Consider the following 144,179-nt stretch of genomic DNA (forward strand, 5'->3'; position numbering starts at 1 on the left):
CATTAACAACTTGGGTCCTTAAAATCAGTCATATCTAAATAAAATAAATGCTAAGAACAGTTACCACCTGAACCCTCAGACTCAACTTCTTTTTCTTATCCCCACCAAATTATATTTTTATATTTTGAAAACTGTGAACTACTGTGCAAACAGTAAGACAAGTGGAACTGATTGCATAATTATTACATAATAATAATAATAATGTGTTTGTGTGTTTAACAGGTGTTTGTTTGAGTTTGGGAAATAAAACTAGTTGGGACCCGGAAACGGCTAATGATATCAGACTTAAGAGGCGGATCCTGGTAATCTATGGCAAATAATGACCCAGTCTCTTTATTTTATGAATCATCTGGGTAACTAGTGGATGTTTTGTTTTTTGTTTGGAGTTTTTTGTTTTTTTTAGCATAACACCAGACCAACAGTGCAGGTGTACATAAGTTGTAATTGCAACTTCAGCATCTAGCTAGCGCGACAAAGGATAAAGAGAGAACATAAAGAGAGTGACTTTTTAAGTGGCAGGTAATTTTAAATGCAGCGTTTCTATGAGCTCAACAAACATCAGCAAATACACAAACTGTGTGCAGTTTGTCTCACAGTGTGTTGCTAGCTAAAGGTCCAGCTAACTTCACTCAGAGATGGAAAAAGATAAGAAAGAGGGCAGGAGAGGAAGAAAAGAGGTTAGATGTAACGGTAATGACTGCTCAGTGGGATTTAAGAAATGGGAATGTAAAGCTTACATCTAAGTCTTTATGTTTTTAAAGCAGATATTGGGTCTGTACATTTAACATTATGGTTTTTTTTTATATTGTGAAACATGCTGTAGACTAACTGAGGTAGACTAACTGTGTTATTTAAAGACTGCATGAAAATCCTCTGCAGGATAAACAGTTCAGTTTGCTGTACTGTGATGGATTTAAAGTAAAGAACAGTGTGTGACTGGTGCACAGCAGCTGTGGTGCTCATGGTCAAGAGTTAGGTTACATCAAGTGTCGCAGAGATTAATCTGAATTTAAGCTGATGCTGAGTTTATTCACTGACTTCCACCTTTATACCAGCTGTACAGTGTCTAATATAAAGACAGAATAAACTGTGTACTGTCAGTGTAGAGGATGGAAATCAGCCAGGACAACTCATTAAACATCTGCTGACATCTGGTTAAATTCAGGTGTGTAAATCCACAAAAAACAGTGAACCTCAGAGCAGCTAAACTATTTCCTCACTTGTGACTTCACCGTATCCTACACCTAATTTGCTTGAGATACACCCATGAGTTAGGGCAACATCCAAAATTGAAAGCTTAAAAGTTTAAGCTTCCCGTAGAGAGCAGTGCTGTTGATTTGCTTGAGGCGTGTGAGTGTTTCCTGCCTCAGCTGCTCGTGTGTGTCTGACTTTTTACCTTTTTTATGGGGGTTCAAGGACAGCTGGTATCAGAACATAATCTTGCAGTACTTTTTGTCACTGAGCCGGATGTCTTTCGGTTTTTGCTGGGTTTTCCTCTCCATTCATGCCCATTTGATGTATCCCAGGAGTTTATCCATGAGATGTCTAATGTTTTCTTGTTGTCTTATAAAGTGGAAGGATGATAGATCCAGTGGAAGGATGGATCTATCAAAAATGCACGTGACTAAGGTCTGAGCTCTCATTACTTAGACTAATTTATAAAACAGGCCACAAGGCTTTAAAAATCCAGCAAATTCATCTACAGCGCATCAGAGGTTCAGAATAAAAGCCTCAGCATGAAACAAACTTTGATGCTCTTCACCAGTGGGTTTTCCACAGTCACCAGAGAGGAAGAAACAAATGGAAAACTCTATGAATGAGTGGGAGGTTAAGAGAAAGGACCCAGAAAAGAACACAATCGTGACACAGATGCAGGAAAATGGGTGATGATGATTGATCTGTGTTCATGTGATGACCTGCGTGCATGTATGCATGTGTGCTGACTTTTTCACACCGGCTACATGGAGTTTAGTTTTTAAGAGTAGTTCATTCAGTCTTCAGGCTGTTGACAGACTAGCAGGAAACAAGAACAAGAAAGATGAAGAGACATGCTGAATGAATAAATAAAAGTATTATATTGACAGCAGCACTTGTTTATGCATGGCTGACTTCAAGGGGGTTGATTTAACAAACAAGAGGAGTGGTGGGGAAATCACAAATTGGCTGGGTGAATTATTAAAAAACAGACAAATTGTTAAATTAAGCCAGTCTCTGGAGAGACTGAGCTTATCTGGAAGCAAGACATAGACCAAAAAACAAGTGAATAGATGAATATTTATACTGAAAATGTAAAGATGTTTTATGTTTTAGCAGGAAGCCTGTGTCTTTTCCTTTGCGTCCTGCTGTGAGTTCAAATGTGGGGACCTCAAAACTGCAGCTGCTTGGAAAAACTTTCTGTATTACTGTCCACAAGCCAGTGCATGAAATGTAATTGGGCAGTTTCACTCATTGTGGCCAACTTGTACATGAAAGGAGTGGAAAAGAGGGCTCTGTTATCCTACCCTGGAACACCAAGTCATCAGTTCAGGTATGTGGATGACACTTGGGTGAAAATCAAATCTCAGGGTGTACCACAGTTCACTGATCACAGTAACTCGGTGGACCAACACATTCACCACGGATGACATAAAAAAGGACAGGTTAGACTTCTTAGACTGTGAGATTTCTATCAGTAATGGGGGACATCTAAAAGCTGATGTGTACCGTAAACCACGCATATGGATCAGTATTTAAGGTTTGACTCTTATCGTCTCAGCATAAACTGGGTGTCATGTCGAAGACCATCCACACAGAAACAGCAGGCAGGGAAGCAGAAGAACATCACATCAAGAAGGCCCTGAGTAAATGTGGTTATCCCAGCTGGACATTTTTCAAAGCTGAGAAGGCACCTAAAGAAAACTCCAGGTGATCCAGGAGAGAAGAAGGACAGCTCCTTCCTAAGCGAAAATCCTTAGTGATCCTTTATGTGTCAGGAGTGTCAGAACAGCTGAGACAAAATTTCTCCAAACGTGGCATTTTAAAACAAGAAATGCCGAAAATTGGTCCACCCTAAGGATCGGATCCCCGGCACAAACAGAGTATTATAGTGTACGCTGTTAAGTGCCAGGAGGATTGCCATGATTTATACATCGGGAAACCAAACAACTGTTGGGGAGGCGGATGGCACAACACAACGGGTGGCTGTAGCTCAGGTGGTAGAGCAGGTCATCTACTGATCGGAAGGTTGGTGGTTCGATTCCCGGCTTCCCCCTAGTCTGCATGCCAAATATCCTTGGGCAAGATACTAACCCGAAATTGCTCTCCGATGCATTCATCGGAGTATGAATGTGTGTGAATGTCAGTTGTGCTTGTGCAAATGGGTGAATGGGTGAATGCACAAGTTGTGTAACGCGCTTTGAGTGCTCAGAAGAGTGGAAAAGCGCTATATAAGAACTAGTCCATTTACCAAAAGAGCTAACTCGTCAGGCCAGGGCTCCGCAGTCTTTTTACACCTACAGGCCAGTGGACACTCTTTGAGGCATGAGGATGTACTTATCCTGGACAGGGAGGAACGCTGGTTTGAGCGCGGAGTCAAGGAGGCCATTTACGTGAAAAGGGAAAGACCATCGAGGAGGGAGCTGGTGTTTACCTTCAGGGGACCGTCATATGAATTTTTCGGTCACTTGGATTCTGACACCACATGAACAAACTTTTAAACACTTCAGTTTTGAGATTCTCATATGACATCATGCACACATTAGAGTTGTCCGCCATATTGAATGTGATGCAACCACCAGTTGCTAGGGAAACATTTGCTTTTGGAGGCGGTTCCTGGAGGCTGGTGGTGGACCAAAAAACCTTGTGGTCATTGCTTTGGTCGCTAGCAGAACAATCGCCTGTAATTTTTCCTTTCAGGGCAAGCAGGGCTTACCTAGTCATATCTAAAAACAGTCACCAATTATCAATTAAAAAGTGAAAGTGATATTTCCCATCCTCTTATAAAGCTTCTTGCCTATTTGCTTCCATTCTTTGCATCGCTGCCATCTTGTGACCGCAGTTCGCTTGTGTCTCTGAAAGTTGTTCTCGCCTTGGATCCTGCTGAAAACTGTAGCATGTCTCCATTTCACAGGTGCGGTAACAATGCCTGGTGCTCTCCGAGCTAACAGTTTAGCAGCTTTTCTGTTTGTTTGCACATGCACATTATGGATAAGCCTGTGGTGTTTGACACAAACTAATGGGAGGCGCGCAATGAAAGCTGCCTCTGGCTCTACTTTTACTGCTCTGAGATCAGTTACAAGTTGCACTTTGGAAACAGAAAGCATTTCCTGGTAAACAACCTTCTATGATTTGTCATCATGACATGGGTTTCTTCTCGCCAACCACCTTGGCAAACATCTTTGATGTAGAAAAGATGGAGTGTGAAAAGGTTATTAGTAACTACTTTAGCATTTTAGCAAGGAAACTTCGACGATCAAGAGGAGACATCAAATTTGAAAAAAACAAAAACAAAACAGGCGTGCTGAATAGGTCAAACCTCAGCTAGCACTTTCAGCATCTCTGCGTAATCACTCAAGTTAAAACAACTGTTTTGCCAACACAGAGATATAGATTTAGAGATATGTGGTCCTCACAGGAGAGTCACACAAACATTATTTTATAGAATATGATGTACTATAGTAGATTATACAGTTTAGTTTGTGTGTTTCAGTAGTAGTATTAATCCATATAACACTGATTTGGAACATATTCCTGCAGAATCATGTTTTTATTCTTACATTTATGTACAACACAGATCTGTGTGTGGTGAGGTTTAACAGGATTTAGATATATTTTCATTCCTATGCTTCCTCTGTGACTTTACTGCTCATAAACACAAATGAAAGAAGCCTAATCTCTGGAAAGGAGGGGGTTACATCTGTGAAGGAAAGTCAGTCATCCAAAGTCAGTCTCCTTGTGCTAAGAGGGTACGTGGGATGGATGGACAGGTAATTTGCACCGAAGAATAACTGTGCCCAGAACAGCAGGGGTCAGTGGGCTCCAACATGACTCTATGTTGCACCGGTCACTTCATGTGGTTGTCAGTGCACTGCTTTCTATGAAGGCTTGCTCAAATGTGTGTGTGTGTGTGTGTGTGTGTGTGTGTGTGTGTGTGTCTGTCTGTCTGTCTGTCTTATAAACAGCTGTGATGCACGATGACCACGTAGAGAAGTGGTCAGCCTAGGCAAACTTTGAGGTTACAAGGCTGCTGTGAGTCTGTATTGATTTATGTCCCGCCTCACATTACTCACATTGTGTCTGACAATGGTGCAATTGTGGAGTTGCCATGACTCCCTGACAGGATGGGAGAAAGATGAAGATGTCATGATGAAATCAACATGGGAAGAAATAAAGTTCATTGTATACGTCTATAACTTACCCTATGGCTCCAGCTGCTACAGCAGCACAGTGTCTTCCACACGGCTCTATCCCATCTTCTGAAAAGAGGGGTTACCAAAAAAAACCCCAAACTACCAGGAAGGAAAATGAGCGAAAGCATGACTCAACATGTCACTTCAATCTTCCTCACTAGAAAAGGGGGCATGAACTTCTTAGGTTAGCATTCATTGAGTATTGTTGTCATCTGTGTAGAAGAGTTGGGTGAGTAAGTGTGCTCAGGATGTATGAGAGTGGGTTTGTGTGTGAGAGTGAAACTCGTGGACTGTCCTGAAAATGGGTCTTTGCTTCCGTTAAGAAGGTTAGCTTGTATACATGAAATATTTCAGAGGTGGTCCAGTGCCAGTGAGTACTGACACTGTATTTAAAAGATATGAAGTCTCAAGTTTGGCATTATGGCCATCTTTGTTTTTTGGAGGGGGGAGTGAGTACATTTGGAAGAAAAGATGTCAGTTATGAACTAAGGCATTCAAGAAAGTTTTGCTACAGACTCCCAATCGAGCTTGCTAGTCTGTAGCAAAACTTTCTTGAATGCCTTGTGGCAATATTAACCACACAGCGAGCCCTGTTATCACATATTTGAATTAAAAACACAAATAGTCTTGAGAGATCTTAAGAGTCTTAAGTGTGGGTGACAGCAGACTGTAAGCACTTTCCTCGTAATCCAGGCAGCTAGCAGCCTCTAACAATGCAATAATGCTAAGCCACAATACTAATAAGAGCTAGCTCAAGCAGGCTTGGAGACCAGTTGCAGACCTGCTGGCAATCTGATTGCAAAGGAAAAATGTATGTTCCCCAACTGTTTGGCAAGTAGTTACTGGGGGTCGTTGGGTGAAATTAGTTAGAATAAGGGCCAAAAACCTCCTTGGGATTGCTATGGTTGCTAGCTATTTGCCAGTGTCACCTTTACTTTGTATGGAAATTGCAGATTTGTTCGCAAACAATCATAAACTAACCACTGAATTGTAAATGGACTGGTTCTTATGTAGTGCTTTTCTACTCTACCCGAGCACTCAAAGCACTTCATACAGCATGCCTCATTTACCAATTCATACAAGCTATTTTATCTGTGCTTGCTTTCTAACATTCACACAGATGGACAAGGATATTTAGCATGCAGACTGGAGCAGGTAGGGATCAAACCGTCAATTTTCTGTAGTAGATGATCTGCTCTACCTCCTGACTTGCAGGCACCCCACTGGGATTGAAACTCTGTTTCCAAAACTGGAAAAGGTGAACATTCAGCATTGTGTAACTGAGGACTGGCAATCAACTTTAATGTCAGCAACCAATCACAAAGGGCTTAAAACTTTTTGGGTATTTCAAAAATTGAGTCTTTGGGGGACTTACTCACTTTTGGAGCCAGACTCAAGTGGTTACTCAGTGAATGACAGTTTTTGATGTTTTAGCTTCCTTTTTTAAACTGCTTGTTCCTTATAGATGAGGTGGATGAGGTAAAGTCTTGGCCTGACACAAACGGTCCCAGAAGCAACCACAGAGAACTAACAGTTGCTGCATCTGGACATAAGGATGACTTTAACACCTTATTTTTAGCTCCCTGCTGAGCAAAATCTGTCTGTGCATTTCTGTCCACAGCTCTGTTCAGCAGGCATGAAAAGAGCCAACAGAGAAAAATCCAACTGCACACATTACATGACACCGCGCACAGTAAAAGATGGAGCAGACATTAGCAACTTAAGACAACGCATGAGAGCTAAATGAAAAATAAAATGGGGGGAAATGCATAAAATGTTTTTATGTCAGTCCGGTCAGGAGAAGTTTTTTGATTTTTTTTGTTTTTCCCTGCCTTCACTGTGTGTGTCTTGTTATCTGTCTGAGTGGAAAGCCTCATTATCTCATGGGCAGGCTTGTTTTCTGGTTGTCTCTGTGATGAGGCGGAGCGTAAACATTTCTTGGCTGTGAGTTGGGGTCAATGTGCTTGAAAAGTCTTTGAAGACTGTGAAATACAAGACAAAATCGATGTGCATCTCTCTCTCTCTGTGGTTTCCTCTCCCTGCCACTCGTGCCACACATCTGCCCCCTCTTTACCGCCTTCCTGACACCACCTCAACTCAGAGGCTTCAATTGGATGTGAAGGCACATAAAGGGTGGGGGGGGAGGGTGGAAGGGATGGTCACATTCCTCTGGAGCCTCGAGGACGTCACGCCCGTCATCGCCTCAACGTCAAGACTGCGTCAGCTGCCAGCTCCGCTCCGTACGAATGGGGTCGGCCAAATCCGCCCACGCCTCGGAGTATCAGGTGAAAAATCAGGTCCCTCCAAGAAGAAAGAAAGAAACTTCTTAACTCATTCACAGCAAACGTAGCAGCGCATAGATGACTCAAAATGACTTTTTACCCAGTAAAGTGTATTGGAGTTATGATGCACTTTCTTCCCTTCTCCTTCCCTTTTGCCCCCACTTGAGATCATCATGACTGAGATTTGATCTGATTTGACACCGCAATATACATGCAATGTGTCTCTGAGGGTAGCCCTATGAAGCTATATAAACTTGCAGTATTGCACAGCACTACTGTGTAGTGCTGTAATGCTCACCCTCGCCCAGCCATGTGACAGAAACTGCTCATTTCAGAAAACAGAAACCAGGGTTTCCTAAAGTAGGTGTCAGAGGGGGAAAGGGTTAAAAAGAATCATTTTTAATGGGACCGTAATGGGAATGTGCTGTTGAACCTCACGTTAAACCTCCATTTTTAACTTGTTAGTGGTTTTAATGGAGCTAGCTAGCTATCTGAAAGGTCCTCATGCATTTTAATCATTACTTCAATTTCTTCATGATTTCTTGATTCGGTTATTTTTCATTTTTTCCCTCTTATTAACTACTATAAACTGTGAAACTATCTTTCAGCTCTTTGGTGGCTAAAGGTGACTGAAGCTTTCGGCGGATTCTGGCAGAACAGTCGAGTTTGTGCCGCCACCAAGGCGAAGCAGTCTGGATCTCGGTGCTCTGCGGGGCCTTCTCAGTCTGCTGCAGCTAATTGGCTCCTCTGAGAGCCGTGTACAGTCACTCATAAACACAGTGGATGCAGAAATCCACACGAAAAACACTGACACACCAACTCAGGACCTCCCAGCCATCTGCTGGGGGCTCGCACATACAGGTGCTCCTGTTTTCCCAACTCTGAGCTCAGGAGACGCTCGGGGTCCCAGCAGCCTGCTGTTGTGTTTGATCAGTGACGCCGCGCCGCTCCTTGTCATTGTGATTCTGCAAACCTGCGGTTCACAACTCATGTCTGTCCAAACAGCTGTTTCTTTTGTAAGAATCCCCCTCTCTCTGCTCGAGGACCAGAAGAGCACTTTACACAACAAGAGAGCTCATCATCATCATCATCACTTTTATGGCCCACAGAAGACCTGCATTTCACACAGCTTGCAAACCTCATCTTGATCAGAGCGCAGTCACTGCATCAACACGGTATCATACCACAAATCCACTGTGTCATAATTAACCCACAGTGGAGCACTTAGGAAGTGAGGTGTAGCACTGCTGACATCAAGTTGTAGAGAAAGGGAACTGCATTCGACTGCATTGGATGCACTTTTTTCCATCCTCGAGGGCGAGAGAGTGGCAGTCAGAAAAACACTCCAGCTCACGGGAACTGTAGAAGAAAAGAGCCGCTCAATACAGATGTCAAAACACAATCAGATTTAGAAATGGAAAAACTTGAGAGGATTAAAATACCCTCCATTATACAGCTCACATTTAAAACAGCTGCCTTCAGGTTCAGTGGTTCCACCCTCCCAGTGCTGCACAGTGGACCTCCATGTCTATTTTTGATTGATCTGCACCATCGTTGATCAATTTTGCTTTCAGAGAAACGGCCAAAAAAGTTTAATGCTATTGTCAGACGAAGATTTTAGGCAGTTTTGTACTTAATTATACTAATAGGTTTGCTTTCCTTGCTTTTATCAGTAGTCGGGAAATTTTATCAGGTATAGTAATGTTAGGGTTTTGTTTTTTAAGGCCACAGAATAGGATCCCAGATCCAAGAAATGAAAACGAGCCTTGTCCAAAGGATGGCTGGGCTACTCTTAGTGATAAGAGGCAGGGGTGCCACCAGGGATCAGAAATATAACACTGTGCAGACATGGATCAATATTCTGCTTAGATAAATAATTTTTTTGATTAGATTGACGAGAGATGTGAAGCCATTTTTCTTCATTTTAATCAACATTATCAGGGTTTGTTTGTTTTGTTTTTAACATTGATTGGTTCCTTACACCAAAATAAACATTAACTTTTTGGAATGAAGTAAATAAAATAATAATTATAATAATAATTCAATAAAATTGTGTAAAATTGTTTAAAGATTTTAATTTATAATATTTAGTATTGGTAAATATAACCTAAATAATCTTGGAGAGAAAGGTGTCTGGACCCTTTTAGGTTTCTTGAAGACGTTTCACCTTTCATCCGAGAAGCTTTTTCAGTTTTAAGAGCAACTGGTGGAGAGTCCCAGATTTTGACTTTGGTGACCCACACCCGTTTTTACACCTTGGCTCATGTCGTGTGATTAGGTAGACTCACTAGAGGATCAATAGGGATTCGAAGGCCCTTCAGATATCAGTGGGCCTGGTTAAGGGTCAGGAGTGTGGGGAGATGGGAGTGGGACTGAGCCTGAGCCAGAGGGTTGATCGGTTTAGCCGGGCAGCAGGTCGGCAGATTAGTTATTTAACACTCAAATGTCCAAAGTGTCTGCGTGCTGGCTAAAATAACACAAACGTTATCTTCTGTTAGGAATGAAGCTAACTAATAAGCAGTTTCTTTCATGTGGACTTCTCTAGGAGTTTATTTTCCACCTGTCTCTCTTTTCTTTTTTGAAACCCAACGAGCCGTCTAGGGTTTAGTGCTCGTCATCAGCTAGGAGTGCGTGCACCTGGACCAAACCAAATCATGAAATAAGGAGGGGGTGTTAGCAGCTAACTGAATTTTATTATTTGTTGCCAAAAAAGAAAATAAAGCTAATGATAGCAAAAAAAAAAAACCAACACCTTTATAAGTTGAGACAGTTTTTAACGCCGTCAATTTAATGGTTCTCAAATGTAACTTGATATCTGAGTCTTCCTTGTCTAATGTCCGCCCTCCCCCTGTTTACTCAACTAAGAAATGAGTCACCAGCAACATACCTAGATAAACAAGCTTGCTAGCCGTTTGCTGTCAGCGCTCCACTGTCACCCAAATATGCTTTCCATTTCTTTCTAATGAAAAAACAAACAACAAACAACAACAAACAAAAATAGCGGCTGCCAAATTGGGCTATGTATGGGCAGTCTATGCATGCATCACCCAACCCTGGATTACCTTAGTACCTAAAGGTTTTCTTAATGACTCCTTTTCTCTAAAACAGTGATTGTTTTTTGTGTACAGTCCTTTCAAAGCCTTTTCATATATTTTACTTAAATTCACGAAACCCCATCTGCTGTTTTTGGAGATAGGAGTCCAGCAGAGAGGATGTGAAGGTGTGGACTATTACATTAAAGACTAATCTAAATCTGCTTTAAGGTCTTTAATTCAAATAGACTCTAAAATGTAGTCATCTTTAGGTTTCCCCTGAGAGCCCTTAAACACAAATATAGACCATCAGCACCCTGGAGAATATGCTTAACCAGCTTATACCAGCTTTCTAAATTATTAATTTCATTTTTCTTGCTATGTGATAAAGAAAACTAAATGAGACACCCACTTGATGCACATAGGAGCTCTGTAAGAAGTAATGATGTAGCGAGACATTTCACTGAAAAGCAACATTAGAGAGAAGCTTTTTGCATTACTGATGTTTAATGTAAACTTCCAGTGGGGTGAATGAGGTTTTCGCTCTACATTATGCAATTTTGCATTAGTTTAAATGATGTATCTCAAGGAGATGGTGATTTTAGTACCATATCTTGTTGCTATTCTGACACTTCAGCTGTGAGGTCTTTTACAAAATAAAAATAATCATTGTGTGTAGATGGGGCTGCGGTCTCACTAGATGCAGTTTTCAAAATTCCACACAACACCTTAAAAAGTTCATTATGAGTTTTCCCTAGACTCTTCTTCTTTTAGCCTATTGCACATGTTTTGTAGCTATAGCTGACTGATTTAAAAGTCAGAGGCGAGTGCTTTTTGCTGTATAAAATCCAGAAACATGTTGGGAGTGTTGGTCTGTGCACGACAAAATTACTAAGATGTGGTTACTAAGAAGGTTTAAATGTTTACAACCTACCCCAGCAGTAGGCCAGGTTGTAACAAAGGATATAGTCGAACAGGTTAAAAACTTTGCAGTGCACAAATAGTCTGTGAAGTGCTGACACGATCATCGCCGGTCTGGAGTTCAGTCCTGCATGTGAGCTTGTCTCGTGATCTTGTAACTTTGAACAAAGATTTTTACCCATCGTGTCCACTAGATGGCGATGACAGCCCAGAATGCGCTAATCAAGGACCATCAACATGAGTTCCATGAGACTTTTATAACTTAATGCACAATTTTAATCAAACAATACTGCTCCATTTCTTCACATATTTTTAAACTTCTCATTGTTTCCTTACAGTGGGGACTGTAAAGCTGTTAGCAAAGAAAGGATGATTGCCTAATAGGATGAAGTGCTTGCTTCCCTCCCCCAGTGAAACCAGTGTCTGTCCAATCCAGTTAAATAGTAAGCTTGGGTGGGGCCGGGGGGGGGGGGGGGGGGGGGGGGGAATCCAGCCTAGGGCAGGTTTACCCGTTTACTCAGTTATTCCTGGAATCTTTAACTGAAACTTAAGAAACTTAACACAGACCCTTACATTCAGTTATTTAGGCTCTAAATGTCTGCTTTAATACACAGTATTATGTTGTTTACCAGCTAAAGATTTTCCAGTTTCATGACCCAGCTCGGGACAGCGACCCCAAACAAATCAAGGTGCAACAGTGGTTCAAAGTCCAGACCTCAATCTGACTGATAAACCACAAATATCAACACTGTAAAGAAGAGAGGGCCAAAACTCATCCACAACAATGTGATGGACAGATAAAGTCATGCAGAAGATTAGTTGATGTTATTGCTGATAAAGTGGTGCTACAAGCTACTGAATTGTTGGGTGTGCTTAGTTTTTCCACTGGACTGCATACACTGTAAATACCAATATACTGTCTGGGGAAGTAAGCCAGGATTGGTCGACAAAAGGCTCAGTGGACGTCTGAGCCACACCGTTTGAGAACTGCACAGAACTGGGCATGAATATTGTGTTTTTTCATTAGGAAGCAGTTGTTAGCTGTAGTGTTATCAGAGTGAGGTCTCGGTTGCAGTACTAACAGTGGTTGTGTGAAGGTTTCACTGATTATTGAATGTGTAGTGTCAAGCTTTGAAAATGGGTGGCTCACTAAACAAAAACCAAAAATCTCAAAAGGAAAAAAAATTATTTTAAAAGAATTTCACTGGGCCGGCCCACATGTGATGAAACAGGGCTGTGTGAAGCAATCCTCAAGTGTTTTAGCGTGGCCTAAGAGCAAAAGAACAAAACAAAAAACCACTCACAGGAGATTTAAGTCAAAGAAACACAACTTTATTTAAGTGTAATCAAAGAAAACCCCCCAAAAAAAACTGCATAGGAAATGTTTAAAGTCCACAGAGTGCAGAGAGAGCAGCACGTGGCCGTTATCTTATAGTCTCCGATGCCTTATTTAGACTGAAGACCTGACATTTGCACTTCCATCCATTACAACGTGCATGTGTGTGCACACATGTGTAAAAACACACACACTGAGATTGAACTGATAACAACACACACTGCAGCGTGGATGAGAAAGCACCAGCAGCACCCATCTAAACTCAGCTGGCCACGCTGGCTCACCCCAGCTCTTGGACTGCGAGGAGGATACATTCAGTGGATTTCTGCACAGACGACACAGATGCAGCGCAAACACGCAGACACACGCACATGGCGCCCACTTGACACGCAACAACCAGCTGCTGGAAGAACAGGATACAGCTGACAGGACGAGACTGCTCCCACCTCGGCCGGTGGTAACACAGATTTTCTGTGGTCTCTGCCGTGTCGTGTATCTGCCACCAGCAGATGGCGCCGGCGAGTGAGCAGCAAGATGCCATTTAAGCCTTTTCTTCACAAAATACATTCTAAAAGGGCCAATGAGCATCAAGTGGTGTGAATAGTTGTACTTTTTGTTAAAGATAAAAATAAACAAACCAAAACTTGAACCAGAGGGGAAAGAAAAATAAAATCAGGGTACAAATTGAAAGCATTATTTTCAAATTGAGAAATTATTTGTTTTATATATGCAAGTGGACACACAAAAAGAATCAGACTAGTACAGAGATCATAACAGTGGGGGGTGGGGAGAAAAAAGTCACTACATTATCACTACACGATTCAATGAGACACCTGCAGCACAGCGCTGCTGAGAACTACCTGAGTTTTGTCTTTTTCCTTTCTAAACACATCCCAACCCCTTTTTTTCCCCCTCGTTCTTTTCTTAAGCGTATACAATCATTTAAAAGCAGGTCTATGACCTCGCACACCTGGCTTTGCTTTGTTCTCTCCTGTTAAATTGTGGGAGGCCAGAAATAAAATGGTAGCACAAAGAAACAAAAAAACAAAACAAAAAGCAACGCAGAGCAGGGCCACAGTCGACTGATCATGTGCTCAGCGGCCATCCCTGCACGCTGTCGGGTTCGAATTCAAGAAGGGGAGGCGATTTTTTTAGTTTGTGCTGTTCCTCACACCTACTAAAAGGATTTCTCATCTTAAATTTGAGCAGGGAAGGTTTTTACATCACTTCAGCATGAAAGGACAGCATTCCTATATGCCCGCTCATATAAAGCATTTTAGAGGGAGTTGAGGAAAATTCATTACTAACGGTCGAGGGTCACGCTAGTCAAAACTCTGCCGGTTGTTTCTGTGGATTCAAAGTATGGCTACCCAAACAGTGGGTGCTTTGCAGAGCCTCTAGAGAACAGGAAATACAATCACAAAAGTCAACGGTTAATTCCATCCAACGCAATCCTAACACACACTCGCGCGCTCAAACACACACGCATTTTTGGGTATCCATTTTGGAAACACCACCCCAATAATCAGCTACCCACTCCATCTCAGTTTATCATCTATCTAAAGAGACATCAGTATAATACATAGACTTTTTAAAGCATGCAACAAAATTAAAAAAAAAAAAAAAGGTTTAAAATACATTTTTTTCCTCTTTAAGAGTGAAGACCTAAGGATCTTAAAGATAGAATTCTGTAATCTTAATTAAAAAATAAAACCCGATGCAACATGAACAAACATGTCAAAGAGTAATACTGAGAAGAAGAGGAAAAAAAATGTTCTACTTTACTGGTTGAAACTGGGTGTTGTAGTCAAAGCAGCAGTGGTTAAATGTGCTAATAGCTACATCCACAATCCTGTCATGCATTTGTTTAAACCAGTGATTCCAACCTATTTCACGATGTTCCCGCCATTCATTCGCTACCTGTAGCTATTACTACTACTATTACTACTACTACATTTTAATTTTTTTGACATTCCATCTGGCTATTTTAACTATTCAATCCAAGCTATTAGCTAACAATTTATCTGCTACCTGTACTTTTAGTCAAATAACAGATGTTTTATAAAAATTGGAAAAATAATTTTAGCTAGCAGTTTAAGGTGTCCTTTACATCCTTTGTTTACCCATTCAGTTTTATTTGTTTATCCATACTGCCATTCAACTGTTTGGCTATGGTTTTGGCAAACAATTTAACAGTTCATCCATCATGTACTACAGCCTGGTCTCGCACCAAACCAGAAACTGTCAAAGAAAAATCCCAAAAAACATAGCGGCTAATTTTTGTCTTCTTGATCGATTGTGTTTTTTACATTTTTATTCATAGACATGAATTGTGACCGAGCGCAAATTTGTGAGTCATTTGTCAGAAGCAGAATTTTCACCACAGAGTATAATGAAACATGGACGTAGCTTTTGAATGGAAAAACGAAGCAGATACGTCAGTGCCTTAAACCTGCATTCTATCCAAAGGCCACTAGATGGCGATAGCTATAGTTCTAAAAAAGGCTTCTGGTCCTTCAGAAATATGTGAGGAAATGGCTGTCTTGTCTTTCCTCCTAAGTTTGTGCTCAGCCACCTGTCTCAAGTCATACTAAAGTCCATTTTATAAATCTTGTACATACCATGTTTTTAAATGGAGGCCTATCCGTGGTACGCTCATTGGCTAATGATTTATGATTAACTACTCGTTAGCCAAATAGTAAGATTCACAATCTGACCTGCCCCTCATCAAAAATGTGGTTTTTGCGAGATTCACATAACAGTGGATGCCATCATGTTAGCCAAGTCTATCTTTTGTATACAGTCTACGATTTTATCCAGAGAAAGTGGGTACGTGTCACCATGGAAACCAAGAAAACAAAGATTTAAAAAGGAGGTGACAACTGTGATATTCTAACCCAAATTAAATGAAATCCCATCTTGAAATGATACAAATGATGTTGAAAATCTGAAATGCAAGACTGTCTCTGGTGACTCCACCATTGATTCCTCAGAATATCCTCAGATATTTTACCCCCCCCCCATCACCACCACCACCACCACCACCTTTTAAAAAGTGGGGGAAAAAAAAAAAAATCTATTTCATACAAAAATTAGTACAAGGGTAGTGAACAGTTTAAATGTGATTTTCAGGGACATCATATAACATTTAAATTATAAGTATTCATTTAAATTTGTGTAGAAACAACAGATTAAAGTTGTAACTACATTGCATGCCATTGGCCTACCATCAAGCTTTCCAACCATTTTCTCACTTTGATACTAGTTAATCATTTTGCAGCTTTTTCCGGATTTATTTTTTGTTAACTTTACACCTCACATTTCTTCATCTTCACTCGATCTTTATTGGGGAACAGGTTTTGCTCAGTTGGGAATCACTGCTTTAAACCACCAGTCTGAAAGGATACTCCCAGAGGCTACTCCTCTGGAAGAGCCAACACCAAGCATCCTGAAAATCCACGCGGCAATATTGTGCTGAAATAAGAGGTAATTCATGTGCAGTCAAAAAAGGCGGACATGTGATGGTAACGCTTTAAAAGAGGACATTTCCTCTTGCCCTCACCCCCGGCTCACTAGAACAACTTACAAGTGGAATGGACATGTCCATTATCATCATGAGGTAAAGGTAAACGGGGCCCAGCCCTCTTAAGTGCATCCAGTCAGAGGAAGAGGATTTATCCTCAGGTGCTCTGATTTAACATTTGTATCTTTGATAATAGTCCAGTGACATTAGTCGCCTACAAAGGCATGGTCCAAAAAATTTTAACTCTGCTTGGCACAGAACTATCACAAATCATTTTGGCACAATGCTTTCGTCTGAATCATTTGGTTTCTTGGTGAGAAAAAGCATAAACATACCCCGACATTTACAGTAGATGCAACAAACCAAGGGCTGTTCAGGTTTACGAGCATGGAGCGATGACCATAAAGCGCATTTCATTCAAACTTTGAACAGTACCGTGGATCTTTGGTCCTAGAACTATGGGGCATGTACTGTATTGTGCGGTATGTGAATGAGGTATAAATATCCTAGGAGGTATGCATAAATAAAAGAGTAAACATGATCTATTCAGAATGAATAACAAAAGTAGAGGTATTTGAAGGTTTACATGCACAGTAGCAACGAGTGACAAACTTGAGGTATTTTTTAAGAGTTGAGGTATATGAAACAGTTCTGAGGTAAAGGAAATGTGAGATGAGAGGATGGAAATCCTGATCACGTGCAGACAGACCTCACCTCAGAGGTGAGAGCCAGTCAGCCAATATTTAATAGTTCAAGAACTTTGCAAGGCTAAGGAAGTGGTTAACAAAACTGCAATAGTCTGGTGTTTGTGGTGAGAGGTAGATTGAAGGACAGGGGGATTCCCATAGTGCTTTCACCACAAATGAGTCTCCATCACTTTATGGGAATCTGGATATGTGCGAGGATGACCAAAGACGCTACTTTGAGCCTATGGTAAAACTGTGGCACTGCTCGATGAGCTGGGGGTGATAAATGTGAGGGGGGAGGGAGAATTTCTCTTTGGTGCAAGTATCTCCTGTACTCTATGACAAGGATCTAATTTAAAAATGCACTCACACAGGCAGTGCCTGTGTCTTAGTGGGAAGTGGAAGTACTTGTGCACCCAAGCACGTGTTCTTCTTCAAAACCCACAACTCATTTCAATGAGTGTTATCAACTTTTAGACTTCTCAACAACAATGATTATTTGAGAAATGTTTTACAATTGAGATTCTGATTTGCTTTAAAATCGCCAAATCTTCCGTTGGCCATTGTGCAGGATTTCTAACTTTGGTTGACTCTAGTAGTTATTCTGTAGACCTCCATCTTTAGAGGAATTGATCTACTAGCGTTCAGTCTGGAGGCGTCTCAACTCCAAGCATCAATAAGTAGGGCCGGGCTTTGGAGGTCGTCCTCTCTCATTGGACAGGACTGAATACTTGGCCCCTGGAGCCAAAGAAAGTGGCTTTGAACCACAATGTGAATGCAGAGGATTGTAATGTTAGGCCTTTAATCTGATGTCATTAATGTCATCTGAATGGCCAAATGAGGTGTCCATTTCCGAGGCTTTCGTCACACAGCACGCCTCATCATAAGGGTGTCATTCGATTACTTAAATAACCATTTTAATTTATTTTCTTAATTAAACGTTCAGACAAATCTATTAGGTACAGATCTTGGAAGATTCAATTCTAAAATCCTTTATCTAGTCCTCCTATTGGGAGACCACACAAAGGATGCTGCTTTCCTTGCATATTACTCTCTCTTTAACTGACTGGGTAGTAATTACTAATCCAGTCAGTGGGTTAGAGGTGAGGCCGGGGTTTATGGGGTATTATTCAAAGAATTCATATCATTAGAGGGGCTATGTAAAATCTGACCTCCTGAACTTTATATTTCTACACATCAGTAAATTCATCATAAAAGCCTTAGCCAGTAAAGCTAGAGGGAGAGCCTGAGGTTACAGTTAATTAATGACCTGAGCTCATTTTAAGTCTATCAAGTTTGGCATTGCTTCACACAGACTTCTTAGGCTATCATGACACTAACACCACCACAGAGCCACACAAAGACAACGTTAAATGCGAGAGCAAAAAAAAAAAAAAAAGAAACAAAAACAAAAACAAAACAAAAAAAAAAAAGCAAAACTACAAACATCAAAAGACGCTATTCTACGAGTTTCCTCTCAGCCAAGCCTTCTAATTAGGGCGAATCATGCAACCTCTACAGCGGTCTGAGTATTGTCTCAGCAACAACATTCAGGAGGTTTACTCAAATTTCCAAATGCACAGAAAGAATTCTATTAATCCTGTGCAAATATTAAATGTAGAGTCTATTGTTTTTTTGTCTCTCTTAAATAACAAAGTATAGAGGTAGACTTTTCTTCTTTGTAAAACTTCACGGACAAAAACCTCTGCTTGGAGACTGTGTACATTCATAAGGTAAATGAGGTAGGTACGGAGCAGAGAGTACAAGATTTGAACAAGTGAGAAATTCCCTGAGATGTTTCCTTAAGGAGAGCCGACAGAGAATTCGGAACAGCTGAGGCAGAGGAAGGGAAATATGGCTCTTTTTCTATTGATTATCAATTTTTAGAGGTCCCCCTTTGATGTATATATCACAGGTATCAGATTTTTTTTAAAGAATAGAAATGAAAATGACAAAAATAATCTATAGTTTCAATTTCCCTTCTATTCAGCATGCTCCCAATCATCTTTGAGCTCTCCTCCTTTCTGCCGATCCATTCTCTCTCCACCGTTTCCTTCATCGGAAAAACTGCAAAAAAAAAAGAAGAAAAAAAAAAAGGCAAAGGTAGGGAGAGAATACAAAAAAAGGTCGTTTTTTTCCTTTTAGAACTTGAGGATGCGATTATTTCCAAAGTCAACGACCACAATGGCTCCATCGGGCGACACGGCCACACCGGAGGGGCGATCCATCTGTCCGAAGCTGCTCCCCTGCGATCCGAATTTGCATAAGAAGTTTCCGTTGGGCTCGAATATTTGGATTCGGTGGTTGCGGGAGTCGGCCACGATGATGCGGTTCTCTTGGTCCACGGCGACGCCCTGGGGACGCAGAAACTGTCCGTTCCCGGTGCCCTCGGAGCCCAGGAAGCGAGCAGACTGGCAATCTGGTCGAATAACCAAGAGGCGGTGGTTGTTGAAGTCGGTCACCACCAGGTGGTCTTCGTGGTTAAAGGCTACACCTCTGGGAGAGTCGAAGTGTTTCCACAGGGCCCCTTCAAACCCGTACTTGTTGAGGAAAGAACCGTCAGGGGCAAAGAGCTGCACACGATGGTTTCGGGTGTCTGAGACCAGGATCTTACCCTCAGAGTTGACAGCCACATCCCAGGGATAATTAAACTGCCCATTCTTGGTACCCTTTTCCCCAAACTTCAGCAGGAACTGGCCTTCGAAAGTAAACACCTGTCAGAGAGAGCAAACATTTTAGAGCCTCTTATGTTTACATGAGGAGTAGACAGAAAGTAAGCGTGAGGAGCTATGTTTTATCAAAAGCTGACTTTTTAAAGGGCTTTATCCTCCCACCTAATTTTTCTGTGAATAATGGAAAGTCAAAGGCAATTCCAGCTGTGTTGATCATCTCTAACGGGGCTTTCATACCTGCACACGGTGATTGTCCTTATCAGCCACAACAATTCGCCTCTGAGAGTCACATGCAACCCCAGCCGGACGATCAAACTGACCAGGTCGAGAACCCAGAGAGCCAAACTTATGGTGGAAGGCACCGCAAGGCTTGAATATCTGGAGAGAAAACACCGCTTTATTACTCTTTAAAAGTTTCACAGCGCTCCATACTGCAAGACTCATTCATGCACTCACGCTAATGTAAACACAGCTAATGCTTTCATGCTAAGCATCACTCAAACACCTCAAACCAAGCTGTTCCTTGTATTTTATATCTAAAATTCATGCTCACTCTTTAATTCAATAAAGTGCTATTTCTAAGTCTTTCCGTTAGTGATGACATCACAATAACAAACCTACCTGTATACGGTTGTTGCTGCGATCAGCCACCACCACGTATCCCTCCTTGTCCACACAGATGCCCCAGGGTCGACAAAGTTGACCGTCTCCCTCGCCCTCACAGCCAAAGGATGACACTTGGGTGCCGAGTGACCCATAGCTCCGCCCAGACTTCACAATCACCTTGAAGGGGCTGCCCTGGATGTGCTGGTTGCACACCAGCACGGACAGGAGATGCTCCCCCTCACATTTTGGCAGGTAGCCGACGGTGTACGAGCCGTTCTGGTGATCCGTTACATCAGCTGTGGACACGTTACCATCTGTAACCGACATGACTATTGCAGACAGCGCGTCCCCACCTGAAAGACGTGGCTCGCCATCGTGATCGTATCCAACCACAGTGAAGGAGGTAGGCTTACTGCGAAGGGCACTTTTCAGACCCTCACCGTGGGCTTTGGTCACGGGGGCAAAAGCCCCACTGCTAATCAGGCCCATGGACTGGATGGCAATGTAGAGAGCCTGCAGGGACCATTGATGCAGTTAATTGAGCTTCTGTGTTATAACATTTATTTGTAAATGTGAAAATACTGAACAGTGAAATGAGGTAAGCTAAGACTGGCTTGCGATCGTTCTAATGCTGACCTGGTCTGGAGGAGTGAACATGAAGCGGTCGTCCTCTTGTGGCTGCAGCAAGCCTCTGAGGGCCTTGAGTTCATGGATCTGAGTGAGCATTCGCTCCCTCGCCAGCAACACATCCAGGTGGTGGCCCTCATCCAACACCTGGCTTACAGCAGCAATGGTGCTGTCCAGCTTGGTGAGACTCTGGTGGAGTTTCTCCACCTGCAGGTACAGAGACTTGGCCTTCACCTGGCGGATCTTCTCCACCTGCAAGGAGTTGGTATGGGTGATTAGGAAGACAGCTACAGCGAATGTTTACCCACATTCAAGAGCATCCTGTTCGACAAGATTCAACTCATTAGAAATGCACTTTGACTCACAATAGCAAAGTAGAGTCTTGCAAAAATAAATGCACCCATCAACACACACAGTTAGCAGACTTATTTTGTTTCATGGTGTCACCCCCTCTTGTTCAAAAGAACTTAAAGGCTGAAAATGAAAAAGATCATTAAGAGAAATTTTCATTTTCACCCAAAGTCCTGCCGCTCACTCGATATTTTCCCCTTTTTCAGACCGTTCCCTGTGAACTCCAGAGATGTTTCCGTGGGAAATTCCCAGAACATCAGCAGCTTCTGAAATACTCCAAAGACCATCAACCATGCCACGTTAAGTCACTTAAATCACCTTCCTTCCCCATTCCTATGCCATTTGATCTGCAGCAGATCATCCTGACCATGTCTACTAAATAGCACTGCATAACTGCCATGTGATTGATTGATTAGATGTGTGTTTTAACAAGCAGTTAGCGAGCCTAATGATGTGCCTAATGAAGTGGCCGGTGAATAGTTTCTGCCATGTGGATCAGGTCACACACCAATAATGTCTATAAATACTAAACCACTAAGTTTAATGAAGGCTAGTAATGTTACTGTTATAAGTTACTTTCAATAATTTTATCAAACTTCTAAAACTACGACTAGAAGGAAACAGATTACGCACCTTCTTATTTTCTATCATATACATACGCAGTGAAAATATCAGGTCAGTGTACGTTTTACCCTGAACCAAAAAGCTCAGTCATCAAATGCTCTAAATGTGCCGTTTCAGACAGTTTTTTCTACTGTTAGCCCTGTATGTCAGATAGGATATATAACCGTCTCAGGTACGCATCATCAGCTGTGACCAAAGAACAGTCATCTGCCTTTTAAATTTTCCATTTGTGAAGGCCAGTCAATCCAAAGAAAGTTGGCCTTAAGTCAGAGCAGCTAAACAGCTCGTTTCAAGAGCATGAACTGAGCCCCAGCATAACATACAAGATGATTATTCTGAACTGTCAAGCAAAGAGAAAACAGTCTCCTCTTTTATGAACTGAAAAACATTTTCTTTATCCAAGTAATAAAATCATGATGTAGCACATATTCTTAATACCTTTTTAGAAGACCTTTGCAAGTGAAAAACACTGATAACGATTTGTTTAAATGTTCTAAATAGTTGCTTATATATTTCTGTTATATTTTAAATACAACATTCACAAAACATCATCATCTATGCAAAAAGACGACTCTAGTCAAGATTTCCTAACCAATGTCCAGAGACCTTTTTCCTTTGTTGAACAACAGAACACAATAAAGTGCGTAACACTGTATCAAAGACACCAGGACTGGAGATGAAAAGCTGAGAGGGGAAGAACCAAAATGATTTATTAGTTTAAAAAAAAATGGTGTGGTTTTTTCCACCTCTTTTTAAGTACTTTGACTCTCGTTTAACTGTAACACTGCTCCTGTTAGAAGTCATATTAGGTTCCATTAGAGTCAGAGAATATAAAGCATTAAAGAGGGTGGTATAACCTGAGAAGCACCGACTGGGCTCTTACTTACTGCAACCCAACAAAAAAGAAAAAGAAGTAAAACACAATAGCCCGACTGCCTCTGTGGTTAGAAGGACTTCTGATAGCGGGGAGGGACCCAAAAGAAACAAAGACTCCAGAAGAGAGGGATTCTTTGTTAACCCGTGGCATAGGTGAAACTGTAATTTGCATCTGTGAGACTAGAGTTACACTTAAGAGTCGCCGAGGACAAAGACTCAAGTTGGGCTTTCTGATGAACAGACAACTAGTTTTAGTCCCTCGGCTGAATGTGGTAAAGAGAGGAATGGCTGAGGTGGTGTGCATTTCAACGAGACAGAGCAAAGCAGGACCAGCTCCTGTCCTAGTTATTCAAGCGCACACCGACTCAGTCACGTATGCAGCATGTTTACCCTCAACTCAGAATCATGAAACTGTCCACTTTCAGATATACAGTGCTGGGTGACTGAAGAGCACCTGACTGGAGACTGTTTCCTTTATTCTAGCACCACTGGGCCGGGCCCACCAGTAACCCTCACAGTGGCCAGCAGAAGACAGCATCCCTGTCCTGTTTTACGTGTGGTACGACCGGTCTGTTGGCGAATCATCCTTATGCTCAAGTTGGTTGTCGGAGCATTTGGAGAGATGTGCAACTGGTATATTGGAAGACAGCACAGGAGCCCGTTTGCATTGGTTTAAAATGCAGTAAGTCAAACATGAGGAGCTGCTCAGTGCACCCAGCAAGTTCCCCATAGTATGAGAGCAAAGTCCGGAAACAGTCCTCATAGATAACACTGGTTACATTGTTACACTGCATTTAGGTTGATGCTCATCGTGTTTTACTCCAATTAGCCATTATAAAAACCTCTTTAAATTGTGTTTTTACTGAAAAATAGTTACAAATAACCCAAATACCATTTTGTTTAAATTAACAGACACATAATGGAACAAAACTAGCTTGCAAAACTCATAGCACATCAATATTATGCTAAGGACTTCCAAAGTGTTGTGAGGATGAAAGGCTGCTATTACTGTGGTGAGGATTCAAAAAGAGAAAAATGAAAAACCACAAGAATGACTAAAACAATAGAAGAGTTTGGAGGAGCACTGTGTCACGCTCCATCAGGTCAAAATATCAGACTTAGTCATATTTCCTAAACTCGCGACATACGGACTATTTTCATGTGATTCAAATAATGATACGCATGTTGGAGAATTGGAAGCAGAGTTATCCCAGGGTGATGGATCTTCCTGTAAACCTGGGTGGCCCTGCGTCTTCTGTAGGCTTTAGGCCAAACTGTCAGCGTAACAGCTGATTTTGTTTAATTAACCAATCTCGACATGTATGCTTTCAAGCACTGCGTATTCCCCTTAACTATGATTTACAGCCCCGTGTTTAATCCCCACGGAGACTCCGCCCCAATGGGTGCTATCATTTGCATTTTCACTCCTGCACTGGTGTGCGTGAACGCTAAAGCTGAGATGATTACATTGGATATGAACCACTTAAATAACAGTTATTTTACTGAAAGGTAAAAGGAAAGGAGAAAGAAAATGGATGGAGCAAACCAGATTTAAAAAAAAAAAAAAAACCTCCATCCTGAAGTCCTTTAAAGACTGGATGTCTAAAGTGATTGTGAATATGTCCTGCGTTAAAATATTTCTGGACTATTTTTGAACCAAGCTCCATTTTTCACATGCAAATAAACAGGTCCAGCCAATCACATTACTGCATTTCCCAACAAATGCACTCACAGCTCAAGACATGCACAGATGCTGGATATATAATGATATAGAAATGGTAACAACCTGAAATATGTAAGCGGTCATGATACAGCTTCAACTTGAAAATGGATTAATCCAGAATCTCTGTTTCTGTTTAGAAACGTCAGGACCAGCTCATCGTCACTTGATGCTGACTTCAGTGCATTTTTGAGGAAATTTTTTTATACGTTTTGTTTATACGTTACAACAAGTTTGAATCCAAAAAAATCCTGAAGTGTGGGGTGTTTTTCTTCTGTGTGTAATGTCCTTTATCCTTGTTGCTGTGGTGTTGTTGCTACAACATGACCTGTAGTTGCTTTTCCTATAGGAAGGTGTAACTCTGCGACACTGGAGGCAACATCTGAGTCTAGTTTGCTTTGTTTAAGTCCCACTTTCACAGGAAAAAAAAACAAAAAAAAACAAAAAAAAAACAAAAAAAAAAAAAACATACACTCCACACAGAAAGACCCAAGCCGGTCAGTAGATTAAAACCCAGGATGTTCTTAATGTGAGGACAGTGCTAACTAGTGGTGCAACAGATCAAAAATCTCACGGTTCGGATCGGATCACGGTTTTAAGTCACGGATGGGATCAATTTTCGGATCAGCAAAAAAAGACAAAAATTTAACATTTACTTCTTGAGGTATTTTTTGCCTGTTAAAAACATTTAACTCTAGACTCATTCCACGCAATTAAAAAAAACCCCAATATGGTACAATATAGTTCAGTACAGTCTTTGTATCTACCACTCAATTCAATTTTATTTATAAAGTGCCAAATCACAACAACAGTCGCCTCAAGGCGCTTTATATTGTAAGGTAGACCCTAGAATAATACATATCGCTCATTATATCGCACTCTGCTGTGATATAATGAGCTGTCACGGTCACGTAGCTTTTCGTTGCCCTGGAGGTCCACCCATTTGTAGTAGTTAGGGCAACAGAAGATGCCTGGGACAGTTCAGCCACAACTTAAATCTTTTCCTGCTCATACATGCTTGGAACAATCTTGCCACTAAAGTGGACGCGAACGGGATATCATAGCGTGGCTCAAGCACGTTCATCATAGTTTAAACCCCTTGTTTTGCACAACAGAATACGGCCTCCCGTCTGCAGCTAAACACCCTAGCAGCTTTTGTAATAGCTTTAGTCTGGTCGGACTGGGCAGCAAAGGGCTGCTTAAATACTGTAAACTCCTCTGCTCCTCCACTTGGACCGCTAGCGCTGGCCATAACTAGCGCTGGCCATAACTATCGCTTGACAGACCCACCACACGCACCATACACACACTTTTTTTTTCTCCCCTCGTTTTTAAATCTTCGGATCACGTGCCAACCGTGGAGTGGGATCGGTTTGGATTACGGATCAACCGTGATCCGTTGCCCCACTAGTGCTAACCCACCACACCACCATGCTGACCATGAACAGTGACCAGTAGTATACCTTTTAGACATCCAATATTTAGTAAAGAAGTGTTATCAGTCAAACATAGTGACATTTGGACTAATATTTCAGCTATAATAAGACAATGCACTACCGCCAATCCATTTAAAACTCAATGGCTAAAGAGGAATCAGATCCGTGAGCATTCATTTTGGACTGATTTGTTATCTTTGATGGTGTGTGTTTTTAAAGGACTTTAAAGGACTACAGATAAAAAGGTAGCCGTTTGGCTAACTCTGGCACATTGACACTAATATGTCCCTTTTGAATAAAATGAGTTCAAAGTCAGGTGTAAAAATGTTTCACTAAAGGCTGATAAATACACAAAGTAGCAGCTCACCTTCCATAGAAGCTCACACTCCCTCTCCTCCAGCGCTTTCTTGTGTCTCAGGACAAGAGCCTTCACTTCTGTTTGCACCACTTTAGCCTTGATCTCCACCTGCTCGGACATGGCCTGGACCTTGTCCATGCTTAGCTAGAGACACACAACACAAAATTGTAAGATGTGACATAGAAATGCTGTCAACTTTGGAGACAATCAGAACAGAAAAGAAAACCCAGGCTGCTATTTAAAAATTAAAAATTAAAAAATAAAATAAAAAAAATAAAAAAATACCACTAGCAATGGAAAGGCACAAAGAGAGGACTATAATGTGCAAATGTAGCTGTCACTCTGTAGTGTGACAAAGGGCGGGAACGTATAAAGACTGGCCTGTTTTATTAGCCATATGGGACCCAGAAACAGGACGCAGAGGATCAGGAAACATAAAAGGACACTGTATGTGACATCCAAATCAGTGCACGAGCACCTGCAGAGATTTTGTGATCTATTCTTTTGTCACATTTGGTGGTACTTTTAGAAGGGAAGAGGAAACATGAGCCAGGAATAGGAAGTCACTTCACACTGCCCAAAAATGATGCAACTTCCTACTAGAAGGGACAGACTTTGGGGAAGAAAAAAAAAAAAAAAAAAATCACATGAAGATCATGTTTGACGTGGATTTCTCCATTTGTTGAGACACTGAGGATTTAAAGTCCACAGAATGGATACTGAAAAGTATTGGAAGATGCCATTGCATGGTTAGACTGGTTAGATTAGACTAAAGTATTTACAATGTGAATCTCTGTGAACTTAAAAGCAGTCTCATTTTACAGTCGGGCTCAACAGAAAGAGCACGTTTATAACCTGGATCAATACAGGCACTGAAAAGCAATAGCACCAAACAAAAGGTCTTAGCTTTTACAACACTGAGTTTCCCTTTGCCTCCCCCCGCCTCTCAGTTTTATCTGGCCTTTCCTCTGGCAGTTTCTGGGGGGTCAGAGGGTGATCAGGACCTCACAGGGACGAAGGGGAGGAGGGTTTAAGTCTTCCTTTGTGATATCGGCCGCAAGGATCAAAGGTCAGCTAAACCACCGCTCGCGCTCTGCAGCCCCGGTCTTAAGACACATAACACCCCCAATGCATCCCTGCAGCAATAAAGCCTGGCAGCAGGGCTCTTTTCTCTTTGGCCTGGCTATTTGAAACAGCCAGCTAAAGGGACAACTAAATCAGGCCCCCAGAGAAGAAACAGCAGGACGGGAATTCTGAAGGAATCAGAGGGGCCGACTGTTGTCAAAGTTAATAAGGAGCCACGTTGAAATTAAAATGCTACCACCTTTTTCTCACCATCTGTACATTTCTACAAGATTGATTTTTTGATACTGATAGGAAATCTATTTAACGATTTCTTTCACCCTCTCCTCTCTTAACCATCTCCGTTTCCCTCCCTGTGATTTTTTTTTTGCATCTCCTGCTTCCACCCCTCCATCTCTCTCTCTCTCCCTCGCAGTCTCTGTGTCGCCATCATCTTCCGCATTTCTCTTCACATTCCCAGAGGAGCACAGCTTGCAGCACAAAGAGAGTCAAACTAACCAATCAAACCTTCTGAGGCATAGAGCTCCGGCCAACCAGGAGGTCACAAGTCCAGGGTTAGGGGTCAACGAAGATAATGGGTATAGAGTGGGCGGAAATTTCCTACCTCAGGGGACAGCAGAGTGTGTGCGTGTGTGTTGCCTATGCCTACGTTTGTGTTTGCACATTATCTGGCGTCAGTATTTACTCCCGCGGTGACCTGGACAAAAGTGGACAGACACACAAACACACACACAAAGCCCAAGGTGCTGCCAGACGACAGGTGGTGTATCTTATGACTCAGCTACTCGTACCCCAGTGCTTCTCATGAAACCAAGTGTGTGGTGTTTGTTGTTGTTGATGATAATGATGATCCCAGTGTGTGCTGTGGGACATGACTTTTATTTCTGGCCAGGAGTTTGGCAATCTATGTGGTGACATTTCTGAATTTGTTGACATAAGCGCTGCTCACGCACCAATAAATCAGCCAAGCAGCACAAAGATACAGAGAGTGTGACAAAGGCCAAGGGTTAAAACAAACAACAAAACGAACACACGAAAAAGCCACATTTGTTAACTTGCTATTTTAAACACTGGTATCGGCTGAGAATTTCACAATCAGTGCATCCCTACAACTACCCATCCATTAAGGTACAAAGCAAGGCGCGGTCACACAGAGGTTAAGCTGGGAAATGGATAGGCGAGGCACATGCTCTACTGAATAGATAGTACGTGCCAGCAAGTCGTGTGACCTCAGCGCAATGAGCTAGTGTTTCATGTTTTGGGTGAGTGTTTGCCAAAGTCACAACCACCACCCCGCCTTTGAGGCAACTTAGATAACACTCGTGTGTCTGACGTATCCCTGTGAGCCAGTTACCATTTCAAACTAACAACTAATCCATTACCCGACTTTACGATTGGCTGAGTGTTTGACCACAAGGCATTCAAAAAGGAATTTATAAACTTTCTTTTTTTTTCTTTTTTTTTTTTTTAAACTGCTCATTGCAATTTATCCATTCTTCCCCCTACCTTAATCAAAATTTAGACTGACATGTGAATAACTGAAGATTCCACTATTACTCACAGAAAATCCTTCTGCTCATTGTTTGGAATTTTTAATGTGACAAAAAAACAAAACAAAACAAAAAAAACAAAAAACACAAAAACCCAAAACATGACCAGGCAGACTAAAGTGTTAATAAAACTCACATTTTTTCCTCCAACTTATTCATGTGTCACTGTATAAGCAGGAATTTCGGTTGGGGGTGGGGGGGCTTAGGAAGCTGCCACCCAATCTATAATTATGTAAATGAAGAGAGGTGTTGTGTGTTTGTGTGGGAGTGGGAGAAAGAGGTGGAGGGGGAGCGAGTGAATACAGGGGGGCAAAGTGCTGCACTTCTGTGAAAGAAGAGGGGAGTTTTCCTTTCTCTGAAATCCTTTAAATACCTCATCTACCCTCCCCCATACTCCTTTCCACTCCTCCTCCCCTTTGACCTTCAGCCTTATCCCCCCCACCCTCACCCCCACTCAAAGGAACTCATTCCATACAGCCCCACCCCCCCCCCTTCTTTTAGGGCCAGCTGGAGACCTCTAACCCCTAAGGCTTCCCAGCACCAGGGACTGGTCACTCTCAAACATATTGAAGCTGATTGTCTCCCATAGGTGGTCACTCTGTCCTGAAGGGGGGGGGGGGGGGGGCACGCACAGCTGCTCTCTAGTTTCCACTCAGCCTCATTAGGCAGTGATAAAGGTTCATTTGGATATTTTAATCTTGGCAAGAACCTTGTTTTTGTCAGAAGTAGGACAACCTTACCTGTAAGTCCTTGAATTGTTTGGGTTTGTTGAGTTAGCACTCAAATCACGTTCTTCTGATTCTTCTCCAACACAGTGTGTTGAGTCACCTACCTGCACCGCCTGTCGTCCCTGCTGTGCATCTGCCAGCAGCTGGATGGTGATGGCCCGGCAGTCCTGAACGGCGTCTTGCAGGTAAACGAAAGTGTGGCCCATGTGACGGCCCATGCTGCACTCTCTGCAGATAGGCACCGTGCAGGTTTCACAGAAGAACAGAAACACCTGAGAAAACAGGTAGCACACGCATCGTTTCAGCTGTGCGTTCAGACATCAACATCAAGCTCAAAGGGGCCAAAGTCTGGGTGCTGACCACAGCAACTCCAGTCTCAGAGGCATGCATCAGAGTTTGAATGTGTGTGAATGTTAGATAGCTATATAGCACTTACATAAAAAAGGAAAAAAAAAAAAAGTGCTTATATGAATGGGTGAGTGAGGCATATTGTACAAAGCGCTTTGAGTACTTGGGTAGAGTAGAAAAGTGCTATATAAGAACAGTTTAACATAGGGCTTAATGCTACACACATGCTGACACATGAACCTCATCTCCAAATAATAAAATCAAGTCTTCTCTTTCGGATACTGCTAATATGGTTGTGTCTGGCAAAGAAAGCCCCACCCATCTGCTTCTCGAACCGTCGGTTTATGTGGAGCAACCAAACAGAAGAAAGCTGGCTTAAAGGGAGGGCGGGACCTAAAGCAGCTCGTTTTAGAGAGTGGATACAATGAGGGCGATGCACTGAGGTCCAGCGTAAGATAAACGAGTCTGGTTTGACTGGATGACTTCCATCTATGCTGTATTTTGTTTTTTTGCATTTTAAATCGCTACTAGCACGAGCAGCAAATGTTCAGGTGATATGCGTTTTCACGCCTGTTACTGATGGATGTTATTTCTGAAACGGTGCCCGACTCCTCATCTCAACTATAATCTGGATGCAGCGTCGGCGTTGTGTTTTGCTGCTGTGAGTCAACAAAAGGTCGACGGTAAAATGAGACAAGCAGCATGAATAAATTAAGCACCACAATAAGAGTTAGTCACACACACACACACACACACACACACACACACACACACCTAATTTAAGAGAAAAGGCTTTGAATGATAAAGAAGTTATCCATATGCATGTCCTAGCAGGGAGGCTCAAACAGAGCTCAAAACCCCTGAGCGCACTTCTCTTCTTAAACATGGCGGCCAAGAGGCCACCAAAACTCAATCAATACTCAATCTGGAAAGAAGTCTTGGGCTTGTTGAGATTTTAACACAAATATTGCTAATATGCTCCCATGTTTATCAGGATGCACCACATACAGGAGATGAGGTAAAAGCTGCACTGATCATCGTGGACAAAAATGTCCCTCAGGACAGAAATGGAAGACGTCATTTAACCTTTGCTGCTAAACGCTGAGCTTTGCTTTAAACCCTCCTGCTTGAATACCGATCGCTTGTAATGGAGGGCTAATTAAATATGCACAGGGCGTCATATCCCAAAGAGACACCAGATCAGTGGCACCCAATAGCAGGAGACCTGAGTGGATGGGGAGGGGCCTGCAATCAATTCATCAATATTGGCTGTTCCCCTGGGGAGCAGGATAATCTAATAGGACGCACACCTCCCCCTTTATCAGACTTCCTCCTCTTTCTGCCTCTGGCTGTTGGATCCTTTTCTTCTTGTGCTTTTCTTACAATCTCTCCTTCTGTTAACGTCAGTGCTTCACTTCGATCTCGGCACCACTTTGTCACTCAGTGCCTTCCTCTTCCCGGCTTTCCTGTCCCATCCCTCCCCCGATGACTTCTCACAAATTCCAGGAGCACAGGACACACAACAGCGAGGAATGCAGCTGGTTTGGAGAGGAGGGGGTGAGGAGGATGAGGAAGGTGATGTGGGGTGGGGTTGAGCGACTGACGAATAGCTGCAAATCAGCAGTACAGGGATCAAACGCAACTCCTCCAAGTGACTACTGCATGACCAGTTATTTAATGAAATCCATGTTTAAGGCGGGTGGGAAAATAATTTTAGATGAAGACTCTTCTTATAATCATTTAGGGTGACAAATAGAGGGAATCAATTCCACTGAACACCTCTATCATCACTAAAGTTTAATATGGGTCATTCAGAAACCAATACCTCAAAGCTGTGTTATTTCAGGCTGCCATTTGTGCATGCTGTAACATGGCCAAGAGAAAAACAACAGGAGTCTTCTTTCACGGTAGCAGATCTTCGCTGCAAGGCCCTTCACACATTTTTAATCCTATCTGCTCCACACATGTCATCAACGGTCCTTGAGGTGAATCATACTCTCTCATACACACAGTGTTGGAGATTACATAACAACACCAGGCCTCTAGGAGCAAGGATCGATATTATTGACTTGCACAGAATACAGTCTCTTTAAGGCAGTGCTCTCTCTCAGCCTGCCTCTGTCTTCAGTACCTCTTTCAGTCTGAGGCAGGTTCTTTCTAGGAGATCGGTTGAAGTGGATTTGCAAGTTTTAAACTGTATAAGGACTGTGTTTTTATTAGAAATAGGAGAATCATGCCTGAGAGTTGTGGCTTTAAGTTAGGACCACAGATTGTACATGAAAGAGAGACACTGCCATCCTGTCGTTGCCCAGAGGTTAAATGCTAACATTTAATGAAACAGTGATGTGTCAAGTTATTTGCAAAGGACGGGGGTATTACACAGTCACTGATTTTAAAATTTAAAGGGGGAAAAAAAAAAAAAGTCAAAAATTGAATCTGCCCGAGTCCTTTTACTGCTTGTCTTCCCCCTGCTGTCTCACATTTTTCATGTCTTCTCTCTAATACCCTATATTAATAAAGGTTCAAAATTCTTCCCCTGGAGCTGTTATGGAGGAAACCAGTTTTTGTAAAAGACTATTTACTTTCTTTTTAAAAAGGAGTTTAGTTAAAAAAATAAAAATATTTACAGATGCAGCCCACAGGCTTTTGGACAGTGAGACACTCTGTAATTGTGTTTATGTACCACCACAACTTTGCATTACCTGTTTAGGACTTATGGTCATTTTTAAGTAAACAGTGCCCCAATTTCAGAGGCTCAAAAGTAACTGGCCAATTTATTGATGAGCAGTGTCATGGTCAGGTGAAGCCTGTTCCCTGGTCACCCCATTACAAATTACATAAATATTCTGAGATGACTACAGGTGTTGGACTTGTATTTGAAAGCGTCTGACTAGAACTTCAATTGCCAAATCAAAATAACATTTGCCTCGAGGCGCTTTATAACTGTAAGATAAAGGTTCTACAATAATACAGCAACCTCCAAATAGCAGACACCCCCCTATCAGCAAACACTTGGCAACAGTGGGAAGGAAAAAACATGCTTTTAACGGGAAGAAACCTCTGGTAGAGCCAGGCTAAGAGAGAGGCCATCACTAGGATGGAAAACAAAAAACAAAGCTATCAAAGAGATAGCAAAGCTTTAACAGTCTGCAGACTTTGAAAGACCCAACTGTAACATTCACTTTTCAAACTTAACATGTGCACTGGTGTTGAAAATTGTTAATAGTTGACGCGTCGTTTGAAGCTTTGTAAGATCCCAAAACATGCAGGAATAAGTAGTAGGAATTAAGCGTGTAATAACGGACTGAAACAGAAGATGGCAGCACTGCATGTACAAGGATGCCAGCTGCCGTTAAACCCCGAAAAAGAAGAAGCAGTGTCCGGTATCGTAGCTGTGTCCAAATTCAGGAACCGCATCCTCCTGTGCCCACTTTTGTAGACCGATTACGTTACAGCGACACGACGAAGACTGTCCAAATTTGAAGACTCCGACAAATGCGCCCTTCATTTTCCCAGATTTGAAGGATAGGTCGGGTGTATACTTCGTGGCCCAACCTATCCCAGAATTCATAGCGCGGCCCTGCTCAGTTTCCAACAATGGCGGCGGCTAGTTAGTTTTAATATTACTCCTATTTTTCTTTCTGGGTCACAAAATAAATGTTTAACATATTTTCAGGCGAGAATGTAGCTGTGTAAACTTCAAATATCTGCTCAGTTTATCAAGACACCAGATATTTTCAAAAGCGCTCAAACGTTTTCGGAGACGTCTGTTACCCACCAGCTCGATAGCTAGCTGGGGTTCAAGGCTCACTAGAGCCGGTGAGAACACCGGACTCCCGGCAAATAATTTTCAAACCCACCTCCGTCTTTCGCTACTCAGGTTAAACATGATAAAAGTTACTTAGATAACTTAAAAATGTTATTGTTTGGCTTTTTTCAGTATTTTATTTGTTCCTGAGTAAAGCGGTTTGTCTGAGATTAAAGTTATAGTTTTTACACAGCTGAATAAACGTCAAGCAGGCAACTGATTATCAGAAGTGTGAGATGCTCGAGAATATACTCCGGTGTCCTGTTATATTTTAGATAGCAAGGAGCACACGGCTGAGTTTATTAAATTCCACCGAAACAATCTGCAAATGTCATTAAAATTTAATAAACTACCATCTTGTCTTTATTTTTAGTTAGCACATACCTTAAACACTTAAAGCTGTAAGCTAATGATAGTTATATAAGAGCAGATGCTGCTGGCGCAATAAGCTGTACGTTTTACGTCCAATGGATGCATGATCTGATTAGTCGACTAATCGCAAAAATAATCAATGACTAGTCGACTATCAAAATAATCGTTTGTGGCAGCCCTAGAGACAATTCTGACATGTCCAAAATATTGTAGATGTCACATCAGGCAGCACCATGTGCTTGCCATGAAGAAATGAGAACAACATGAAAAGATGTGAAATGTGGGTAATGCCATCAAAGTTGTAAATTCCACAGAGAACAGCCTGGAGGGGAGGCCTCGAGGCAGAGCAGACTCACCAACATTATTTATTACACACTAATGCGTGGCACGAGCAAAGGCTTCAGGCAGAGGGACATTCTGCTCGTCTACATCCAAAAGGCATGGTGACACAGAGGGTCAAGTACCAATCACGTCCAGACTGCTGGATCTTTGCACACTTTTATTGCTTGAATGTTATTTTGCTCCTATACCTTCTTGGTTCTTCTGCATTCGGCTCCACAGTTCACAAAAGCCTTGTGCTGTAATGAGAATGTTAAATGAAATGATGATTTCATGAAAATGGTAAACACCTTAGCTAACACATCATAAATACTATTATTGGGTAATTCATAATAGCAAAAGGACTAACATCAATACGCGTTAATATTAGCCATTTAATCATTAAACAACTTTAACTTTTTAACATTTATGATAACCTATGTTTACCACTTTAATGTTGTTCAAACAGGAGGTCTGACCCCTGAAATTTGCCCCAAAATCATTGTTCAGTGTTGTGAACTTCAATTTTAGCTGTTAGTATTGCTAACAGCAACAGAGGCAATCGTGGCTCAAAGAGTTGGCAGTTCGTCTTGTAACCGGAAGGTTGCCGGTTCGAGCTCGGACAGTCTCGGTCGTTGTGTCCTTGGGCAAGACACTTCACCTGCCGCCTACTGGTGAAGGCCAGAGGGGCCGATGGCGCAATATGGCAGCCTCGCCTCTGTCAGTCTGCCCCAGGGCAGCTGTGGCTACACCTGTAGCTTGCCTCCACCAGTGTGTGAATGTGAGAGTGAATGAATAGTGGAATTGTAAAGCGCTTTTCGAGACCCTCAAAGCGCTATATAAATGCAATCCATTATTATTATTATTATTATTATTATCACTGTATGAAATGTAGGCATCCTAAATCTTAAAATTATAAAACTAAAAACAAAGAGGAGAAGCTGGAGAGGAAGAGGAGTAAACAGAAACTGATTCAATGACAAAAATAAATACATAAAAAAAATTTAGTGTTGATCTTTGTAACCTCAAAATCATGAATTGATTAATACACTGATGAGTTAGGGTGTGCATTTTCACCCGAATCTGACGTTGTGTTGCATTTTTGTCTTTTTAAATAAATGCCAATAGTTTCACGCCGCAGCACCGTCACAAAGCAAAAAGGTTAACTCCTGAGGGAAATAACAGCGATGCACAATGGCTGCAAGTTCCCCGTATTTGTATTCACACAGCAGCAGGATCAATCCTGTTTCCCCTTTCCCACCATGCAATGCACTGGGAATGGGGGGGGCCACAAACTTCAATAGCCAATTTTAAAAAAAAAAAAAAAAAAAAAAAAAAAAAAAAAAAAAAATCACTGCATGCAGCATGCATGCGCTCCCTGCGTGCACAGCCGAGTGGGGGGAAGGGACGAGGGCCATGTAATGTCACACAGTGGTGCCACAGAAACAGGGCTGCTTGGGAAACTGAAAACAAGTTTGCTCAAAAAACAAAACAAAAAACTAATCGCGCACGCATTGCAGCAGTGAATTTCTACAGCTGCCCACTGGTACCAGACAATGAATAGACGTTAACCTGCTGGATTACTTTTACAAAGCATAGTAGTGTCAATAAAGCAGTTTACCATCACATCATTTGACCAGCCCGCAACACGCTTTATCCACAAACAAACACAAGAAAAAAAAAAAACCTGAGTTTTTCCTGCTGCCAAGATTGCCGGGCAGAGACACTTGGATATCTGTAAACTTACGGCTTAATTCAGCTTGTTACCAGTTAAGAGACTCTTGTTAACACGACCTTTAAACTAGATTGAGATTTGAAAAGGAAAAAATTGTAAGAATTTATTAAATTGCACAAAAAACCAAGCAATTTTCAGACCTGGCAACCATATTTCTGTCAGCCCCTACAAAGCACTTATGTTTGACAGCTGAAATTTGTAGGTATTTGTCTACAAAGGGTGACTGTCTATGTAGACACTTTGTATATCAGAACCTCGTCTCCTCCAAAGCCGACTCAATGATCAACAGCAGCACAAGCAGAAGATTGTTGTCTCCAGTGTTGTTGACAGTAAGCAGCTCCAGCATCTAGAAGGCCGACTCACAGCCCTGCTAGCAACTGCATGTCCGCATGTGCAGCCTCCTCTAATTTGTACAAATACTATCATTTTAAACTCAACTGAAGTAAATTGAAGTAAGCTGAAGCCAGCAAGATTTAGCAAGTTTACACTTTAATTTCATAATTTTAAAAAACAGCTGTGATCCAAACGCGTTTCCTCCTGTATTTTATTTTTCCACCAACAGTGTGTAAGAGCTCTGTGAGAAAACTCATGAACATTTTAACCCAGAATGAATCTGTTTAAAGTTGAATTCATTTAAAACATCTTTTAAATGGAAATGGTTTCCAAAGTTCAAAAAGTGACGCATGAGTACAACAGGACTTGCTTGAATCATTTAAATAGAGACCTTCTGTTAATCTGTGTCATCGCCTCAGGTCTCTGTGCTCTTTTCTTTAACTGCCTGTCAACACAACGACAGAAAAGGTCAGAGCGAAAAGGAAAATTCCTAGAAGCTGATGTCACATGTCAGTGTGAATTTGTGAAAGGCAGTTTTATTCACCAGTGGAAAAAATAAAGCTTCAAGTAACCAAGTGATTAAGTAACTCACTTTATGTAATTACTATACTCAGACTGCTCATCTCTTTTTTGAAGACAACAACAAAACTTCAAACACTGCTTTTAAAGATAGTTATACTGGACTTCACTTGAAAGATGTTTTTATGTAAAACAAAGTTCAGCAATAAATATATTTCACACAATCACAAAGAGGCAAAAAAAGCTAAATAAATACTGTTGTTATCATTTTTAGAAAGTGTGTCGGTTTTAAACTTCCAAACACTTGATTACCAGTCCAGAATTGCAGCACACCCCATTGCAACACTTCAGGCAGGAGCAGACGTCAGGACATAAGGTTAAGCATGTGCACGTACACACACGAAACCTTCCTTTACTAAGACATGACTTAGAGGCCACAATGTGAAGTGCAAAAAAAAAAAAGCTGTCTCAGCTACAGCAGAGGTCCTTTTTCTTCAAACAGGCTGTTACACCAGGCAGATTTTATGCATCAGTCATCCTTCAGTGAGCAAACTAACTTCAGCATGTGCTGGAGTTAAATTAGAAAACTAGAGGAAGATCAGCAGAGTTACTCCACTTATGAAAGCCTAACCAGCCAGCATCAGCACTAAGCCACTTTGGTATGTTCGGGCTGGATAATCTGAGGAATAACTGATCCTAACATTCCCAGCAATCCTTGGAAAGCCATCTGGCAGACAAAGGTCCTTCGATGCAAATCACAGACACCTACTCTTATCTTTTGAGAAAACGCTCTGCATATCTTGTTCACAAAGTTTCTCCCTCCCCTCTTTGTTCCCACCATTGCTCTCTCTCTCTCTCTCTCCTCTCCTCATTCTCAACACCTCGCCCCCACCCCCACCGGCCGCTGCTCCGCCCTCTTGTGGCAACCCCCGTTGGCTCGCTGCCACGAACACAACATGCACACGGACACTCCTGCCGATGTTTTGAAACTTAGCCAGCTACAACACGCGGAGGGCGGTGGCTGTAATACAACGATCTGATTGGACAGCCCTGCTGAAGGAAAAACCCACAGTCAGCTGGCCTCCTTTGCATGGACAGCATGTGAGTGATTGTGATGCGCTCACTGGAGCAGTGAAGTTTAAAAATAAATAAATAAATAAACTGAAGTAATGACACAGAGACGGGGCAGATAAAAGGAATAATCGCAACAATACAATTATGAAACGCAAGCCGGCAGAAAAGAGGAATTAAATGAATAGGATGTAATGTGCAGCAGCGTTCTGCCTAATAAACAACCCACATGCTCTATGAGCCTCAGCTCGTCACAGCCACCTCTTCCCCTCTTTTTCTTAACATAAGGCTTCAACTGTTATCTTGAAAGCTCATTTGCTGGAAAATATTCACAACGTATTTAATAAACTCTGACACTGGTTACAAAAACACAATGTTCACAGTCAGCCCGCCATCCTAGCTGTTATTCAGCATTTACTTTCTGTACTTTTGTAGCCAGTTCTCTGCACATTACTTATGCTCTGATGTTGCCACCTTTCTTTGCAGTCACCCTTCTTTGGTCTCACGTCCATCATCTGATTTGTCACACACCACAACATCAGCCCTGAAAGCTGAGAGATTCATTGTGAGTGAGGCTGCAAATAATGTCACAAAGTGAAGTGGCAGTAAGACCTGAAGTGTGAGTTGCATCAAAAACTGGTGCACGTGTTCCTCAAGCACAGAGCCATCACTCAAAAACTGAAGAAGCCCTAGCAATCACCACAAATCAGGCAATTAGCTACTCTTACGTATGAAAGGCTAAGATACTAATACAGACTAGCCCAAAACTAATATTATGAAGGAAGGATTAAGACTTATTTTTCTATTTTCTTTTAAAGCTACAGCTTCCCTGCTACACATATTCTTAATATAAAACATTCAAATGACTGAAAGAAAGTCTTGGGTTATTCTGAATGTTTGTGGGTTTTTTTTTCTTAAGTTCTCTTAATTTTTACAACTAATGTGTATATCAGCTTTTTTCTAACTTATTGGAAAAAGAAAGCACGTTAGTCACTGGTCAAATCCAGTTGGTACAGTACAAAGATTACTTCTTCATGTTAGCGTTGCTTCTGTTTTGGAGGCATGGAGGAGGAGGACACTTAACATCTTAATGATTAATAAACGTTCTCTTTTGTTGGAAGAGGAAACCTTTAATGTTGGAATGTGAGCCAGAGTAAGTAGCAAATGTGATTGGTTTGCCTTTTGTGTTGAACAACTCAGCGTTATCACACAGTGTTTCACTTGCACAAATGTGCAATCTTTCAGAAAAAGCAGGTCATGGAAAACACATCCAAAAGTAACAACAAAGCATGCAAACTACCGCAACTGCATCAAACACCTGCTTAAAGCCTAAAGACTAAATAAAGTGAGGTGGACAAATTATGACTGGAAGCTGTGCAGTGTTACCCAAATAAAGTCAAATGTGTTAACAACACAATCCCACCGAGTGAGGTCAAATAATGGCCAATTAAAACCCCATTTGGACACAGCCACGGAGGAGGAAGTGGCAGGCTCCAGGTTTTGAATGGGTTTTAAATCCAGTTGTCAGAGAGAATGTGATAAATGCCTTCCTTTCTATCCATTAAATTTATATGGCCCAAAGTCCTCGAATGGACTTCAAAGTCAACACACACACACACACTTCCCTTTAGCCTACATGAAACACAGTCACAACACACAGGAAACAAGGAATGCTTTCTAATTACTAGGCACATGTTGCACATTAAAACTCTGGAAGTCCAACTTCATATAATCCAACTCTGGTGGCTGTGTGGAAACACACACAGAAACACTAAAATCCTCTTCAGAGGATAACTACCTACAGATGGGAGATGCTCTTGGATGAAAATGCTGCTGCCACACTCGTACAGATACTTTGAGTGATGAAAAGAAATCACTCGCTCCTCAACAGCAACAGCTGCTACATCACGCCGAGGAGACTTTCTGCATCTATAATGGTCATCGTCTCTGACACAGAACAGAGTGCTGATGAGAAAGACAGGAGTCGACAGAGGAAATACCCGGTGTGTGTGTGAGTGAGAGAGAGGGGGGAGAAAGAGAACCCAGGAGGTATAAACTCAAGTTACAGGAATTCCTCTGGCCTTGTATCAGCGTCAGTGTTGGGTTAGGTTTCCTTACAAACATTCTGTGTTAGCGAGCTCTGGGAGAGGGGGGAGTAGCGCTCAGGATCACAGAGCCGAGCATGCATGTGTTTTAAGTGACCACATTCCTTGGCAGAACATGACAATGGTTCAGTAAAGTTTAACAAATAACAAGATGAACTGTGGAAAAGCCTGACAAACGCTCCTCACCAGTACTGACTTTAAATCCTGACCCAACTGGTCCCTGAGCAGATACGAGAGCACCGTCAAAGTAATTAGTTCAACTTCACCTCATCCTCATACCGCTGCACAATTTAGGTACTCACTGCCCAGCATCCACTTTGTGCCTGCTCTCAGGCTGCTCCACCAACCCCCGAGACTATTTGGGCGTGTGCTGCTGAAAAACCACGCACGTGCACAACCACCCACGTAGCTATGGCGACAACAATTTAATTTGAAGCACAGGGTGACATTCTGTGGGATTATCATACCATTATCCCTCTCTCAGACCAGGATCCATATGTATTTGGGTATTGGAGGGTGACACCACAGCAAGCAGAGGGCACTCCTTCGATGTAATCCAATTTTCCATTGCTGCTTCACACTAACACACAGACGCAGCGTGGGACACTCTCTGCACAGTCCAGATTAGGAGCAGGGGCATTTATGCTGCTAAAGTAGACCAACATATTCACTTGGCCGTCGTCTATAGTGCAGCAATACCAGCTCTCCAGCCAGAAGCATTAAGAGCAATTTAAAACTCAAGTTTTAAAGTTAGATTTCTTTTAGAGGAAGAGAATAAAGTCATAGAAAGCTTCAGCCATAAAAAAAGAACTCTGGATGACCACAGTTCATTAACCCAAGTTTCTCCACCATCTTCTTGACAAGAGGATAGCATACACAAAGTCACAAATTTAAATCTTTACATCCTCATTTCGCTTTTTTTTTTTTTTCCTCATAAATCAATCAATATCAGCATGCTGCAGCATTTGCGAGCAAAAAGTTGATGGACATTACTGATGCAGTAACAGTGAAAGAACAGAGCTGGTTAAAAAGCTTCACCCAAGATATGACCTCCCAGGCAGAAAATATTCATATATCAGTGCATTCCTGACTGGTAACAAGATTGTGTTCTTTTAGCTGTGGAACAGCCATGTTGTACTTTTATTTGAGGTTTTCAGCCAGAACACTACAACTACAGGCGTAGTTGACAGTGCTGTGTCACTGGATATAATGCTGAGTCACTACTATTGCAATGTGATACTGCTGTTGGCACTGTTTGAGAAGATTCACACCTCAAATTAGACGGTGTGTCATCAGCACCTGAAGCTACCTGGAAAAGGAGGATGGAAAGTGCTCTTGATTTGCTCACACTCACAAGTGCTGCTGCCTGCAAACATGAATAAAATGATATTCCCTTTTTTTTTTTTTACATTTTAAATGATAACTAAATTTAAATAAAATGTTAATATTACCACATGTTTTCTTGAAATGTGGAATATCTGCAGTGCAAACCAGTTAACATTAGCCATTTGACGATTGATCAGTATCGTCATTTATAACAGCCGGTAGAAGTCAAGAAGAGTCGAGAGAAACACCCTTCAGCAATGTTGTGACAGTTGACGTTGTACAGAAGGTGCTCTTCAACTTCCTTATTGGACACATGCTTTTGGAACGCCACAAAGCGCCTTTTAAATTACAACCTACTCAGATCGACTCTTTTTCCATAACAATCGAGTACCACATGCATAATGTGCGTGGTCGTCATCATAGTAATGCAGCCGAGCGTCCTGTGATGCAATTAATATGTAACGCGAACGCGACAACAAAGGTGGACATCAAGGCGATGATATATCTGCTGCTCAGTCTGTGGCTTTTTGTCACTGTGGTGTTGTTTTTGTAGCCATTTCCCTTGTTGCCAGATTTCAAAAAAAGCTGTTTTGATTTTTGTGAACAATTCTTAGCGAGTATGCATGGACCGGTCTATCACATCTTATACTGTGTGGCCAGTTTCCTTTACGGCCTACAGAGCTTTGTCTCCCATCCACAACTCTTCACTGGCAATTCCACCAGTTGGAAATCAATTAAATCCAAGCTGTAGCCAAAATACCTTAAACGAGTCATCTGTAGATTAAACCAGTAGGGTAAATATGCAAACGGCAAGAAAACTCAAGCCAGAGCAAATTAAGATTCATTATACGGATTCTTTAAAGGGGGAGAGGGGTGGCTTTCTCATTACAGCTAATGAGGTTAAACATGAGTGAGGGTTTCAGCACGTCTCTCCAACACCATCACATCTTTTCTTACAATGCTTGAAGAGGCTGAAAAACCTGATCATGCACAGAGTATCAACAGACAGGATTCCCACTGCACGTCAGCAGCTGCCAGTACAAACAGTCGAAATAAGAAGCATCAGCTGCTTACAATTAACACCAAACCTTTACACGTCTGCAGACTGCACTGCATCATTTCTTTTAGTGTTTCTCCAAACCAAACCGCTGCCTGAACCAGTGTTCTTCAGAATGTTTTCTGGGGGAGTTTGGAAGTTCAGCACATATTATCAGAAGTCCTTCTGGAGTCAAGTTTTGCCTCTTAATGGCCATCTTGAATCTCAGAACAGCTCAAAACAGTACCTCAGTGGGCTTGCTTAACTCTTCAGATGGAACAGCTCCTAGAAAAACTCTTGAGGGCCCTCGCAGACCAAGCCAGCCTCGAAGAACTAGCCCAGGCAAAAGCCGCACATAACACCTCTCGACTTCTGCTAAGAGTTACACCTGAATACACACAGAGCCTACAGCTGATGGCCAGCTGAACGCCAGACAAACATGAATATCTGGATTTACATGAGAGGGAGCAACTAGTCAGAATATATTCTGCAGACGGTCAAGCAGAAAACCTTTATTGCTCTAGTACATGTCTATTTATAAAGGATAATTCAAATATAGAGCCCCGTGATCAGTAACTAGCTCCCATGATGCACACAATTACAGTACATAAACATCTGATTAAAACTTTGCTGTATAAGAGTATTGAGAGGCCTTTACATTCTCATACCCAGAACTGTACGAGACTATATGTGGTTTATGAAGAAGCTATACTGACTCACTGTGCACAAGTGAAGCCGTAAATGTCAGTAACTGGATGACAGAAAAAAAGATGTGAAATTTATCACTTCAGCGATTACATCAAATTATCTCCTATTGATACTTTGTTGCCAGATATTAAAATCATGTTGTCACTCTTAAAAGGTTTCCAACTCTTAATAGATCAGCAATGATAATATGGAGCAAAGAAACCAATCCCCTACCTCAGACAACCTAAGAAATTGTCTTTCAAATGGGTTTCGTGTAAACTATAAGGCAGACTAGTATACAGGATTTAGTATAACACAAGAAACTGATTTTGATGAAAAACGACCAACTATAAAAAAAGCTAAAATTGTTTCTCCCGTCAGTCAGAAAGACTAGGCAGTTGATGAAAGTTTAAGATATGATAGACACAGTCCTGGATGCTGGACAATGTCTCAGCTTTCTCAGTGCTTGCAGGCAAAGAAAGACTCGCCTGCTCCTGTGTCATTCCCTCCCCCAGGGCTGAAGCTCTGAGTAAGTGAATGGGAAATAAGCCCTTACTGGAAAACTGAACCCACCTACTTACTGGCAATGGACAGGGGGTATGCGGGGGTAGGGGTTATTCTAATAAAAAAAAAAAAAAAAAAAAAAACTTAAATTGGAAAATTAAATTGGAAATTTGAACTGGGCTTTAGTGATTAGTTGGGTTACGTTTTTAAACACTGCCCCATTTACTTAAATTTCACACATTTTAACGAACACCGGGTAACTGAACCCCACTCACGCCAGTAAACAGCTAAAAGTAAAGCAAGAGGAAGCTGAGCTAAACAGCGCTAATGGTGGGGAGGCAAAGTCATTAAACTGATACTTTACTTGGGAGACATTACCTGTGTTGTTACATTATTGTTGGCAAAATTAAATGGCAACATTTGACTTTCCTAACATCTGTTTCAAACAGAGAGGGTTAAGGCTGTTTGTTCTCTTTTTTACCCTTCACAAGCCTCCGCCTTGTGGGTGCTTTAAGGCTGAGCACTTAACACACCCTGAGAAGTTTTTGAGCACTAATGACAGGCTTTCCCCTTAGGTATCTGGGGGGCCTCAGGCACAGCACGTAGAGGGTGAGCATTTTCAGGCTGTTTTTTCAATCATCTGTGACAGCCACCATTTCTCCCTGCTTGTCATGGATTTATTTCCTGTGACACACTAACACACAGCACAGGAGCCTTCATCACCTCCGGCAAATAAAACTGGGCTAACCACCCTAATGCTCCAAAGGCACCAACAGCACAAATACAGCTGATACGTGCAGGTCATTGGCTCAAATTAGGCAAGCCGAGAACTGGGAAAACAGCCACACCCCTAACTTTAAGCCTTAGCAAATTCTAAATATCCCCCTCCTACATTTGTTATTAAGGGTTAAACCACTCATAGAGACCAAACATGTGTTTTAAGCCAGACTATAAACAGGTTTATATTTGCTTTAAATGCATTTTAACATGAGACTCTATGAAGAGAGACTTATTTTTGGAGCTGGCCTCAAATGGCCAATCAAGGAACTGCAGTTGGGTTTTTCGTGTGTGAAATGATGGTAGATTTGTGTGTGTTTTGCTCATAAAAAGGTTCATCTTGGAAACAATGGAAACAACAGTCCCCAATGCATTTCTGTTCTTATACTCACAATTAGGGGCCAATAACTATAGAGATTGACAGACCACGTGACTTTCGCGCATTGCATGCCGGGAACTCGTGGCAAAACAATCCAAGTACCGCATCAAATGCGAGCATTTGCAGCACCGCAAAACGTTCATTCTCCGGTTCCAATACCTTCTTGCTTTTTCTTTGCTCCCCAAAAAAGTTATGTACAAAACGAAGAAGAGCAACAATGCCGGTCCGTACAAAGACAGACTTGATGAAAAGTCAAAGAAAGACACGAGGAAAAAAAAAAAAGAAAAAAAATCAAAGGAGTGAAAGGGTTAGACCCTTACGAGCACACAGAGTGGACAAAATACGTTAGCGTGCTGCCCAACTTTCACCACGCTAATTATACGGTTCTTGGAGTGAGTGCATACACTCATGAAGTTTAGTAACTTCAGGTCACTGCAACAAGCCCAGGTACAGTTTACCGACGGATGGGTACAGGACCTTGAAATGCACCGTGTAGAACGAAAGACCATTTTCATTTCATTTTCATTTATTTATTTAACACTTGGTACAACAAATCAAACAAACCAACCACACTTTCTATCAATAAAGCACTACAACCATGTGTGAAAAGGAGCAGGAAGAAGAAAATATTCTTATTAAACCCTGCCCCCTATCTACATTCCAACTTATATTACAAGTGGGCACCAAAAATCAGGGAACAAACTAATATTAACATTTATCTCCGGTCCTAACCCAAACCAAATGACCAATTTACAATCAGAATATACCACTCCACATAGTAACAAGGAGAAAATAAAATTAAAATAAATAAAACAAAAAATTATAATGGATCCATTTTCAATGAACTCCAATTTCATTCGCATTCTTCATATTGAGTTATCGTTTTAAGCATGTAACACTTTTTAAAACAATGTAAACTTATACAATTCTTTAAATTATAATGAAGAGAGTTCCACAGTCGTATACCCCTAACTGTTGGACTCATTAATCTTTGTGTAGTCCTAGCTAACTGTATAATTTTAATAATTTTGATTTTATAAATAATTTATTTGTATGTTCTCTATATTTAACATTATGAATCATTCATATCACTTTCTTCTGTAATAAGTTTAGAGGTTTTATAGTATTCTCATATGTTTTCCCCCAAACTGCAACACAGTAACTAAAATATGAGAAAAACAATGAAAAATATAAAATGCGCATTGTTTTATAATCTAATAAATCTCTTACATTTCCCAAAATATAAATGCTTTTAACCATCTTCTTTCTAATATAGTCAATGTGATTTCCACGTCAAATTTTCATCTACTATTACACCCAAAAAACGAAATTCAGTAACTCTTTCAATCAATTCTCCATCAATGGACATAATGACTTCATCCTCCTTTAGACGATTGCCAAATATCATGAATTTTGTTTTTGTCAGATTCAAAGATAATTTATTTACATCAAACCATTTTTTAATCTTAACATCTCAGAAGTCATAATTTCAACCAAATCTTTCAAATTCTCTCCAGAGCAATAAAAATTTGTGTCATCTGCAAATAAAATAGAATTTAACCTTTTTGATACGTCACAGATATCATTAATATATAAATATATACGTTTAGGTCCCAAAATTGAACCTTGAGGAACGCCACATACAATCTTCAATCTTTCAGAGGTATTGCTGAGATAATGTACATATTGCAACCTATTTTCTAAATAACTCCATAACCAATTCAATGCCACTCCTCTCACACCATAGTTATACAATTTAGAAATCAAAATAGAATGTTGTAACGTATCAAAAGCTTTTTTTTTTTAAATCAACAAATACCCCCACTGTATATTTATTATTATTATGGGTTGCAGATGAAATATCGTCAATGAAAGTCAACAATGCTAATGCCGTTGATCTATTTTTACGAAATCAAAATTGATTTTCATTTATTAGTTGATATTTTTCAATAAAACTATCAAGTCTTTGCGCAAAGAGTTTTTCAAGCACTTTTGAAAACTGTGACAAAAGAGACACTGGCCTATAATTGTTAAAACTATGCTTATCTCCTGATTTATATAAGGGTATCACTTTTGCCACTTTCATTCGATCAGGAAATACTCCTGATTGTAGCGAAAGATTAAAAATATAGCAAAGAGGAATCCTTATACAATCTAAAGTCTTTTTAATTATAACCATGTCTATACCATCACAGTCAGTAGATTTTTTATTTTTAAAATTTTCTACAATTGCTACCATTTCTTTTATGGTAATATCAGCCAAGAATATGGAATTAACCATTCTATTATCTCCTTTCCAGGCTTCCTCATATTCTGGATCGTCATTTTTCCTAATTAAATTTGCTAAAGTAGGTCCAACATTTACAAAAAAGGAATTGAATTTGTTTACTACTTCAGTCTTGTCTTCGACAACTTGATTATTCTTAATAAAATAATTAGGCCGATCTAAGGGTGTGTTCTTGTTACCCAATACCTCCTTAAAAATATTCCAAATGCCCTTAATATTATTCTTGTTTTCCTGAAAAGGTTTTTTATAGTAGTCTTTCTTGGCTTTCCTCAATATTAATACCAACTTATTTTTATAAACTTTATATTTCATTTCCGCATTCTTTGTTCTATGTGTTATATAATCCCTATATAAATTATTTTTCTTTTTACACGCATTTGCAAGACCCTTAGTTATCCAAGGTTTCATATTCTTATTCTTTTTCTTATGCTTAAATGCTACCAATGGACAATCATCGTACGTATCATAAGTTTACCAGTCTCACAAATCGTCTTCATAAATACACATTTGTTAACAGTTTATTAATGGGAACTTTGAGCTAAACAGTAATTAATTAATAGTGGAAATACCTTCTGGTACGCGTTACAGATATGTAGCAGTGACAATAATATTGTATGCTGTAATCGTACTGGGCAATTAGTGATACAAAAAACCTGTTTTATCCTGTGAATAAAAGTATATGTTTTTGTCAATGTACCATAATAACAGAGGCGAAACGCAATATTGTGTCAGGACAATTTACTATTTATGCACAATAAACACAGGAGCATAGCGCGACAATTTCTGTTCAGCGCCAGACTTGCTTGTAACCTATATCACCAATTATGTTAAGAAAAATGACGTATTAACTGCTAAAAACACTGACCTTTGTGGGAATGCTTGGAGCAGACTAACCTGTGAGCTGGAGTGTTATGGGACGTTATATTTGGTCGTTGAATGGCTGCAATCCAGGCCATCCGTCGGCTCTTTGTTACTTCGGAAACATGGCTCGAACAATTTCTCTTCAACGACGTAATCCGATAACAATTGATCTCTTTACCCGTCGGCTTCCCGTGGCTGACATGCGACCGCTAGTTAATAATACAACAGCTTCTTGCCATTTTTTGTTTCTTTTTATCGCTGTGTAACCAATTTCAATTGAAAGCCTGCGTGCGCTAGTACCTCTTGCCATGAGTTCCCAGAATCCTTTGCGGTTTTACCCCTGAATGACGTCACATTTTCAATCTCTATTGGCCGATACTGGCCTTATAGACCGATATTGACAAATAACCTTTACTGATGTTAGCTGCATCACATCAATCCCATATTAGTTAAAACTTGTCTCATGGCAAGTTCAAACCATAAAACAAGTCAATTACTTTTGTTATTTAACAAAAATCAGCAACAAATGACGACAAAAACAAAGATAAAAAGACATCACCATCACCTTCTGGCTGATGGTGATGACAATTTGCTTCAGTTTAGAACAAAGCAAATAGCCGTCTGGTCATGAAAGGGCACATTTTCATAAAGTCAAACCCTTTATTTCTCAGCGTTGTATTCTCAGTGTGCACAGCGAGCCTTAAGTCATTGCAAGGTTCTGTTAACAATGAATGGCATCCTGCGGCGTCTACAGCGTTTAACTGCTGGGACAAGGCTACACATGCTGCTGCAACTTAAAAGATTGATGTGCAACCCACGTCTGTTATTGGTTATGTGAAAAAGTTAGCTCTGCTTTAACATTTGCAGTCTATTATTCTGTTTGATTAAGTGACTTACTAGAATGCAGGTAAATGTACCGGGTGATATTCTGCACTGGTCTGCATCTGCTGACCACTCTCGATCAACCGGTTTGCTGACCTGCTCGGGCAAAACTGCGTTTTGTTTCTAGAAGATGCGGTGAGAACTATTTGGAAGCAACTCAACAGAAACCAGAAGTGGGTCAAAAATGACATTCCAAGACCTCCTGCTGGTGCTATTTGTTATTCTTCCTGACCATATGACTCCACCAAGAAAAAGCTGTTTTCCTGTTTGACGGGCCTTTGTAGTTCTGCCCAGATCACACAGCGCACAAGGAGAGAATTCCAACTTGTCTTTCCCATTACCAGAGCAAAAGTAGATCTCCACAGCGTGTCCAAAGCCAAGAACTTCTAACAGTCAGAAACATGTGTGCACTTACTACAGGGGCCTCTGTCTGCCCTGAATGGATGGTGTGGTACAGATTAACCAGACTCTGTGTACACACAGAGCGAGAGAGTGTGTGTGTGTGTGTGTGTGTGTGTGTGTGTGTGTGTGTGTGTGTGTGTGTGTGTGTGTGTGTGTGTGAGAGAGAGAAAATCCAGCTTAACACACGTGCCTGTTCATCTCCAGGGTACTAGGTGAAGAGCCAGTTAGCTCCCTTTGAATCCAAGGCCATATGGCCCCCCAGTATGACTCCATACTACATACTGAGACTAAAAACTAGCCAGTATCTATAACATACTGGTACTGTGAATGAGTGTTTGTCCTCCCCAGTGCTGGACTTACCTCGCTGTCGTGGTGCTGGCAGTAGCTCATGCGATCCTGGAACAGGGACAGCAGCGCGAAATTGTTCTGCAGGGACTGGGCGAGGGACACTGACATCCCTGGCTGGCTGGCGTTGCTGTTAGCGTTGACCCTGCTCAGATGGAGGTTCTCTCCCAGGCGCTCGATGAAGTGGTCTTTGGTGAGTCGCACCCGCTGGTGTGCTCGCACGCAGTTATCACACAGGTACTCCTGGCAGTCAAGGCAGTGGGATGTGGCCAGGTTCTCCTCGTCGCAGGAGCTGCACTGAGGCTCTCCCAGGTGGTGCGAGTGCAACAGGCTTCCACGTGACGGATGACTGAAGCCAGAGGAGCCTCCACCCAGACCTCCCCGGGAGTGGTGGTGGTGGTGGTGGCCATTCTTGTTCTGGATCTGCTCCTCTGAGCTCACCACCACATCCAGCAGGTTGCTGAAGAGGAAATTGGAGGAAGGCAGGGAGTCCACTCCGGCCTCTGAGATGGACACCTTCTGGTCGCAGGTGGGGCACCGCAGCTTCAGCGGGTCCCCGGGACTGCGCTGTCCCTCCAGGCACTGCCTGCAGAAGGCGTGCAGGCACGGCAGAACGTGGAGCCTCTTGGTGGTTTGGCTGGAGGAAGACGAGGTGTGAGATGAAGACGATGAGGTAGAAGAGCTGGAGGAAATGGGAGCAGAAGAGCCGCACAGCTCCTTGCAGAGCGGGCACGTCTGCAGGTCCGAGTCGGGAAACGAAGCCATCTGCAGCGTCACCAAAACTGGGCTCAGTTTACAACATGCACGACGACGAGGCTGAGGTATTCATTTGGAGACACATCAGCCCGTTTGGGGTGTGTAGAAGATAATTATCTCTCCGCGTTAATGTGGTGTTTGAGGTAGATTCAACGATTTAAAAAATGAAAAAGGAAGAAAGATTTGCCACAAAAAACAAAACAAGGAGGTAGCCACTTATTCATAAAGTTATTCAAAAACAGTTGTGAGATCAGATGAAAAATCAGAATACTTAAATCAGTTGTGTGAGGCGTTTTTTTCTCTCTTTAGCAGAACCGACAGTCCTCCTTTTAAATACAGCATTCAGCAACAGACGACGCTGGTGCTTCCGTGGAGAAAAATAGTGCGATGCTGTTCGGGATAGCTCATAACATAAACCCGAAAATGGAAAGATACTGGGTCGGCTGGGGGGCTCGGTCTCTCCTCCCCCACCAGATCGGCAACATGACTACAGGACAGAGCTACAAAGCAGCACCCGGACGAGCAGCTACCTCAAATTTTTTCCCTTTAGTTCTCCGTTATCGCTAAGCCTCCAAATTCAGACCGGTGTGGCTGACCGTCGGGATCCGTTCAGGCGGCCAACGGTCGTATGGTTGTCGCAGCGCGAGCCTTGGACCGCGAGAGCTTAAATTATTCATCAAAGCAAGGGTATCATAGCGTGCCTCTGGTCACCGAGGGTTCACCAACAACCACAGCGAGCCTCCAACAAAGCCAGACCACAAGACAGCGCGTCTATCCCCAGTGTGGGAGAATTCACCGGCCCACCTTGTGAGGAGGCCCCCTTCCAGCTCACCTTTCCCCGCTGCTGGTCGCTCCCTCCGGGTTCTGCGTGGAGGAATGCGCAGGGTTTTCTCCCCGGCTCGGTGTATGGGGGTGGGGGTGGGAACGGTGGCTTACAACCAGGTGAAACTCGGTACAGCGACAGTTTGGACCTTTAATGTGCTGCTGCTGGTTTTTCTTTTATTCTCGGATGAATTTTTTTTTTAAAAAAAAGTCAAATTAAAAACAAGCTGTGCGCTCTCATGCGCGTGCTGCTGGGCTTGCAGCTCCTCGAGCTGCTCTTATCGGACTGAGGAGGAGAAATGGAGCCAGCTACTTCCGCCCTAGGGGAGGAGAGAAGGGTGTGAGCCAAACGCACGCTCCCGATAGCTGGGGGTATGTGGTCACGTGCGCGTGAGTGCGAATTTAAAGGGATTCGCTGTCATCAATTTACCTTCCCTTCATAATATACTGCGCGTATATTTTATTATAAAAGAGTATAGTTGTTGTTTTTAGTTTAGACTAGCTAATGGCTGCCGAAGTCGAGAATCTGGGCCTGAAAATGTCAATTTTACTAAGTAACCTCAATGGTGTTCTTGTACATGCACGAAATATCACGATCCGCGTGTACTGACGACAACTGTAAGGTCTGGGGTTCGAACCCTGCCTGATCCAAAATGTAACTCAAAATGTCCTCTGGTGAGATATTATCGCTGTGCAATAGTCCACATTTTGATATTGATCTGTTACCAAGTGAATACAGTCAGTATTGCTGAAAACAATACCGATACTTTTAATTTACAAACCATCTTATGTAGGGAACAGGAGTTTGTCATATTTTAAAGACCTGTAAATCACTGTGATTTTTTAAGTTCAGCAATAATTAGTTAACACAGCAAAAAAACTAAACTTTGTGTATTTTTAAATAGTGTTTTGTGTGTGTGTGTGGGGGGGGGGGAGGGATTTGAAATGTAAATGTGCCTGTCTCTTTGGGCCAGCTTCTCTCGTTTAACTGTGTTATAGGCTATATTGTGCATGTTTGAGATTTTTTTTCACTTCCAAAATAATAATTAATTTCACACAATTCAGTGGGCTGCATACTGAACTTGGAGGACAGCATTAATCATATCATGCTAGTGTTGAACCGACATCAATACCATCGATATTTTGATCAGTCTCTACAAGATACTGAACCCCGAGTTTCCCCTGACGCATCTCTGTATGTGGATGATGGATGGATGTTTTACAGATGTAGTTACAGACTCACTCTCTTTTTTTTTTTTAAGTTTAATCCATTGTATCAAGCAAAGAATTTTCTGTTTTCTCTAAAATAACAGTAGATGGCTCTGCTAAGCTAATGCCACAGGGTTCACCAACACAGGGGTGTGGCTAAATTGGGCTAAACGGTGGCATCCTCCCTCAGTTTTGTCATATCAACGCAATCATGGGTGGAAATGATCAAAGTGAGAGAACATTGCACTCAACTGTCCACGAAGCACGATGTGTTACACTGTTCCTCGAACAAGCTACTGCAGGCACAGCGGATGATTGCTCGTGGCACTGACTGCAGAATTAGTGTATTCTTTAAAGCTGAAGAAGAAGAATTCCCTGTTTGTCAGATGACACGGGCCAAAGTGCAAAGGGTTGTTTTGAGAGACTGAAGAAGGCGCTCATTAAGACCACTGCTCTGAGTGAAAATGAGTCAGACAAACGGCCCTCTGTTAGGGTGCCATCCTGGAATGACACATGCACAGGCGCCCGTTTTCCTGCTCGCTGTATCATCTGACTTCGTGATCTCTTGACAGAGTTCACATAAAGTGTCGTCTCTACAGATATTCATAGTCCACAGACACGTGAGGGCATATTTTGACTCTCATTGTTAAAGACATATCTCCTTATTACTTGAGCGTCTCTCAAAATGAAGCTCTAAAAGGCAGTGAAGCTTGTGAGTTCAAAAGTGATTTCACCATCACATACTGACATATTGTAAGAAACCGAGGGGTCAGTAAAGGGACCATTAAAGCCTGTATTGTACTCCACTTGCCTTTTTAAATGGCAGCATTTGTCTCATTGCTGACCCTACCTTAACACAATACTTCCCCCTGGTGGGTATGAAGCTCTGCCACACCTTCACAGTGCTGTTTAATCAGTGCAGAGTAGACACACATGCATGTAAAGAATGACCCATCTGGACAGTCTTGATGCATGCTCAACCATCCAGGTAAGGAAATCCCAGAAAGTTGATTCTGTTCATCTGGATGAAGAGTTTTCAGTGGGAGAAACCTTTCCCAGTCTCAGCTGACTGCAGGTTTTACCCACCTTATAAACAGTACAGTGGGGCAAAAAAGTATTTAGTCAGCCACCGATTGTGCAAGTTCCCCCACTTAAAATGATGACAGAGGTCAGTAACTTGCACCAGAGGTACACTTCAACTGTGAGAGACAGAATGTGAAAAAAAAAAATCCATGAATCTACATGGTAGGATTTGTAAAGAATTTATTCGTAAACCAGGGTGGAAAATAAGTATTTGGTCAATAACAAAAATACAACTCAATACTTTGTAACATAACCTTTGTTGGCAATAACAGAGGTCAAACGTTTACTATAGGTCTTTACCAGGTTTGCACACACAGTAGCTGGTATTTTGGCCCATTCCTCCATGCAGATCTTCTCGAGAGCAGTGATGTTTTGGGGCTGTCACCGAGCAACACGGACTTTCAACTCCCGCCACAGATTTTCTATGGGGTTGAGGTCTGGAGACTGGCTAGGCCACTCCAGGACTTTCAAATGCTTCTTACGGAGCCACTCCTTTGTTGCCCGGGCGGTGTGTTTTGGATCATTGTCATGTTGGAAGACCCAGCCTCGTTTCATCTTCAAAGTTCTCACTGATGGAAGGAGGTTTTGGCTCAAAATCTCACGATACATGGCCCCATTCATTCTGTCCTTAACACGGATCAGTCGTCCTGTCCCCTTGGCAGAAAAACAGCCCCATAGCATGATGTTTCCACCCCCATGCTTCACAGTAGGTATGGTGTTCTTGGGATGCAACTCCGTATTCTTCTTCCTCCAAACACGACGAGTTGAGTTTATACCAAAAAGTTCTACTTTGGTTTATCTGACCACATGACATTCTCCCAATCCTCTGCTGTATCATCCATGTGCTCTCTGGCAAACTTCAGACGGGCCTGGACATGCACTGGCTTCAGCAGCGGAACACGTCTGGCACTGCGGGATTTGATTCCCTGCCGTTGTAGTGTGTTACTGATGGTGACCTTTGTTACTTTGGTCCCAGCTCTCTGCAGGTCATTCACCAGGTCCCCCCGTGTGGTTCTGGGATCTTTGCTCACCGTTCTCATGATCATTTTGACCCCACGCATGAAGCCCCAGATCGAGGGAGATTATCAGTGGTCTTGTATGTCTTCCATTTTCTGATGATTGCTCCCACAGTTGATTTTTTCACACCAAGCTGCTTGCCTATTGTAGATTCACTCTTCCCAGTCTGGTGCAGGTCTACAATACTTTTCCTGGTGTCCTTCGAAAGCTCTTTGGTCTTGGCCATGGCGGAGTTTGGAGTCTGACTGTTTGAGGCTGTGGACAGGTGTCTTTTATACAGATGATGAGTTCAAACTGGTGCCATTCATACAGGTAACGAGTGGGGGACAGAAAAGCTTCTTACAGAAGACGTTACAGGTCTGTGAGAGCCAGAGATTTTCCTTGTTTGAGGTGACCAAATACTTATTTTCCACCCTGATTTACGAATAAATTCTTTACAAATCCTACCATGTGGATTCATGGATTTTTTTTTTCACATTCTGTCTCTCACAGTTGAAGTGTACCTCTGGTGCAAATTACTGACCTCTGTCATCATTTTAAGTGGGGGAACTTGCATAATCGGTGGCTGACTAAATACTTTTTTTTGCCCCACTGTACATTTGCATAATAACTGAAATAAGCACCACTGAATGAACAATGAGCTGTGAGGTCAGTTTCTTGATCATTTATAGGCAAATTGTCTTGTACAGTGAAGAAGTGGAAAAAATGGCTCTGTTATCCTGCCCTGAAACACCAAGTCATTGGTTCAGGTATGTGATGACACCTGGGTGAAAATCAAATTTCAAGACGTACCACAGTTCACTGATCACAGTAACTCGGTGGACCACCGCATTAAGATCATGGGGAAGGATATGAAAAATGACACGGGTAGCCTTCTTAGACTGTGAGACTCCCATCAGTAATGGGGGACATTTAAAATCATCTACTTGAGCTCAAACCGAGTGTCATCAGGATGCTACAACACAGAGCAAACACCATCCCCACAGAAACGGCGGCCAAATGTATATTATACATTTGTTTTGTATAATATTAAAAGAGGAGGACAACTGCTCCCTGAGCGAAAACCTTCAGTGATCCTTTATGTGTCAGGAGTATCAGAACAGCTGAGAAACATCTTCTCTAAACACCGGTCTCTGTGGCTTTCAAACCATGTGTCAGCAAATGTGTTTATTTTATGGTCTGCTCATGTCAAAGTTCGCCATCTAGTGGCTGAATAGCAGAAACACCACGTAAGGGCCACAGCAGGGCTTTTATTCCAAGCACTGAAGGGAAAGTCAAGTCAGTGAGTTCTGGATAGAAGCAACTAAATTACATTAAATTATTTAGCTGTTCTGCCACAAAGTAAAAAAAATCAAATAAAAACCACACCAAATAGTATGCAAAAACTTTTATTGTCAATCAGCACTTTGATATTTTTGTGACAGACATTTCAACCTATGCTGCAAAGACTCTGCAACAATATTAAATCCACCTTTCTGTCACGCACGATCAGACATGTCAGTCAGCCAGGGTTGTGCTTTTTAACCAAGACACCGCGTCAAATGCTTCACGCCTCAACTGATGTTCCAGTAATCAAGCTCCTCAAACATGTCGCAGTCACAGATAACTGATTTTTTTCTTTCATGAGGAACCCGTCTTCTACTACAGGGACCATAAAATGAGACCCGTACAGTGAGCGATGCTGGCTGCGAAAAGAAGAGGAAAACATGCCTGAAAGAATTTTGAATAGGAAAGTTCTCTGGAACAGAAATTATAAGTAATGTTGTGTATTGTAAAGTGGCCAGAATCTGAGATTCCAGTAACGCTGCATTTACCCGCTACATCATTGCTGGAGGAGAAATGTTAAAGACTGCAGGGAAGCAACTGTGGTCAAATCCAAAAATCACTTTTTAGAGAAATGTCCTTTCTCATTTGAAAGAAGAAGAAGAAAAAAAAAAAAGAGCCTTTTTTTTTTTTTTTTTTAAGTAGAACCTTTTTTTTATGGATACATAAAAACTTCATACAAAGAAAAGGTAAATCACAGCTCCTTAACTGGCAACAATTGAGGTTTTGACATTAATATAACAACATAATACTGTCAAAGACTAAACACCATTATAAATATATACCTATTTACACTCAGATGTTATTTACAATGAAGTAAACACAATCGTGCAACAAACATGCTGGACTCTGTTCCTAAACAGAGTTTTTGCTTTCAAAGAGTCAATCTCACAAACAGATTGACAAATCAGCTAAAAGAACTCAGGAAACAACCTCTTAACCTATTTTAAAACTACTCTGAACCAAAAAAAAATAAAGATAGAAAGAAAGAAAGAAAAGAATAGTAGTTTTTGGTCTTTGTGTTTTTCTGCTCCTCAGTTCAAGTCAATTGAAACATGACCAAGAAATATGCAATCTTTCATATTCCTGATTTCATTGGTTGTTTTCCTGAGAGTCAGCGGCTGTTGAGCACAAGCAGTTTCTAAAGGAAAGAGAAGGAGTTCTGTAGACAGCAAAGAAATAAACAGCTGGTGGTTTAGTGTGTCCACACCTCATGGGCCCACAGATGATTGTGGCGGAGCCAGCGGCGGGCAGAGGGAACGTCCAGCATGAACACTTGTTCTTGTTCTGAGTTGACTGCTGTGTAATGGACTATTAGTTTGGGCTGAGGGATACAAGCTGCAGAGAGGAGGCGGCTGCCAGCAGAGAGGTACTCGCTCTCACAGCTTTGAGTCCTGGAAGAGGAGAAAGCACGAACATCACGTACCACTGCAGTCGAATCTTTACACACACTAACCATGGACAATCTTTTTTTATAATTTCGAATGCAAAGAGTTCTTTATTTCTGGGTGAAATTATCACATATCAAAGTTAATTGACATCAATCCAGCCCCCCCCCCCAATGCCAATATTTCACTGATTCCATCTGAACAGACTCCTTATACACAAAAACACAATTTACCTTTTGAGAGTAATGGTGAGAGAAGTAATGGGCTCTGATAGGTGGTGAATGACTGTTGCGTTGACAGTGATGAACATCTCGAAGGTGAGAGCCAGCTCCACCTCCCCCAGTCGACAGGGGACAATCAGTGTCATGAAACCAGGGGGAGCTGAGACTCCAGGGTAGTAGCCCACACTCAGAGAATCTAATGAACATGAACGCAGCGAGCACACCTCAGAGTCTAATCTAATCCAAATCTTTGACCATTTGTAAACGTTAGCTGAGACTGATCAGACTCAACATCTGGTGCCGTAATAGAATCTGCAGCTGTTTCCTGCCTTCGACAACTCACATTTATGATGCAATGATGTAAGTGTAGCAGTAAAAACCAGAGTGTGGTACTTACGTTTGAAGACTTCCCGAGCCCGGAGCCAGAGGTTTTGCTTGCCCAGTTTCTGTAAAAGTATCCGAAGCACTGTGTGGTCAACAGCCAGGTTTTTAGAGAGCATAAAGTCCACCGTGTCTGAAGCCACAGGAAGTATCTGCCTGTCCACACACACTTGAAGGTGAGAGTTAAACAAGGGGCTGTACCTGGAGATATCCATCGAGTCTGGAGAAAAAAGAAAAACCTCTTTATCAACTAAATTTTTCTCACAGCTGAGCATCTATTAGCGCTAGCAAACACTGTACAAAATTAAACCAGCACTTTCTAATCAGAGTGTAGCGAGTCAGTTAAACTTGTGGGATACTGATCTGGCCAGTTTAGTAGCAAAGCTGACTAACCTGCTGTATCATTGTTTGTTTGTTTTTTTAACTTTAATTTCAGCTCTCTGTAGGTTACTCACCACTTGACTCTTTAACTCCAGGAAGATTACAGAGAAGCTCCAGCGTGTCTCTGTGAGAGGTTTTTTCAGCCAGACGTATCAGCACACGAGTCCTACTCTCCAGATCGGCAGGCTCACACGGCCATGAGGACGAACTCAGGAACCACTTGTTTTCTGGATTAACAGATGTATAAACAAAATTTAAACAATTCAGCAAATAACTGGTTTCACAGTTCTACAACATTACCTACAAGACTATGAAAGCTAGCATTTCTCAGGGCAGCGAGACGACTATCACTTTTAAGGTTTCCACATAAAGTCTGAGGACATAAAACCAAATTTGCTTTTACTGATTTACAGGGAAAGAACTTTAAGTTTGTGAGTGTTAAGAAAAGACATTAATGGAAACCTATTATTGAGGATTGTGCAAAGTCTTGAGTCATTTTTTACACTTTCCTCGCAAGAAGCCAGACTTGTCTTTGTTACACAACTGATCCTGAGCAGCAGCTCTCAGCACTTTCTGATGGTCATTCAAATCTGTCTTTTAGACATTGGTTGCTTTTCCCCTCATCTTCAGCGCAGTCCTTGCACCTGACCACTTTCTTGTTTGCAAAGCTACTTAACACTGACATAGAACTCATCCAAGCATAAAATGATTCATAATGGCCCATACATATCAGACAATTTCTGACATTGATTCTTCAGGCACTTTGTTTTTAGCAGCCAGTCACAAAAACAAAAGAAATCATGTTTTCATCTTAAGAGCTCAGAAAAAGAAGAAAACTTCAGTTCTGATCCGAAAAAGCCTCTTGGATCAAATGTCTTGACAAACGTAATGAAGTCTCCTTTTTTCCAAGCTCTTAAGACTACCATGAATGAGAAACTACACAGACATAATTTGTTCCCATTTCTTTATGCCAAAGATGACACAGTTTAGACAGGCGCAAAATAAAATCTTTGGGATTCAGCTTGTTGACACAAACAGCTATTAGCTGTAAAGTTGACATATCTCAGCACCAGTTAAAAGTTGGCCCTTTAGTTGACTTTGCTTTGCTAATGCAGCATAAATCCCATTTTTATTCGAGCTGTGAAACTCTGCACTTATAAACCATGAAAATAAAACGCTGGTTACATTTTAAGCATGACGACATTAGCTAAATAAACATCGATCAGCTTCACGAGTCACTACCTCGGAGTGTGTTCAGAGCTCCCTCCACGCTGCCACTCAGGAGGAAGACCTCTGCAGCCACAGTGATCAGGCAGCATCGTGACGCTCCGTCCTCGTTCCCAAACAGACCTTTCAGAGTTGAGAAGCCGACTTTTAAAACAGACAGCGTCTCGACCACCCTGCGACCCTGCATCAGTAAACATGACACAGACAAACAATGACATCCTAAATTCGAAGATGCTGCTCAGATGTGACGAGGAGAGTGTGATGCGAGCTGCACGGCCTGATTACCTTGGCCCACTGATGCGTTTTGTGGTACCGTAACATCAGAGAGACTCCAATTCTGCCTACGAAACTCCTCACCATGCTGTCCTCACTTTCATTCTGACACACTAAAGAACATTTGAATGAATAAATAAATGAACAGCTACTTTTTTTCCCTCCAGATTGGAATCTGGAAGGTGCTAGTACACAGAACCACACTGGGAGAAGAAAACTGATGTTTATCTCTACTTAGAGCTTTTACCTGTCTCAGCAAATACAGAAAAGGGCAGTGACAGCTTGTCTTTGCCCTCAGACAGGAGCGCGACAGCAATGCGACCACTGATGCGCTCCACTTGGCTGGGGTGCTGGTTGGACTGGCAGATCCCTCTAAAAACCTCACCTATCCTCCTCCAGTCCTCTTGTTTCATACAAAGCTGACACAGACAACAAATACAACAAATACACACATGAGCACAACGCACCACCATCTTTACAGACAAAGCTGTCAAAAGATGTGAAGCTCTTACCTCCATTTCCACAATGGAATGGGCTAAATTCAGGTACTCTGGAAACGGTGCACCAGAGGAAACCCTTTAAGAGTGAAAATAAGAATTATAAGAGTTATGATTAACAAATGAAAACAATTGTGAACTTTGTGGCTCACTCACTTGTTGTTGCCGGACACCGAAGGCGAGTTTGGATGAATCATTTGCTGGAAAAGAGGAGTGTTCCTTACACAGTCGAGGCAGTCCAAACTCAGCTCTAGTCCAGCGTTGGCCATCTGTAAACATACAGACAGGTAGTCTAAATTCTTCCAGAGGCACATAAAGCAAATGAGCTAAACTCAGAGCATAATGAAAGGCAAACAACTGATACCTTGAAAGTGAGCTGCATGAGTTCAGGCACAAAGCCCATCACACCCTTTTCTCTCACGCAGTTAAAAAGGGAGAGGAGGAACTCGTGGCTGGGCTAAAAAGAAAACAAGATCAACGTCTAATCTCATGTCAGCATCAATCAGTTGTTTAGTTTTCTCCGTGGTTAATGTCAGGACTGCTACACTGACCACTATGTTGTGAGCCAAGCCAACACTGAGGACGGAAAAGACCTCGGACAACATGCCAGCTTTCAGCAGAGCCCAGAGGAGGGAGAAAAATATCGGCAAAGAGAAATACACTCCTGGCGGGTTTTTCTGGTAATATCCTGTAAACACAGCTCCTGAGGAGAACAGGGGTAGAGCAGGAGAGGAGAAAGGAGACCGATGACGCAGCAAAGATGGGCAATCAGTTTAGCATGCAGCGTGCACAAAGGCTGTGGGAGAAAAAGAGAAGTGGGAAGGAAAGGAAGGAAACTCACCTGCTTTCTGAAGGCACGTTGGATTTTTGATGAATCTTGTCACGTTTTCAATACAAAACTAGCAAATGAAAAAGAAAGTGTGCAATTACAGCGATGTCACAACAGAGGGTGATGTTGGCCCTGCAATCTCCAACAATTCAATTTGATTTTTTAAATTCAAGATTAAAAACATAAAATGTACACAATACACAAACAATTTACTGTCTTTGGTGAAATCAAGAAAAAATAAATAAATAAATAAATAAATAAATAAAGTAAAAACCACAGAGTGTACCTTTTCATCCCCCTCCATAGGCAGATGTTGGAAGCGACACATTTTGAACCCACAGGTCAGTGATTCACTGAAGTACAGCCTGCAGTACTGGGCATTTAGACAGCATCACACAGTCAAGTTATAGCAATGCAATTCACCCACAGTGCAAAACATATTTATTGTACAGAAGAACGAACTGTACATCTACAGTAACCACGGCGACATTAGTTTAATTCTTTTGGGAAACCTCAAGCTGAAACCGAATGATTGTCAGAGCAGACCGTGAAACTGAGGCCATTTCTGTTCATGGTTTAGAAAATGGAAATCGTGCTGTATTCAGCAAGGATTCATTAGTTTTAGAGACCACAAACTCATCAGTGAGTTGTTTACTGAGGTCAGAGATTTAAAGGTATTTAAGATTCATTTTCAAAAAGGCCACATCCATCTTTATACACAGACTATGGAAAGGACCCTCATATCTCCAGATACTGTGTATATGACAGTAATTTCTTTATACGTTTAAAATTAGTTGTCCTACTAGAACTTCCAAAACCAGTTCTGACTTTTCCAGATTTATTTCAGTTATATTCTATTAAATAACTGGAAAGTCCAATCTATGCTAACGCCACCGAACATGTATTTAAACTGAGCATTTTTTCAGTAGCAACATGGTAATATACAAAGGAACACTTACAGAACTTGATTTCAGGCGCCTAAAATCCATCATGTTTGCGGAGTTTGTGATCCATGCCCCTGCTTGGAGACCAGAAGAGCCAAAGAATAAAGTAACGCTGAGCACTCACATTGGCAATTAAGTTATAAAATGAGGAGTTATTAGTGAGAACAAGATAAACGCAACAGCCATTAAAGTTCATTGTCTGAGCCCTTTTCATTCTCCCTCACCGGTTCCCATGGACATGAGTGGGGGGATGTTTTGAAAGGAGTTCACCGTCTTGATGGGCTGGCTCCTGTTACAGAACATAAACAATATGATGATCGCGAGACTGAAAGATTAATGTGACAAATCAAAGATCAGGTCATGTGCACTAAGCAAACTGGTACCTTTCTGGGCCACTATTTACATGATTGCTGTTGGTATCAGATTGAACCTATTGGAGAAAAAAAAAAACAACAACACATGACAGATACACTATTGTGCATTTATTATACTTTAGAAGCAGGATAACGTATGAAACACCCATTCCTTTGAAAATAAAATTATTTAAATTCAGTATTTGATGTGTCAGATCTTTAATCATTGTCGCTGTAATACATCAGACTCAGTGCTCTGTAAAATGCACAGAGAGCATTTATGCAGAAGAAGCCCCGTTAAAAGCCCTGCCATGTTTTTCTACAAAACCTCAGGGAAGTTAAAACCCCTGACGTGCACGCTGCTCCTTTCTCTATCTATCTGATTGTGCAGAGGACCCATTACTTTACCACATGTTTGCTTTGCTTCTCAGTGGAGGTAGGGCATGTGTCGCTCTGTGTTCCAGTATGGGTGCTGCTAGAATGAGGTCTCCATGGCCTGCTGTTACTCTCCTCTATAGGATTTGAAGAAGAAAAAAAAACAATCACAAGTTAATCTCTGGTCTACTGAAGTCTGTTCCAATCATAGAGGGGAATTTTTTTTAAAGTATGTCAAAGTTTTGGGTCATTTCAGGCCATTGTCTCCATTATAATGGCCATTATCAAAGTTAGTTGAGTTAGGCATCTTAAAATTTCCACTTACTAACTAAAACGTCTGAGACAATAACTTGAAATTTTGAACAAACATCTGTACTGGACAAAATATAATCACATTTACCACATTTCATCTCTCACAAAAGGACCACAAGCTTTGAAACTCGTGTAAGAAAATCAACTTACTGCACAATATTAACCAGAAAATCAATCCTTTAAAGCTTAATGGCGATAAACAACTTAGACATGTTGGTATTTTCATGTGGGACATCATAAGCAGTCAGTTAAATATAAAATGCAAAAAAATTTAATTTCCTTTTAAAAGCAGTGAGTTTCTCATTTAGGAGCTGTTGGGATTTTCAGTAAGCTCCGTAAAACCAGTTTACATGTCTCTCTAATCTTTGAATTAAAAACAGTTTGAGATATTAGGAGCAATGCAAGAACTAAGTAACTTAGTAATGTACTGCTGCAGAGGTGCCAAAGTGGATTTTAGCCACATAAAAGAATCAACCAGGACATTTTTATTGCTTTAACTGCAGTCGGACTGCTCTTTCCAGCAAGTAAGTGAATCCATAAAACTCCAGACTCCAGCTGTTTATCTATATCTGTAAAAAACAAAAAAAACAAGCAGCTTTCTCCATTTCTTTCACAGCAACTAGGGCTGTGTGATATGACCAAAATCTCATTTCCCGATATAAGACATTTATCATCCCAACAATGATAAATATCACAAAAATTTTACATTTTCTGTGAATTTCGGGCAACTTGACTTGCGTGAAGTGGCCTCAGCTGGGCACCGATGCATTAAACTACATTTTAAGGCACAAGTTGAAACAGCCACAGTTTTATTTGTGAGCATTTATTACACGGCGCGCTGCAGGCAAAATCCTGTTCTAAGGTTTATGTTTTAGCACCTGACGGCTCTTTTTAGCTTCTTGTCCGTAAACACTCTGCATACTATTTCATGTGATTCGGTTTATTTTGAAAAATCTTAACAGGATCTTCAGCTTTATTGTGAAAGGTTTATTTGGAAAATAAGCGGACGGCGGAGCCACGCAATAGTTTTACTGTCATTGTTGCTAATGACAACACATAAAAGCAGTCGCTTGTCCGTCCGTAGTGTGGTTATATTAAATATAAGAGAAAGAGAGAACTTAATTAAAATTAATTCTACAGTGACCATCAAAACCATGAAAAAAATATTACCGTAAACAATTTATTTTGTGACACCACGAAACAAATGATAGCGTAAAATGAAACAATAGATGTTTTCATATGGTCATCTGATATATATCATTATATCGAACAGCCCTAACAGCAACCCTGTTACTTTAGATCATAACAGGTAAAAATCACAGACTCTGGCTGTCAGACGAGCACTGCGTCCCATCCATGTGGCAGAACTTTAGGTTGAGTCACAAACACTGACATGCCTTTACTTTTACCGAGCGTTCTACTGTTTTTACTTATTTTCCTTTTTTTAAAATGTTTAGCTTCTTTTGTCTTATTTTCACTTTATACATATCGAAGGAAACAATAAAATATAGAAGACACTGTCATCATGGCTCAGTTTCTCTGCACACTGATCGTACCTGTGTTATTGGGACTGTCACAAGGCAAATCCACAGTAACTGGAGCCAATCTAGAACAAAAGTAACTTTTATTTATAAAGCATTCAACAATTAATCTGTCACTTGCAGGACTTAATGTTAAATATAAGACCTTACCTCTCTTGCAGCTCCTGTGACGCTCCATCTCTTCTTGGAGTATTCACCACAGCAGCAGGTTTGGTTCCCGGAGCCTCGGCAGCTCGGGTAGGACCCAGCTTCAGCAAACTTTGATCAGGCAGGTTGTCAAACAGTTCTGGGTCGTCCTGGATCACGTCAACAAGCAGGATGTCCTGTTCGTAGGCCGTTAACTCGTCCAAAATGCCAGGCTGAGAATCACCAGCTGCTTCTCCTTGGGTTTTATCCTCTTCGCTGTTTGCTATTTTAGACGGGCTTGATCCCTCTTCTGTGTCTGAGTGTGATTCTCCATCACTCAAGGCCGCACCGTTCTTTTCGTCGCTGCAGGAAGAAGAGCAGGGCTCTGTCAGAACACCTGAGCTAAGGCTCGGCTTTATTTTACGATGTAAGGAAACTTGTTCTGAAATTCGGTTACCCTGCTCCACATCATCCTCGTCATCACTTTCTTCTTCACTGCTGGGAGAAGACTGAGGTTCCCTTGGTGTCTCAGGAGTTGTAAAGTCTGACAAGTCTCTTTCCAACTCTTCAATATGGTGCTCAAGACAATCCTTGCAATTATCATTTTGTGGCAAGTTGCTCACATCTTTGTTCATTTCTTCCTCATCTGTACTGCTTGAGCTGCAGCACGAGAAGCTTCTCTGGCACAACTGCCGTTGTGGTGAATGGACAGGGGAGAGCAAAGGTGGAAGCATGAATTCATTCAAGTCTGACTCTACGCAGTGTTCCTGGGAGATGCTGCACAATAGTGAACCCACTGAAGCATTGCCCCTAAACGAACTTGCACAATAATATGGGTCCAGTCTGGGGGGGCTCCTGCATGGGAATGGTTCCTTGTCATTTTCATATTCATCTTGAGGAAGGACAAAGGATTCACATGTATGAAAGGAGTCAGGGCTGTGCAGAGGAACACTGGGAGAGGAAGAAGCTGTTTGGGCTTCTTCACAGGAGGACAATATTTTGTCAGCAACATTGACTCTCTTGGGAATAAGCGATGAAGGTGGGAGAGAAGATGTTGTGGCTGAGAGGCTGCTCATGCTGCCCTGTGTGAATGGAGATGACATAAGAGACAGAGTGGTGGCAGTGTCCCAGTCACTCAGGCCGAGGACTGAGGGGGAAGGGGTCGATATGGAGGTGACAGTTTCTGGTCCATTAACTAGCAAAGCCGAGGCTGAGACTCCATCAGTGCCACGCTCCCTTCCACACTGAGCTGGAGGGGGGAATGATGCCGTATCTGAATTAGGCCTGGTTTCTAACTCTTCAGGCTGGTTAAACAGCGGTGAGGTCTCCATGTCTTTTCTGTGCCTTTTCTCATTTCCCTGAGCAAAAGCGCTTTCTCCATCCTCTTCCCATTTCTCTGTAGGTGCCTTCGGGGGAATGTCCTTGAACAGGTTACTGGATGAACCTGGCATACTTTGATTAGCTGTTGCAGAGTCAATCCCATCCTTTGCTGATGGATCAATAGTCCCTGCTGTGGTAGAAGCATTTGCTGTGCAAGTCTTTGAGAAAGGCCAGGCCATGTAAGTGCGTGCACATGAAAAATGTATTTTTCTCAAATACGCCCTTACTCTCTGGCAAGTGTACGACTCTGGTGCATCTGTATCCTCGTCACTAACATGATCGATGAGATCTGACAACACGTGTGATCCATCAGCATTTGTGGGATCGCCTTTCTGACCACCTGAAGCGCTACACTTATCGGTGGGCGCGAAGTCCAAAGTGCTGCTGCACTCAATGCTATCCCCTACCTTTCCTTTTTCTCTACAAGTCTCTGGGCTTACTGGATCTGATCCTGGACCAAGGTCCACTTCAGCATCTCTGTCACGCATGCCACCTCTGCAGTTGCCTGTCTTTGTATGCTCATCTAGTAAAAAAGAAGCAGAACAAGTTGCAGAGTCTTCGCCTGTCTGACTCCGGTGGAAAGGACTCACGGTATGATGGGATAATGGCTGTGAATGCATGCCTTCATCCAGGTGGTTCTGGCGGATCAGACTTTGAGACTGACAGACGGTCTTCTCATCCTGAGCACTTGGACAACACTTGCTACTTTTAAACAGAGCCTTTTTCTCAGTTTCTGATTCATTATGCCTTAAACAAGTAGGCCAAAACCGTATTGAAGCTCTCATCTCCTGCTGGAAGCAACGCACAACCTTGTTCTCGAGAGCATCCGGTAACACATACCCACAATCGTGACCGCAAGCTTCACATTTTTTGGCAACGTCACAAAGGATCACTTTGGGATACTGGTTTATCCACACGATAATCTTCTTAGAGCTCTGAGTGATTGTGTTTTCTTTTTCGATTTCTGACTGAGTAGCAGGTGGCTCTGACCCTGGGCTAGCTCTTTTTAGCTTACCCGGCGCCTTGCGCTGAGGGGAAGTGTATTTACATTCCCCACAGACACCACAGTGGGAGGCTCCGACGGCTCTTCTTAGTAACACTTCTGAACCAGTAAGACCGGAGAGGTTTGGCTCTTTATGTCTACCAACATCTGCAAGTGGAAACAAAACACTTGTCAGAGAGTGCAAAACGAAATAACAATGATTTACCTAAGCATCAGAAAGAAACATCACCGTAGCTTTCTTTCCTTTTTTCTTTTTCTTTTTAATAACTGCTTTTCAAACAGCATCGATTCCAATCAATATCGGCACCATTTGGGATCATCTCATTCACCATCTTGAACAAAGGCTTAGAGCAATGACTGATTTCATTAGAGGCAGGAAAGTCAAACAGACCAGTTAATCACAGAGGCATCAAACGAAAAAAACCTGAACAGAAATCAAGAAAATCAATCAAAATTTTAAAACTGTGTATATACTGTATATTCTGTGTATTTATTATCTCACTCTTATTGCCTGTTTATGCCCCGTCCTTACCCTCAACGTCATGCTGCTCTGGTGTACCTTAATTGCACCTTGGGGATAAATAAAGTCTTTCTGATTCTGATTTTGAAAAGCCAAACCAGGAGATATACGAACCAATCGTGTTGCTGCACTGAGGAACGTGGATGACGTCCTCACATATATCGCGGTGGATATATTTACTCATGGATCAATTAAATCAACAGTGTCTATTCAAATGAACTAGAATGGCATTTGCTCAGTGTTCTGTCAGGATGAGCAGGGACCTTTTTTTCCCCCCCGCATATAATTTTAAATTCTGATGACAACTCAAAGTTAAGGTGCTCTCTTTGTTCATTTAGGTATAGGCTTCAAAATCAGCTGAGATGGCTTCTGAGTCGCGGAGACTTGCTTCTTGAAGAACTTTGTTAGGATTTGTCCTTCTTAACGTCTCACCCTTGAGAAAATAAATAAAATAAAAATCGATTTTCATATCAGTTTTATTTACCGAATCTACCCAGGCACAACCTTTTTTTGAAGGCTAACCCATAACTGATTATAATTGTGACTGGTACAACAAAAAGGCAGAGAGGTTTTGAATTATGTCAGAAAATAAGCTCCATAGGAAATAAATGAAGACACTAAATTATAACACTTTTGTTAGGCCATAAATGTTCTGTGTTCAGTGCAATGACACTGTACACATAATTTACCAGACAACACCTTCTCTGGGACAATGGACATCATTAAAAAATGTAAAAAAAAAAAAAAAAAGATTCACAATTGGGGCACTATTTACTGAAGTATTGCAGGAAAAAAATGTCTAGAGCTTGTGTTAACCAGAGATCTTATTTCAGACATCTAACCAAAATATCACTCAAAAGATTGACTTTAGGGAACTTGAAATACAAAAATGTAAATGTGTGTTAAGGTTTAGAGAAAGAAAAAAAAAGCTCTTACTTTATAACTGGTTATGATTTAGTAACAACGACTGACTGAGCCTGGAAAACATACATTTGGTTAACGTTCCCACTTCTAATAAAGAACTGTAAAGAGTAGGTTCACTAAGCTTGAGTGGCAGCTATGTGGAACAGCTTCCCAGGCTGTGAATGAGACAATCCCCAAATTACCCAACTGAGGTTTTGTCGATATGTGAAGCACTAACCAGGTGATATTAAACTGCCTGCCATTTGGACGTTTGACTATCACGAGCAAGTGAATAAGGCCTCAGTCACACAGGCCCGCAACCATCAGTAATGAGGGAAAATTGAGTACTCCAGCCAGTTTTGACTGGATGCTAGAGGTTAATGGCATTCACTAAAGGATTGCTGATAAACCGGTGCGAGACCCCCTGGCAACCACCTGCTACTAGGGAAAAAGGTGTATTCTCCAAACATTTGGATGAAACATACTTTTGACTGCTTTGGTCACTGGCATAGTACCGGGATTTTGGTTTAAATGATAGCGAATGACTTGCATAGGCTGAACTTTTACTTTCAAGACCATCTTCAGGTTTTACTTCAGCTGGGAGAGCAGTATTTGCAGACAAACATGAAAAACTACAGGCAAGTGCACCATCTTTTTGAGCAACGTTCAAGAACATAAGAACCACTCCCAAAAAGTGTGGGAATAGGCATGTTTCCCTAGCAACCGGTGGTACTATCACGTCCAATATGGGGACAAATCTGTAACAACATTGTTTTTATACACTTTATAAAATAAATAGATTATATTAAAAAACCTTAATAGGAATATACAGCCGGGGATTTATTTAGTCAATCTAGCTCATGTTCAGCAAGTAAGACGAGTGCCAGCTATATGAACAGGAAATGTATCTGCTATTAGCAGGCTGCTAGTTAGTGTATAATTAAACTCCATCAGCTCCAATCCGGGCAAGTAATAGCTAAGAAGATCCTTCATGTCAGGTTCAACCATGAACTGCATGATATCCACTAAAACTGGATCGTGTTCAGTAGGACTTTACCACATTGTTAGCTTAGCATCTGACACAATTTGGCACAAATTAGCAAAGAGTTAGCTAAAAGCATAAACCTATCACAAAACGCCCAATTGTAAAATCAATTTAAAGGCAGTGCAATTTAACCAACCTTAAAACCTTTAACCTTAAAAACTCTAACTTATAATCCAGCTAAAGTGCACCTTACTTGGGATTCCCTTCGCACTCCTCCCGATTTTGCAGAAGCAGCAGCGGGCTGAGGATCACACCCGGCGGACGTGGCCTTCACTGAACTCCGTCCCTCTCTAACACCGACCCTCACGCTTTTAGCCCGGCGTGCCACACCACTTTTACCATTAACGTCGCACTGTCTGAAAGGACATCTACCCGACGTTAAATCGGTCTGTCTCCTCCTCCTGGCCAGAGTCGCCTGGCTTGTCAGCTTCATTTGATATTTGGACCTTTCACTCCTTGGATTCGTCCTACCGTGGAGCCGTTTGAAAACACACCAAATAAACCGCGGTCTGAGGCACGTGTTTCTGACCCCCCCTGCTCTGTTGATACTTGCCTCTAGTGTTCGGCCCGTCTTGTTTATCAGCGCCTCGTGACTCAGAGTCTACTTTACTCTTTGTTTTCTGCGTACCTGAGCCATTCTCCTCCGGCTCCTCCTCGTCGTGAGTGCTCGGCGGCTGTGTCTTCTTTTCGGAACCCATTGTGTGCGTTAAGTTTTGGTCGGGTTCATTGCTGCCCGGAGGTGACACCATATCTTTCTCTGAAATTAGCTGCACGGAATCAAAGTTTTTCTCTTGTTTTTTGCTTTCAGCCTTAATTCTATTCAGTAACTTTGGGACTCGTCTCCGCCGCGGGGTCAGCTTTAACCCAACAACGTCTTTTAGCGCAACTCTGTTGAGTTTCACCCTGCTAGAAGATGGAAACATGCTAACAGTTAAAACTGTGCCTTCCAAAACTTATTAAATAATTTACCAGGCTGCTATAAAAGTATTTTTCAGAGTAACGCTGGAACTTGTTCTTCTTAAACCATCATTACGTTACTATTCGGGGCCCTCGCACTCGTGTTGCTGCCGCTCACTGTTAATTTGAGATTGACATGGGGAGCTAAGGCGTGCCCGAATCATTGCGCATGCGCAGATCATTTTGCGTTTCTTAGCCGTCCTACGCACATTGCCAAATAGCTTCTATAACTATACTAACTTTTAACCAGAGGTGGCCCAACTATAGATATTCTGTACTCAATTAGAAGTGCACATACTTGTATTAAAATACTCTTGTAATACTCTTGTTAATGATTTAACCTATTCACTCAAGTAAAAGCAACAAAGTACAGGCTCTGGAATGTACTCAAGGGAAAAGTAACAATTGAGTACGCTTCTACCAGGAATTTTGGTCTAAAGCCAACAGAATCTCGCACTATGTTAATATAATAAAATCATATTAATTGCTGTGAACACAAACTTATTTCAAAGAGAATTTTAATTCTAATGATTGTGCATTAGTTCTCCAGGCTTTGGTCTTTCAAAGTCTTCTCTGGACATTGGCTGCTTTTTCACTCATTTTCATTCTTGTCCCTGTATTGGACTATTTTCAGAGGAATATTTTCATGTGCTAAATGACTAAAACTTGACCCATGAATCATTGAAGAGTTAAGAAAAATGGTACCAAAAAGCCTGCCAAAAACTCTCCACAGCAGACGAACAGCAACTGAAAGTCATGTATGTAAGAAACAGGAAAAAAACCCAGCAATGACCTGACACAGGACGTGAGACATGCATCTGGCCCTTCAGATGATCCATCTACTGTTCACTAAAGCCTCGTCAGAAATGTTGCAAGTGAAAGGTTGGCTGTAAAGAAGCCGTACCTAATAAAGGGAACTGGGAAGAAAAGGCTTATGTATGCCAAATTACAAAAGAAGTGGACTGAACAACATTTCTGATCACGTAAGGAACCCAAAATTCTTTGGTTCACATCACTGTATGTACAGACTAATGTACAGGTTGCTGTTCAGGTTATACCCTGCTTTTCACCCCATCCCTAGCACATCTGCAACCCTGAATGGAATGGATGGTCATCAGTAAGTACATAGGAGGACAGAAGAGAAACACAACAGTGAGTTTCTACAGTCATCAGTAAAAGATGGTGGAAACTTTGTCTTGGTTTGGGGTTACATGAGCTAGTTACGATGAGGATCTTGTTGAAAATATAATATGTGTTTATAATTTCAATCACTGATGAAATTATAAACAGAGAAAAGTACCATCAGACATTGAGCTCTGTGCAATACCATCTGCAATGTATGGTTTGGCAGCAGATTTATTTTTCAGTATGACAGTGATCCCAAACAGACTGTCAATGAAGCATACCTGGATATAAAAACACACAATGGAGCACTATAAGTCATGGACTGGCCTCCCCAGAGCCTGAATCTCAGCATTAGTGTGGGATCATCTTGATCATCTTAATAGAGAATGGAAGAAAAGGCAGCCAACATCCAAAGAGCTTTGATTGTCTAAGAAGCCTCGAACTATTCCTTGACTCTTTAAATAAATTATGAGCAAGCTTGCCTAAGAGAGTTCAGGTAGTGTTGAAGGTGGTCATACCAAATATTGACTTTCAAGCTTGTTAGATTTGTACAATCTCCGATTTTGCCTTGTATACTGTATTTCCTTTTATATTTGCACATATCAATAAATCACCTCACATATTTCCACATTTCCAAGAAATATATAAAGAAATAAATGGTGGCTTGAGACTTTTGCACAGTACTGTAAATAATAAATAAATTAGCCGGCATTTTGCTGGTTGTCTGATATGCACCACTACCTGAATGAGTGATGAAATACATGTCACTGGAGTAGAGTTCCACCGGGAGGAGGCCCCGGGGCAGACCCAGGACACGCTGGAGAGATTATATCTCTCGGCTGGCCTGGGAACGCCTTGGTATTCCCCCGGACAAGCTGGAGGAGGTGGCTGGGGAGAGGGAGGTCTGGGCCTCTTTGCTTAGGCTGCTGCCCCCGCGACCCGACCCCGGACAAAGCGGATGACGATGGATGGATGGATGGAGTAGAGTTCAGTAGCAGTGCAGTGTTAGAACAGTCATAAACCTTGAGATTCCCCTGCATAACCCTTCCCATTTTCATTTTTAAGGGTTCTTTAATTCTCTTAAGGATATTACTGACTGGAGTGAGATAGTCCAAGGATCACATTCCAGCCCTCAGGCCATATTTAGATGATATAGCTGCATATTCTCATGTGAGTGTAATAAGTACATTAATGGGATGAAATAGAAAACTGTTTTTATCCAAGGTCTAAAACTAAGACATGAACTAGAGTGGTGCAGCAAATACTGTGTGTAGATGTGCGAGTGAACCGAAACTGTAATTGTTTGATATTAGTGTGTGGTGGAGGTGTGGTCCCGGGCTCGGCTGCAGGGGTGGAGTGGTGCAGTGGGCTCAACGGGGCGGTGCTGGGGAGGCAGGTGAGAACACAGCTGGTGGCGTTTGGACTGATAACAGTCTTCTTTCCGTTTTTTTAGTGAGGCGGGAGAGGTGTGCTTAAAAAAAGCTGAGACCGGCACTGCATCAAACTGTGTGTGTGTGGAGTGCATTCTACGTAGTTCTTTTCTGAATTGACTGAAAATGTCCAATTATGGCTATAGCATCCTGAAAGCGGGGCTTAATTTTAGAGGTGTTTTATATACTTCTTTCCATCAACCACACTTGTGCCAGCTATTCATGCAGATGTCTGAAAAAAGTATGCTATGTATTTTGTGCATAGTTTTCAAGTAGATCATGCATCTCTTGAAACGGGGAAACGAGATGAATGCAGCATAATGATGGATGCAGATTAATAAGAAGGAGGTAAAACTGATGTGCCATATATTCATCACATTTTATAATGTTAAGTTTCACATGTGTTGGGGCTTATGTGATTCAGTCAGTGTGCACTAAAGTTCAAGAGCGCTGGCACCACAGTAAGCCCTTTCCTTGGGCTTATCACACAAAACCATAAATGTCCAGATGTCCAGTCATAAATTAAGTTTATTTACATCACTGAAACTTTCAGATCGTGAGGCAGGGTACAACCTGGACAGGTCAAAAAGTCAAATATAAAGGCCCCAAAATAGAGCCCTGTGGGATCCCATTACTGTTTGATTCCTATTTAATATGGATGGAACTAGTGAGGAGTATTGGCAACTCTGACATTTTATTACAAATTATAATTGGGACAACAACAAAAAAACTGACAAATGTTCTCAGAAATATTTTGACGACTTTATTTAATTACCCTACTAAAACGACAGATAATTTATAGTCTCATTTTTTCCATATTTTTTGGAAGATTTACTCTCACAATGGCACTTCAACTGGGTTTTTTGTTGTATTTTTTCAGGTATTATAGTGTGTAATTTACAACACAGGCAATTTTACTTTCAGTCAAGTGAGAAGTAGTTTTTACAAAAAACAAACAAGTAACAACATGAACGAATGTAAGAGACTACAACAACAACCAAACTAGAACATTAGCTGACAAATACACGCAGAATGAGATGTGAGGGGTGATGGTGAGACCCTGGTGTTGGGAAGTAGCCGGTCCCTGGACTGTGGCGGCCTGATTCACAACACCAGCTGTCCCGCCCCACCGTGTCCGTGTCAGCAGATGGCGCTCTGATGGGTAAAGTTTTTTTTTCCAGTGGGAAACTGAGAGGCAGTTCCACCTCATTGCATCCTCCCTGGGTGCACAGAGTCAGCTATGCCTCTTCTTCTCTCTCCTAATCTTCGCTACATCTGTGGCAGCTGTGAAAAAAGAAAAAAAGGAAGAAGAAGATGCAAATTAGAATCCGAGGAAACCATCTGAGGCGAGCAGAGAGAGAGACGCCGAGACACGAGGGAACTTTCTCTGGGTTCCTCTTGTTGGGTTATCGTAAATCCAGACGTGAGCGAGATTCTGGGAGTCTCTGTCCCACCTCTCTACACCTGCCAGACATTAGACCACCCACAACCCCCGCTTTAGCTCTCCACAGCTCCGAAAACATCCTCTATGCAAATTTTATAATCACGCCACAGCGATGAAGTGCGTGTGTGTACGTACAGTGAAGAGGGGATATAAGCTTTTACTTAGCATATGAAATGAGTTGGGATTAGAGTGAGATAAAGAGCAGAGTGAAGAGCGGAGCGAGTATTACGAGCGGAGGGAGTGTTACGAGAGAGGTCACTCATAATTTTGCTTCTATGAAGCACTTTAAATCTTCCTGACTGCTCTCACAGGCTTTGGAACAGCACGCTGGGCTCGACTCAGTGATAAAGAACACCAGTGGTTTTATCCGTTATTGTGCACTTCAAATTAAAATGGTGGTGAATATCAGCATGATAAAAGAACATTAATGAGAGAGGAAGAATCACCTATCCACCCAGTGATCCCAAACCGGCGAGTCTGATTCCTCCAAAGTGTTAAACGTTTTCACTTTTCTAGCTGATGCTAATTTGTTCTGGAACAGACCCATTAAAGTAAGTCTGCAACTAGCTGTCATGTTTAATATAAATTAACCTTCCCATTATTTTCTTAATTAAACCATTAACAGTTTAGGAAACTGTGTAAACGTCACACAAATACCTACAATTAAGGTCAAAAATGAAGTGCTGTCTGGACTCCTCCCCCTTGATTAATAAACATCACTGTTTCACTCCTGGATCGCCCAGGCTGCTGCAGCTTATTTGATCTCTGCCTTAATTTGCTGACTTGGGAAAACTAACTTTTATATCCTGAATACTGTGCTCATAACAGCTTCCTGTGGGGGCTTATTTGGTGTAAAGCTGAGATGGAGAAGTAAAAGAAAAATAAAGCACTGCCTCTCATTCATCAGTTAAATGTTGCGACACATGGGAGGCTAAGCTAAAATCCAATTTCCTCAAGAGGGCAATAGGAAATATATGTACGCTTTCCTTCAAGTCTGCATCTTCAAATGACTATACTGACAGAGAAAGCGGTGTACGAGGAGTGTGTTCCCTTTGTGCGCGCTCTCTGCTTTCCTGTGTGTGTGTGTGTGTGTGTGTGTGTGTGCACAGCAGTTGTTCTTCGTCTCGCACTTGTTTCCTCGTGTGCTGCTGCTGTCCACTGAGAAATACCTCTCTGGAGGAAAAGTATGGGTTTATTTGTCATGAATAATTTGAGACATTACACAGTACAGTGGCCCCTTCTGCAGATAATTCAAGCATATACACATCAATGTAAAATAAAGAAAATGCCACAAACATCAAGCTTTAACTACATTTTATATTTTAACAGAAAACAGGAAGTGCATTCGTTTTTTTGCAGTTAGAAGCTGGATGCGAGATTTGCCGGGAAGGCTGCGATTAAAGCTGATTTATTAAAAACACTTCAAATGGTGCTTGGAGAATACATCCTGAGGAGTTGTAGACAACAACAAAAAACCAAACAAAACAGAATATTTCAGTATTGTACGTATTGTAAGTTGTTTAAGGGGAGTACGTCTACATTTAGACTACATTTAGACGTTCCCTTTGTCACATTTTCTCCATTTTGTCACCGAGCCATTAGATCGGAGGGCTCGGAAAGACGGGGATCTATTTCTTTGTCTTTCGCTGGACCGGTTTGAAGCTGACGGGAACGCGAGCAGCAGCTGAATTCCTTTAAATAGCCCTGCCTGCTTCATCATATGGTTGCTATGGCAGCCAGCCCCTCGTTTCAAGATAACGTCCACAAGCTAGGAGAGAGAGACCCCCCCTCCACTACCCCTCCTCCTCACTTCCCCACCTCCACCTGAGCACTATGGATCTACACAGCTGCTCGGCAGACAAAAAAAAAAAAAAAAGCCATTTAACAGCATATACGAATAACGCTTTGTGTGCTCGCCGAGTGAGAAATAATCAATATTGGCGCTATACATGTGAGCGAGTTCTCAGAGGGCGATTCAGGAGAAGTGCTTATTGAAGAAAAGTGAGTGTTTAAGGCTTATAAGAGAGGGAGGAAAAAAAATTGTTAAGGAGGCAGAGAGAAAGAGTGTGATGCAAAAATGAGCAGATCAAAAGTGAAACAGATGAGTGAACAGCTGGTACAAGAAATGGGGTGATGCTGCGAGAAATGGAGGGTGAAAAAAGAGGCTGAATGATCTGTGACATTTGTGCGAGAACGCAGGAACCGAAAGATAAGGCGGCGTAATGGCAGATCTATTCAAACGTGTCTCTTTCTTCTCTTTCAACCGCCGCTTTCTCCATCTCTTCCTCTGATTTCTGCCGCTGCCGGCCCTCCTCCTTTGTCTGCTCCTGCCTCTTCAGTTTTTTGCTTTTTTTTTTATTACCTTGAGCTCGCAATTAGTCATATGTTTAGCTAAGGGTCAAACAGGATGTTGCACGTTGCAGGATTGTAGGCATTGCAACTGGAACTACGTGGATAGAGTGGACTTTGTTCTGAGTGTCTCCACTAAGCACACTCACAAAACTACTGGGAAGCTTAAACGTGTGAAATCAATTACAGAGACAGAGAGAATCTGCTGGTTTCACGAAGCCAGGTTTAAAGAGTGCTTCTTTATTTATATCAGGATCTGAGATCAACAGAAACAAAACTGTCAAACTAGCTTATTTTTGGTAATTAAGTAAGTATGTGGTGGGCTGCATTTAACATTTAGCCCTGCATTTAATTTTAGATGGGCCCTTTGTAAAAAAAAAAAGAAGCTTAGAAATAACATTAACTGAAATAAAACTGTGAGATTGATTGAAAAACCTCTTTTCAGGAGACGTGAGGCCTTAAATCTTAGGACTTAAAGGGCTTTGTTGTTCTTCGGCACCTAAAAATAATCAAAAATTTGCAAAACGTGCTCAGATGAATGAACATTAACCAAGCAGCTAAAGACAGACCTGATTTTTTGAAATCTAAAGAGCAGTGATATTTTGAACCTACCACAGCATAAATGATGACTACATCTAAAGCTTTGACAGAATGGTTTCAGCACACACGTGCTCAGATTTTCATGTAAAAGGAAGTCGAATTAGGAAAGGTTGGCTGTGAATAAAGTCTGCATGCAGAAAAAGAAAAACAGCGAGTCTCCAGAAGACGAGAGGAGAAGTCAAAAAGGAGTCGATAAAGAAGGCACCCTCAATTTCCTCTTAAAACACACAGGCGGGCTGATTGCATTTGAGAGAGTTGGGCGCGTCTCAGCATCTCCTAATGCGTCTGTAAATTGAGTTGGAAAATGACGATGTCTGTTGTCTTGGGAAGGAAGCCAGGGAGGCAAAAAGCTTTGCTGTGGAGAACATCCTCCCCTCTCTGCATTTTAGACCCACATTATTAACCGCAATACCCACTTCTGTCAAACTCTCCTCCTCTTTATTTATTTATTTTTTTTAGCAAATCATCACACGCTGGGGAAAACGAAGAAAAAAATGGTCACAATGATGATTTCTTTAGTTTCCCGTTTCCTTCCTCTTCCTCTTTAAATCAGATGATAACTGTCTGCGTTAATGGAGCCGAGCGGTCCGCTGTATGGCGGCACATCTTATATATTATCTCTAGAAAGGTACTGACAGGCTGCGAGGTGTTACTGCGAGTATAAATAGACGTGACTCTGTGTTTTGTGTGTCTGTTATTAAGGAGCTGTGGTGGTCAGCTCTGAGAGCAGCAGCGATAAAGATGCTGGCTGAGCATTTGCCAAGCATCCATTTCCTTTTTACTCAGGTCTGAAAGGCCGTCTGCCAAACACAGGTACACACACACACACACTCATGTCCTCATATTACCTTTTAGTCCAAAGTGAGCATCCATATAATTCCATTCAAACAGTTTAAGAAAACAAGATTATGTCTTTACTTCGGCCTCTTTAACTTTACCTCTTGTATGGCCCGATTTTTAAATTGTCCTTAGGTTAGCACCGAAAACCAGAAGCTCTTTTAAGTGAGTCTCTACTTGTACTGCTCTGTAACAGCACGTATAATTATCAGATATTATGACGGATAAAATATCGCAGGATGTGCGTTTGTCTCATTTAGAAAACAACACGGTGCGTTTACGGTTATCTGGTCCCCATTAAGAGTAGAAGGTAATTTCAGAGATCATATTCGACGTTTTCTTAAATTCTTCTATTTTTCTTTTTTTTTTAAAGCCAAGCTGCCTTTTTTTTCTCCCCTGGAGCCTCTATTGTATTTATAGGCATTAAGCTAATGGCTCCTTTGTATTGATATTACAGTAGTTGGCAGCGAGAGCGTAGGGGAGACAATTATACACTCAATCAATAGCAGATAGCAGAGGTATCTCACGTTCACACGCATACTCTCTTTATGTCACACACACCTATACATACACATCCACAGACACACCCCATCAGCAGGCCCGTCTCATGTGAACGTACGGCGGCGCGTTACTCGTCTCCGTCTTTCCTCGCCGCTATTCGACAGGACGTTGTGTCCATGCCATCGCTTGACAAATGCACTGGAAGCGGCGGCAGAGATCTATATGTGTACGCCCGACCTTTGGCGTGCGCACGCGCACACACGCCGTCGCTCTCTCTTACACATGAGCACACAAGCCGCACACCCACACAGTCGCGATAAGGCCCGAGCGCTGGTAGTCATTTAGTTCAGCTTTGTCTTTTTAGAGCGTCTCCCTGATGAACTGCAGAAAAGGCGAGCACTTGCAGTATTTGAATTATTAGCAAAACGGCACAGCTTTAGCTTAATCCAGTGATGCTTATAATCTGTGTGTGTGTGTGTGTGTGTAGGCTAATAAGAGCAGAAAAAAGTGGGTATGTAAATGAAAGAATGCTGCTTATCTCTGTACAAAAGCGTGTGCGACTACATGTGTGCGTGTGTACTTAAGCAGGCAGCCACCTCTGGAAGCTGCTCTTTCTTAGATAATGTATCGAGCTGCTGTCAGAAGAGAACTGATGAGGAAAATGAACTCTGTGCTCTTTGTGTAAACGCATGAAGAGATCCGAGGATGTCAACAAACAAAATGGCCGTCAGTAAACCCCCACCCCCCTTAAGATGACAAGGATACGCCGCTTTTCGTTGCTCGGATTGTGACTGCGAGAAGCAGCCTTGTTTTATTAGCGGCTCTTTGTTCATTCACCCGCTTCGTCTTTTCCTCCATATTATCTGATTGTCTGGCCTTTGGGTTTAAGTGCAGATCTATAGGTTTACGATATGATTTTGGCACGGAGGCGTGCCAATGGAGCACTAACCCTGATGACTCCTGCGAGTTGCCAGTTCTGCGCAGGGCTGGGCTGGCTGTTTGGGCGGATGGATGGGTGGGTGGGTAGCTGGACGTGGTGCTGGCCGTGCATTTGGGTCCTGGACTGGCCAAGGCAGAGAGCTGTAAAGAAACAACAAAGTCAGCTTTTCGGCAGAACACATTCAGCACCTTAATGGCGATCTTGTGATAACGCAGACGTTTTGAAGATGGCCGCCGTGAAGCCGAAAGCCAAAAAAATAAAAATAAAAAAACGGAGATGTTGAGTCTTCTTCTCAAAGCTAAACGTCTGCGCTTTTTTACCGAAGCCAGGAAACATAATCATCAACTGTTACAGTAAGATGGTTTGACATAATGGCTCCTACAGTCTAGGTATACTGAGGTGGGTAATTATGGATTAGCAGAGCTCTCCGGCGAGCGGAGACTTCCCCTGACACAAAGCAAACGAAAAAAAAAAAAAAAAGCAAACGCAGGATTACTCTCATATAGACTTATCGCACACACACACACATTTATATACAATCAGGCATACAGACAGACAAATACACACACGCAGCTATACACGCCTCAAACCTACACACTCTTGTCGGCCATCACAGACGACATGCCGGCTCGGCAGCCATTTTGCAGGACTGTTCTGGAATCTTCAATTAGGGTAATTGTTGCTTACGCCGTCATTTTGCAGCGTTCCAGCCGTCACACGAACAAACCGCGCTGTGCCACTTACCTCATATTATCCAAAATATATAAGAGGACGCCTTAATTGTGGGTCTTCGACGTCTTTTTTGAAGTGTGTCTCTGCGTGGGGGGCCTCTCAGTGGAAACCCACGACACGTATGACGGCCGGCGTGTCAGTTGAGTGTGCAGCCGTGTGTGAACTCCACATGGCGTGGATGTATGTACGCTGCATGGCTCGCTGTAAACGTACATTACGGTGTTGGGTGTGTGTGTGTGTGTGTGTGGGGAGGGGGCACGCCCTACAGCTTGTCAGTGCTCACATATGGAGGATGAGGAGGAGGAGGAGGGGGAATGAGTGTGTGCATATGAGCTCGGAGAAAAGAGGAAATGGAAGAGTGAGAAATGGAATAAATTGAAAGGAGGGAGAGAGAAGAAAAGGACACTGAAAGAGAAACGTACAGCTCGTTCTTGTCACCACCATTTTCCCTCGCAGACTGTGCAGTTTGGACACCGAAAGCTTCATTTTTTGGGGAGGATATGGATGACTCAGATCTTACGATGTATAGAATAGCACTGAGTGACAGCCCACACCTGTCATGCAATTAATAAACCTCCATCTGTTTGACTTCGATGCATCGTTCCTTGTGTTCAGAATATGGGTCCCGTGCACTTGTGTGTCACGGGTCTGAGCCCGGTTCTTCCACCCTCATAGACCCTTAACTTTCTTGTCTCACCCACACTGCGCGATCCACCACAAACCTGATGTGGGAAAAAGATGGAATAGTCTCTTCTTACGTAAGAGATATTTTTGTCCAAAGTAAACGGGTCCTTCTGAATGCAAAAACCTTCATTAATTCAAGCGTCCAACTGTCTGATACAGCATTCCCCCCCTTTTTAAAATAAAAGCCCATAAAATGCTAATCAAGAGGACTATAAACTTCCCCAGACTGCACTCCCTCTACAAAGATCTGCAGTCACATGGGCAGAATTTAACAAAGGCCACCTAAGGATATGAGAACATCTATTACAGTAGCTGACACAAAGAGAGGATTGATAATTTAGTGTCATATGGACGGGGTTGAACCAGTTCACAGCCTTGTTAGAGGGAGGCTCTGCTGCTGGTGCCGCTGCTGCTGCAAGACGGCGGAGGGTTAGGGTGGGATGACGACCGGCTGTCAAATGGGACGGGTTGAACGAGGGTGTCAGAGAGGACCACGCGCACAGCGGCGCAATGCAACTCACACGTGTGATCTTCGGGAGACGAACAACACCATACTCATACGTGGCGCTCACGCGTTACAGTTTGCAGGCGTTTATGGAGCGTATACCATTCAATGTACGGACCCAACCCCCATCACCCCCACCCACACATCCACCCACGACACGAGACTGCACATATGATCCAACGCCCCTTTGTCTGGGATCATCGGTCAGTAACGGATTGGCACATTTATGTTCCTCATCTCTCTCTCTGTTCTATTTTTTCCCTGCCTGCTCGAACTCTGTCACATGCATGCATGTAGTCATGTGAACGGCTGATAACCCACTGCCCCCCCCCCCCCCCCTCCCAGCCCGGACACACAGATTTTAACCCCGTTCTGTACGTCTATTACACATTACAGTAGTGTCATGACTGCCAACCACCCTCCCTCCCCCTTCCTCTCAGCCTCCGTGTCCTCAGAGCGCACCCCCACCCCCACCGACCGGCTGATCATCTGCTGTGACCGTGTCCTCCTATCACCGTGAGTCAGGAGTGTTCGACGAGGATGGGGTGGGAGGTGGTGGTGGTGGGCATCCTATTTGACTTCTTTTTTTTTGGGGCTTTTTCTGATCACATATGATTGCTGACAGGGAGAACTTTCCCACCCATTGGCGGAGGTGTGAGCAGTGGTGCTACAGCGCCAGACAGAGGGGACCCTTTGTCTCCCACCACCACAGGGAGGGATGGCGTACGTACGCACACACACATATACGCATATACTGTACATTCTGGCATGGCTACAAACACACACAAATCCACACACTCCACTCAGCTCCACTATTGTGTTAACAGCATCCCAAAAAGTGACACATGCCAGAGCACATCAGCAGCTGAACACCTGTGCATGTAACTCTGCCAATTCAACACATTCCTGCATGTGCAGTCACTTCATGTGTACAGCATGTGTACCAAAGTGTGTGTGTGTGTGTCCTCAGACTCACCTGGAGGCACCCCCGGAGTTGGTTGTCGTGGTAATGCAGCTTCAACTGGGGTTGCAGATCTGTGACACCTGATGTCCCTCCTCCTCCTCCCTTTCACTCTCTCTCTCTCGCTGCTGTACCATGGGATCAGCAGCTACACCCTAGCACTGACAGAAGAGGGGGAGACAGAGAGGAGGGGGTTCTTATCGAGCCACTGGTGGATCGTACCACCAGCCGCACCGAGCCAAGGGGACGTAAGGGGCCAGAGCTGACAGGGAGGGCCCGGCCGACTGCCTCCAAACCTCCCTGTTGTCTGCTCCGAGATGGTCTCTCCCCGCTCTGATTGGACGACGTGCTTCCTCCTTCATCAAAATGTAAAATTCCAAGACAGAGAGAGTAGTGCATCGTTTGTGTGTGTGTCTGTGTGTGTGTGAGAAAGAGAAAAAGAGAGAGTGTGCATGTGAGAGAGAGACAGACAATGCAAGAGAAAAGAAGATGTGCATTTGAGAAATACTTGTCATGCAGACTAGTATGACTGTGGGCATGAATTTAAGTGTGTGAGTGTGTGTGTTGATTCGAATGTGTGTGTGCGAGTGTTTGCGCCTTTGCGTCAGGGAGACAATATACAGGATGCCATTGTCTGTGTGGGCGTGTGATAGAGGAAGAGGTAGTCGAGGGAGAGAAACACAAGACAAAGAGAGTGAGGGATAGGAAGACATCGTGAGTGTGAGTGTTTCAGTGTGTGTGTGTGTGTGTGAGAGATGGAGGGGGAGAAAAAGAAAGCAGTGTGTACGGCCTGAGAGATGTCATCATTAGTCTCTCTGCAGTGGTTGGTGTTGAGCTGCAAAGAGCTTGTCAGTCAGTTTCTGTCACAACATGTCACTGAGTGGACGCGTGTACACACACACACTTTCCCAGAGGGAGATCATGTCAAGATGGGGGCCAGGCTGCTCTGACAAGCACATCCAAAACCTCCCCGGTAACCTTTCACCCCCCCACTCCTCTGCCACACGCAGGATCAATCCCCAGATTCATATTCATATGAAGTGCAAACATCTGATTTTTGCAGGGGGGAGGGGGGCAGGTAGAGGCAGTAAAAAGGGCGAGAGAGTGGCAAGAGGCAGATGGCAGCCGGCGCTCACATGCAGCCGAGTCTCATGAGAACTAACCGCTGAAATAGTGCTGACTCACTGCGCTCTGAAGGCCCTGAAACACACGCAGTCCAACCGCCATATCTCGTGTGTGTGCGTGCACGCAAATCTACCCCGAAAATGACAAAATCGACAGAGCGAGTTTGAGGAAAATGAGGCCACACAACGAATGGCGTTTTGCTGGCGTTCAATCGATCCTCGCGATCCCCTGCAGAGGGGAGTTTTACCCTCGCACATAAAGCAGACCTTTCCTTTTCCCTGGCTTTTCTCTGCCTCTTTCTCCTGCTGCCGATTTAATTACCTTCTATATTTATCGGAGCTCAAGATGCTATTTTGGTTTCGAGACTCTTGTCACTGATATCGGGAGGCTACATTATTCAGAGTGAGAGCACTGGGGGCCATCAGACAGAGCAAGAGCACTGCTGTTAACCCTATGGAGAAGGATGTGTCGCACGATGTGTGTGTTTGCGTGTTTGTTCCCTTTTGCTCATAACATAAGGTGTGGTCTGTGTTTCTCCTGTCTCCATTTTGTGACTACTTCATCTCAGATCTCTGCTTCAACCAGAGCATCGAGAGAAAGAAGACGACTGTTTCGCACGGGACGCACTAACACTGTCACCGACGAGTTACCACAGACAAAAACAAAGAGCCGCGTCCATCCTTGTGCACACGCGTGCACACAGGCAGGCACGCAGCGACAAACTCAGTAGGTATAGATCGCTGTCCTCCATATTTGGTTGTGATTTATGATTGCTCTTCAGCAGAGGCCACAGTCATCTGGGAGATGATGGCCATATTGATCTGATAAACAGTTTCATTTACTGCCAAAGCCTGCCATTTATACTCACACACACACACACACACCGAGCAAAGACACATAGGTTCACAGCAGGAATAACCCAGCTTTCTGCTTCATCAATTCCTCACCTCCTCCTCCACGTCTGCTTTTCTGTTTCTCTGCTCTTCTTCTTCTTCTTCTCCTCCCCCCCCAGGCCACCTCGCCCTCTCCTCTGCTCTCAGCACGCTTTAACCCGTTCCACTTCGGCCCTCGCTCTCGCTCTTTCTATCAGCACCGACTGTCGTTCACCTGGCAGCAGATGCCACGCTCCATGGCCTCTTTGTTTCTCCTATAAATTCCACAAGGCTTCACGTTAAGCTTACGTTATGGTTTGCCGATGTTTATCAGCAAACACAAGAAGACCAGACGGTTAAGGTTGGGTTAAGTTTACCATTACACGAAACAATGCACAGAATATGATCACAAATCAAGGAATAGATTTTAAGTCTATTCTACTGCAAAAAAGAGGCAGTGTAACTGTAACCCTTTGCACAGGTCGCACAAACACCATAAACCTGAAGATTTTCAAGATACTATATCCAATGCAGATGCATGTAAAGGCACCAATGTCCTTTAATTTGCCACTTTTCCGGTACAGCGTCTGCTGATGATGTCTGATTGCTCCAATTTTTGCAGCGCTGATACTAGTACAGTGTACTGACAGCTAATGAGCAGCCGTCCTGTCTCCTGCACACTCTACCCAGGCAATACCCTCACCTAAACCAAACTAAGTATTCTCGGCATTTCTCTGCATCCACAAAAGCACAACTTCACACAATGTGCTAATCTGACTTTCTGACTCTTTGGTTTGTGTGTCAAAACAATTCTAGTCGCACAGACCAGCAGTGCTATTTAATACAACATGAAATTTATCCTTTAAGTTATGGTCACCATCAGTGTCCAGATCCAGAACATCTGGAACTCAAAATACTCAAAAGCCAACACACCAAGATCAGAATCTTGAACACCAATTGTGAAATCTGTGTTGCTCTATGATGCAGAATTAATAAGATACCGATGTTGATCAACAGCTGGCTGAGGAAAGTTTTAAAGGTCTACTGGCTCAACAAGATCTGCAATTACGACCTGTGGGGAAAAAAGTGAAGCAAGTACCTGTAGAGGGAGAGATGGGAAGAAGATGATGAAGATGGACAGGAAGAAACCAACCAACAACATCACCACCAGACAAGCCCTGATGTGGAAGCTCCAAGGGAGGAGAAAAAGAGGAAGGCCAAAGAATGCAATGCATCGCAACAAGACCTTCGAAAGAATACAAGAAATTGATACACACCTGACATCAGATTAAGACTATAACTCAAAACTGAACACCTTGGAGGATCCCTTGTTGATGGCCTACATCCCAGGAGGAATGCTGGGCATAAGTAAACTGATTGGTTTACTTATGTCAAAGTGCCGAGTACGGTACGACAAAAGTACAACTTTAGTGTGTAACATTACTCTAAAAAAATAACAAGGCACTTTGTGAAGTCTCCAAGTGGCATCCTAACTAGTTAACCTTTATACAGTAAGAAGCTCTGAGAAGAAAGCACACCACGGCCTCCCATCATTACCCACTGAAGTGAAGCGGAGACTCTGCTATGCCTCGGCGTTTTGTAGTCTCTGTTGTTGTGCTAGCTGTTACATTTGGTGCAGAATCACCTGCGTCAGATTTACCTGATTTACATGCCCACGCCTCACCAGCAGCACAGAACCAAGACTCCTTTTTATGTAGGCCTGCCACAACATCCCCAGTTATAACTCCCCGGTGTTTGAGCTGCTGTTTTATGATATTCACTTCATCTTAACCAACTTGACTCGTCTTCATGAATGCATTTCATTTTATAGTACTTTTGCATTAACATAACAGGTTTTGCTGTCTCTGTGACGACTTGCTCTTCTACCTGCTTTCTGAGTGGTGTTTGGAACTGCTATTCACACTTTTTATGCACATTAAAGTCTAAAAAGTTGGGGGTTTTTTTAAATTGCATTTGCATTTGTATGCAGCTGTTATCAGCAACTGATGTTAAAAACTGCACATGTTCAGTCTGCGTCGCTTTGAACTGAGGCCCGCTGTGAAATGAAATAGGGACTGATCTATCTAATTTAATTTTTTTAAAACTGATGTCAGGAATTAATCCAACATTAGAAGGACTAATGTTTTCCTGAGATTCACCACCATTTAATTGGTGTGAGGGGTCAGGCTGCCTTAATTAGACCTTCTGTTATGGCTAAAATTAGTAGGAGAGTTTAAGTGTCTGATGACAGCCAAAACATTTGTGCTGAGGCTTTGACGCTCTGAAAAGAATAAAACTGTGGCATGAAACTCTGCATATATGTAAACATTATACATCATCACTGAACAGCCTTCATTAAAACTGGTAAAACTCCTTCATTTTTTTTATAAATAATGCCAAAACGAGTGGAACTGAAGAAAAAACACCACTGAGTGTACAATATATTCCCCCCACAAGCACATATACACGAGCACTAACCCATACACACACTAGAAGGCTTTCAGTTTCTAAATCAATCCCACATCCGTAGCTAATGCAGTGCTGGGCCCTCTTCAGGAAGCATTAGGCCTATTAGTCAAAGTGTGTACGCATTCCTGTGTGTGTGTGTGTGTGTGTGTGTGTGTGTGTGTGTGTGTGTGTGTGTGTGTGTGTGTGTATACAAGCCGCACATTCAGCAGTAGCAGATCTCGGTGGATCCTGTGGGGTCAGCAGGTGCAACAGGGAATGAGGGACCATCTTGTTGTGTGTGCGTGTGCGCGTTCCCTCCCCTCGATATCCTCCGGGCTCTTTATCGCTCTAAAATTATCCTCCATTTACTGGAAGACAGTGGACGGACGGAGAGAGAGAGAGAAAGAGAGATGTGGACACTCTAGTTTGAATGTCTTCCTGCATCACTTATGGGCGCAGAATGAAGAGAATAACAGGCTAGCTGCTTTATCGAATAAACTTATTTCATAAGTGCAGATGAGTTAAGAAGCCAGACTGGAAGGGTGGTAATGCCACAGCTAACCGGGTGAGACATTTCAGCTTTACAGAATAACTCATTTGTCAGATCAGACACAGCAGGGAAGCATGAACCTACTGTAGCTACACTGAAACGTCGTAGCTGCTACAGCTAAGCATACTCCCCACGGAACAACTCTGGCTCTCTTTTCACCAACACGTTGCTAACCCCAGTGGGATTGTTACGATTGAATTGTTTTAAATACCTAAAAATGAGAGTGACAGTACACTCTGCAAAGTGACTTGTGTCGTTGTTCTTCCACTGTAACGCCACAGTGAACAGAAGGAGTGAATACTGAAGTGAAAAGACTGTCAGTAACAGAGATACCACCTTGACCTGCGTAACAAAGCGTGTATATTTGCACAGAATGATGACCGTGGATTTTGTTCCCTGGTCTGTTATTGCTTTAGGGAGGGATCTCCTCACAGTCAGTATGGACAGGAGGAATGATTACAGTGACCTGAAACTGTCACTGTGTATAGGCGTGTGAGCACTGTTAGACAGGCTTGAAAAATGTGAAACCATCCTTTAAGGAAGTGAAACTAAAACTAAGAAGACTTCTAAGTAACAAATTTAAAGGACATTTATTTGATGCTCTGCAAATAATAATCCTATAAACTAATCCTTAATAGTCTCACAAGCAAAAACCACCTATGACTTTTGCTAGTAAGACTAGTAAAAACTGTCTGTAGTAAATTTATCTTTATCTTATTTCTATTTGTTGTATCACTGTATATAACAACAGAATGATCAGAATTATACACACATACACACAAAACCTAAACTGTAAACCTCAGGTCGCACATAACCTGTAGTTTTAGGAGACATGTAATAAACTATATCTATATATCTTGTTTGTAAGTCTAAATTTACACAGACTGATCGTTTAACCTCAAACTGCTGCCGTTATACCAGTGTTAACTTTGTTGCCCAATAATTTTCATCATTTATTTTTCATCGTTTTTCTTCTTACAAATACAAGATGGAAGCTAAATAAAAACTATGATTAGGTGTATCGGTGCTTTCGTCATTAAATAAAAATGAGATGAAAAAATTCCTGAGAGATGAGATCCAGTCAGAACTGATTAAGTTGTGTAGAAAGGTGGATGATCCAATCAGAAGTAATCTTTTTGTGCAGTAAGGTTAGACACGCACGTTTAATTTGCCCCCCTGGCTGTTTTTGGTTTTTTGGTTGTTGGTTTTATTTTCTGAGGCGGTACGACGAGCTCCGTGTTTCTCATGAAAATGCAACGAATTGTGAAAGCTTGGGAGGAAGGAAAAGCAGACGTACGGACACATTTCACACTTGATGTCAAAGAAAATAAGATGCACTGCAAACTGCGTGAAGCAACTCTCACCGGTAAAAACACGACGAGCCTTTACACTTTGTATTTTAACTGAACCCACTCCAGATTTCGTCTGTTATAAAAAACATATTAAACATTACATTTAAAAACAGTTTTACATTAAATTTTGCAAAACATGCCGTAGGGTTCATGAAACAAACACAAATGGAGCATAGAACATAATGCAGCATTCATGGGAGAGTGGGATGAAATTAAGATGATAAAACAAAAAATCAAAAGAATTGGGATTTTGTTTTTAAAAGAAAATATATAGATGCTAATAATCAACGTATGTGTGACGATGTTAGTGCAAAGTCTCGTTCAGATCAGCCCACCCATGAAGGAGGAGCTAGGGCACAGACAGACATATACAGTGGGGAAAAAAAGTATTTAGTCAGCCACTGATTGTGCAAGTTCCCCCACTTAAAATGATGACAGAGGTCAGTAATTTGCACCAGAGGTACACTTCAACTGTGAGAGACAGAATGTGGAAAAAAAATCCATGAATTCACATGGTAGGATTTGTAAAGAATTTATTCGTAAATCAGGGTGGAAAATAAGTATTTGGTCACCTCAAACATGGAAAATCTCTGGCTCTCACAGACCTGTAACGTCTTCTGTAAGACGCTTTTCTGTCCCCCACTCGTTACCTGTATGAATGGCACCTGTTTGAACTCATCATCTGTATAAAAGACACCCGTCCACAGCCTCAAACAGTCAGACTCCAAACTCCGCCATGGCCAAGACCAAAGAGCTCTCGAAGGACACCAGGAAAAGTATTGTAGACCTGCACCAGACTGGGAAGAGTGAATCTACAATAGGCAAGCAGCTTGGTGTGAAAAAATCAACTGTGGGAGCAATCATCAGAAAATGGAAGACATACAAGACCACTGATAATCTCCCTCGATCTGGGGCTCCACGCAAGATCTCATCCCGTGGGGTCAAAATGATCATGAGAACGGTGAGCAAAGATCCCAGAACCACACGGGGGGACCTGGTGAATGACCTGCAGAGAGCTGGGACCAAAGTAACAAAGGTCACCATCAGTAACACACTACAACGGCAGGGAATCAAATCCCGCAGTGCCAGACGTGTTCCGCTGCTGAAGCCAGTGCATGTCCAGGCCCGTCTGAAGTTTGCCAGAGAGCACATGGATGATACAGCAGAGGATTGGGAGAATGTCATGTGGTCAGATGAAACCAAAGTAGAACTTTTTGGTATAAACTCAACTCGTCGTGTTTGGAGGAAGAAGAATACTGAGTTGCATCCCAAGAACACCATACCTACTGTGAAGCATGGGGGTGGAAACATCATGCTATGGGGCTGTTTTTCTGCCAAGGGGACAGGACGACTGATCCGTGTTAAGGACAGAATGAATGGGGCCATGTATCGTGAGATTTTGAGCCAAAACCTCCTTCCATCAGTGAGAACTTTGAAGATGAAACGAGGCTGGGTCTTCCAACATGACAATGATCCAAAACACACCGCCCGGGCAACAAAGGAGTGGCTCCGTAAGAAGCATTTGAAAGTCCTGGAGTGGCCTAGCCAGTCTCCAGACCTCAACCCCATAGAAAATCTGTGGCGGGAGTTGAAAGTCCGTGTTGCTCGGCGACAGCCCCAAAACATCACTGCTCTTGAGAAGATCTGCATGGAGGAATGGGCCAAAATACCAGCTACTGTGTGTGCAAACCTGGTAAAGACCTATAGTCAACCTTTGACCTCTGTTATTGCCAACAAAGGTTATGTTACAAAGTATTGAGTTGTATTTTTGTTATTGACCAAATACTTATTTTCCACCCTGATTTACGAATAAATTCTTTACAAATCCTACCATATGGATTCAAGGATATTTTTTTTAACATTCTGTCTCTCACAGTTGAAGTGTACCTCTGGTGCAAATTACTGACCTCTGTCATCATTTTAGGTGGGGGAACTTGCACAATCGGTGGCTGACTAAATACTTTTTTGCCCCACTGTATACTGACGTATGCTGTGGTCGTTACAGTAAGATACTGGGCCTCGTCTCAAGCCCTCAGGTCATCCTGTCTGAAACCAGCTGCTTTAGCTGCGATCCACTCTACTTTAATCACCTCCATCTCTGTGCACACGCACACACACACACACACACACATATGGCAAAAATAAAGAAAACAGTATAACAGGTGCCTTATAAACAAGCCATGGCCTGCAGTTGAGATGCCGTGCAATCTGTTGAAATAAAGGACCGACAGCCGCAGTATCTCAAAATAAAACTCATCTAAAGCGAGCTCCAGTTACGCTCGTGTGCAGCTAAATGTTGATTTATATAAGAAATAAAGCAGAAGAATAAACACATGCTTACTGCGAGGATCTTAATTAAAGTGTAACATAATCTGGTTATGTAGAAAACGTGTGTCTAGCCTGGGTGCTCTTTAGGGTTCACAGGAACTACAGCTACCTGCAGCAGGCCTCCCATTAACCCCAGTTCAGATGGTTTGGATGCTCTCGAAGGCTTCATGTTGAATTAATAGAAATTCTGAAAAAAAAAATAAAATAAAATAAAATAGTGGTCTCTCTCGTAGGGATGCACGGATATATGCGCCTATAGCCCAGCACTGAGCTGAGTACAATTTTGATTGCGGTGCCCCGACCTTTTGAAAAATTCAAGGACAACATGTCTCTGCTGGACTGTTCCTAATGGAATGGGAAGCCGTTTCTGGAGAACCACACTGTTGTTGACTTTTTTAATTTTTTTCTTTTCGCTGTGAAGTTTTTGTAATTTGATTGAGGTGCTGTGAGAAATCTGAAAACTTCAGCAGATGAGACGTGCATGAAAATCAAACAGAAATCAGTGTCATCTGCCCCTGATTTAAAAATAAACATCAAAGTCTGTCTGTAAAAACCTGTGTCACTCCACTTGGAGGAGTCACTAAGCAAAGAGTAATCATGTTAGTCTGTGTTTTAGTGGAAACTTGCAGAGCCTGGTGATATGGCTGAATGCTGCTCTGAGGCAAATCCCAAACCAAATGCCTTTTTTTCCTGAGAAATACGATTTTTTAACAACAAAAATATCTTTCAAGAGCGCTAATTAGACTCAACGTCACAATCGAACACTCAAGATCCATCCTTATGTGCTTTCATCTTACATGCAGACCTCCATTTCCTCTTGTGACCCTCCATCAAGTGTCCTTGTACACCCTCTTCCTCTCTGTATTTGTCCCTGAGGGTTCTACCATCCTGAGCTGGATCAAGTCTCAGTAAAATCAATAGCATCCATGCATGCAGCTTTTGCATGACCACTTGAACATGCACAGACACTGGCGTTGCTTCACCTTCATATACAGTGGGGCAAAAAAGTATTTAGTCAGCTACCGATTGTGCAAGTTCCCCCACTTAAAATGATGACAGAGGTCAGTAATTTGCACCAGAGGTACACTTCAACTGTGAGAGACAGAATGTGAAAAAAAAATCCATGAATCCACATGGTAGGATTTGTAAAGAATTTATTCGTAAATCAGGGTGGAAAATAAGTATTTGGTCAATAACAAAAATACAACTCAATACTTTGTAACATAACCTTTGTTGGCAATAACAGAGGTCAAACGTTTACTATAGGTCTTTACCAGGTTTGCACACACAGTAGCTGGTATTTTGGCCCATTCCTCCATGCAGATCTTCTCGAGAGCAGTGATGTTTTGGGGCTGTCGCCGAGCAACACGGACTTTCAACTCCCGCCACAGATTTTCTATGGGGTTGAGGTCTGGAGACTGGCTAGGCCACTCCAGGACTTTCAAATGCTTCTTACGGAGCCACTCCTTTGTTGCCCGGGCGGTGTGTTTTGGATCATTGTCATGTTGGAAGACCCAGCCTCGTTTCATCTTCAAAGTTCTCACTGATGGAAGGAGGTTTTGGCTCAAAATCTCACGATACATGGCCCCATTCATTCTGTCCTTAACACGGATCAGTCGTCCTGTCCCCTTGGCAGAAAAACAGCCCCATAGCATGATGTTTCCACCCCCATGCTTCACAGTAGGTATGGTGTTCTTGGGATGCAACTCAGTATTCTTCTTCCTCCAAACACGACGAGTTGAGTTTATACCAAAAAGTTCTACTTTGGTTTCATCTGACCACATGACATTCTCCCAATCCTCTGCTGTATCATCCATGTGCTCTCTGGCAAACTTCAGACGGGCCTGGACATGCACTGGCTTCAGCAGCGGAACACGTCTGGCACTGCAGGATTTGATTCCCTGCCGTTGTAGTGTGTTACTGATGGTGACCTTTGTTACTTTGGTCCCAGCTCTCTGCAGGTCATTCACCAGGTCCCCCCGTGTGGTTCTGGGATCTTTGCTCACTGTTCTCATGATCATTTTGACCCCACGGGATGAGATCTTGCGTGGAGCCCCAGATCGCGGGAGATTATCAGTGGTCTTGTATGTCTTCCATTTTCTGATGATTGCTCCCACAGTTGATTTTTTTCACACCAAGCTGCTTGCCTATTGTAGATTCACTCTTCCCAGTCTGGTGCAGGTCTACAATACTTTTCCTGGTGTCCTTCGAAAGCTCTTTGGTCTTGGCCATGGCGGAGTTTGGAGTCTGACTGTTTGAGGCTGTGGACAGGTGTCTTTTATACAGATGATGAGTTCAAACAGGTGCCATTCATACAGGTAACGAGTGGGGGACAGAAAAGCGTCTTACCGAAGACGTTACAGGTCTGTGAGAGCCAGAGATTTTCCTTGTTTGAGGTGACCAAATACTTATTTTCCACCCTGATTTACGAATAAATTCTTTACAAATCCTACCATGTGAATTCATGGATTTTTTTTTCACATTCTGTCGCTCACAGTTGAAGTGTACCTCTGGTGCAAATTACTGACCTCTGTCATCATTTTAAGTGGGGGAACTTGCACAATCGGTGGCTGACTAAATACTTTTTTGCCCCACTGTATATATAATTAGAAAAGTCTCTACATGATTATTGTCATTATCCCCAGACAAATTAAAGTTTCTTTACATTATCTCATGATGGACACAGGTGTTAATATCAGGAACATCCATAGTAACCCCTGTGGTGGCTGACGGGGCCAGCACAGAGTTTTTTGATAGTCTGAGGATAGAAATGAGGATGGAAGACGGAGAGTGTCAGTGGAAAAGTGAGCGAGAGGAGAGGAAGAAGGAAACAAGTGCAGAAAGCGAGACAGTCAGACTGGCCATTATAAATCATATCCGCTGTTGGCGCCGGCCACGTATCCTAGCAACCAGACAGACCCTCCGCCTCTCCTCCATCCCCATCTCTTTCTTCTGCTAACAGCCAGGTCACTGTTATTACCCATACTGCACTGGGCTATGGCCCATAAACTCATGGCAGAGTTTGGTTTGTGCTTACAGTTTGCAGACTGATGTAAGGAGGGCTTGTACTGAGCAAAGCTGCACACAGTGCTCTCTCACTCTAACGCACACACAACATGTGACTGAAAATATTACGGTACCTTCAATCACTGTATGCTGTATGGTTTTATTCATTCATTGATTTGCAATATAATCCACAAAAGAGCACAAAACTATGGACAGGTTTAAGAAATAGATGAGAAATGACTCGTAACAAATTACATTAAGAAAAGCATACAATGTCACACACAAGTCTGTGTGGACAATAGCTATGCTGAACGTCAACTCTTTGGCTACATTTATATAAATACAATGTTGCTAACTCTGCCGTCTGTAAAACATGGAGGAGGCTCTGTCGTGGTTTTGGGGGCTACATTTGAACCAGTGGTGAAAATCAAAATTTATGGAATTATGAACACAGGAAAGTACAATCAGATCACTGATCCACCATGCAATGCAATGTGGTCGCATCTGATCAGCAACAGCTTCGTGTTTCTGCATAACAATAACCCCAAACACAAAGCCACTGCAGTAAAAGCATACCTGGAAAAACACACAACAGTCATGGATTTTTTCCCCAGAGCTCATACCTCAACATTTTTGAAGCGGTGTGGGATCATCCTGACATAGAACGGAGCAAAACGCACCCAACATCCAAACAAGAGCTTTGAATGTCCTTCAAGAAGCCTGGAGAACTATTCCTGAAGACGACTTAAAGAAATACGAGTAAGCTTGCTTAAAAGAGTTCAGGCTGTGTTAAAGAATAAAGGCGATCCATAACAAATACTTCAAGCTCATCAGAATTGTGCCTTAGATGTTGTATTTCCATGTATGTTTACATATATTTATATGAACTACTGAAATTTCTAAGCACTATATAAAGAAATGGTGGGTGGCTTGAGAGTTTTGCAAAGGTCTGTAATTAATAAATCAACATTTAAATTATCCTGCAATAAAAAAAAGCTGTAAAAGAGCAGAATAGTGCTCCTTTTGTATGTAACCTGGTAGTGTATCTTACTGGGACATAATTTAGCCTTTGTGCTCTTTTGTGTGAAAATTCAATAGCCTTTCTAACAGGAAACGATGCCACACATGTAAAGATGGACTTTAACCTGACACGTCATTAAGTCAACTGCAACTGAACAAAAATAATAATCAGAATTGTTCCTTTTATGTTGCTTTTAAAGATTTTTTCACACGTGTCTCAGCACTAAATATTTTACAGTAGTTAGCAACGCTTTGGTGTTTCTCCTGTTTTTGTACATTCTATTTTGGGACAATAGCGCACCTCTACAGCACAGGCTTCTTTATGCTTTAAGTACTCTGTTTTGGGGAAGTACACTTAATTGTATGCCCTTTCCAGTATAAACACATAACATACTCAAAACCTGCTTAGCATTACAATGTCGTATTGATTGGGGACTCCTGTGGTTACTTGACATCTAAATGCAGTGTTTTGGGATTTTTTAGCAGTATTTTTGTCAGGTAATTTAAATAATGGGTGGAAACTGGAGGAATTTTTTTGCTAAACCTTAACATACAGAATAAAACTTGACTTAAAGACGCATCTAAATATCAGTGTAAAGATCTCTGGGAAACTGTCTAAATCTGATGCATCCACTCTGATGTCACAATAAAGCCGCACACCTGCAGCGATTTTACACTGAATTGTAAAGGTTTTGCCATATTTTCTGAAATTTCCTCTTGATTGTCCCAGGACTGGTGAGACTGAACAGACTCTTTGTTTAAGTCAGTCTGGTGCCAGACCACGGGTTACTGATTTTGATCCTCAGATAAAACAAAAGGCTCGAGCTAGCATGACTAGCACTTGGCTGTGATGCTCGACGAGCAGGCCGGCTCTCTGCTGCAGCTTTATGCAGTCTCCTCACTAAAAGCTTCACCCAGTTACTGGTCTCCAGACAGTTACGGGCTTACCTCTTCTCTTTGGGCTTGGCTACTGCCTCATTGTCTACTGGCTTATGAAATTCTGAGTACTCAGCAGAGTGAACGGACAGTAACACACAGGGAGAATGAGTGTGCGCATCTATGGGAGCAAAGGAAATGAAGCACTCAGGAACCACTCAGTCAACCCATAGTCTGAGAGCAATCACAAGTGGGTGGTATGAGAGGAAAATTGTGTTTGAGGAATGAAGGACAAAGTTGCCAGAGAGTGTGTGTCTAACTGTGCATGTGTGTGTGCTCGGACGTATGTGTGTGTAAAGGAAGTACGCCACCTTGTGGACCAGGATTGACAGGAACCTCCTGCTATTGTCCATCTGTGAGAGAGAAAATCAAAGCACAGGTAGTCAAATGTTGGTTCTTCCTTATATAATGTACTGTATTTAACATGGGCAATTTGCTGGTGGGGGATCAGGGGTGGGTTTCCATTCTTTGGTCTACATATCTTTGCCTCAGGCTGCTTAAACAACAGCTAAACCTAAACTAAAATTACTTTAGCACTGCAATGCTATACTGCAAACAAGGCTAAAATAAGAATTCAGCTTGCACCGAAAATAAAGACAATACTGTCTGGGGACCAAATACACTTCGATCCATGAGAGAAAAGAAATGAAAACAATCCAGAGCAGAGGACAGCAGTCGACCAGCAAACCAAACTGTTTTCTTACTCTGACACGTAGGAAAATACTGTAACGACCAACTTATTTATTCATTTTACTGGTGATGGCATGTTGCACTGTTGCATTTTAAGATGTATGTTAAATGTTGAAGTGGTATGCGTGGACAAATGGCGCTACAGTAAATAAAGATTTGACATGTTAAAATAGCATTTAGCCCTTTTCATTGTGCTTGACTGTGTGTACGAAAGGCCAGTCACACAGGCATAGAGACCACTCCATGACTGTGTGGCAACTGCTGCCTGTGAGGGAAAAATCTCCATTTTTCAACTGGTTGGTGACTGGTTCCTGGAGGTTGCTGGCTGTTGTTAAAACTGCACTCACAGGCCTAGAGACCAGTCAGTGACCCTCCTGGCAGCCATTGTCGGTAGATGAAATCAGACACAAAGAAGGTGTTGCACCAAAAAAACCTTTTGGAATTGCTTTGGTCACTAGCAGATTGATGGAGTTACCTGTAGGTTGCATGTTTGTATGTGAACACTCACAAACTACTCTTGGAGCTGTAGTGAAACTATGAAAACGGGAAACAGAGATCGTTTGCTTTCAAAGTAAAAGTTGTGCCTTTTGAAAAGTGTTGGGTGCTGAGCTGAGGCACAACTTTTACTTGAAAGGTAAACCTTTTCAGTCTCGTTTGCACTTTTCACAGCTTGACTAAAGCTCGGAAAGTAGTTTGCAAGTTTTTGCAGAGAAGTTGGCGTCTTCCATGTAAACTACAGGTAACTGTGGTAACCTTACAGTGACCAAAGCATTTACAAGGAGGTTTTAGGTGCAGCACCCTTTTTGCAAGTGATTTCACACAGTGACACCCACCTACCTCCAGGAACCATTCACCAATGTTTTAGGGAATCTACAGTTTTTCTCTAGTGACCAGTGGCTATGTAACGTCTGATATAGTGGATAACTCTTGAGCTACGTCGACATGACATTCTGCGTGAAAACTGAGATACCTGAACTATTTTCATTTTTAAAAACTGGTTTTGTATCATTCAGTATTAATGGTGCCCTCGCACATGTGCAAGTTACCCATGCCATGTGCACCAATGCTGCTTCCAAACCATCATGTTGATATCTGTTTGATCATTTTTTTAATCTCTTTTTTTTAAGGTATTCTAGTCTTAACCTTCATCTATGACTGTATTCACAAATTGTGCTTTAGAGGTGTTCCTGAGCCTTTGCAGTGATTTCACATGTAGAATAATGGTGCTACCTGAGGGGCTGAAGATAACGGTCATTCAGTATGCATTTTATGGCTTATCTTTTGCTTGCATGGACCACTCCTGAATCCTTGAATGATATAATGTACTGTAAATAATTAAATCCTTTGTCATTTTACATCCAGAAACTTTGCACTTTAAATACATGCCCACACATGCTTTCACAGAGTGTTGTCCCTCAGTTATCTTTACACGTGAAAGAGTCAGCCTGCCTAGGACACTCTTTTTAAAACCAATTATGTTACTGACTTGCTTCTAATCAAGCTAATTAGTTGAGATGGTATCACACATATATTTCAGTCTTTTTGTTGTCCCTTTAGAACTTTTTACTTACATTTTACTCAACATCGGATAACATTTTGCTGAATTCATTAGCAGACTGTTACTCGATGAGGCTTTGCAAAACACACAAATAACCTTTAAATGTGCAGCTAGAACACACTAACTGCGGGATAATTTCTTGAAGGACACTCATGAGCTTTTCAAGGCTAGCACGCCTATAAATCTATAACGCCCTCCCTTTAAGAATTAATGAGAATCACAGTAAGAGTAGAAAAGATAGTGAAGGGACTATTCCTGCAAAAACATAATCATACTTTACAGTCACATCCTTGAAGATAATGAACTTTTCATGTAATCTGCCTTATCTTAAATTATACTAAGAAAAAAGGATTAGAAAAAAGTTCGATAGGGATCCAACGTGACTGATTTTCTCTGTCCATTTTAGCCTGCATGTAAGCTTGAAAGGGGAAAGAATATCCTTGGGTTTGTCACTACAATACCTAAAAAACAGATGTATTTAAATTTTATATACAGACAAAAAAAGGCCTCTGGCTAAAAGGGGGCCTGCTGTTTGATGTAATTTAAATAAACTACTTTTTACAGGATTACTTTTGTCATAGTAGCGATAATGCAGATAATAGTTTAATATTTAAAACAGGCTTTAAACAGTTGTTTCTAGAATTTTTTTACAACCTAATATAATATTATATAATATTATAATATTATGCAAGTGGCATTAGTATAAACTTTTAAGGGAACAATACATATTTTTGGAAATGTATGTAATTAAGGTAAACAGTTCAAACACTCTCGTGCAGGCATCTCATTATTTGCAACTTATGCTAATTAGCATGCTAATTAGCATGCCAAAGCTAGCTCTAACAAAATCCGAGTGTCGCTGGCAATTCTTTAAAAACGTTTCTTCCTTGGATTAAGCGTTTTATAGCCTTCATTAGTTCGGTTGTATTAAACTATATGAGATGCTGTGCGAAAGAAGCACATTAACAATATAAGTTACACAATAGTGATGGGACTTCCGGCTCTTTTTACAGATCCGGCTCTTTCGGTTCGGATCACTAAAAAGAGCCGGCTCTTTCGGCTCTTCAGGTTGTTTTGTTGCTTTAATTAATTTATTATTAACAATAATATAAAATTATGCACAAAAGGAATTACTAACGTAAAAAAAGTGGTTTTATTTATATATGTTTATATATAAATATATGCGGTGGCCCCTAGAGACAAAACACGTACAAACTCCAAAACACATTTCTAGCATGAACTGAACTTCCAAAGCAGAGCTACTAGATCACTTAAATTACACAATTGAAAGAATGTGTGTATTGTTTGTGTATTTATACACAGGCACTCATATATATTCAAATAATTTAAAAAAAAGTTCATTTACCTGTTACTACCACACACCAAATCTGGTCGTTGGTACTTGCTGGCTTGTGTAGCCACAAGATAACAAAGGCTCAACACTGCGCCCAGCATCCTGGAGCACTTCTGTTGTCTTTTGTACGTGTTTTGAGTTTTTATGTGCTTCTGAGTTTTTATATGCTTCTGAGTTTTTACGTGCTTCGGAGTTTGTACGTGTTTTTACGTGTTTTGGAGTTTTTACGTGTTTTGGAGTTTTTACGTGTTTTGGAGTTTGTACATGCTTCAGAGTTCATACGTGATTTGAAGTTTGTATGTGCTTTGTCTCTAGGGGCCACCGTAAATATACTTTTATTTATTCACTCCACATAAAATGTAATAAATAAATCACATAATACAAAAATCAACTATTCACATTTCAAGTTTTAACTATTTACATTTTCAGCTTTTTTCCTTTCACAAATTTAAAGTGAAAAGAACACAAAACACTGCAAACCACAACACAATTAAATATAAATTATAATATGAAAACAAAAAGAACATGCATATTCTCTGTCATATGGGCCTGCATGAATAAACTTTCTGAATCCTTTATCATCTGCAACCGAAAATAGTTGTGGATGATTACTATACCTTTCTAATGTTGTTGTCCCTGCCTCTCTTTCTCTCTCTCTGGCTCTGTTCCTGTGCTACTGAGTGTAACTACCGCCCCTCCCCCCTCTGCCCAGCGTAAAGCACAAGGCTCGCTTGCAGAGTGAAGCGGAAAAAAAGTGCGAGAGAGAGGCTGAGAGAAAGAAAAAAACAAAACAAAACACGTGACGGCTTGCGATAAGGAGCCGGCTCGCGTCGTTCACGTCAAAGAACCGGCTCTAAGAGCCATTTCGTTCGCGAACGACCCATCACTATTACACAAAGCCAAGAAGGTGACGTAGCCAACCTGAGTACAGAGGTTAAAATCATGATGTTACCTTCAATACAGTTGGAAAAAACAAATACGAAGCGCTGAAAATGCCAACTCCAAAGAATTAAATAACCCCAAGAATTAAATGAGCGGAGGGATAGCTGAACTCTAACTTATTATGAAATGTACAGCATTCTAATTAAGCAGCATGTCGTTATTATGTTAGGCAGCTATTTTTATTTTCCGTCCGAATGTACTTGAACGCAGCACCACAGACCGTAGTTTTTCAACAGGTTCGTAAGCTCGGGAGGAGACCCTCACTGCAGGCTACACAATGCGAAGGATGGCGGAGGAGCTACAACCTGCCAAGGAGCAGAGGTGAGTTGTTTTCGTTTCTTTCTTTCTTCCTTTCTTCTTCACGTTGGACATGCTAGTTGTTTTTGTCGTTTTGTTTCTTCTCAGCGTGAATGCTGTTCATTTGTGTGACAACAAACACAACTTTGTTCTCTTCGTGTGAACCCGCATTAGTGTATTCACAGGTAGATTAAAAAAAATAGATCCACCCACACTAAACCTATAGGAAAACGGTGTCGTGTAAATATACAGGCCACCCGCTTGCTGGCAAACGTCCAAAGTGAAAAGTTTTCGAGCCCGAATCTTCCTGTTAATTCTGGCTGCTGTGTGAGTGACTTCCTATACAAAACTTTATTGTAGAAAAAATACTTTAAATCTTAGGGTGACCAAACGTTTTGCACTTGTTGAGTTGTAAAACCCTATATGACTTATTTTTTTATTTTTTTATTTCACCATTCATTAACCGCACAGAGAAGGCATGTTAAATATGTCAAAGTTTTCTTTAAGCAAACAGTATTATTAAAGTTCTTCATGACTCGGCCAAGTGTCCTCTGTTTTTGAAATCAAAATATGGTCACCCTATCTTATCGGCGTCTGCCTTTGTCCTCCAAATGTTAAAATCGTGCTGATTTACAGTGCATTTGACCGTAAGTGACCCAAAATACACAGAACAAAGACATGTTTGGGCTTCTTTCTGGACATTGATTGCATGTTGTTGTCAAGTACTGCATACCAGCAGCACTGATTACAAAAATATCATATAGCCAAAGGTCAGTTTATTGTTGGGTTTGCACGTGCTTTATGTGTCTTTCATGCATGTTTTTGTGTATCCTTTCTGTCTGAGTCACAGTTCCTGGATATCAAGTTGGCTTCCCTCCTGGTGTCCCACCTCTCCTTCTCAACTAAAAGATGCCGAGGAAAAAATCCTCAAGAGTGAGTGTGTCTGATGTAGCTGTTTCCGATCTGTAGTTTATGTGTTTCATAAAGTCAGAGTTAAAACAGTTTCTCTATCCCTGCCCTATAATCTTTTCTGTCTGCCGCAGCTGTGAAGCGGCCTTTCTCCAGGCAGCATGTTCGGATATCGAGTGGCAACTACCTGTGGACCTTAGCTTTCTCCACGCAGCAGCAGCAGTCAGCAGCCCCGTGTGTCCCACAGCCCCCAACCCCGCCCACCACTCCTTTGGTTCTGCTGCACGGCTTCGGAGGTGGTGTCGCCCTCTGGGCTCTTAACCTGGATTCTCTCTCCAGCAGTGGACCGGTCTACGCTCTAGACCTGCTGGGCTTTGGCAGGAGCAGCCGTCCCCAGTTCAGCACCGACCCCAGGGAGGCCGAGGATCAGTTTGTGGCATCCCTGGAGGAGTGGAGGGAGAAGGTGGGGCTTCAGGAGATGGTGCTGCTGGGACACAACCTCGGAGGATACCTGTCTGCAGCCTACACGCTGAAATACCCACACAGGTGCTTTGTGTCTGTGTGAGAGTGTGTGTGAGAGGACACAGTTCCAGGTGGTTTTCTAGTTTAGCCATCTCTTTTTTTTTTTTCTTTTTTTTTTTTTTTGCACCACTTGCCAAATAAACTACAAGCCCATATATAAAAAAAGAAGTAAATGTGTGGAGTTTTAATTGAATTTCTACATTTTAGTTTGTACATTTGATCAGGTAACTGCATGTGTGTGTATGCAGGGTAAAGCATCTGCTGCTGGTGGAGCCGTGGGGATTCCCAGCACGCCCAGAGAACCCCAACCACAACTCCATCCCAATGTGGATCAGAGCAATTGGCGCCGTCATGAGCCCCTTCAACCCTCTGGCCGGTCTCAGACTGGCTGGACCTCTAGGTTAGCACACACAAACACACATTGAACACACACTGAACAAACACATATTTGTTTCTCTTACGCATCTGTGTATTTTGAATGTTTTCAACTTCTAAGTGACAAATTATTATCAGCAGCGATGGGGGTTGGCTTAAAATGTCCCAGTTATCTAAACCATGCCATACCACTGTTCTTGCATCATTTCAAAATTAATCCCCCAGGAAAGAAAATAATTCCTATAAAAACGATACGCTTTTAAAAAAATACAGTAAGTATTTTAAATACTTCCATCCACCATGCACTTCCATCTTTATGCTTACATAAGCTCAGGTCTATTGGTAGAAGGCTACGGAGGTATTGCCAGATGTTCATTTTGCTAGCAGTGTTTTCCAATTCTCGCAAGGAATTCTGAGACGGTTCCAGGCCAGATGAGATGTATAGTCTTAACTTTCGAGTTCTGGGTCTATCCCAGTGTCTTCTGGCTGGGAACGACCCGAAAAAAAGGAATTTGCACAGGAGGCATCGTAATTTAAATACACATATACCTTCTTTTACAAGAAGCCCCACCCACCTGCTGTTATATATTTGTAAATATTCTGTCTGTGTGGGGCAGCCAATCAGAAGATAGCTGGGCTAAAGAGAGAGGATGGATGAACTCTGATCAAAATGACATAAATATAGATTACTTTGAACTGTGAATAATGCAGTAATTACTCTGGAAAAGTCAAAGCAAAAAGTATGAGGATAAAATTGGCAGTAACGCCACCTTAAATGCCTTTAATTAATTCTATGGCAACACCCCCACCCCCCCCCCCCCCCCCCCCCCCCCACCCCAGCTTCTTCTGAGTCGGGGGAGCACCAAACATCAAACGTCTGCTTGAGGTGCCATTGTTCTATTCAAAGGTCTGAACTGTAACTAAATCTCCTTCTTTTCTTGTGCGTCTCTTAGGCCCGATGCTCGTCCAGACCATCAGGTCAGACTTCAAGCAGAAATACTCCTCTGTGTTCAGTGACTACACTGTGTGTGACTACATCTATCATCTGAATGCCCAGACTCCGAGGTGACGAACATTTTAAACCATCCGTGCACAAATATGTCCATTCTCAGAAGATCTTAGGAGCTTGTGCATTTTTCTTTTCTATTTTTTCATTTCAGTGGCGAGACAGCCTTTAAGAACATGACCGTTCCCTACGGCTGGGCTAAGAGGCCCATGCTAGACAGGATCGGCCAGATCCAGGTTGAAATTCCTATTTCTTTCGTTTATGGATCCCGGTCCAGTATTGACAGCCACTCTGGATATGCATTCAAGAAAACCAGGCCAGATGTGGAAATCCGAGTAGGTTCTCTATTTTACATTTTGCACCTTTAACTTTGTCAGTACAAGGTTCAAAATACATTTTAAGCAAGATTTTAAGCATTTTTTTGTGCCTAAATCTGCCTGAATGTATGTCAAGTTACTTTTATTTGCCTTGTGGAACGGTGGCACCTTTATCTCAAAACTATTTCGCATCCACTGTGTGTGCGCTTGTCAGGTGATCAGAGGAGCGGGCCATTATGTTTTCGCAGACCAGCCTGAGGACTTCAACCAGACGGTGCTTCAGATTCTCGCCAGGACGGAGGAGAAAGGGGAAGGAACAGAGCAGTGAGAAAACACACAGGAGAGCCAGAGAAGTGTTATACTGTAAGACTCTTCATCAGTGCTGGATTGAGGATTCCTCATTATCTGTCTAATACTCCATGAGGCCCGGCGTCTGAAGTCAGACGGTGCCACAGGTTTATTTATCCTGCCTCAAGCACATACAACAATTTTGTAAATAATTGTGAAATGCAGCCAGTGTTGCATTTGTTGCTAAATGTTTTTGAGATTGTGGGAAGAGGAGCTGGGTCTAACATTTTTCCTAGAACTTGTTGGGAAACTCTTATCAAAAAAATGAAGAAATGTCATCTCAAGGGAATTAGTTGTTTTCTGTATGGATCTAGACAAAGTAAACAGACTGTTCCTTTTCTGACCCCTCACCCGCTCTGTGAGAGATATGAGGGAGAAGTAAGTGGGGCAAAGGGCTGGATGGGATTTTTAGGAAACCTTTTCACTTCTAAGAAGAGCCGCTGTGACTGTGTGGGAAGTGACCAGCAGGTGGCAGCACAGTAACAGCGTGCGTGCATCAGCGCCTCTCTGTTTTGCACACTCGTGCCAGCGAATCCCACACAAAGTAACCTCACATGCATATTGAGTTGAGCGACCTACTCAGGAGACCTGGACAGTGATGCTCTAAGAGCAGTACGTCGCTCGGCTTGCTGCTAAGTCACAACTGCAGTGACAGAATAGGGTCAGAGATGAGTGCTGGACTAAAAATAGGACTTCTGTTCAAAGACCCATCAGCATGAAGGAAACATGTTACTGTGAGACATTAAATTTGTGAATGTGTGAGTGTGCAAAAATACTATTATCTGTCCTTTTGTTTGCTCTTTTTCCGGTCGTATTGTACACTCCATTTAAATCCATTTTTAACCCTGTTTATTGTATAACTCAGTAAATTGGAGAAATTCAAGCTTCATCTTCTTTTGTAATTTTCTGCATCAAAATACACACTACACAATTCAAAACACACACATCAGCCGCAACATTAAAACCACTGACAGGCGCAGTGAACAGCACTGATTATTTCAGTTTGCCTGGAAACCTTAGGTCCTGGCATATATTTGGATGTTACATGCACAACCTGCCAAAACACTGCTACAGACCCAGCTATGGCAAAGAGATATTCTCCCCAGCAGGAAAATACACCCTGCTGCACCTTAAGAAGTATTCAGGAAATGCACTGAGAAACAGCACAAAGTAAAATAAAATTGCACTGAGCTAAATTGAGGGATTTTATTTATCAACTTGCTTTATATTGAAACATACAGATCCTACAGTGTAAGGAAGGGAAGAAGATTTCCATTTTAAGATGGGAGAGTGAAAGAAGAGAAGAAAAAATACAAATTATGAGAGAGAAAAGTCATCATTTTGATAGGCAGACGATGGGATACCATATAAATTCACCGAGAGTGGAGTTCAAGTGCTTAGTGCATCATGGGAAGTCCCCAGGAAGCCTGAGTCTACAGGGAGTGCAGAATTATTAGGCAAATGAGTATTTTGTCCACATCATCCTCTTCATGCATGTTGTCTTACTCCAAGCTGTATAGGCTCGAAAGCCTACTACCAATTAAGCATATTAGGTGATGTGCATCTCTGTAATGAGAAGGGGTGTGGTCTAATGACATCAACACCCTATATCAGGTGTGCATAATTATTAGGCAACGTCCTTTCCTTTGGCAAAATGGGTCAAAAGAAGGACTTGACAGGCTCAGAAAAGTCAAAAATAGTGAGATATCTTGCAGAGGGATGCAGCAGTCTCAAAATTGCAAAGCTTCTGAAGCGTGATCATCGAACAATCAAGCGTTTCATTCAAAATAGTCAACAGGGTCGCAAGAAGCGTGTGGAAAAACCAAGGCACAAAATAACTGCCCATGAACTGAGAAAAGTCAAGCGTGCAGCTGCCAAGATGCCACTTGCCACCAGTTTGGCCATATTTCAGAGCTGCAACATCACTGGAGTGCCCAAAAGCACAAGGTGTGCAATACTCAGAGACACGGCCAAGGTAAGAAAGGCTGAAAGACGACCACCACTGAACAAGACACACAAGCTGAAACGTCAAGACTGGGCCAAGAAATATCTCAAGACTGATTTTTCTAAGGTTTTATGGACTGATGAAATGAGAGTGAGTCTTGATGGGCCAGATGGATGGGCCCGTGGCTGGATTGGTAAAGGGCAGAGAGCTCCAGTCTGACTCAGACACCAGCAAGGTGGAGGTGGAGTACTGGTTTGGGCTGGTATCATCAAAGATGAGCTTGTGGGGCCTTTTCGGGTTGAGGATGGAGTCAAGCTCAACTCCCAGTCCTACTGCCAGTTTCTGGAAGACACCTTCTTCAAGCAGTGGTACAGGAAGAAGTCTGCATCCTTCAAGAAAAACATGATTTTCATGCAGGACAATGCTCCATCACACGCGTCCAAGTACTCCACAGCGTGGCTGGCAAGAAAGGGTATAAAAGAAGAAAAACTAATGACATGGCCACCTTGTTCACCTGATCTGAACCCCATTGAGAACCTGTGGTCCATCATCAAATGTGAGATTTACAAGGAGGGAAAACAGTACACCTCTCTGAACAGTGTCTGGGAGGCTGTGGTTGCTGCTGCGCGCAATGTTGATGGTGAACAGATCAAAACACTGACAGAATCCATGGATGGCAGGCTTTTGAGTGTCCTTGCAAAGAAAGGTGGCTATATTGGTCGCTGATTTGTTTTTGTTTTGTTTTTGAATGTCAGAAATGTATATTTGTGAATGTGGAGATGTTATATTGGTTTCACTGGTAAAAATAAATAAATGAAATGGGTATATATTTGTTTTTTGTTAAGTTGCCTAATAATCATGCACAGTAATAGTCACCTGCACACACAGATATCCCCCTAAAATAGCTAAAACTAAAAACAAACTAAAAAAAAGTACTTCCAAAAACATTCAGCTTTGATATTAATGAGTTTTTTGGGTTCATTGAGAACATGGTTGTTGTTCAATAATAAAATTATTCCTCAGAAATACAACTTGCCTAATAATTCTGCACTCCCTGTATACAAGCATGATTAATCATTCAGTTTTATTTATATAGCTATAAGTCACAACAGCAGTCACCTCAGGCTGCTTTATATTGTAAGGTAAAGACCCTACAATAATACAGAGAAAGCCCTATGAGTAAGCACTTGGCAACAGTGGAAAGGAAAAACTCCCTTTTAACAGGAAGAAACCAGCAGCAGAACCAGGCTCAAGGAGGAGCAGCCACCTGCCACCACCAGTTATTTTCAATTAATATGGTTCTGTGAGATCTTTAAGATATAATGATGTCTGGTTATTCAAGACTTTTTATAGAAGGAGAAAGTCCTTGTTAGGACTCATCACTCTTCAGGGAGCTTTTTGGACGACCTGATAACAAGGAAGTACACATCGAATTTAGAAGTAAGAAATGCATTGACTAGTTTTCCGCATCACTAATTTGGGTGATATTTTATCAGATGGAAAAGGCGGCTTCATAAAGGCTTGTTTAACACTGAAATTAAAGGACAAAGAATCAAGATGTCCCCCAAACTCCACAGATCTTATTAAGCATAAGCAACGTTGTGCAAAGATGATTCACGGAGGCGCCATCTACCACCCCACAGAGGTCTGGTGTCCGTGCCCTGATGAGTCAGGGTTGTTTTGGTGACCCCGTATCTTTGATTAGAAGCTAAATATAAAGTATAGCCTGAGTTTTGTTTACAAGAAAACTTTAATGCTGTAGCGGCATGCTGAAGATGAAAGTTGGCACTTTCACCTTCAGCATGGGAAAGGGAAGAAGATTTCCCTGCTCAGTAACTTCACTAGACTGAGCAGGAGATTATTTGAATGTTATTTCTGAGCTTTGAGCACCGTGGCCTTTACCGATGTAACCCCTCTGTTAGCTCTGCCCGTCTCCATCATTACTAAGACATCAACCCGAACTGTCTCCTGGCAACAGGGTAGCCACAGAGACGGAGTCGTTTAGATTGTGGACCTGCAGGAAGCGATGCTGTGGTTGGACGGGGTGATTATGGGTTGTTTGTTTTTCTTGAAGACGTCGGATGGCTCATCATCAAAGAAGCGAGGACCGTTCAGCAGGGGCTCCACGTGCACTGCTTTTTTTTTGAGGACACACACACACACCATGAGCACAGACCACTGTCCTCACTTGCTTAATAGACCTGGAGGCTTACTCATCGTGTCTCTGTCTCTCTCTGTCACCCACTCAGTCACATGGACATGAAATCATTTCATTACAAAAAAGGGAAACAAGTGAGAGAAGTGACAGGAGCTTTCATACTGGGTTTGGATATAATTGAAAGCCTGAGGGCCTGAAATAACTGCACATAAAAGGTGTGCGCCTACAGAAGTGCACACTGTGCCACTGCTGCCGCCAGCCATCGGCTCTCGGTGTCGCTTTAATCAGCAGAAACACACACAGGCTGGAGCTGCCAAAGCATCAGGAAAATTGCTGTTTCATTTATTTACAAGACTGCAGTAATGTTGCATATTATTCTGACTATTTCCGGGTCGCACAGCTGTAAGTTTGCTCAATGCTCGAACACTTTTCTGCATACATTTCTTTTTTTTTTATGTGCAGTTAATCCATCAGACAGTTTTCCAGGAGTCCAAAACATCTGCTTAGCTAAATGCATCAATCACCACTTTGACAGACAATTAAGTTAATTTTTCATGTGGCAATCAAACAATGTAATTAGATGCATGCATCATTCACAGGCAGCTCCACTCCCCTCCGAACAATCCGAACAATAATAGTTAGCCCATCGGTGACTGATGATATTTACAGTCCGGGCGTTTATTTTTAGCCACAGAAGTAGCAGCCAGACAGACATTTGCACAACAGAAAAGATTGTGCGGAGTGAAATCAGTGTAGAATAAAAAAAGGTAATATCTTCCTTCCTTTCTTTCTATCTGGCTGTCTAGGGAGTTGAAATATCAAAGATCTGAAGAGTGCTCTGATTTTTTCCCCAGAACTCCATAATGTTCTCAGCCTTTATGCAGCGAGAGCACTTCACAGCACATCGCGGCTCTCACGTTACATGGAAAGCGCCAGAGCTTAATGATCTCAGCACTTAAATTCTGACTGAGCGCTTCAGGGAAGACTAACAGAGCCAGAGCCCCGAGTTTGCCATCTGGATGGTTGTTCTCTGCACGCGTGTGGCACAAAAGCTGGTGATGTGATGACTTCTCTTCATCTCGCAGAAGGACTGAATAGAATCCAAAGAGGCATTAAAACTTTTTATATTAAGGATCATCAGCAGTGACATCACTGGGACTGCTGCTGAAGTAGCAGTGCTACTGATTCATAAAATCCTGTAGAGGTGGTAATTTATCTCTCTTCACCGAAACTATTGATCCTGCAGAACTAAATTTGGACTCAGAGCTACTTCCTGTCACCAAGCAGATTTCCACACCCGTCCCAGCTGCTGGTTTACTTTGATTTCAAAGCACAGCTAAGCTTTCTTTACCCACCCTGATAAATAACAGCAAATCACATACTTCAGAGGGCTATACACTGGTCACCGTTTGCTTTCTTGGGTACATCTTGCTACAGTTAACAGGTTGGACTCTCTTTTTAGCTCAAGAACAGATTCAACAAGGTGCTGGAAACATTTCTTAAATATTTAGGTCCATGTTGAAATGGTAGCATCAAGTCAAAGGTAATGTGTCTAAGGATTGAGATCTGGTGACTGTGGAGGCCTTTAAGTACAGTGAAGTCACTGTCATGTTCAGTAAACCAGTGTGAGATGATCTGAGCTTTCAGACATGGTGTGTTATCCTGCTGGAAACAGCCATTAGAACATGGTCAGCCACAATACTTGGGTAGGCTGTGGTTTATAAACGATGCTTAGCTGATACTAAAGGGCCCACAGTGTGCCAATAAAATATCCCCCACACCATTACACCACCATTAACAGCCTGAACCTTTGATGTGGGGTGGGATGGCTTCATGATTTCAAGTGATTTACTTCAAATGCTGACCCTACTTTTTAAATGTGGCCGCAGAACTCGAGACTCGTCAGACCAGTCAGTGCTTTTCCAATCTTCTGTTGTCCAATTTTGGTGAACCAGTGCGAAATGTGGCCTCAGATTCCTGTTCTTAGCTGACAGGAGAGGAAGGCTGCACACCTTGAAGTTATTTGAGTTACTGCTGCTTTCCAATCAGCTTGAAGCAGTCTGTCCATTCTCCTCACCTCTGACATCCACAAGGTATTTTCACTGCTGCTCACTGGATATTTTCTGCAGTAGATCAGCAGTTATTGAAATACTCAGACCGACCCATCAGCCATCAACAACAAAACTATGTTCAAAGTCTTCTTTCTTTCCCTTTCTGATGTTCAGTTTGATGTTTAGCAATGACAATGTCAGTTTTATTTATATACATTTCATCAAACTCAATGTGTTTAACACAGAAGATAAAAACCTATGCAGGTGTACAGTGTCCTTAGGCAGTGAAAAGGGCAAAATAAAACTTTGAAAAGTAGTAAAATAGAAGTTAACATAAACACTCATAATATTGAGTGTAAGCCTGTGAAATCAAAACTGGTTTTTGGAGTCATCTTGACCATGTCTACATGTCTAAATTGCTGGCATGCTGACATTGGCTTTAGATATTAGATAACAGGTATGGCTAACACAGTGGGAAGTAAACGTATATACACTTTAAAATGCCCTTGACTTGCATAAGGGGACTGATCATGCCCAATTCCAGTTCCATATTTTTATACTTTGACTCTAGTGGAGTATTTTTTCCCGATACCTGGTTCAAACAAGCTTTCTTCTGATTGGCAGCAGGTGGGTGGGGCCTCTGGGCTCAGGTTTAATCCATGTTTATTATGAACATCGACCATTGCAACCGCAAAGCCATTTAACCTTTACATACTGTTTGGGTCAAATGTGTCCATTTATGACATTGGATTGCTGTAACAATAACAAATCTTTTTGCTGTTCCAGCTCTTCCAGGTCAAATTTCATCCATGTCAGTGTGTGATTCATTTGTCCTGGATTTTATTCACAATTACAGGTCAAAACGAGAAAAACTGTGATTTTAGTAAAACTTGAAACTGTGAAACTGCATGTGTCATGTCTGTGATATGCTCTATTGGACAGTAGTGACACAGTTCAGGGGAACTTTTGACACTGTCGTGTGAACTGCCTGTGTTCCCGCCCCATGTGCCCAGGTTCCCATGGAGACAGGCACTTGATGGTCTTTGAAGGATCATGGAGAAATCTCAAAACACAGGAAGAGTAAAACAGCACACTAGCGATCATGTATGGTGAACATGAGGAAAAGCAGTTCTGTGGAGGTCAGAAGATGCCACGGTCGAGAGGCAGATGAACTGTTTAAACCTTGACTTGTAAAAAGCTATTTGAGAGGCCACTAAGACTAAAAAACACTATATGAATGCAAATATATTTAAAAACGTAATCTATTTACACTGAGCCAACTGAGATTAAAACACATATTTAAAGAGGAGTCGGGAAAGTCATGAGATTATAATGAGGGTGGAAAACACATGTGAAAATCCCACACATGCTAGGTTTCCTACCACTGCTCAGAAAGCAGACTATTTAAACATTGTAAATCAACCTATAGTTCAAACTTTGGCATAGATTTTGACCGGAGCTACACTGTGAAGGCATGAATAGTATAGTATGTAAGGGTTTATAGTGCACTTGTCAACTGATGCAAGAAAAGTTTCAATCTCTTTAATGCAATTTTACTTTAAATTAATGCTTTGATGAAGAAACAGTTTTGAACTCTTCTATATTTTTTTAGTTTTAGCGATCATTTCACCATCTTTCAGTCACACTGCTCTCGTTTGTCTCTTCACTGTCCACAGACACTCTGTCTTCAATAAAGATCTAAAAGCAAGTCAACAACTACAACAAATGGCAGGGTTATCATTTATCATTTAGGGCATGCCTTGGAGTTGGTAATTTTTCAATTACCAGTTGCATGCAGCGTCCTCCGGTGTTTCTCAATCAGATCAGCCTTTAAATGGCACATCCACTTGCAAAGCAGCAATGGTCAAAATGCAGAACTTGAGGCCTCAAATGAGTCCACAACCAACAGGTAACCCTGAGTGGCTACAGCCGTCACAGTCTATGAATTTGCTTCCAAACATCATACCTAAAAATAAAGTTTTATATTTTTAAAAATAGCTTGATTCTTAGCACGAGCTGCACTCTCTGGTGCACATGAGACTTTATATATCTGTTTTATGCACAGCTTAGTTCTCACCATGACTAATAAATTGGCCTGGGTTTGTAAAATGAGTGGAGTTCTACTTTAAAACTGAACAATGAGTGTTTATCATTCCCCTGCAGGTTCTTTATACCATGTGTGAAAACAGACCACAGGCTACTATTGTTAATTATGTTCAGACACAAAGGGCTTTCTTGCCAGAATTTCTGCCTTCGGGTTGAGAATTCTCTGTGGGTTTGGGTAACATCCAACAGGCCTTTGTCATAGTTAAGATCAATTAAAACAGCTTTCATAACCAACAGGATGTGGCTCTAGTGGAGGTCTGCCATCCCCACTGATGTCCTTGCAAGCAGTAACATCTGCATCGTCAACCCAACTCTAAGCATCTTTGGACTGCTCTTCCAACACTTAGAGCCTTATCTCTGCTTCCAATGTAGCTTCCCCCACATAAATTTCCTGGATCCTGTTAGCGCCTCTGTTTCTTGCTCATAAAATTTGAGTTTCACAGGTTTATTTGTTGTTAAATTGCGAGAATGCCTGTGGCACCTTCTGTGTAATATCTGTGATAGGTTTTCTTTCTCAGTAGCGATTTCCTCCCGTTTCCCCTTTTCCATGCTGTCACAGCTAATGAAATTTGCCTTTAATTGATTCAGATTGAATTTTCCCCTCTCGCTCTCCCTCCTGCCTGTCCTGCCTGGCAGTCCTTGAATTTGCATGGTTGACATGAGCAAACAAAACTGCTAAACTATGAATACACTTATCAAATGAACACACACAAACACGATTGCGTGGTTAGTTTTGTGACGACATTAACTGTATAAGACTGTAAAATTATGTCATGTAAGACATTCTCTAGCCCAAACCTTTGGCTTAACTCTAACCTAAATCCCACTGCTCAGTGCTGTAGAAAACTGAAACTGGTCCCCACAAAGATAGCTGAGCAAGTATACACACACACATATACACAGACACAAACACATCACTCTCAATGTCAGATAAAAAAAGATGGCAAAACAGCGTGTGTGTACTCAGAGATTAACTGCTATGTGTGTGTGTGTGTGTGTGTGTGTGTGTGTGTGTGTGTGTGTGCTGCTGGTTGGGAATAGTCACAAAGAAATTAAGTTTCAAAATAACAGAGGAGTGCAGTGTCTCAGCAGGCTGCACTTAGCCTAAGAGGTGTCCGTCTGGCTCACAGAAATTGTGTGCTGCGTTGTGCGTCTGTGCATGTGTGTGTACTGAGGGACTTTGTTTCTTGCAGCAGTTTTATCAGCCGCTCCGCTGACAGCTCGGTGGCAGGAGTTCAGCCTCACCATTCAGCTCCTCTGACAGTCAGATTAAATGTTGCGCTGACAGATACAGCTTTCAGTCTGCAGCTTAAGCCGCACAGAGACCGTACATCGTAAAAACACACGGCCACACCCATACCGAACGACTCGTTTAGTAATCAATTGACTGCTGTGTTTTGTTGTTGCTTTGAATCAAGACTTTACACACTTAGCTACATAATTGTTTTGTTCAAAATCACATTCAACAAAGGGCAGACTTTCAGCTTAAATTCAATGTGTTTAACAAAACATTTACATTATGATGGACATACTGTTTAGCCATTTTCATACACAGTCCTCCAGAGACACAAAATAATTTGATAAGCTAACATACGTAAGGATTTTTAAAATAATATTTAGATGAAAACCCTTTGCTGGCAATGACTCCCTGAAGTGTAGATCTAACAGACGTCACCAAATGTCTGGGTTTTACTCTTTGAGATGCTCTTCCAGGCCTTTATTCGACCCCTCTTTATTTGCTGCTTGTTTGGGGGTCTCTCTGCTTTCGGGTTTGTATTTAATAACTGAAAAGGATGTGCTGTTGGATTGAGATTGACTTGGCCATTGAAGAACATCCCAATTCTTTGCCTTGAGAATCTCTTTAGTTGTTTTTGCAGTGCAGGCTTCTTGCTCTCGAGTATAACCAGTGGTTTGTACCTTGCTGTGAATGACCTCACTCCTAACATACTCCTATGTCCTAGAAAGTGTTCTTGAATTGGTTTGATGTTGTGAAGTTGCTTTTCTTCTCCATGGAAATGATTCTGTCACCATGCCCTTTCGTTAAGTCATTCTGGCCTTTTGATGTTGCTTTGTGGCCATTCTTTTTGAGATTGTGCCAGATTGCTGATTTGGCCTCTACTAAGGTTTTTACTCTTTTTCTGATGGGTTTATTTTGGTTTTTCAGTCTCATTTGCACTCAAATGTCTTTCAGCTTCATAAGTGAAATGAAGGTAAAAAACTATAAAATAAAAAATCAACTTCAGGTATTATGTCTGGTCCCGCTGTCATGAAATAAAAAAGGAACAAGCCTCAGCTGGCTGTGAAACTGCTCTTTGGTGAATTGTCCAATTACTTTGAGCCTCTGAAAATGGAGACTGCGTACAGTAACTGTAAATTCCTAAATTGTTAATGCAAAAATATTTGTAAAACCTCCTTAATTAAACCCGAAAGTGTGCATTTCAGACACTTCTTGAGTGATCACATGTGCAGAAAGCTAACAAGAGAGTGTAGAAACAAACATACGAAGGTGTGAATGAGCTGTTGGCTGTGTCAGCTTGTGTGATGTATTACACCACTCAAACTACAGTTCATGTTAGAAGTGCAATGATGTATTTTTAATACTAATGAAACAATAAGCTGGAAGCGCCTCGATGTATTGCACCCCAGATGTGGAGGCAGTTATAACACCCCAGCAGTTATAGACCCACATCTGATGGTTATAAATTCAATAATTACTCCCTTTTAGCTCTGTATTGTTGAGAAATATCTGTCTCTTTAGTAGCTGCATGCTCCACTAAGTTAACACTGTTCACAAGCTGGTGGCTAACTGAGTTTGACTGCTGTTTAGTGCTGGGCAGGTAAAGTACAGTTGGCGCTTAGAGTGCTTGCTGCAGCCAAGAAATGACACTGTGAGCTGTGAAAGAAATGTGCTACAAAAAAAAAAAAGGGGGGGGGGGGGGGTATTCTGGCAATGCTGTTCATCATTAGGAGCAGACCCTTTCAGTCTTTTTTCCATTCTAAATGTTTAGCATTTCAGCTTCAAGGATGGGGAATACTCTCATTACAAAGAGTCACAGGTTATCACCAGATAATCTATCTGCTGCGGTTAGTGTAGATAGTTCCTCTCAGCAAGTCAGCCTGGCTGATCCCCGATATACTCTTGAAAAACTCATTCAAGTTTGGCCTCTACATCATGATTATCATATTCTAGATGTTTAGTGATTTCAGTATATTAAAACAAACTAGTGAAGGAACTAATAGAGTTTGAATATACAGAAAGATATTGAGAGAAATCAGATGGCAGTGACGTCTCTCACTGCTGAGAACGATGTGGGTGGATGATAGGAATGAATCCGGCACGTGCCTCGGTGCACACGTGACATCCTCACTCTGGCACACTCTCCTCGTCGATCCATTCACTCTTTTAAAAAAAAAACCCGTATGACATTTTTGTCACCTGCTCATTTGCGTGTACGTTGTCCTACATGGCTGCTGTGGCAGCTTGTTCGTGTGTCACTGTTGCTGTGCTTGGCATCACTGCGTGAGTGTATGAGTGTCTGTGTGTCTGAGCCTGTGGGTCGCACGGGTTCATCGACCCGAAAGCTCATCTGGTCTGATCTGATTTCCTCACAGCTGGCTGATGTGGAACAGTAGCCCAGATGTTGCAGAGATTACAACTCCCTGCTGTGTTTGTGGAGGGGTTGTGGCCGTTCAGGAAAATAAACACAATGGGACAATTTTTAGCGCACACAGGCCTACTCTGATGAATCAAGCCTCTTCCACAGAGACAGAACTCCCTGTTCTTTCTGTTTCTAGACATCGGATAACAAGCACAAAACATGTCGCATCAATTGTGCACGTCCTATGGTGTGGCACTTTAGGCTATATCACCTACCTTGGAGAAATTATGTGTGAAAAGTGGAACACGTGCTAAAACTGAACGATTAAACCACAGTCGACTTGGTTTGGCAGCTTTGGAGGCAAAAGTCATAAAAACAAGTACTACGTGAAGCACAGCGCTGGCCAAACAGTGCATTCACCATTGATTTTTATCGCATCTTTTGACCTTAATTAGCAAACAACATGGCTGCATAGTAGTTATTTAATACTTACTGTATTGTAAAAGATGAGCACAAAGCCGAAATGGAAGTGTCTAAAATCTCCAAAAGTTGATTCTGTTCATCTGGACGTAGCGCTTTGTGGGAGAAACGTTTCGTCACTCATCCAAGTGACTTCTTCAGTCTCAGCTCAGGGAGGTCAGCTCCTTAATCGTAATTATTCAAATTCTCATGACCATTGATCAACAACCACTGACCAAAACCCACTGATCAAAGACCACTGATCAATGGCCATGAGTACCATTCACAGAGAGTTGGGGAATGGCTGCAATCACAGCATTGTAAGATGGCGAAAGATGTACCCTTAGGCCCCCTCCTCAATTCAGAGATGGTCTTTCCCTTTTCACGTAAATGGCCTCCTTGACTCCGTGCTCAAACCAGCGTTCCTCCCTGTCCAGGATGTGTACATCCTCATCCTTGAAAGAGTGTCCACTGGCCTGTAGGTGTAAATAGACTGCAGAGTCCTGGCCTGACGAGGTAGCTCTTCTGTGTTGTGCCATCCGCTTTGCCAGAGGTTGTTTGGTTTCCCTGATGTATAAATCCTGGCAATCCTCCTGGCACTTAACAGCGTACACTATGTTACTCTGTTTGTGTCGGGGACCCGATCCTTGGGGTGGACCAATTTTTGGCGCAGCGTGTTTTGGGGTTTAAAAGCCACAGAGACCCGGTGTTTAGAAAAAATGCGTCTCAACTGCTCCGATACTCCTGACACATACGGGATCACTACAGGTTTTCGCTTAGGCAGCAGTTGTCCTTCTCTGCTGGATCGGCTGGAGCTTTCTTTAGGTGCCTTTCCCGCTTTGACAAAAGTCCAGCTGGGAAACCACATTTACTCAGGGCTTTCTTGATGTGATGTTCTTCTGCTTCTATGTCTGTGGGGATGGTGTTCGCTCTGTGTTGTAGCATCCTGATGACACCCAGTTTGTGCTCCAGTGGATGATGAGAGTCAAACCTTAGATACTGATGTGTATGTGTAGGTTTACGGTACATGTCAGCTTTTAGATGTCCCCCATTCCTGATGGAAATCTCACAGTCTAAGAAGGCCAACTTGCCATTTTTCATATCCTCCCTGGTGAACGTGATGTGTTGGTCCACCGAGTTAATGTGATCCGTGAAATGTGGAACGTCCTGAGACCTGATTTTCACCCAGGTGTCATCCACATATCTGAACCAATGGCTTGGTGGTGTTCCAGGGTAGGATAGCAAAGCCCTCTTTTCTACTTCTTCCATGTACAAATTGGCCACAATGGGTGAAACTGGGGAGCCCATGGCACACCCATGTTTCTGCCTGTAGAACTGACCCTTGTATGTGAAGTAGGTGGAATGAAGACAATGTTATAGGTGACAGAGTTGATCAACTCTGTCACCTATAACATCTCCAAGTTTCTGGCTTCAATCCTCAACCCGCTGGTGGGCAGCTCTGAAAACCACATCCAGAACACCCTGGATTTTGTTGAGAAGGTGAGAGATGTCATTATGGAGGCAGATGTAACCATGGTCTCGTACGACGTTACATCTCTCTTCACTTGCATCCCAGTCACGGAAGCGTTGGAGGTAGTCCATAAGAGATTACAGGATGACACCAACCTCAGCAACAGGACCACTCTCAGCATCGACCAAGTGTGTTTGCTTTTGGAACTGTGTCTTCATTCCACCTACTTCACATAGGGAGTGTTCGCCCAGGGCGGCAAACAGGCTAGGACCGCCTCTGCTCCCAGCCCATTGTTCCTTCAGTGGGCTGGTTTCAGTCATTATGCAAATGTACTGTTTATAAGATTGGGGAAACCTGCAGTCAGCTGAGACTGAAGAAGTCACTTGGATGAGTGATGAAACGTTTCTCCCACAAAACGCTACGTCCAGATGAACAGAATCAACTTTTGGAGATTTACTTTCCTGGATGATTGAGAATGCATCAAGAAGTGTCTAAAATATTCATTCTTCTGATGACCAGCAGAGGTCGCCAATTCTTATAATAAAAAAAAGAAGCAACGCTGTACAGAAGCATGAACTGTATCTAAAAGATGGAGATCAGTCATTGGCTTTTTCAGTCTGCATTTTTGAAGCATCAGTCTTATCATTCTGGCTGGGGGCATGTTTATTTCTGGGACCCAGAAATGACCATATTTGGACAAAGGGTGGCCGAAATAAGTTATCACCTAGGGCTAGTGAGCTTTCCTAAAAAACAAAATATTCATAAAAAATATGCAATAATTTGACTGACTGAAACCCAGACTTCCTGGACGGGCTATACCACCTATACCACAAAGCTAGCCATGTAATTTGTCAGATAATTTCGTTTAAAATGCCCCATGGCAGAGAGATCCAAGTGAGTGACTGAAATAAAACAAATAAATAAAATGTCATATTTAATCCATGTAACTTTATGGCTCATCAGTAGCCAAGCCTTTATACCAGGCAGTAAACACAAGCTTTCAAGCTTTATTTGGTCATTTTTAACACAGGTTGTCTCCCTTTTGGAGTGAGACTCAAGTGGTCATTAGAAGAACTGCAGTTTTGCCACAACCTTGTTGGCTTCATTGTTCAGCATTGGAGGCTGATGCTTGTACAGAGGCCAAGTGGAAAATTTCCCTATTGTTCGCATGATTTATTGCATGTATACACACTTTGCTCAAGACTTTGTCAAATTTTTGTTTCAAGTCCTGCTTCACACAAGTGTTTATTTTTACTGGCCCACTGGGAGTACATTTGATAGGGATTATGCTTGAGAAAATGCAGGAGGCTATATATACAATGGATGAGTAGTATTCTTTTAATATTTAAAATTAAAGCCGGATAGTCAGCCTGAAAGAGTCTGCAGTCATTTGGAGGGCACAAGAAATCTCCGCAGAGAGCCCTGTGTTCACTGTGAGGAGAAAATGTCTGCCACATGGACCCAAGTGGATCCTCACATATATTATATGAAAAGAAACAATGTTTCACAGGACTTTATGCAGTCTGCTGAAAAACTAAGTCCGTCCTTACTAGCCAGGTGCTGCTAATCAAATTTACTTGACTAACAGATCATCGGCAAGTGTGAGCATAATCATAAAAGAGGTTTTAGCAGTTTGCATGTCTGGAGCATTCAGGTGTGTTAACACAATGTCACAGTCTTCCCACGAGTGGATGTCCCAGCAAATTCAGCCCAAGATCACACAGTGCAATGCTCAGAGTCTGCAGGCTTCAGTTAGCATGTTAAATGTTAAAGTCGATGACAATAAAATTAGAAAAAGACTGAAAATCATGGCTTGTTTGGCTGTGCATAGACAACTCATTTTAAAAACTTTACTTCAGAAACTACATTCAACCACACTTGCTGAATCAGGTTTATAGTAACTGCCATTAGGCAATAAAGACAATATCTTTTAGACCTCATTAACCAACGGGTGACATCACCATGGCTATTATATATAGAACCTGTGCTTTAAACCTCTGATACACTGATGGCAAAAGAGAAAACATTTACAACAGTCGAGAAACAGACATGAGACTCCATTCACATCATTTTATTTTAATAGATCTCTATCATATACATACAGTACAATATGCTCAAGACAGATCTTATGGCACATATATTATTGTTGTACATTTTGCAGTCGCTGGTATTGCTGTGAGGTTACAGTAAAGTGACCATTTGAATCTGTTACTTAGGTAGATACAATAGGTGGCTTGACCTCAGTGGGTTAAGAGTAAGGTTGCTACAGCAAAAACACATGCACTGTCAAGTTATATATTCCGCTAGGGGTGGGTCACACATCCAGTTACACAGGCTGACACTTTAAGGGGCGGTGTTGTTGTTTTCCATTTAAACCCCTCGATTGTTGTTGTTGTTGTCTTGGAATACGCTACAACAGTGGCTACTGTGATCCTGGACAGCTACGGGATGAACATGGTTTGGGTTTGCCCCAGTTTTAAATTTTTCTTCCTTCCACTGGACATAGAAACAGGGCCACTTCACTTTAAAAAGCTGCCATTGCACATTTAATAATTTGATTATGTGGCGGTGGAGATTTCTGATCTCTTTAAACAGCTTTAGAGCTCTGGGTTCAACCAAAACCTTGGATATCCAGTAGGAATGACGAACAATGGTGCGTTAGGATCTAGTATTCAGGTTTCTACCGCAATACAACATTACCGTTAATACTACAGGTACAGAGTACTGCTAGGTATATTCACATATGTACAAACTCTGCCGTTCACCTGCAGAGACTTGACGAGCGAGTGTGCATTTCCTTTTCTATAGAGCATGTTCGAGATAGAAAAATAAAACAGTGATAAGACTACAAAATATTGTGTGCCACCGTCATCATTTTCACCCTGTATTGGTCCTTGTTTCAGTGAAAACACTTAACTCTTTCAGTCAAAGCATTAAAATAAAAAAAAGATAAAATGTCCAAAATATAATTTAAAAATTATATTAAAAAACAGCATCAAAACACAACAAAAAGATGATATGTAACATGATACTTTAAAAAAAATCTACAGCTTTCCCTTCGGCTTACCAGAGTGCTGACGGTGTGAATGTTGTGCGCATACGGTATTTAAGAGTGTGAAAGTGTGAGCACCTTCGGTATCATCATTTAAACACACCTGCCGGTTAGGACCTCCCCCCCTTCCGTGTTTTGTTGAATCTGCTGAAAGTGCTTCACATACTTGGCATTGCACCCAGTGTCCTCCGTGGAGACTTATTGTCTCTAAATGTGCAATTTTTGGCATTTGGACCTCCCAGTTATTCACCAATGCGTGTCAAAACAAAAGGGAAGAAATAGAAATGCAAAAACAATGCGCATTCATGTGGTGACATCACTGAAATGAAAGCAGAATAATAATGGTCGCAGGAATATGAGCGGAGGAACATGGGAGGTGTGCTCTAGATGACCTGGCAGCAGCTGTGTGGGGTTGGCGTGCAGAGCAGACCCTCCTTGGGGCTCCGGTGAATGTTGACGGACAGAGTCTTGTCGCTCAGAGGCATCTGCAGCACACGGTTCTTCATGTTTCTGTGGTTTTCCCGGGCCAGGTCCAGCTCTCCCAGCCTCAATCGGCCTGAGCAGGGTCCCTCCAGCAGTGGATCTGCCAGTGCGTCTCCCAGCGGGGGCTGGTGGTACAGGTTGCCCCTGGGCGAGGGGCCACCCAGGAGCGAGACCTTATCTAAACTACCAGTGGATCCGCCCATGCACATTCTCCACATGGGACGGTCCTGGGCATCTCCACCAGCACTGCCGGCACTGCCAGCAGCAACACCTCCGCCACCTCCCCCTCCTCCCCCCGTTAAGTTGTGGAACTGAGAGCTTAGGCACAGGCTCATCAGCTTTAGGCTTTCCACCAGACCGCTGGCAGCCTTGGCTGTGCCTTTACCTTGGCCTGACCCTGATCCAGGACTGGCACAGTTGGAAGGACTGTCCTGTCCTGCCCCCGTTTTCTCTCCATCCTCTTTCCTCCCTCCTCTCTCAACCCCATGTTCATCTAGACTTGCTGTGTCAGGTTTATAGTGACTTTCTGTATCATCATCGCTAGTCTCTGAGCTAGGAGTGAACGTGGCAACTGGTGCCAGTGCACCAACAGTTTTAGGTGAGGACATGAGTGTTGAAGGTGAAGGTATCCTAGAGTTCAGATTGAGGCTGAGGCTGGGTTTGGGCGGGCCAAGTCCCTGCAACTCCCTGCTCTCTTCCTCTTCCTCCTCGTCCTCCTTATCCTCCTCGTGGATCTGGTTGAGAATTGGAGCACTCATACGAGATGTCAGCCGATTACCGGACAAAGACGACGATGAGGAGGAAGCTTTGCAACGAAGCACCACTTGAGAAGGCAGTGTACAGGGGGGCAAACATTTGTCTTCTGCCCCATCTTCTTCCTCATCCTCTTCCACGCTGAAAAGGCTGGGACTCCGAGGTTTTCCAGGACCCACTGAAGAAAGAGAGCCCAACCTAAGGGGGTTGGAGTGGGGCTTTGCCAGAGGTCTGAGCCCTCTCTCCTGGTTTTGTTGTGGCGCCTGCTGCTGCTGGCTGGATGCTAGAGTGTGATTTTCCTGCCGCTGGCTGACATCTAGAAGAGCTGTTTTAGGCCTGGGGCCTTTGTGGAGGCTCTCAGCACTACGGGCAGGGGACTGCGGCCCTCCAGGGTGGGAGATAGCTGGACCCCCTAAACCATCGCTGACATCCTGGTGAACATCCACTCTGGTGGGCCAAGACTGCCTGCAAAGGAACAAATACAATGTTGAGAATTAATAAATTACATACGATTCTTAAGTTATTTCAATGGTGGCAAAAAAATGACATTTACTTTTTTTTTTCAAGAGACAAAAAAACTGATAAATAAATAGAGTAAATACCTAGCTGTAATCAGCTAGAAAGGTTAGCATAAAAACTTATAGCAGCTAGCCTGGTTCTGTATAACATAACTAAAAATATAAAGCTAAATAAAACACTGAAGATTCCTAATAAACCCCCTTATAGCATATATAAGATATATGAAGTACACAAATATACCGTAAGCTACCAATTTATCAAAAGTTAGCAATTTTCTATATTTATAATCTCAAACCAAAGCTATCTGCTAACTGGCTCCAGGCTCTGTGCATTAATTAAAACCTGTGCATGCATTAAAACCATATAAATGTAAAAAAGTGATACCATGTATAAAATGTTGATCTTCAGGTGTTTGTTAATGACTCTCTTCCACCTCGTGTTACTCACTATTTTACGTATTTTAACAGTTTACACCAAGCTAAGCTAACAAGCCGCTAGCTATGCTTCACTGATTTGTTCTGAGACTCAAAGAAAATTTCTCAAAATGCTGAATTATTTACTTCTCTAATGGTAACAGCCACATTATTTTCTCCATTTATCCTACATTAGAATAAGAGTGGTAAATGGCCATGCTGTTAATATTTAATTCTGTTGGAGTGGTTGAATTTAAGTTCAGTGCTATATTGCTAGGAATTTATGAGAGATGGTTGAAGGCACTTTGGGAAATATGATGCTCCTCTCCAACTCTGACTGGCCTTAAAATTGTGATGCAAGACAATAGAGCTAAATATGTCGAATCCACAAAACAAGCAGTGAGATTATTCTTTAATCTATATTACTTTTTTCTTCTAATCTCATTTACTTAATATTTTCATAGAATTATATAAAATTATCTTTATTTTAGAGGTTTAGTGTAACTTCATAGTTAAATCTTCAATGTTAGATTCAGTCTCTCAGAAGAGAAAATAAAAAGACGCTGCTTTTGTTCTGTTGCAGGATATTTCTGGTAGCACATCCCTCACAGTGTTGCTGATCTGCAGCCTCTCTTCTATTCTCAGTGTGTCCTTCAATCCCTGCTGAAAAAAAAAGGGCTCCGTCTGTCCATCCTCTGTCAGACTTGTTTTGCGTAAACTGACAGTACGCAGCACTGCAGAGGCAGCATTCTGTCTGTCTCAGGAAATGTTTGTGTATGTGCGCTGGGGTGTGTGTGTACCTGAATTGGGCCTTGCTGGGGCTGGGTGATCGTGTCTGGCTGTGTTGCTCCTTCTCTTGTCTCTCCCTCAGCATCCTCTCGGCCAGCAGGAAGTAGGTAGCTGTGATGTGATTGTACTGGTTAGACTCCAGAGCCCTGTGACGGAGGAGACAGAAATCAAATTGAGGTCCAAAATGCACAAAAGTATGCACGCGCACACACATATATGGAACACAGATCAATGCCTCACCCCACCCGTGAGTGGAAAAGGGAAGTGACGGGAGTGGAGATTTAATTTGACAGCTCAGGATTGACTGCCAGCTGCTTGTTAATGCCAATTAAACTGCTGAAGACACTCAATTACACTTCAGTGGGACGAGTGAACCATGACGAATTTTCAGAGATTACACAAGATAGAACAGCTTTGCATTGATTTTTACTTATGTGTGATTGTACGAGAGAGGGACACATACTCAGTTATGGCGTCTCTGTCTGCGATGCCCCCGAGCACCATGCGTTGGATGATGGAGCCATGCTCCTCCTCCGACAAGCTGCGATGGGACACCAGAGGAGTAGACAGCTTTGTGGCTGGGGAGGGGTCGACACCTTGAAGCCACTGATGGCTCTCAATCTGCTCTAGGGTCGCTCTCTTCTTGGGGTCTCTCTGCAGCATGTGGCCTATAAGACTGGAGGGAATCACAGTGGAGGTAAGTACTCCTGACACACCAGAGAAACAGCTGGTCGTTGATGTAGAAATGTTTAAAAGGCAGAAACTGGTGTTACGAATGAAATAAGAATGGATGGTAATAGAAAATTTTAATTTATTACAGTTGCAGGGTTTTGTCCAAACCTGGCCATGTTACCGAACAGACTTACAGATGGGACAGAACTAAGGTATCTCATTTGTCTGGTTCTTTATTCTTTTTCTAAGTACTTATTGTTTTTATATGTGTAAAATAGCTCATAGCAACAGTAGGCTATTAATCTTTATCAGCTAACCTAACAGCTAACCTCCTGGCACGAGTTCAAGCCTCCAGGCCTGTAATACAAGTAGGTGTACAGCATGCAGAGCTTCCAACAAACTGTGCATGCTGTACACCTACACACGAGTGGAACAGGGTGTTGCCTATTCAGCTGCTAGCCGCACAGCTAACAAACGAGCCAGGATTATGAAGCGATGCGTTTTCTCTTGCAAATTATCAATGCACCTAATCTAGACTGATTAGAAGTTAGCGCTTATGATATCTGACTGCACGTGTTTCTCCTCCAAACAGTAGCAGTACTGAAAGAACCCTGTTTGGGTCTGCATACAAGCTATTTATTTTTTGCACTCTGGCTTAGCAAGATATACTAAATCCACTGGCTAAATCCCCCAAACAAATAGGTAGAAGTGCTGTTTTATCAGGCCCACGTTGGCAATAGATTTGGATGAGGGTTCAAATAAACATCACAAAAACTGGGCTACGTGCCAATATTTGGGGTGCTTTGTGAAAGTCAACCTGACCCAATGAAGCCATGTTCACTAACAGTATGTGTCTGCAAAGCTTCAGCCGTTCAAAATGTATTCTGCAACTATTTCGCCCAGCTCTGCTTTGACTCATCGTTAAACCCTCACAATGTTAAAAATAGAAGTCCAATTTTAAAGGGTGCATTAGATACACTTAACGCAGCACTGCATCTCTGGTGGAGCAGCTGACTGCAGCACTGAGTGAAAGCAGGACAACGAAGGGAGACCGCACCTCTCTCTTTGCTCTCTTTTCTTCACACATCTACAAACATGAAATATGCAGCACCTGCAGAGTACTCTGTCCATCTTTGCAGCTATGTGCGAGCGCTTGTTACTTACTCTCTGCATGCATGGGAGATGTGCGACGGCACCGTGTATTTGCAGTCCATGATCATAGTGAGCGTTTCGCTGTCATTAGCCTCCTGAAAGGGGGGCTGACCACAGACCAGCATGAAGAGGATCACGCCCAGACTCCAGATATCTGCAGAGACACAGAGAGAGAATGTGGTCAGTTTATAATGAACAAGTCATTACGGTCAGAAAAAAGCTGTTGTTTTTGTAAGAAGGCCAGAAAATAAAGATGACTGATCAACTAAGTGAAGCCCGCATGTTCTGTCTGCTTAGCGACCTAGATAAAGAAGAACCCCCCCCCCAAACAAAAAACAAAAAACAAGAGCTGTCTCTTCCCCAAGTTCAAATGAAGCATGAATCATATTCGATCAGAGCCATTTCCATGAATGTGTGCCAGCTTAGGACACATCTGTCTAACCGAGGATGAAGCTCAGTGCTGCTGCCTGCCGCCAGCGTCATGCTCACACTTACACTGGTGCACGCGCTTCCACACAAACGCGCCGTCCAGGGAAAGTGGGTTAACGTGTTCATCCCTCAAAGCTTCATACAAATGCTAATTTTATGGAACGCTTCTCTTGGTCTGATTCAAAAGAGCAACTTTATTGCTCAGGGCTTCCACTGCTGCTCGGGTCAGCAGGATGGTCCACTGACACACATTCTGCTGTCATATACAGACTGCGAGCAGAGGCTGTGACATAAAAGCAAGCAGACTCGGTCTTAGTCACGGTTTTGACCCATTTTCAGCAAATTTCATAGTAAGCTTTGTCTGCTCTTAAGATTGACTTAAGTAAAAAACACAAAATCCAGGTTTAATTTAGCACCTGTATCATTTCTTAACCATAAAATGATTTAATCACACATCTATAAAATGCATTTGACCATTAAACTAGTTGTGTGCGACACTTCAAATTTTGACATTAATCCGATACCCACAAAATACAGGGCCAGTATTGCCAACACCAAAACTGATACTGATATTTTTAACTTATAAAGTCAGCTTATGTAGGTGAGACCATTGTGTCATGATTAGATGAATCATCATCAATTTGCAATTTTACTGAGGTTTTTACTTTTTACAATAATTCGTTTAAACAACAAAATACACATTTCTGCTTTTCATGCATTTTGAAACTGTGTTTTTTTGGACCTGAAATGTAAATGTGCTGTCTTTAAAGCACTTCGGGTCGACATGTGTTGTTTAAATGTGCAATCAATAGGTTGTAAGTAAAATAGATGTGACAGTCAACACAAAAAGGCATCTTCTCATTTCCAGAAAAAACAAATTTATTTGGTAAACCAAATACTGAACTTGGAGGATAGGATATCAATATGATATCAGTACAATATCGACAGTATTGATACTGTGGATATTTGGATCGATCTGCCCACATCTACATTAAACCCCACAAACATGTTCCATTTTACTTTGAAATAAGTCACATTATGAAAGCTAAAGAGATGCTAGTTAGCATCTGGTTTTCAAACTGAAATAAATTATTTTATGTCACTAGCAACTGTGGAACAAGCTGCAAGCTGTTCGCTCCTTTTAGGTTACTTTTTAGACTTTCCTGAGATAAATTTGGGCCCTTGTCAGCTATGAGATACTCTTTGTTCATTAGCTAGTTCATTGTGTTTGTTAGCTAGCTAGGTGCTAATTTTCACTATTAGTGTTTAGGCATTACATCAGTGTTTAGAAGAGTGGTGACCTAAGGAACTTGGAAAGAAAGCAGCTAGGCTTCTTTAAGTTTTGAAGACATTTCACTGCTCAGCCAAGAGACCTCTTCGGTTCTAAAACCAAAAGGTGGAGAGTCTCAGGTATTTAAATCCTAGCAGAGGTCGAAGATGCTATGCAATGTTTCCATTTTTGACCGAGAAGACAAATGGTTTGAAAGAGGAGTAAAGGAGGCTATTTATGACCACTGTGAACAACCATCATTTATCAGTGGGCATGGCTTACAACACCAACTGTCTCCCACCTACAATGGAGTCTTAAAATTCCTTCTCAGGTGCCTCAACCCCCACTCACATCTTGCATTAGCTGATCTAGCTGATCTGTGGTAAAGACCCACAGCTTTTTTCACACCTTGGTTAATGTGATGGCACACATGACTAATAGCGGGACAACCACCACCTAAGGGACAGCCCCCACTAGGGTTTTAATACCTGGGACTCTCCACCATTTGGTTTTAGAACTGAAGAAGCTTCTTGGACAAAACTTAAAGAAGTCCAGTCGTTTTCTTCCCAAGTTCCTTAGACTATCATGACCTGCATGACTGAGAACTTAGACAAGAGTGGTGATGATAAATGTAATAAAACCAGCTTTTGCAGTGCAGTCATTTTGTGAGTTCCTGTGTGACTATATAGCAGGTAGCTAGGTCCTAAACGAGCTTGCTAGCACTCAATCCTCGCGCCCAAATATGCCAATTTCTAGCTAAAAAAAAAAGACAAAAAAGCAAACCGTAAAAAGATAATAATTAAAAAAAATTAAAATGGGAGTGCAAAAGCAATGGGTGATGTCGCTGTAGCTATGTCCACCTTTTATATACAGTCCATGGTTTTCTCAAAGGAACAGCACATGGTACAGCATGCTACAATTACTATCTGAACAAAACCTGTGCTCTTCTAACTCGGAAGTTTGAGAAGACCCAAAAAAAGGAGGTAAACAGATTGGAAGTGGGTTTACAGTGCTCGGGACCCCTGGTGATACGTCTTCATATCACTCCAGTTTGCCAGGATACGCAGGAGAGTTCAATCTGGTGGAGTAAATGTGGCAGTTTACTGTGGGTGGTGAGGATTTATTGCTTTGAGGCAGTGAAAGAGTGCTCCATACTGCTGATGGAGGGAGCAAATGCTGCTGCAGCCCCCACTGCCACCTTACCCCCAACCAACGTATCCTAGCAACCGCGACCCTGCTCCCTCATTACTTGCGTCAGCGGTCGGCCAAACTTCCTTCCTCGATAACTTTATTTATAAACCAGATGGCTCACACATCTCTGGATAACACTGTTCGCGTCAGCGCACATCAGCATCTCTCTCGCTAACAACGCCGACTCTTTATTGGTGACAGCTGGCAGTGTAAACATCCTTTCTGCTGCCCTGAACACCGTTTTAACAATGATAACCAACAGGATAACCAGTCCTGTCTTCACCGGGTTAACCCTGAACACTGAGTGGGCCAACTCAAGCATCCTGTCCTACTCATCTTTATACAACATCTTCTTCTAAATCAATCAATCAATCAATCAATAAACATTTCCATTTATGTATGGTCATTAAGCATAGATATGCTTTGAAGTATGCATGTACCCAGAATAATCACTATTAGGTAAGTTATTTCTTTTTTAGGTGTAGGTTGTGCTTCATGAAGAGGAAGAGGAAATCTACAGTGGGGCAAAAAAGTATTTAGTCAGCCACCGATTGTGCAAGTTCCCCCACCTAAAATGATGACAGAGGTCAGTAATTTGCACCAGAGGTACACTTCAACTGTGAGAGACAGAATGTGAAAAAAAAATCCATGAATCCACATGGTAGGATTTGTAAAGAATTTATTTGTAAATCAGGGTGGAAAATAAGTATTTGGTCAATAACAAAAATACAACTCAATACTTTGTAACATAACCTTTGTTCAATCAATCAATCAATCTTTATTTATAAAGCACTTTTCATACAGAGAAAATGTAGCACAAAGTGCTTTACATAGTTAAAAGCAGCCCACCCCACCCTCCAACTCACTCCCCACACTCTCAATACACATATATCCCCCCACCCACACACACATACACACACGCGCACACTTAAAGAGTAAAAATTGGGCTGGGCTCGCATGAGCCAAGTGAGGAAACACTATAACAGGGAGCCGTCTGCACCAGGAGCCGGTCACAGACCGCAGCCTCCAGGCTGGGCACACAGCAGGAGGGAGGCAAAGGAGCCCCCCAGCCAGGCTGAGAGGACCCGAGAGACCCAGCAGCCACGGTCAATAACAGCCCCGGTGCAGAGAGCGCCCTCCGAGGAAACACTGGAGATATGACGCAATACAATATATATAGGGTAAAATGATAAAATAAATAAGAACAGGATACAATATAAATATAAATAGAATAAGAAGATTAAAAAATGAATAAGAATAAAATCAAACAAATATTAGGTAAATCCTAAATTAATAATAGAATAACAGGATAGAATAAATAAGCATAAAATAAATAAACGCTAAGTAAAAGCTAAATTAAAAAGGTGGGTCTTGAGCCTGTTCTTAAAAACATGTACGTTCTCTGCGGCCCTGAGCTCCTCCGGCAGGCTGTTCCACAGACGAGGACCATACCACTGAAAAGCTGCCTCTCCGTGAGTATGTGTCCTGACTTTAGGGACAATCAAAAGGCCAGTACCAGAGGACCTCAGGGTCCGCGAGGGTTCGTATGGTAAAAGCAGATCTGAGAGATAAGAAGGCCCAAGACCATTAAGACATTTAAAAACCAGTAAAAGAACTTTAAAATCGATCCTGAAACACACGGGGAGCCAGTGCAGCGATTCTAAAACCGGTGTAATGTGGGCCCGCCCTCTGGTCTTCGTCAGCACACGAGCTGCCGAGTTTTGCAAGAGTTGTAAAGTTGAAATATTCTTCTTAGGAAGACCAGAGAGCAGGGCATTACAGTAATCAATGCGACTGGTAATGAAAGCATGCATCAGCATCTCCGTGTTGGCCCGAGAGAGAATAGGGCAATAACAGTTATTGTTGTTATTGTTGGCAATAACAGAGGTCAAACGTCAAACGTTTACTATAGGTCTTTACCAGGTTTGCACACACAGTAGCTGGTATTTTGGCCCATTCCTCCATGCAGATCTTCTCGAGAGCAGTGATGTTTTGGGGCTGTCGCCGAGCAACACGGACTTTCAACTCCCGCCACAGATTTTCTATGGGGTTGAGGTCTGGAGACTGGCTAGGCCACTCCAGGACTTTCAAATGCTTCTTACGGAGCCACTCCTTTGTTGCCCGGGCGGTGTGTTTTGGATCATTGTCATGTTGGAAGACCCAGCCTCGTTTCATCTTCAAAGTTCTCACTGATGGAAGGAGGTTTTGGCTCAAAATCTCACGATACATGGCCCCATTCATTCTGTCCTTAACACGGATCAGTCGTCCTGTCCCCTTGGCAGAAAAACAGCCCCATAGCATGATGTTTCCACCCCCATGCTTCACAGTAGGTATGGTGTTCTTGGGATGCAACTCAGTATTCTTCTTCCTCCAAACACGACGATTTGAGTTTATACCAAAAAGTTCTACTTTGGTTTCATCTGACCACATGACATTCTCCCAATCCTCTGCTGTATCATCCATGTGCTCTCTGGCAAACTTCAGACGGGCCTGGACATGCACTGGCTTCAGCAGCGGAACACGTCTGGCACTGCGGGATTTGATTCCCTGCCGTTGTAGTGTGTTACTGATGGTGACCTTTGTTACTTTGGTCCCAGCTCTCTGCAGGTCATTCACCAGGTCCCCCCGTGTGGTTCTGGGATCTTTGCTCACCGTTCTCATGATCATTTTGACCCCACGGGATGAGATCTTGTGTGGAGCCCCAGATCGAGGGAGATTATCAGTGGTCTTGTATGTCTTCCATTTTCTGATGATTGCTCCCACAGTTGATTTTTTCACACCAAGCTGCTTGCCTATTGTAGATTCACTCTTCCCAGTCTGGTGCAGGTCTACAATACTTTTCCTGGTGTCCTTCGAAAGCTCTTTGGTCTTGGCCATGGCAGAGTTTGGAGTCTGACTGTTTGAGGCTGTGGACAGGTGTCTTTTATACAGATGATGAGTTCAAACAGGTGCCATTCATACAGGTAACGAGTGGGGGACAGAAAAGCTTCTTACAGAAGACGTTACAGGTCTGTGAGAGCCAGAGATTTTCCTTGTTTGAGGTGACAAAATATTTATTTTCCACCCTGATTTACGAATAAATTCTTTACAAATCCTACCATGTGAATTCATGGATTTTTTTTTCACATTCTGTCTCTCACAGTTGAAGTGTACCTCTGGTGCAAACTACTGACCTCTGTCATCATTTTAGGTGGGGGAACTTGCATAATCGGTGGCTGACTAAATACTTTTTTGCCCCACTGTATATTTAACTTTCCATTTACTGAAGACAAAAAGGAGGGAGCCCACACACCGAAGAATATTTACAGAGAGGACTCATTTGTCCAACAAAATCATTTTAAGTTTTTCATAGAAGAATACAGTTTCGCGCACATATCTGGGTCTCAATTTTCCTTTTAATTTCACTTCTAGTCTGCCATGACCCATTCATTTTTCAACTTAAGGCTGAAATCGCTACACTGAGTGACAAAAACAAGTATTTTAAATACAGAGTGATTGTTAGTTACATTTATACAGCAGTAAGGTTTGATGGGCATTTTCACTATGTTCTGATATTTCATTAAGTGACAAGCAACAATAAACAGCATACTAACCTCTAATGAAAAACTGTGAGAGCTAAGAGATGAAGAAGTTAAATTTGAAGCAATGTGACACCATTTATAAATAATTATAGTTTTTGTGTGGTTTGCTTGAAGCTTGGAGTGTTTGCCTCCTGCAAATTGGCTCCTTCTGCACAATCTGCAGGACTGACTCATGTTTAATCTCAAAATATTTTCAGCACTTCCTGAAAAAAAAACAAAAACCAATGCCAAGCAGGCCCGAAGTGAGAAAGCCAGGCGAGGACAGCTTCTTATCTCTGCAACAAACTGGGGCGACCGCCACATGGCAAGTCACCGGAAAAGCTCAGTTGCCCTACAGACTGTCAGCAGGTAGCCTGGCAGCAGTGTAATCCCAGCCCAGGTTTCCTCAAAGACCTGAACGTCAGGACTGCTGGCCTCCATTTAGCCTGTTCGCCCATCAGACAGCACTGCTGATACAATCACACAATATTACATCCCGGCTGGGTGGATAATCCCTGCAATCAAAACATCATCATCTCAGCTGAATGAGCAATAGTGCACAGGCAGTATGCACGGTCCAGAGAACAAACGCACACACGCCGCAAAATGTCCACTAACAAGTGCTCAGACAGGCCCCACACATTCAGCAACTCACACATCATCCATACGAAAACACACACGCGCAGTCAAATAAGACTATTATTGCTTTCAAAATATGGACGCCGCTTGGCACAAAAGAGAGTGAGAGGCAGTGAAGGCAGAGAGAAGAAAATAGCCACTGCAAATCCACTCAGTCAGAAAAACAGAAAATGCTTTTCTCCTGCTCCTGACAGAGAGGCATCTGTAGACAGAGGGACTCCTGATGCCTTTTTCTCGCTCTGTCAGTTTCCCTCTTACTTCCCTTTCTTTCTCTTGCCCTCTTTTCCCTCACTCTGCACAATTATGTTTGATTTGTTTTCCGTTACAATATAATTCAATATCTTAACTGCACCTCAGCAGCAAGAACTGGAAGCACCATTGATGGGAGAGACGATGTTGGGGTGGGGTGTTGGGGGGTGGTGGTGGTGACACTGAGGTGAGTGCGCGCTCCAATTACAGAAGAAGAGAGTGCTGAGAAACCAATTTCAGCCCGATCTGATATCAGATTTTGTTATTCACAGAGAGGCAAATGAAAGCAAACTGCAGACAGAAATAAACTGCAGGTGCAGGACTGCAGGGCTGTGGATCATCTCATTTCCAGGCTTCAAGGTATGCTATCATGCTCTGAACTTTGAACAGCTCCTCTCCTTCTATCAGCTGCCTGATAATACCGGCAGTGTGCCAAGCAGGTCGACAGGTTCCTTACAAACCATTGCAGGCCATATAGCTTGGTCAGAGCTATCACAGCTGAGACAGTGATTGAATGTGAATGTGAGCTGCTGCTTGATACAACACTGCACTAACAACTCAGATGGTGTCCTGTTTTAGTAAAGCTAAAGCTGTAGGAACTAAAATAAATCACCACAGATGTACCCCAGCAGCTACTCTCTGTCACTTCTTCAGACTTACCCACAGCAGGAGCGTCGTATTCATCCCCCAGCAGTATTTCAGGCGCTGAGTAGGCCAGTGAGCCGCAGGAGGTGTTTAGTTTTTTCCCAGGTTGAAACCGGTTGCTGAACCCGAAGTCAGTGAGCTTGACGACACCCTGCTTCTCGAAGAACACCACGTTTTCAGGCTTCAGGTCCCTGTGCACCACATGTAGCCGGTGGCAGTAGGAGATGGCATGGACGATTTGGGCAAAGTAACACTTGGCCACCTTAAAGAGGAGAGACAAATGTAAAAAAATACAATAAAAATGCTCCAAAACCCAGAAAACAAACAGCAAACTAAAAAGAAGTTAGCAAGAGTTAGCTTGAGAAAAGTTTGGAATAGATAAAGAGTCAGGATCTGCAGAATTAGAGCGGGAAAATTTGACTCGAACTTGAATATTTAACTCCAACAGAATGCTAATGTTAGTGTGGTGTTTGCAACTTGTTCCTGTTTTTCTGAAGTGGCCAGAAAGTACATGTAGCTAGCTAGCTTAGCAAGAAGACCGGAATAGCTAATCAACGATCGCAGAAACATGGCAAATACTTTGTTTTTCCACTTTTGTTTTCTGATAAAACAGACAACATAACTATTATGCAGTTAGTGAGTTTTAGAGGTGCTTGTATGAAGAATTTTTATTTCCTTTAGGCACGACCCCATCTCTTCTTAAACACGTAAGAAAATATGAAGGGAACTTTGAACAACCAGTGTCAAACATACAGTGATTATTAACAACTATATGTTTTTATAAAAGATTTATTACAAATGTGATTATCATCTTTCTTTCACATGTCACATTGAACATATGTTGCCTGTATGCAATGTTGTGATAAACAAAATTTGCATCTGCAAAGGAATTTTGTTCAACTCGCCGCTAAATATGGAATAAAGACCCCTTTTGCCCTCCTTTAGTTACAGTGTTATTGCTTTCAGCATCACTGTTGCTTACTTATGTCTAGAATTTATTAACTTCCAAGTATCTGCATATATAATGCTTCTGGCTACCATTGAACTGTTCTTCACTATATTTCCTCACATTTTTATACTAGCTAGAAATAAACCAAACCAATGCAACCAAATTCTGTTCTTTTAAAAAATGCTTCCCTTCCCATCTCCAGATAAACTAAATTAATGTGTTAAGGTTCTTTCTTCAAGTACCCAAGATCAAGTACAGAAACAAAGAAGTAACTCAAGGTTTGGTAGACTGCATGAAGGACACCTCTGCATGTTCATTAGCCCCACTAACCTCCTCGCTGAGGCCTCCTTCATGTTTCATGATGCAGTCATACATGTCTCCTCCGTCGCCCAGCTCCAAGATGAGGTAGAGCTTTGTGGCTGTATCGATGACCTCGTAGAGGCGTACCACGTTGGGGTGTTGCACCATCTTCATGCATCGCACCTCCTGAAAAAGGTGACCCCGTGCAACCGGGTCCAGCTTCGTCTTATCGATCACCTTCACCGCAACCTGAAAGACAGAAGTTAGAACTGATCAGAACAATAGCAGCGCTGGTAACGTCAGCAGCTGTTGAAGCACTTGCACAGAAACAGTGAGACTGTATTATCTTCACTTAGAGGTGCTTAGTAGAGCTAGTACAGATGTTCTGATGTCCACCAAGAACAGAATCACACTATCAGAAATATTTAGTCTCATCAGTGCTCCCAGTCACCCTTCTTTGGTATGCCTGTATCTAAGAACAAGGGTGACGTCTTTAAAAGTATTTTTTAACTTTTTTTTCAAAGTGAAGAAATCTAGTAACTGCCAACAAATGATTGAACTTGCATATACGGACTTGGATGAGTATACCTTTTCTCCAGTGAATACATGGCGGGCCAGTTTGACCACAGCAAAGTGTCCACGACCCAACGTCTTGTCCAGGTCGTACAGCCCTGCAATCTTCCCATCATGATGGCGCTTCAGCCCCGCCATGGCGGTTGGCGGATGGGGAGGTCGGAGCTGCCTTCTGTCACCTGCCGGTCTTCGGCTGTCAGTCCTTCATCTTCTCCTGATTAGGCTGAACGTATGTGAGGTTGGTGGTGGTGGTGTTTGAGCTAATTCTGGGCTAACTGTTGATCTCCTTGTGGTAGATTTGATAGCAAGATACTCAACTGGTTGTGGCAAATATTTCGGGTTTTGAGTGCTCCACTCAGTTCAGTCCCACTTCGCTATGATCTGAGGGTGAGAACGGGGAAAACAGTAAGAGATACAAGAAACCAAAACACAGCCACTCATGATAATAGTCACTTACTCTGCTAAACAATGGATCATGAACCTGTCTGATGAACTAATATTTGCTCACCATTACTGCTCATTACTTTGGCATTAGCTGGACCAAGGCACAGTATCATAATAATAATAGCTCGAATTGCAGAGAGTGAGCCAAGAGTCTAAAGTCCAGTTGTTATGTAAGGTTATCTTTAACAGTGCTTGGAGAAAACTTGAAGAGTCGTGGTTTGTCATGCTCAGCATCTCATTGTGCAAAAAAAACAAAACAAAGCATAACTAAAACCAATATCATTAGCTTTGTAGGTATTTGTTCATAAACTAGTGTTGGATAAATTATAACTCTGAACTAAGAGTAACATCAGGGAACAGCAAGCAGAGACCATGAGTGTTCAACAGCCCATCCTATCCAAAACTCTATATTCTATTATAGACTATGGGATTGCTGTCTGCCAGAGTCAGAAAAAAAACTAACAGACTGACATATTTTAAGGTATAACTAAACAGCAAAATCAACTACATTTATAATATCAATTTTTTTTTAAAGTGTCTTTATTTGCTATGAAATTTTTAAAAATGAAAACAGAAAATAGCAATAAAATATGGAGAATCCAACACAGTACATTAGGAAATATAGTGACAAGTTTATATTCAGAGAGGATATTTGGAGATTGACTTTTGATCATGTTTTGACTCACATTTGTATGTTACATTCATACATGTAGTTTTTGGCCAACAGACAAACACTACACCTACTCTGAGTTGCATTTACTGTCTCAGTGCTGTGCAGGATAAAAGGCTAGGACATATGCACTGTTATTTTAAGGGCTCAAAAAACTTGTATTATTTTTTATAATTAGGTTATTTCTTTGTTTTGTTTTTCCTTTTACATATTGTAAGAAATTGTGCCTAAAAAGCCAACAAGGAAGTGCCTTAAAGTGGCATTTAATAACCACCAGGGGGGAAACCCAGTGGTTGCAAAAAGACTTCTGGTCCTACAGCAGTCAATGGGGGAAAACTCCCTGAGCCCTGACTTGTGGAAACACTTTTCCTGATTAGTTTAGAGTCTCATTCAAATCCAAATGATCATTAAAATGATCTCATTTTGGTTTTTATCGAGCAACTCCAATGAGAGACTGGACTACAGTAAGTTCATTTTGGAAATCATGATCACAACGGAGGATTGCACATATGTTCTGGGCTGGGTTTCCCAGTCAGATCTTCCAATCCCTAAATTAAAAAACCCAACATGGTTATAGCAAAAATGCTTATTTTGAGACTTTCATTATTTTTCAAACAATATGTTAATTGAGTTTTATATTACAGAACAAGCAAAGAAGAGACTTTAAATTTTAATGGGTTACCTCACGGTAGCGGTGTCCATCTGTTATACTAACAGTTTTTTTTTTACAATTTTACAAACTTCATTAAAGATTAAAGCATCTGCCACATCATTTTCCATCACTCTAGCAAGCCACTCAATTATTTCTCCTGATTCACATTAGCTCAGGAATGATACTGTACAGGCTACATTTTGATTTTCTATCTGTCACCTTTTGCCTGCCCAAGATGACAAACTAAACTAGTTCATCTCAAATTCTGATACGCTTATGTCAGACGCCCCTGCTCCGATTGCCACAAGCTTCTCTCGTCATGCAGTGTGTTGCTTCACGGCCCTGGGTTACGAAACAATGCCTGCAGGGGAGGCATGCCATTCCGCTTCCAAGAACCTGCATACCAGGAGCATGGCGACGACACAAAACACACAATTTGCAGGCCAAGAACATTCCTGTGTACTGATCCTCGCCTAGGTGTGTCCAACTCACCTGAATGTAAAAGACAACACATTTCCAAACAGGTGTTGTCAGGGGACACACCTATCAACTAAATACAGTAAGAAAAGCTAAATAAAAGCCGCTCTAACCTAGTAGCAGTCTGCGGTTGCTTAAATCAGACTATGAAAGCCTAAAACGCTCTTTGGGCTTTTTGGGAGAAATGTACCTGTGAGAAAAGAGTGAGTCATGTTTCTTATAATAGGAGGCTGACATCTTCATCTTTCTGATTTTTCTTTCACTCACACACACAGACGCAAAGTAATATCAACAGAGCTGAACTCTTTGCCTCTTTGACAACGACAACATGTAGGTGTTAATGCTTCAAGACACTGAAGAAAAGAAAGGAGACACACAGACACACACACAGTCCTCTCAAGAGCGCACACACTGATGCACTCGTCTGATGATAGGGCAAGTTAGGTGAGGTCAATGTGCGTCGCTGTGTGCTGATAAGCAAACCTGGGCGTTGACATTAGCCCATCTAAATCTAGACCTCATGTTTATCTCAGCAGACTGAGACCAGTCTAACGCCTGGTGATGGAAACAACAACAAGGTACAAAAATGCACTTTTGGTGAAGTTTGCTCTCTTTTTTTTTTTATTTTGTTTGTTTTTTAACAACAAAGCCAGCCATCCCTCTAGTCTCTGCGACATGTGAACATACTGTACAACTGTATACCAGTCATGCATGCAAAGACATTGGTTGTGTAACCGGTCCAAGGTGATGGTGGAGTATTGATTTACAAGGTTTGCGTGCGCGTGTGTACTTGCGTGCAGAAAAGTACACATACGCAGATTATGAGGCCAAGGACCTGTTATAATTGCTGCTCCAGGCTCCCAGCCTGTGAGACTTGAGATAAACTGGAAGAGGGTGTGGGGTCATCAAATCTATGGTTAATAGTAAAATCAGTTTCCTGGTACATTTGAATAAAGTATAGACCAATAGGCTAAATATAAGCACCATTGTTCACATGCAAACTCTTTGATAGTAAAGAGTTCCTGCTTCAGGGTCAAAGACACGCAATTTAACCTCCAACGCGGCTCAGATAAATCCCTGACCCTGATGCTCTACTTTATCTGTATTAATTTTCGTTTTTATGTTCCTGCTGTGCCAGTAAATGACAGTGGTTTTATAACAAACTAATACAGAAATAACAGGAACATTAGAGTGCCAGCAATCCCCCATGCATATAAGAAGTACACTACAACACCATGAGCCTCCTTCAGCTCTGTAACCCGCACTTCCATGTCTCCTCTGTATGTTATTGAAGGTGTATAATAAAGTTCCATCCCTGTAAACTAGCTTCCCTATACCACGGGAAACACTTCATGCGCCCCTCACACCGGATTCATCAATCTCAGCGGTTTTCTGTGTTAAAGCTGTTAGATGACCACCCTGCCTTTTATCTCTCACATTTTTATTTTTTTCCTACACCCGCATAGGTGCTACTGCCCATATGGGACCAGCCAACTGTCAACATGCCTGCTGGCTGCATCCACAACAACATGACAGTGCGGAGAAGAGCAGCCTGCGCAAACGGCGCACATACGAGAGGCGAGCGGACACGGGCAGCATGCTAAAATGATACCCGAAAGATGCGCAGTGAGGGGAAAGTGCCCCCCAGCTCAAACCCAAAGGAGGCCCAGCTGACTTAACACACCTTTACTACACAAGACCCCCCCCCCCTCCTCAAAACACCACCAGCATGCATGCACGCAACTACAGCAGTCCTACTCACCACAGAGGAATCTGAAGCAGCGTCCATTCTGGCACATTTACACCTGCGGGAGCGCGCGGGGCTCCGGACGGTGAGCCGCAAGGTTTTAACGAGACCGCAGTTCAGTGAAAATCCCGGTACCGAAGACAGCACACCGGCCACGGATCATTCCAGCGAGTCCCCGTGTTAATGTGTCACACTGTCAACTCAGGATCTCTCTCCCTCCCCGAGCTTTCAGCTGCGTGAAGTAAACACAGAGGGCAGGCCGATCGAGGGCGTGTGGCTTTCAAAATAAAAGCGTAAAGGAACTAGTGTGGGAAATGTGCGAAAATAGATAAACAAATAATACAGAATTTAAAAAACATATTCAAAAACTGCGGGAAAATAATAATCACTCGGATACATGTATTTAAAATACATTTAATAGTTTCATTAGTTCATTCTCTGACTCTCCCCAGAGATTAATGTGTTTTTTAAATCCCGTCTCATCTTCCCTGAGTCTGGTTCTGCCTGAGGTTTCTTCCTGTTAAACACTGTCCCTTCCCAAGTCCCTTCTGCAAGGGGGTCGTTTGATTTTAGGGGTTTCTCACTATTATTGTACCTTACAGTATAAAATACCTCGAGGTGTGTGTTGTTGTGGTTTGGCGCCATATAAGTCAATCTGATTTGAATTGAACTTTCTGGATTTGGCACAGTTTGGGGCTCGAGTGTTTGCAGGTTTTTCTCGCTATTTTTTTTTTATTTAAATTTTTTCAAAATCTTACAAAGTTTGATAATATTTTGAGGAAGAAATCTGTATCAGGGCAACTAAACTAGTATATTCACACGGACAAGTCAGCAAACGTGCTTAATCCTTTTGCATTATAGATATGTGACGTACTAAAATGCATGACAACAAAAAATATGTTTTTTTCTTTAAAATTTCACAAAGTATTAAAGAAAAAAAAATACCATTAACAGAAATCTTTCTTTTTTATTGTCTCCCTTCAGATGTTGAACATTGCCTCCGATTTTTGTTGTTCTAATGGAAATAAAGAGGAAACCTGACGTAAAATGGAGCTTTACTTTGGTTTTATTTTGAAAGACATTAGAGAGCGTTTCCGGTCTTGTTACGGGTAAATGACGGCTCCATGATCACTGCGCATTGGTACCGTTCATCTCTGACGTCAGAGCTACGCTCAGAGAAAAGCGTGTTTATCGGGCCCACGATAACAACACTAAATATACTTTATCTCATTTCTTATTAACTGACCTGTGCTCCTGCTCTACAGCCCGGCATTAGTCATTTAACGCTTTCAGGGTGAAATATATCCCGGGATGTTTAATGCGGCTCGGCCCCAAAACAGAACAAAGGCTCGTTATCATCGTTATTTGTGTTTTAATGATACTGTAAAAACCAGAGCAGCTGTGAATCGGACCTCCGATTGCAGGCCTCCTCCAGTCCTCGGGCGCATTATCTCCGTGTCCCTGCTCTGTGCACCCAACCAGCTGGGAGACGTTCAAGCGCGCTGTTATGTAATATTTACAAGCTCCTCTCTGAGGTTTGAAGAGGAACCTGTTTGGCTGATGACAGCATCTCCCAAAATGGTGGCTTATTTCAGCCAGGACTGGGGAGCGCTATAAAAAAGCTCTTTAAAAATAAAAGTAGGGAATCTGTTTCAAAGAATTGGTGCAAAGCTGCTCTGTGCTTTACCACATAATTACCATACTAAACATCTCACAGCTAACAGTTATTTAAACAAATGATTTACTGAGCAAAATGACGCACGTCAGCTTTGCATTTAGTGGCTCAGATTTAAACATCTGAAAAACTATCACTTGTTTTTAAGTAAATATGAAGAGACAAAGAGGCTATGCTCCACTACATCAGCCAAGATTAACCAAGACTGCCATCTAGTGGCCAAGTGACAAAATGGTTCTTGGCGCTCGGTTTTTATGTTTGTTTGGGTTTTTTTGCCTTACACTCCAACGATCACTTTAGCGACACGTTGAGGCTAAATTAGGAAGCACAGAGTAATTAAAAACGGAAGTATTTACGTTAAATGATTAGTTGACTGTCAGTTGTCATATTAAGTGTGGTTGGATAGGTTAACCTTGATCCCAGGTATAATAGATAGCCTATAAGTAAGACATATACAGATTAAAGTACACTGGGCAGAAATGACCTTTTGTACATTTATTACTCTTATAGTGATTACACCAGTGTCGCTGGAATGTTTATAGTTTGTAATACATTGACAGGGATTGTGATGGGCTCCTTATGAGTTATTACACAAACACTTCATTTCCTGCTTTCTGCTTCATTTTTATGCACCACTGTGTATTACAAGTATGTTCCTGCATCAGCTTAATGTAAAACAAACTTAGGCATTGCTCACAGGTCCATATATATTTGACTGTAACAGTTATAGTCCTGCACATCCTGCATTTTGCTCATGTTAACAGTGTTATGACTCCAGCTTGGTTACAGACACAAGCCTGGATATTATGGATCTTTGATCTTTAAAAAAAACATTTTATTTTGAATTCTTAAGTTTAAAGTTTGGTTGTTCATTTCAGTACTTTAAGCATTACTGTAAAGGAGGCCATATGCCCAGATGAAATATTTAAGGTGGTCAGCACAGATATTAGAATGACAAAAAAAATAACTTTATGAAAGCAGCCAACTCTGTGTTGTAGACATCCCGTCTCAAAGCTTCAAATAAGCTGTGATTACAAATTTTACCCAATACTTTAAGAACATTTACTCTATTACTTTGCTCTATGTTTTTACATCAGTTACTTTTCTGAGTTCACAGAAGCTTTGGAAACTTTAGGGATAATGTCCTCATATCAAAATTTGGGTTTTGGTATTTCTATGTACCAGCAGCTCAGGTTTAAAGGTCTAAAGCAGTTTCAATCTGATGATAAAAGAAGAGAAGACAACAGGAGAACAATTGAACAGGACATTTATTTTGTAGAAACTGTTCACTTCTTTGCAGCCTCCTTCTGCAGCTTCTTCACCTCATGCTTGATGATCTTGTTCCTCTGCAAAGGAAAAGACAAAACAGAATGCATTAAAAAATATTCAGTGACTGCTGGAGGATAAACACTACTGACCTGCACCCTGCTTACTGGCACAATCACTAACTAAATCACTATCCACTAACCTCAGAAGCTCTAACCATGTGTGTATATAGTGACAGTGCAGCCTCAAAGAGCATGTTTAACAGGCAGGAAATATCAGAGCTGAGGGTTCCAGTGTTTGAACCTCAGGAATAATCTGAAGCCACTCTGCTTGCTTACTTGGCTCACATATTTGAGGCATTTTGTGTTTTTGCCACACTTACCATTCTCTTGGCCTTCATCACCTTGTAGCGGTCGAAGTCAGACATCTTGGCCTTCTGCAAAGAAATCCAAGAGGCAAGGGTCAGAGAGCGCCTGGGGGTGGTTTGCTTTTTTGTGTGACTGACTAGAATCCATTCAGCTGTGGCAGACGGCCAAACAGGTGAAAGTAAAACACAAGTACCAACACTGAATCTCCATCACAACAACTTCCACCAGGCTCGAAACCTTTCCCATCACAGGCTCCGGGGTCTAAGAAAGTAAGGGCAGATACTTTCCACAACCCTTCTCAGGCTCACCGAGACATCCTTGTTCTGGATCTGAGACTTCATCAACTTTGGTTAAGGTGTGAATACTCTGCTCGCCACATTTGATTCATCGTACTGTCGATTATTTTAAGCATTTGAAGTAATTCCAATCTGCACTGAAGATATTTGTCCTAGTAATGAACCCATTTTATATATGTCGCCATATATATAATCTTCTGCATTGCTGTGACCAACTAGACTAGAACAATCTGTTACACAGTCACGCAAAAATGAAGTGTACACAGCAATTTTGTTTAACTTTTGTTTAGTAATGACAGATCCGACCTTAACCTCTAAGGTGCACACTAAGTGAG

The 144,179-nt window shown here is 42.1% G+C and overlaps 5 protein-coding genes and 1 long non-coding RNA gene across 7 annotated transcripts in view; 1 reads left to right on the top strand and 5 right to left on the bottom strand.

Annotated features, from left to right (window-relative positions):
- Window positions 1-19,269: 19,269 nt before the first annotated feature.
- trim71 (tripartite motif containing 71, E3 ubiquitin protein ligase) lies at window positions 19,270-51,816 on the bottom strand. Its single transcript, XM_085446381.1, has 7 exons — window positions 49,909-51,816; window positions 29,903-30,070; window positions 26,447-26,581; window positions 21,082-21,324; window positions 20,461-20,958; window positions 20,077-20,217; window positions 19,270-19,881 (listed from the first exon to the last, which is right to left on the bottom strand). The coding sequence occupies exons 1-7, from the start codon at window positions 50,656-50,658 to the stop codon at window positions 19,309-19,311; spliced, it is 2,508 nt and encodes an 835-aa protein (XP_085302507.1). The 5' UTR covers window positions 50,659-51,816; the 3' UTR covers window positions 19,270-19,308.
- Window positions 51,817-56,158: 4,342 nt separating this feature from the next.
- On the bottom strand, window positions 56,159-70,871 carry topaz1 (testis and ovary specific TOPAZ 1). Of its 2 annotated transcripts, none has more exons than XM_085446100.1 (21): window positions 70,431-70,871; window positions 64,976-67,481; window positions 64,841-64,890; window positions 63,006-63,109; window positions 62,628-62,674; window positions 62,469-62,533; window positions 62,260-62,318; window positions 61,587-61,673; window positions 61,313-61,370; window positions 61,023-61,174; window positions 60,836-60,928; window positions 60,628-60,740; window positions 60,487-60,550; window positions 60,222-60,393; window positions 59,987-60,087; window positions 59,717-59,882; window positions 58,549-58,701; window positions 58,110-58,313; window positions 57,725-57,908; window positions 57,314-57,497; window positions 56,159-56,465 (listed from the first exon to the last, which is right to left on the bottom strand). In XM_085446100.1, exons 1-21 carry the CDS (start codon window positions 70,723-70,725, stop codon window positions 56,334-56,336), a joined length of 4,989 nt encoding a protein of 1,662 aa, XP_085302226.1. In that variant the 5' UTR covers window positions 70,726-70,871; the 3' UTR covers window positions 56,159-56,333. The 2 variants fall into 2 exon arrangements, with proteins under 2 accessions (XP_085302226.1, XP_085302225.1); XM_085446099.1 differs by having other exon boundaries at window positions 62,260-62,321.
- Window positions 70,872-74,054: 3,183 nt separating this feature from the next.
- LOC146683447 (uncharacterized) lies at window positions 74,055-83,038 on the bottom strand. Its single transcript, XR_014917667.1, has 3 exons — window positions 82,883-83,038; window positions 79,995-80,125; window positions 74,055-74,598 (listed from the first exon to the last, which is right to left on the bottom strand). It is a non-coding gene; the product is annotated as an uncharacterized LOC146683447 (long non-coding RNA).
- An 18,088-nt stretch (window positions 83,039-101,126) lies between these two features.
- On the top strand, window positions 101,127-105,386 carry abhd5b (abhydrolase domain containing 5, lysophosphatidic acid acyltransferase b). The gene is made up of 7 exons (XM_085446441.1): window positions 101,127-101,369; window positions 102,196-102,278; window positions 102,389-102,800; window positions 103,025-103,176; window positions 104,105-104,216; window positions 104,312-104,492; window positions 104,689-105,386. The coding sequence occupies exons 1-7, from the start codon at window positions 101,326-101,328 to the stop codon at window positions 104,800-104,802; spliced, it is 1,098 nt and encodes a 365-aa protein (XP_085302567.1). The 5' UTR covers window positions 101,127-101,325; the 3' UTR covers window positions 104,803-105,386.
- Window positions 105,387-120,667: 15,281 nt separating this feature from the next.
- LOC146683449 (SNF-related serine/threonine-protein kinase-like) lies at window positions 120,668-140,504 on the bottom strand. Its single transcript, XM_085445967.1, has 8 exons — window positions 140,255-140,504; window positions 136,265-136,630; window positions 135,707-135,925; window positions 134,443-134,689; window positions 126,457-126,598; window positions 125,084-125,296; window positions 124,632-124,766; window positions 120,668-123,364 (listed from the first exon to the last, which is right to left on the bottom strand). Exons 2-8 carry the CDS (start codon window positions 136,385-136,387, stop codon window positions 122,047-122,049), a joined length of 2,397 nt encoding a protein of 798 aa, XP_085302093.1. The 5' UTR covers window positions 136,388-136,630; window positions 140,255-140,504; the 3' UTR covers window positions 120,668-122,046.
- A 2,660-nt stretch (window positions 140,505-143,164) lies between these two features.
- rpl14 (ribosomal protein L14) overlaps window positions 143,165-144,179 on the bottom strand; it is a 3,818-nt gene continuing 2,803 nt past the window's right edge. The window contains exons 5-6 of the mRNA XM_085446382.1: window positions 143,563-143,616; window positions 143,165-143,260 (exon numbers count right to left, since the gene is read on the bottom strand). Coding sequence (XP_085302508.1) covers window positions 143,201-143,260; window positions 143,563-143,616 — 114 coding nt within the window. The 3' untranslated portion in view covers window positions 143,165-143,200. The remainder of the gene's footprint in view (window positions 143,261-143,562; window positions 143,617-144,179) is intronic.

The sequence above is a fragment of the Copadichromis virginalis genome, linkage group LG22, assembly GCF_057382275.1.
Source record: "Copadichromis virginalis isolate Kocher_CV1m ecotype Utaka linkage group LG22, C_Virginalis_male_GT1.1, whole genome shotgun sequence".
In the NCBI taxonomy this organism is placed as follows: domain Eukaryota; kingdom Metazoa; phylum Chordata; class Actinopteri; order Cichliformes; family Cichlidae; genus Copadichromis; species Copadichromis virginalis.

What these genes read in the sequence shown, in the direction of transcription:
- trim71 (XM_085446381.1), bottom strand. Translation starts at nt 50,658, where the DNA reads ATGGCTTCGTTTCCCGACTCGGACCTGCAGACGTGCCCGCTCTGCAAG. An exon ending in AGTGTGAGCTTCTATGGAAG is followed by an intron (nt 21,325 to 26,446) that starts GTGAGCTGCTAC and finishes AACTCCTTGCAG; the next exon opens with GTGGAGAAGATCCGCCAGGT. An exon ending in AGGACAATCACCGTGTGCAG is followed by an intron (nt 19,882 to 20,076) that starts GTATGAAAGCCC and finishes TCTCTCTGACAG; the next exon opens with GTGTTTACTTTCGAAGGCCA.
- topaz1 (XM_085446099.1), bottom strand. Translation starts at nt 70,725, where the DNA reads ATGTTTCCATCTTCTAGCAGGGTGAAACTCAACAGAGTTGCGCTAAAA. An exon ending in AGAAGCAAAGCAAACATGTG is followed by an intron (nt 62,675 to 63,005) that starts GTAAAGTAATGG and finishes TTTCTCCAATAG; the next exon opens with GTTCAATCTGATACCAACAG. An exon ending in TCGGTGTCCGGCAACAACAA is followed by an intron (nt 60,551 to 60,627) that starts GTGAGTGAGCCA and finishes TCACTCTTAAAG; the next exon opens with GGTTTCCTCTGGTGCACCGT.
- abhd5b (XM_085446441.1), top strand. Translation starts at nt 101,326, where the DNA reads ATGCGAAGGATGGCGGAGGAGCTACAACCTGCCAAGGAGCAGAG. An exon ending in ACGCTGAAATACCCACACAG is followed by an intron (nt 102,801 to 103,024) that starts GTGCTTTGTGTC and finishes GTGTGTATGCAG; the next exon opens with GGTAAAGCATCTGCTGCTGG. An exon ending in GGCCAGATGTGGAAATCCGA is followed by an intron (nt 104,493 to 104,688) that starts GTAGGTTCTCTA and finishes TGCGCTTGTCAG; the next exon opens with GTGATCAGAGGAGCGGGCCA.
- LOC146683449 (XM_085445967.1), bottom strand. Translation starts at nt 136,387, where the DNA reads ATGGCGGGGCTGAAGCGCCATCATGATGGGAAGATTGCAGGGCTGTAC. An exon ending in AAGGAGGCCTCAGCGAGGAG is followed by an intron (nt 134,690 to 135,706) that starts GTTAGTGGGGCT and finishes CTCCTCTTTAAG; the next exon opens with GTGGCCAAGTGTTACTTTGC. An exon ending in ATCTCCCATGCATGCAGAGA is followed by an intron (nt 125,297 to 126,456) that starts GTAAGTAACAAG and finishes GATTCCCTCCAG; the next exon opens with TCTTATAGGCCACATGCTGC.